At 35.1% G+C, this 144179-nt stretch overlaps 1 protein-coding gene across 1 annotated transcript; it reads left to right on the forward strand.

Annotated features, from left to right (window-relative positions):
• The first annotated feature begins 19549 nt into the window (after nt 1–19549).
• Nucleotides 19550–92769, forward strand: LOC149576969 (low-temperature-induced cysteine proteinase-like). The gene is made up of 5 exons (XM_089821287.1): nt 19550–20011; nt 90875–91110; nt 91411–91551; nt 91775–92209; nt 92336–92769. The coding sequence occupies exons 1-5, from the start codon at nt 19576–19578 to the stop codon at nt 92393–92395; spliced, it is 1308 nt and encodes a 435-aa protein (XP_089677413.1). The 5' UTR covers nt 19550–19575; the 3' UTR covers nt 92396–92769.
• The last annotated feature ends 51410 nt before the right edge of the window (nt 92770–144179 follow it).

Raw genomic sequence — 144179 nt, forward strand, 5'->3', positions numbered from 1 at the left:
AAATCTTGATGTCAATTGTGTTCATGCTATTTGTTTCATGTGTATGCAACTAAGTTAAGTAAGATTAATCACATATAATATCTTAAAGATTTTCATGTTCAATAGTTACCAAGTTATAGGTTTTGCTAGTGTATGCCGCGTGAATGTGTGTTTTTCGAGTTACAATAGATTACAGTTTAATCAAAGTTTTTGTTTTGTATTGACAACTAAGGGATCTGGGATTTATTTTAGTGGTTATTGATTCACCCCTCCCCTCTTAGTAACCCCTCTTATATTTCCAATAGGTAGATCATCTAAAGTCATCAAAATTGTAGCCAATGAAACTTTATTGCTACGGTAGTGAAGATTTGTGGGTGTCATTCCCACCCTAGTTTTATCTTCACCTTGGAGGTTTTCTGGGTAACCAAAATCTTTGTGTTATGTTTGATCATTTTCTTACATATTTCATGGATGTGATTAGTTTATAGATCTATTACATCATTGCAAAAAAATCTTTATGTCATTTATGATATTGTTGAAGATAAGGATTTGTGGTGAAGTTATAAGATTGAATAATTGTTTGAAAGGGTAAAAGTCAATAGATCATGATTCACAGCCCCCACCCCCTCAATATCTACTTTCCTAATAGACTTCCAACAATTGGTATCAAATCTTTGTTCTCTTAGAATAATTCTAACCACTTGAGAGTTGAGATCTTGGAGATGCAAGCTTATAAGTTGGGAAAAATTATTGAGAATCAGAAGCTTGACATATAACTTGCACTATAGCAACTTGAAGCAACAAGAGAGGAATTGAATAAATCCTTAAAGAGAAGGAAGGACGTGGATATCTAGTAGAATAATACACAATATTGTAAGGAAAACACTAAAGGTCTATTTAAAGATGAAATTTCTAAGAAAGTGATGCAACAATAACAAATCTATTAGAGAGGAACAATACATTGAATAAAGAGATAAGAGGATTAAAGAAAGAACATGAAATCCAATCAGTAAGACTATGTGAAGTGACCAAACAGAAAAAGAAATATGAGGAAGATAAGACAATGGTTGATGATGACAAGAGACAAATTGATACAAGACTTGATGAAAGGACATCTAATATGTAGAAACTTACACACAAGCAATTTGATATTCTCAACCAACTGCTAAGTGTAAATCAAGAACTAAATAGGAAAGATGTAAAGATTGCAAATATGAGATCAGAGAATGGCCAATTAAAAAATGAGTTAATATCTTAAAAGGAATTCATTGAAAGTTTGAATAAACCCAAAATTGTGAGATACTATGAAGATCTAATGAGATCATAGAGAAGACCCCATGACACCTCTGGACCAGGATATACTGAGCACCTATCTTCTACTACAGAAGGAGAATCACCAAAGCATGGATAACAAAGAAATGCAAAGCCAAAGAACAACAAACCTACATGTTATCACTATGGATAGCCAAGCCATACAATAAATGTCTACAAAAGAAAGATTAATAAGTCAAACCGTAAGCCAAAATTCAATGGATACTATTTTAGTTGTAACAATCAAGGTCATTAAGCACATGAATATAGATCAAAGGTCAACAAAGAACCGATCACTCCTAGATTTGAAGGTTACTACTACAATTGTCAATATATGGTCATAGAGCACAAGATTTTTGTTCTAAGGAAAAACCTAACTAGAATGAATAACGTAAGCTACCTATGTGATTAACTAGCAAATCACATTAATATAAATGAGTTAGTATCCACAAGTGTAAGGAACTTTGGATTTTTCTCACATTCTTCATGAGTATTTACTTTTCAAGAGAGGGTAAAGTATTTGATATTCTATATCAACTAGTTTGGTTCATTAATGGTTTGAGATTTGATATTCAGGATGAGGTTGGTATGCTAAATATTTCTTCAATTTAGGATGCTTATCAGTATTCTCTGAAGGTAGAAGATAAGTTGAAGAGGAAAAGTCAAGGTAATACTAGAGGGAAGGAGAAGCAGGATAACTCAACAAATGCTAAACTAAGTGTTGAAGGTGAACCAAAACTTGCTAATAAGAAGAGAAGGATAGGTGGAGGTGGGTTTAGTGGTAATTGTTTCAGATGTGGTGAAGAAGGGCATATATCTTTTGAATTTCCTCATGGTAGGAAAGTTGTTGTTGTGAATGAGGTTGCAGTCCAAGATAGTCAACCTAAGCAAAGAGAGAGTTTACTAGCTCAGTGAGTACTAGTTGGTTAGAGGACACTAGATTATTGTCAGAGGACTAGTTTGTTCAGGACTCATTGTAAGTATGGTGATAAAGTCTATAATGTGATTGTGGATGGTGGTAGTACTAACAACCTTGTTGCTAAAGAAATGGTTTAGAAACTTGGTTTGAAGAGAGTGAGGCATCCTTATCCTTATAAGATTGGTTGGTTGCAAGGTGAGCATGCTTTGGAACTGAAGGAGAAATGCCCTATTGATTTCCAAATTGGGCAGTATAAGTATCAAGTATTGTGTGATATTGTGGACATGAAAAATTGTCATGTGTTTCTTGGTAGACCTTGGCAGTATGATTACAGGATTGTGCATGATTGTGTCAAGAATATGTTTACTATTGAGAAAGGTGGCAAGAAGTATTCCCTAATTCCTTTGTAGAATGAAGAGCTCGATATGAGGAACCTGAGTATTAGTAGCCGAGCTGAATTGAAGGATTCTGAAAGGGTTGGAGATCAACATGGAAAGTAGATCTATAACATACCTAGTATGAATGTGAAGAAGTGAAAGAAGAACAAGGGAAAGGGTGTGCAAGTTGAAGACTTGGAGGATATGTATGTGAAGAACCAATTTGGGATTTATGTGTTGAATCCTAGAAGATGTTCTTCCAGCTATTAAGAACATCTTTTCAAACCTGGGCTGTCTGATGAAGGAGCATCCCTAGCTAGCTTGCAATCTTGCAGGATGGTGTGGTTTGGCTTTAGAGTTTGGGAACTCGATCAAAGAATAAAGTGTAACTTGGTCAATACTAAGTTGGTTTGGTTGTTGTGTTTACCAAGTGACTTAGTTAATGAATATCTTCGATTAAGCTTGGGGCACTTGGTAGATACTGGGAGCTTAGTTTACACTAGGAGCTCATCAGTAGTGTTTCCTGACTCAGCTTGATCATTGAAGGGAGCTCAACATATACTGTGGTGCTCAGCATGCACTGGGAGCTTGACCATGCTTAGGAATTTGTTGATGCTTGGCTTGGTCTTTTTGATGCCCGGCTTGGTCTTGGTTCTTGTTTGGTGCTAAGTTGTCTATGAGCCAACTTTGGGTATTTAATTTGTGTTGTAGTCGACTTGTGGCTCAACATATATTTAATGTAAGGGATTTGATTTAATTTGTAAAGAACTGGGCCAACTTGTGGCTTAGTTGGGTATAAGTAGGGGGTTTTGTGAAGTCTTTAGGCATTATTATTATTCATCCAGCTTGAAGAAGAGAATAGATGTAAAATTTGAAGAGCTAGTAGTTGTGGCTTGAGAACCAGAGGATTGCTTGGTGGACTAGAGGGTACAAGTGTGGATTCTCCTTGGTATTCTTATCCAATTATGGATCTGGAATAGCTAGGATTGAGATTGTAAGTTGGATCTTGTGGGATCTTGTAGAACTAATATTATAATTATTGTTTGTATTTGGCCCTAACCCAAAAGGCCTTATAGTCGAGCATATTGCACGTAATCAGTTATTTTATGAATAAAGAGTTGTGATTTGGTATCAAATCTTGCATGATTGTTGCTTGTTACTTTGTTTTCACCTATGGTTATTTGATGGGGGTTCAAACATTTGCTTTGGGGATTCTCTTGCCTTGCACTGCATCAAGTCAACTCTGTTAAGAGATTTCTTTACTGCTACAATGGTTAGAAGGCAACAATAATTTTACTTGATTTATGAAGCAACTTTATTTGTAGATTTAGATCTTTATTTTGGCTTCACCTCTAGATACTTCCTAATTAGATGTTCTTTGCAGATTATCTTCCACACATTCTTGCTCTACCTTTTGTCATTAATGAGATAGAGGGAGAGTCCTAATATTCAGATGATGGAATGTACAACTAAGAGGGATAAAATGATAGAAGAGTAGTGACAGGAAAACAACAAAGACAAATCCAAGCAAAACCTCAAAGGAAGTAAATATGTATGAGAATCAGAATGAAACTAAGGATATTATCTAATTACTTGTATCTTTATCAGCAGATGTTGAAATGTTGTATTGCCATCAATGACAATATACAATTGAAGAATTATTTCCAATAGGTTGTAGATATGGGTAGATCTCAGAGGGTGTTTGCAGTGGAGTCTTATCCTCCTAAAGGGGGAAAGGGTCCAATAGGACCCACACATTGAGTTCTTGAGTACTATCTTTCGTGTAGGCTTCCCAAAGTAAGCTTAAGTTTAGGGGAGTGGATGTAGTGCCTACCCCTAGTTTACTTTTCATGTTATATTGTTGAATTCTGTTAAGACAACTTTTATGGTTATGTGTTATGATTTACTGGTACTTGGTTACCTAATTTGATTGTTGTTATTTCATACTTAGATTATATATTGATGAGCTTGATACTTAGTTATTTCCTGTTTTCATGGTTATTCTTTCAATGATGATGCTTTATATATTTCATGTAGTAATTTTAATTTTTTTTCATAATGACAATTATATGCATGACTTATATGTGGTTTTATGGTTACTTACCCCATACTTGCATGTGTATGGTGTACATGTATGTTTTACTTTATGTTTGACATTTATGATGTGGTTGAGGGAGGGAGTCATAGTCACCCACTAGTCAAGATCTACATGATGCACCACTCCCTGCCATTGTCTAGTTAGTTTAGATATATATGCATATGTACATGTTTGACTTTTATGCAAATTGCAGGTATCAGACATCGACTTCCTTGAATTGCCAAGATGAGTGTGCCCTATCTCAATGGTAAAAGAGGGGAGATAGTTCTCTAGTCCAAATCCTAAACCTGAGCCAATTTTTCTGAAATATAGGACAAGCATATAAATTATTTACCTTTCTGAATTCATCAAGTGACGTGAATTCAAGATTTCTGACCTTCGAGTTTGAATTCATACTTTGTCATTTAGATGAGTTTTCTTATTATGTTTTTAGGTCTGTTATGATTTTTGGTTATAATTAAATCAAACAAAGATAAATTAAATGATTTAATTAAACAAAAAATTTATAAAGAAAAGTCAATTTTTAATTATATTTAATTAATTGGGAAATTAATTAAATAAAGGAAATAAATTTAAAGATTTAATTAAAAGACCAAATTTGTTGTATATATATATATATATATATATATATATATAATTTAATAATAATAAATTTAGAATTTTCATTTTAATAATGAACTTTAAATATTATTATTATTTAAATTAATAAATATAATTTCTAAATACGTCTTATTGTTTAGTAAAAATAAAGTGGGTATAATTTAAATAAACTTTATTCTAATTAAAAGCAAAAAGTGTGCACAAGGAATTAAAGAAATTAAAATAATAAAAGAAAAGGCTTTTGCATGTTTGTAAAACCAAAACCCTAGGTTGAGAAATTCTTTATTAGGAGATTAGAGCTCATTTCTCCACACACAGGTTTGGAGGAGCAGTTTTCGAAAAGATTTCGGGAGATGGGAATTTTTTGCATTCTTTGAGCATTTATCAGATTGAGGTAGGAATCTTGTAGAATTCATCATAGTAAATCTAATGTTGTATCTATGTCTTCTTTGTGCTTGTATATGGATCTTATGATCAAAATCATAATTTTAAAATTGAAACCCTTATTGGAATATTGATCGTTCTTCAATGATGAACCTTCTATGAAAACAAATTTGAAAACCCTTAATCAAAAGCTTAATTTTAAAATAATCAAATTTATGGGTAGGGTTTGGAGATTGAGAAAAGATTATGATTCTATATTAGACTGATTACAAATGCCTTTTCTACCATATTTAAAAAGAAAAGTATAACCAAAAATTTATTTATATATGTAAATATTAAACTACCACAGTAATAAATATATTACTATGATAATTTGTTATGCATAGAAATTAAAAATTGTTCATGTGTTATTATTGAGTGGGGGGGATTTTTTAAAAATAAAAATTATAATTAATGGTGGGCGGGGCCCACCACCCTCCGTTCCTTCTCCTCATAGCTCGTAGGTTGAGGTTGCCAAGGGGAGCAACAACTACCTTGGGCAATGTAGCAGCTATGACTCCCTTGGCAAGCCGTCAACTACCAAGCCTTTTAAAAGGGTTATGTTAAAGTTTTTTTTTTTTTAAAGATTTTGTTATCTTTAAAACAATATATGAATATTGATTTTTATAAATTTTTAAAAAAAAGTTTTTTTATTTAATTATATTAAATTTAGTGTTAATTAATTTAGACTTTATTATTATTTAATTAAGTTAATTAAAATTGTAAGTATAAAGTTAATTAAGTTGAATTTAGTTTGTTGTTTAATTTTGAACTTAATATATGTTTTAAATATGTTTTCTATTTAGTCTTATTATAATTAAAATTATAATATCATTAAATACAAATTGATTTGTAATGAATAAACAAAGTAATTATTCATATGAATTTTATTATTGTGCTCTAATAAATACCTAGTTATAAGAAAATATGGATGTTTAACTAGGAGATAAAAACTTGTCTTTATAATTGATCTTATCTTGAACCTTTATCATCTAGGAAACTTTAAAAAAGTGAAAACTTGAAACTTTATTGCAAATCAATTTTTATGAAATTATATCAAAAATTGAAATGGTTGGTTAATTACACTTGTTTAATATACCTATTGAGGTTTTTTGTTTTACTTTGTTATGAGTTTTGAGAAAACCTAGTTTTGGCTAATTAAGCATATTTACCAAAGGCTTAAGAAGTGATTGATTTATGGTGTTGTTATGTAATGTTATTTGGTCACAATCATTTTATTTCCAACCATTGTGATACATTCATGTATTTTTCTTTGATGAGAACTAGTTATATATGTAAGCTCATGTTGTGATTTTCTTGGTTTAACCTATGAGGTTTCAATTAGTTATCTATTGGTGATTTCTAGTTGCTTGTATAGGATTGAGGTGAATATTGTGATTTTATGAGTTATACTTTTTATGAACTTAGGGAAGGTTATCTTTGTGTATGTTGGGAAGTGGCTTGCAATGGAGGCCAAATCCTTGAAGAGATTGTTTGGGTAACCCATTGTAAGTTGTAATAATAATTGATAATATTTCATTAATGGGGTTAAAATGAATTAACAAGAGTTTGTGTATTACCTCGCCCATGCCTCGAGTGCTAGTACATGATAGGATGGGAGTAGAGAGGATGCTTAGTTTCAACCTTGCCTCGTTAGTATGTCTTGTCTGTAAGAAAGGATAATGATGCCACATAGAATCACTAGGGGGTCAGAATCTAGAGAGGCCACCAAAATAACCTTAGAGTTGGCCAATGTGATGACACTTAGCCCTCTTACATATTAGGTTTCCTACGTATCTTTTTTTCCTCTGGGGTTAGATGTTACTTGTCTAATTGGTATCCTTTGAGATAGATTGCTACCATGATTCCTTGACTTGGATTCTTGTTATGACTTTGGATTTTTATCCGTTTAGGACTTGAGATTATCTCCTCAACATGGTGGAAGTGGGCCATTTAGGTTTCACAAGGTTGGGTTGTAGTTTTTCTTATACCATTGAGATTCGACAATTGGATGTCAATGTATTTGTGCAGTTGTTTTATTCTTCTGAACTTGTGATTGTGTTCTATGGTCCTATTCTGATTTGTTTTACTTTAGTTATTTGAGATCCTATATTGAGATGTTGTATCTTATCTTGATGTATTTTCTTTTAGCATTTCATACCTTGTGACTTGTACAGAGGATGATTATGCATTGGTTATGCCATGTGGCATCTTATGTGCTTTTATATTATTTCATTTGATTTTGTACTTTTGGTTGTTCTATGATGTGAACTTTGTTTATTTATTAGATTTAATCTTAATAAAACTTATGTATGTGATTCATCATCATGGAACCCTTTAGAGATGTAACTTTTAATTTATTTCTTATGTATGTATGTGATTTATTGCTTCTGCTATGTTATATCTATTTTATTTTAATCTTTCAAAAAAAAGGTTTAGCAAACTTAGTGACATAATAGGTTAATTTCTTTGGGATCCCTAGTGGGGTGTTACAATACCTACCAATGGTGATAGGAAGCATTGAAGTTCTAAGAGATTAAGAGCTCATTTCTCATATTCAACCCTTATCTAGTGAACCAAGTGAGTGGTTTCTTGAGACTTTGTTGTATATTTTGATGCTAAACCTATAAGTGAATTAAACATTGTAATGGTGTGTTGAAGATCCTATTGAGCTAATCCATGCTATTTGTCAAGGTAGTATGTGAAGGTACTTGGGTCAAAGACCTTTTGTAGCATGGGGGTAATAGATCTCAAAGCCCCATTTGTTCATCCATAACTTGTGTGAGAGTAACCTCTCTTAGCTCAACAAGATTCATGAGCTTTTCTAGTCTCTTTCTTTGACCTTCTTCTCTACAACCTTTTATAAGTCTTCAACCTATCCTTGAATATTTTCAACTATATGTTTAAGTTGACCAATCAGATAAGTGTTATCATCATATGTGACTTATGTTGATAGCTCAATAATGAAACCTCTAGTTTTAAATATTATCCTTTCCTATTATTTCCTTTTACTTGCTTGATCAAGTATTTCATAGTGTCTAACTAATGCAAGGTAGGTAGGAGGAAGGATTGAATTCTAGTCTCCTAACACCTCATCAAGAGTATATAGAGAATACAACACAGATCTAGTAGCAAAGAACCAACTTTATTCTTGAATAGATATTGATTGATTAGACAACTTGCATGACAAAATATATATGTCGAGTTGTAAGGCCTTTGTGGTTGTGACTAGTACAAAGAATTACAACTCTAGAGCTCAAACCTCACTATCTTGGTACTTCCTTCTTTTCTCTACTACTACTAGTAAATTTGGACCTAATTTTTGACGTGCGGACATCAAAATTGCAACTCGCAAATGTCAAAAATGACTGTCGCTAAATTGGAGTCACAATTTTGACACACAAGACTATTGTTAATGTATCAATGGTAATATCTATTGGAAATTATTGCCATCATTATCACATGGCGACATCAGACAACTAGTTCAGAATGCCAAAATATCAATGACCACGATAGATGATTCGACGGGTATTGCACACCATCGATGACAAGATGTGTCAAAATATCAACAACTGGTAGAGATGATTTGACGAGTCTGTCATACTCTCGATGATAGGATGCGTCAAAATACCGATGACTTGTAGAGATGATTTGATAGGTTACTCATACCATCGATGGTGAGACATGTTGAAATATCGATGTTAGTCATTTTTTTATAAAAAAAATCTTACCCTTTGATTTGCATCAATGGTCTTTAGTCTAGAAGATGCTTCCATCTTCACTTTTGTCACTTGTAGCCCCCAATAATCTTTTGGATCCAATTGCCTTAGTTTTCATGAATCTTCTATTGAAGGTTACATATAGTGATTAGAGAGTTGAAGAATCATTTACAACCAAAGAATCCCTATAGAGTATCCTCTAGGTCTCAACATTATGGCAATCAACATCACTTTGGAAACATAATCTTCAATCACTTTGGAAACATTATGGCAATGTACACCTGCAATTTGAGTTGATATTCTTGAGTTACCTAGATAAGGTGTTGACAATATGTGGATGCTATCCACTTCTAGATTAAAAACTTTAAATTCCTCTAAAGATATTGATTACAACATTCTCTTTTATCTCTTTTACATATTCGAAACCATCAAAGATATGAAAAGCACAAGATTTTGATGATATATGATAATAGCTGGGCCTATTTGAGGGAGATTTAGTCTGGGTATATGGCTAATATGTAGAAACTATAATAATAATAAAAGAGCATATAGAATTTTGCTTGTTTTTGGCTCATGCAAATCATGATGATGTCAAGGGGGCCAGTGGTACAAAGAAATGACTGTAACAAAAAATAGCGTGTTGATATAATCTCCATGAAAGAATTTTAGCGTGACCCACAAGAGTTTAAAAATGAAGTTGGTGTAGAATGATATGATCTGAGCCATCATGAAACCAATTGATGTGTGTGAAATGTAGAGTGAAAGGTCATCATTTTTATAAGTATGTTCATGAATGAATTGACAAGTTTACATGACTATGAAGTACACCATCTGAAGTGCTTATGTAAGTCAAATCGAAGCATCCAAAAAGAACTTTCATAGATAATGTGAATTTGAATAGCTCACTAGCAAATGAAGTTTCATAGCTCCCTATCCACTAGGTGCTGATCGAGATGGAGATCCATATCCACCTGTGACAAGGGCAAATCTGGGAGCGATATCAATATAAATCTAGTTTCATATATTTTAGAAATGTTACTATGCTTATGCATTCTAAGGCTCTTAATATAAATTTCAACTTCAATATCCTTTATGTTTTATAGTACTTTCATTCATTGAGATGTAGTAGCTTAGTTTCTAAAAGACCTACCAAAATTAGCTAAATTATCAAACAAAATTGGGAGCACTCCACTGCACTAGGCAATAATCAAGGGAAGACAAACATGTAGAAATGGTGCAAGAGCTATTGAAAGTGGATTCTTCTACTTATAATAAATTCAATGTGAATGGATTGACGTTAAAAGGAAAAAGAGGCATGCTTGCATACTTCAAGAGATATTGAACAGTGGACTAGTTTGTATTGATCCAAGTCATCAAAAGCATAAATTAAATATTCTATACTTGGAAATAAGGAGTAAGCAACCCCAAATGGTCAGATATTTTTTGAGGCTAAAGAGAATGGAGATGTAAATAGGATAACATGTCTATCTAAAAGAAGAGAATTATATTTTTTTGAAGTGGGTAGTTTTTTAAAATAAAGTCCAAAAGTCTCTTAAAATATATGTCTTACAAACCCAATTTGATAAGAGAGGATTATGAGTGTTGATCGTTAGGAAGTGGCAAACACTTTCCAAGATATCGAATTTAAAAAATACAAATGATTTTGCTATCTAAAAGGTGATTTTTAGAATCTTTGTCACTCAACATAAAAAATCACATCTCCATTTACAGAGTTCATTAACTTGATAACAAACGTCACTAAAAGATCGATTAAATGAAAATACTTACTTTTTTTTTGTAATACTAATATTCAACTAACTAATACCATTTTCATTAATTCATTCTTTACCAAATTATCACTATTTTTAAATTCTCTCTCACCAAACAAATATCCTATCATCCAAGTGAGAAGAAGTGATTATTGTAGATTTTACATGAGGAAAAAGGGTGCAAAAAACTAAACACATGCAGTATCTAGACATGTTTTATATGATAACACACAAGCTTCGGATAAAATACTGCAAAAAATAGGATAAAACAAAATGTGGCTTACTTCTCAACATGTACAGTCCAAACTCCTGTATATAGCTTCAACGTATGATTGCATAACTCTTGTTGTACACAACCAAAAAGTAATAATGTCAATCAAAGCAATTTTGCAATTTCAAAAAAAAATTGCAAGAACAAGTTTGAATATGCTTGATTATACCTGAAGAAATCTTGCACCAAGATGATCACAAGACTAAAGTACTAGATTTATATGAATCATCATCAATTTGGACATCACTCTTCTCTGCCAAGAGAAAATTATACACTAGTTTTTGTCTTTTGTCAAGCAAGAGAAACCCTCTATGTATAACCCAGGTACATCCAAGTTTAAAATGGGGTTCTAGTTGGAGATTCTCTATTTCAGTCCTTTGAATTTATTATTGCTGAAAATGAAGTTGAAAATTATGAAAATCTAAATTAAAAATTAAGTAGAATGCTTGGTGTATTTAATGATGCTAGTTTGGGTGATCATTTGGGTGTGAAGGCAGATATAATACCTTATATATTTAAAAGTGCTCCACCAAGGATATCAAGGATCGCTAGTAAGGAGTATATGATGCCAGTGAGTTATATATATATATATAAGACATACTAAAACATATTTTTGTACCCTTATAGTTATAGGCCTAATGTAGCATATTTATACACAATCATTAAATGATATCACTTCTACCAATATATTCATGTTATTGGAGGTTAATGTTTAGTCTGTTGTTGTCATCACCTAATCTAAATTTCATTTTTATGTATTATCAATTTGAGTTACTACACTAACTATAATCCACATGTAAATTTGTTTCCCCTATTCTTCAATTTAACACGTTTCGGTTTAGTTATTGTCCACAATAACATTGGTTTAATTATGAGTTTCATGCATTTTTTCTCCATACTCCTTTACTGGTTACTTTACCTTCTTATAAGCTCATACTTTCCTATTTTTTGTCTTGTATGAAAAAGGGTAAGCAATGGAAAATACAAGCACTAATGTTCATAACTAAATTGTTCTTAATGCGTATTTCTAGCCACACAAATGAAATCGAAAAGCATGAAGTAGTTAAAAGAAGAGCGTGATTTTTTTTTGGGGAAGGAGTCCATTCTTTTTTATCTAATGTGTTTTTATCATGTGTAGCTATTGGAAAGAAAGCATGGATCATTAAAGGGATGTATCTTTAAGATGTGAAAAATTATGATTCATCACTTACCAGTAGTTGCAAATCACATGAAGGCATAAATTATGAGAGACATGAAACCTTCTAAGTTAACATTCAATATAGCTACCGATTTAGTATTCGAAATAAATTATTGAAGTGACATATAGTAAAATATATGAAACCTTATAGTTTAGTATTTTAGAGGCAAAGACATGGTACAAAAATAGAGCAATAAAGATAAGTAGGTAGTATAATCTTAATGAAAAAATAAAAGATGTATACTATAATTATGCTATTATTAGAATATAAAAGAAACTAAGTCAAGATGATAAGGTATGGAGATGGAACTCTTGTAGGGATTGTACGTTACATAAATATTAAATATCCCTAATAGGAACTATTATAAAGTAAGGATATTTATTTAGTCGTAGGGGAAAAGGATACAAAAACACATTTAATGTGATCAAATGAAAACATAACAATAGGAAGGTACCTTCAGGTGATGCAGTGTTAAGCATATCGAGCCCAAAATGGAAATCAACAGAAGATTGAAACATGCCACGGGTGAAGGGAACACTTCAAACTCAAGGATTAGGATGGGTAAAGATAGAATGGAACATTAACAAGTTCCCACTTTGTAAATACAGCAACAACCTGAAATGGTGGGCACTCAAATACACATACCTTCCCTCACATGCCATGCATGAAATAAAAAATTGAACCCATGCTTCCAATGTTTGGGTAGTGAATCTAATTTGGTCCCTTGGCCTTTGATGATAGTGATAGCCTCATATTGGTCATAGAAATTCTCACAAAGAGGTTGGAGAGCCATCAGTAAGGAGCAACAAAGAGACTTTGGCTATGGTGTCATCATAGTGATAGAAACTGCTAATCCTTAGACAATGGTTCGACACTTGGATAGAGACATATTTCTATGATTTATTGGGTAATATGCTCATTGAAACCCCTCAGAATGCATTTAAAATATGTGTCTTTGTGATGTAACTCTCAGATGCACGATGCATGTAGAGCCCTAATTAAGGAGAATGCACAACACATTGGTTATCTCAGGTTGTTAAAAAAAGATTTACCTTCAACGACATTGTAAAACTCTTCCTCCAGCCTCCCTCTTGCGTGCCCACACTTTGCCATGTGAACAAATGAAGTTTCACTTTTCTTTTCTTTTGTTTATATTCCCAACAACATCAAAATTTTGACGTTATCGGGATCATTAAAAATGAATAAAAATTGACAAGCCAAATTGGCTTGCTATAAAAAATTGACGTAAAAAATGATCCCCAAATGCATTAGTGTACCTCGCTTACTTTTCAAAACCTAGTCTAAGTCCTTATAAAGCCAACAAGACTACAAGTCGACCTGTCATGCAATTAGTTACAAAAATAGGTCCTGCCTTGGAGAAAAAACCAAAGAACGCATAAATGACCAAAAGAGAGTCCACGTGCTCTTACGGATATGTCCGCACATGATCTAGAAGACATTCCTCAATAGCGTAAGGTACCATGTCATCATAGGAAATTGCGCTAAAAGAAACTCCACACTATGCTAGATGAACCAAGTAGTGAAAAGCTAGCAAAGAAAGAGGCACAAAACTTCACACACAAAGAACATTAGATTTTGTGCACTTAGGGTAAGGATAAAAAATGGGTCCACATTACTATGCCAACTAGAGAGCACAAGAAATAATGACCACTACACATATAACAAACTAATACATAAAATAAAGCAATATTTTTGGTTGATGCAGGATTTATCATTGACCCACCTAGGGTAAATAAAGAATTGATGTCCACATTAGGAAACCCTAATGATCTAACTAGAATCATAAACATATAACTCAGCTTGTGGTATCCATGAATCATCTTCAATGGGTTTATCCTTGCATTGAATAAGGCACTCCATGTAGTCTTTTCTTTTAGTGCTCTTACTCTCGTATCCAAAACCCTTTCAATACTTTTAGTCTTCCTCTTGCGATAATCTAGGTTATCTTTTAATTCCTCATTTGATTTTAAATACTCAAAAATGTCTGCAATATTGATTATTGGTGAAATATCCATGTCCTTCGATAATTCAACTTCAAAAGAATTTCCATTATCAAATTTCTTCAAAATTTTACAAGAACCAAACTTATTCATCTTCAACTTACTATAGGTACCAATTAAAAATATGTTCTTCTTCAAGTGAACCATAACTTCATCTCCAACCTCAAAAGATTTATGTCTTCTTTCTTTTTCTACCCTTTGTTTATACTCTTGATTACTAGCTTCTAGATTATTCTTCACTTCTTCATGCAAAGTCTTCATGAAATCCACAAATTCCTCAACTTCATCACCCCTCTTCATTTCAATACTCAAATTCTTCAAATCAATAGTTCCTTTCGGATGCATTCCATTTACTATCTCAAAAGGTGTCTTCTTAGTACTCCTATTTATAAAATTATTATATGTAAACTCTGCTTGTTCTAAAATCAAGTCCCAAATAGCATGCTTATCTCCCATCACATGCCATAGTAAGTTACCCAAAATCCTATTCACAACTTCATTTTGTCCATCTATCTGTGGATGAAATGTAGAACTAAACTTAAGCTTGATATCCAATGTCTCCCAAAGTGTCCTCCAAAAATAACCAGTAATCTTAGTATCCCAATATGAAATAATAGTCTTTGATAACTCATGCAATCTTACTATTTCCTTAGAGAATAATTTAACCACATTTACTACATCAAATGTCTTCTTACAAGGTATAAAATGAGCCATTTTAGAAAATTTGTCAACCACTAACAAAATAGAATCATTACCTCTTTGAGTTCTATGTAAGCCAAGCACAAAGTCCATACTGATATCTTCCATAGGTTTGTTTGGAATAAGAAATGGTGAATACAAAACCCAATTCTGACTAGTTCGTTTTCTTGTTTGACAAGTTCTGCAACTCTTAACCATTTTTTGAATATCTTTATAAATATGAGGCTAGTAATGTTAGAATAATAGGAAAGATATGATGCTGAGAGGGGGGGCGGGTGAATCAGTATCCTCTAAAATTTTGACCTTAAATAAATTTAGTGGTGTCCTTGTTTAGTTTCATAACTTAGTAATCACATAACAATAGCCATAGTACTTGTAAATGAAAATAACTTTATCTAATCTAACTTGCATTAACCATTCAACCATAAACATAAATTCATAACACATAACATAAGTATTTGGTCATGCAAAAACCCTTGGTTAGTGGGAAAACTATGGTACAACACAAGGGCTCCAACTTTCTCTAATCATACCCTTATCAAGAAATTTCTGCACTTGTCCATTCAATTTTTCATTTTTAGCAGGTGTTAGCCTTTTTTGTGCTTTATTAGGAAAACTAGCTCCAGGTATCAAATCCATACAATGAATAATACTTCTTACAGGAGGTAAACCATTAGGTATATTATTATAAATAATACCTTAAAAATTCAGTCAACAAAGATTTAATCTCAGGTGCATGCTCAAATTCTTCTTGTTTCTCAGTCTTCCTAGGAATCAAAGCAAAATAATATTTTGTTGCTTCACATCCTTAAAAATTGATTTCCTTCAACTAAGCATACTCTTATTATGGTACAATGATTCTCATTAGGTTTATCTACCAAAGGAAAGAATACTTGTTTCTTCCCATTAACCCAAGTAGTATATTGATTCAATCTACCATCACAGAAAGCTTATCTATCATACTCCCAAGGTCTACCAAACATAATATGATCACAATCCATGGACATAATATTATGCAAAAATTCATCATAATAATTTCCAATCTTGAACTTAACAAAGCATTATTCACTTACAAGTAACTTATGCTTATTATGGATCCAAGCAACATGATAAGGTTTAGGGTGTCTCAATCTCTACGATTGCAATTTGTTAACCAATTCCTCTAATGCCAAATTATCCAAACTACCACTATCAATGCTCACTTTGAAGTATTTTCCATCAATATTACATCTAGTCTTGAATGATTTTTTTTTCTCAAAATAGGTTCTTCATTAGTTTCGTCATTCCATGAGGTTCTTATCATCAAGATCTCATCATTGTCAAGCCCGTTTGGTGATTCAACAACTTCTTCACATGCTAAGGCATTTCTACTACTACCTCCAATCTTCTTACTTGAATTAGTACACTCAAAGGTTGTATGTCCTTCCTCTCCGCATTTGAAACAAGTACCCTTAAACCAATATCGCTCTTCTCTCTTACCATTATTACTATTTCTAAAGTAACCAATATATCTACCTCTAGTGTAGTTACCTTTCTTACCAATATGTTCTTTTTTCTATTCTATTTTACCCTTGTCATGTATTGTATTTTCAGATCTACTACTTTCTTTATAGGTTTTGCCTCTGCTTCTTTGAAATCTACCACCTCTTTCTCTTTGTCTTTGATCATGTTGTTGGCATAAATGATTCACAGGTTGTTGATAACATAAGGATAGCTATGCATTGTATTATTCATTAGTTATACTATTTTTCATTGATGTTAAACAATTGACATATTATTTCATATTGTTATTGTACATTTAGAAAGTTTATTGGTTGAAGGTAATGAGAAGAAATAGGGAATCACCTTATTGGGTAACAACTAGAATGGTAAATGGAAACAATTTTAAGTGATGGGTTATCTTATTAGGTTATTGAAGACAAGAATCTTATCAGTGAAGTTATCCTTTATTGGTAAAGATCAAAAGTTAAGTCAAGTATTATGTTAAGTGTTATGAGATTGTTTAAGAAGTTTCCACATGGATGGAGAGATGCCTTTGTGATCATAAGATCTAGGTTTAGGGTTTGTGAAGCATACAAATGATGAGGAGAGAGAGAGAGAGAGAGAGAGAGAGAGAGAGAGAGAGAGAGAGAGAGAGAGACTAAAGAAGAATAGTGAATGGTATGTCGTTATGTTGAAGAGCTTTATTGAATCTAATATAGCAAGGCAGTGCAAATCACAAATCATTATTATTTCTGTTACTTTCTCACCACTATAGCAATTTAAATCCCTTGGAAGGGTGACCTTAATCAGTCTATTTTAAAACCTCTAACAAGGTAACATTCTTAGATTATAGTGTTAAACTCCTTTAACAAGGTTACTCTTAGCAGAGTAAAGACCCTAAGAGATCTAGAGGGAAATCTTGTAACAAGTTACACTTAATAGTGTTTTGTAACCCTTAATCGAGCAAGCTCCTAACAAAGTGCATTCTAGAAAAGTACCATATTTTTATGCACCATTCTCACACTGTAGTTTTCACCCTAATCAGGTTTCCATGAGATAAATCCTAGTGTTACAATTGTTTGATGATTATATTGTTTTTTTTGGGTTTACTAATTGTTAACTGATAACAATACTATAGGTATAGATGGAACTTATCAGTGAACTATGTGAAAGGAATAAGCCAATGAAAAAGTAAAATTTGGTGATAAGCAATTCATCCCCCCCTCTTAGTAATCAATCCTATACCTACAATTGGTATCAAAGCTTTTGTCCATAAACTGGAAGCATAACTACTTTGAGAAAAGATTGCAAGATGTCACAGAGTTGTGTATTATGGCTATGCTCAGTAGATTTAGTAATGTACAGAATTTTACTTATGGAACCCTTGAGATTTGTAATCTATGTTTTGAGTTACATTGTGTGCACACGTTATCTTATTGGTACTTGCTTCCACATTGTTGTTACAATACTATTTTTAAACTCTACCTTAAGAAAAAAATATTCTATAAATTTAGTAGTATGTTTAAACTAATTTCTCTTGGCTTCCCTAGTAGATAATTACAACTTCAAATCTCCTAAGAAGAACTCTAAGCCTTGACCTAACCATACCCCAACTCTTGACCATGATCTATATGTAAGAATCCTATAAATCGTAATGGTAAACCTTATTTCTAAGCATAACCTAAAAATATGGTATAAAATTATATATTAATTTAGTGAATGTCTTATGTGTAACACAACAACTACTAACAAATATATAACCTATATATAAAATATACTTATCAAAATGTTGAATTTTTTTATCACTTAATTTTACTATTAAAAATTCAAAAACTAAACATCTATTTTTAAATTTATTAATTTAAAATTAATTATAATCATTATTTCCTTTGATATTCCTAGACACGACTTGGTTTTCAACTTGCAAAATATTTATTACATTGCTCATATGAAACAATTACTCAAAATGTTTTTTCACCTTTATTTGTGCAGCTAGTGATTAATATTTTGTATTTCAACATTTTTAGTTTTTAATTTTTCTAATGTTTATATGTCAAAATTTTAAATTATAAAATCATTAAAATCATTTTAGACTGATTTTGGTTTATATACTTGGAATGTTATCTACCCCTATTTCTACGGAAATATTATATTTTAAGTATGTGTGTGTGTGTATATATATATATATATTCAATTCAAACAAAAGTTTAATACAATTATAATAGTAACATCATAGTTTAAGAACTATTTTAAATTTAAATATTTCTTAAATTAAATTTAAAATAATTAATTTTCAAATGTTGATAATTTTTTAATATTTCTATTTTAAAAAATTATAAATCTCCATCTAAAAATATCACTAAAATTATTAAAATATCAATAGAATTTTTTAAAAGTTTATATTTATATTAATAAAATATCAATGAAATATTACTTAAATAATATTAATTTTTTATGACACTCATTTTGAGTGCAAAATAGTTATTATTATTATTAAAATCATTCATTCATTGCCCATATGCCCAGCAATAAAATAAAATAGCGAGGAGTTAGGATTGGCGTAACTTATTACTACCGGATAAAATTCCGGAGTGGCATTCAACATTCTTTAGCCCGCCCAAGTATTCTCTCATTCTCTAGATACCGCTGCTTATATATTCAAGTCCGAAGGCTAATAGATGTGTAGTTTGAACAACAGTTTTTTCTGAATGGAGTTCCGAAGGATCACTTTAAGCCTAATTCTTCTCTTAGGCGTGTTCTCTCCAGTTATTTGCAACACCCAAGACTTTCAATCTGAACATGGTCTGCTAAAACTGTTTGATAATTGGTGCAAGCAACATTTAAAAAGTTACAGGGATGAAGACAAGGTTTTCAGATTCCAAGTGTTCAAGGAAAACTTACTTTTCATAGAGGAACACAACAAGAGAGCTAACTCCACCTTTAAATTAGGTCTCAATGCATTTGCTGATCTCAATTATGAGGAGTTTAGAGCTCAACAGATGGGTTTAAAAGGCCCGCTGCCAATGTCGAGGAAACGGGAAGAGGAATCCAACTTCGGAAATATTGAATTATATGACATACCGTCATCTTTAGATTGGAGAGAAAAAGGTGCTGTCACACATGTCAAGGACCAGGGATCTTGCGGTATGTTAAGAATATAATAAACTGATGATAAGTTAATAGATATTTTGGAGATATGGTTCATGTGGCGATGTTGTTTGGAATGGATCATGTTTTGTAGTGAATTCTTATATTAAGATATTTCTACTGTGGATTGAAGTGTATTGTGAGCTTAAGTCTTTACGATGTTTGTCCAATTGATCACGTTTTGAGTCTTGGAGGCATGGGCTGGAGTGAAATTTATCTTCACATGCGGCTTGAATATGAATCCACTCGTATGACTCTTACATTAGGAAATCCAACGTAAGCTCGTTAGAGTGGTATCGGATGATTATATGGGACAATCATAAACGGATGATCGGTCTAAAGAATTAAATATCCAAAGCGGAAAAGACTTCCAGAGGATGTATATAGTTTTCGAAGTAGAAACGTCTCTACTGACTTTCTAATGTCCAACGGTGACCTGCTTAGGTCAACGAATCTGGTAAGTATATCTGGTAAGGATAGAAAGTATTAGTGTAGAAAAGAATCAAAAGAGGCTGAAAAATAGCCTCTGAATGAAACAATAAATCAATTAAAGAAAAACAAAAGGAGGGTAAATCTAGGCTGGACTAGCCGTAAGATAAAAGAAAATAAATTGTCCTTGCTAGCTGTTACAGGAAGCAGGATAACATGTATATAAAATAATAAAAGAGTTTACATTTGTAAGTGTTACTAACGAATACACAAAAACATTTAATTCAGGTTAATTTTACATTGTCAAACGTGGACTAATAGAGCTCTCTATTTCGACATTCCCGGGGATGTGTCTCCATCCAAAAAGGCCAAGTTTTGGAAATGGAGACGTCCCTGGGACAGGGGACGGGTAGGGGACGTCCCCACCCTATCCTTCTTTTTTGAAAATTTTCAGGAATGTCTTGGAAATTTAGGGACTTCCGAATTTTTTTTGGGGACATCCATATGTGCCGGGAAGGTTGGGGATGCCTTGGAAGTCCCTGGGACGGATGGATGTCCTCAATTTTATAGACAATATGAACACTTATAAAAAAATAAATTTAATAACATTTTCTTCTTTAATTTTAAAGTGGACCCTTCCTTCCATGTTCACCAACATGCTTATTACTGTTTGGTAGTTAATTCCTGCTATTTGGGTCTCTCTGATTAGTATTTGACAACATTACGTTAAGAATCATGGAATTAATATTGTTGTTACAGTCACGCTGCATTCTCAAAATTATATAGCAGACTGTTTGCAAGGTGCTGGGAAAGTCTGAAAAGTGCATTATAGACTTGGAACATGTATCCTTGTGTCATTTGTTGGCAATACATTAGTGCTTCGTTGGTCTTGGTTGATTTGGGTCCTTTGTGGAAGATATGGTGAATATTGGAAGTTGCATCAAGATACTGTCTTATTGTAACAAACCTATATCATGATCATAACTGTATGGAAGACTTTTTTGTATTAATATTAGTTCACTTACAAGGAATTGGAAGTGTAGTCTCAGAATTAAATGATAGTAGTGTTTTTCAATTTAGAAGGTGGGTTATTGTTCTTGTTGCTATTGAAAATGAATTCTAAATTATGTTCTTGGGTATATTTCAAATTTTTATGTTATTATTTTAATATGATATGCACATTGACAATAATTCCAAATTATGAATGCATTATAACATATTGAGCATTGAGTTTGATTATTGAAATGTTGTATGTTAAGGTTCTATGATGTTTAAATAGCATGGTTTATCCATGTCTTTATATGAATGCAATGTATATATGCAAATTTACCTATATATTTTATATTTTCCCTATATTCCCTATATTTATATAGCTGCCCCCCCATCTCCAAAATCGGCAAATTTTTTTTTGCTGTCCTAGAAACCTATCTCGCCATCCCCTGCTGACCTTGTCCCGGAAACTCGGGGGAACATAGGCTTATTTTCAACCACTCAGGTAAGTATCAAATGTCTATACAATGAATAACCACTATCCAACACCTTTAAACAATCAGCCAACACTTAACATTACTACATATAAAATTTTTACAAAGAGATGGGGGTACTTGGAGATGTCGAGGACTACTGGTAGTTAAAAACAGTTGTACAAGAAAATCTCTTTCTAAATCATTACGATGACAAGAAATCAGTTCTACAACTGTTTATGTTCCTCTCAAAAGTCTACACTGCCAGTAGAACTGATCAGTATAACTTTGCATGGAATTTTGTATCATTTAAAATATCAGCATGAAACATTATGCATGCTTTTTTTTTGTCTTTTAACATGTGCTGTCCTAAGTTTTTGTCGGGAGACATCAACTTCTAGTTGGGAGGCTTCGGAGATGACAACCAAAAGAACCATGTGCATCAGGAAGTTTCTGGAGACGTCTTTGGTATTGGAGATGCCTCTTCGTCTCCAAGACATGTCTCAAGGGGATTACATTTTGTATGATAACATTTAACAAACATCCCCCTGATCTGCGAGGGAAAAAAAATTACAACGTTGTATCAAACAACAAGCAGCTGACACTTTTGGACCATATAAACCTAACAAAGCCTACCTCTAGCCAGATGGGAAAACTTAGCTCTAAAATGACCTAGAGCATCCATCAATTTGACTCATCTTGCCACTTTGTAATTTTTGTGTTGTCTTTTGGTACTACTCAACTAGTGTCAACCTTTGTATGCATCCTTCTCATGCTGGAGCTTTGCCTCACATTTTTGCGTGCACTGTGAGCAACATCGATCAATTCTATACATTTAGTACTCTGGCATTGCCTTCTCTAGTGTGAAGATCCATTTCCTCATCTTGACACAATCATGCTGAAAATCATCTATTAGAATGCCCATGATCATTTGTACTACATGCACTATGAGCAAGATTCATCATTGCCCAACTACACTGACCATTGTTCTAGTGCCTTGCACTTGCAACTTTTAACTGTATCCTCAACTGACCAACAACCACCTAACCACACATACATTGGGTGACCCCTCTTTGCCTATAATAAGACCACTCACTAACTAATCACTGAAACTTACTTTTCCTCCGATCAATCAGGAGGTGGGAAGTAAAACGACATAACTCCACTAGACCAGTACTCATCAGCACTTAATAGAAGGAGATGAAAACAAAACACAACACACCAAACTGAAAAAACTGCAACTTTAAAATTACAATGCAGTGCAAGTAATCCTATCAAAATTGCTTCTCAAGCAGTGTGTTCAATTTTTGAGCAAGAAGCTGAATGGAAATGGGAATATTCTTCCAGATGCTTAGTGAGTCCTCCAACCACAATTCTGAGCCTTGAACTTGTAATCTCAAATTCCTCCAATATATTGTCTTTGAAAGTTCTTGTAGAGCCAAGTTTGTTGCATAGCCAGTGACAATTGTTATACTGCATTGCCATTAAAAGCTTATGCCAAAAAGCACATCCAAAGAATAACAGGATTTTCTTGGGAGGCTTGAACCTTAAACCAATTAATTATAGATTTGGAGATACCAATCCACCTATGAACCACTTTTCGAACATATATCAAGTTCTTGTTTGATAATACCTGAGCAATAAGAGACCATAAAAGCAATGTTAGTTCTATTGTAACACTTCTCCCACTCTTCAACTTGCTCTCCAAAACCATCTTCTTAATTTTCTGCTTTCAGTTTTCTACCAGCTAAATTAGATCTCAAATTATCCCTTAAATGTCATTCACAATGCAAATAAATATGCTGGAGATAGGCAGAGACAAAAACATCACACATATAAGTTTAAAACCAGAGACAAAAACTATGATGTATTAAAGTTTTATGCATTCATATATATCTCAGACAATACTCACTATTTGATTTGCATGAAGTATAAACTAAGAGTTGCAGCGCACTGGATGCATATGGATAGATAGTATAATAATACACTCATATGGATAAAGAGCATAGTAATACAATCCCCTGTTCTGTTTTGAATCTTGCTGATGCTATAGCAATTCAAAATTTTATTCTTTTTCTCATTCACCACACAATAAATTGGCCCTGTTTTTTTAAAACTATTGTCCACAGGAAAAAAAAGACTTCTAGACACTTCTACACTCTATATCATACATATAAAGGATCACTTCATCATATATGTCAAGCAATTAAATGCATATCAACTGTAATTCTTTATGTTGCATACAAAATGTCAGATGTAGATTACACCGCAGGAATTCTCTCAATCTGTCATGTCTGAAGTGACTGAATAAACATAATTAGATGGAAGAAAAATCATAGGGGGCGTAAAATAAGAGGGAAGTCTGCGATGAATTAGATGCTGGTAGTTAGGATTAGACTTCAAGACTCCCCCTTAATCATAACTGCTAACATCTATGATACCCAAATTGTTTCGTTGATGCTCTAAGATTTCTTTGTGTAGTGGTTTGATAAATATGTCTGCAAACTGATCTTCTGACTGATAGTGCTCTAAAAATATTTCTCCATTGTTGATAAGCTCGCTGATGAAATGATGCATTATGTCTATATGCGTACTTTTTTGTGAAAGACATACTTCTTTGATAATGCTTTGGCTCATTTGTTATCGCAATATATTTTTAGTGCCTCTTCTTGCTCATGTCTCAGTTATTTTAACATTCTTCTCATCCATATTGTTTGGCATGCTGCCCCCATAGCAACTACATATTCTGCTTCAGCTGATGAAAGATTGACACTTGATTGTTTCTTTGAAGCCCAAGATACTACACTGATCTAAAGTAAAAAAACCTAGCTGGAAGTGCCCTTTCTGTCATCTATACTGCCTGTACAATCACTGTAAGTGTAGCCTGTCAGCTTGAAATCAATTGGCCTTTTGTAGTGAATTCTACAGTTTCTTGTTCCTCTAACATTCTTCAGCCTATACAATCACTGTCAGTATAGCCTATCAGCTTGAAATCAGTTGAGCTTGAGTGGATAATTCCATAGTTTCTTGTTCCGCTAACATGCCTCATACTTTGTTTGCCTGCTTGCCGATGTGAAACTTTTGGAGATACCATGAAGCTTGAAATGAGACAGATAGCAAATAGTTTATCTGGCCTTGTGGCTGTTAGATACATGAGACTACCAACAAGTTTCTTATATGAAGTTGGATTTACATCTCTGCTCCTTTGTCATCTTTGCACAATTTCAAACTTGTGACAATAGGTATTGGGGCTGATTTTTGATTCATCGTATTAAACCTTTTCAATATATCATTTGCATATTTGGATTGTGAAATGAATATTCCTCTCTCATGTTGATTTACTTTAGTGCCAAGAAAGTGCTTCACTAAAACCAAATCAGTCAATTTTTTTTTTTTTTCCATTAGCAAATGTAAACATGTCAATTGATAGATTACCCCTGAATATCATGTCATCTACATACACACAAATAGTTATAATATCATCTTGTTCATTCATGTTGGCGTATAAAGTGGGCTCACTGTTATATCTCTTAAAACCATTTTGCAAAAGATAACTATGAATTCTGCTACCAAGTCCTTGGGTTTTGTTTAAGTCCATAGAGTGCCTTTTTGAGCTTATAAAACTTGTTTTCTTGACCCAAAATCTCACACCCGTGTGACTGCTCTGCATAAACCTCTTCTTCTAGGAAGCCATTCAAGATTGTTGATTTTCGTATACATTTGATCTATTGCCCATTTGTTTTGAGCTGCAATATTTAACATAGTCCTCACTGTGTCTAAACGAACCAGTGGTGCAAAGTTCTCATAGTAGACTACTCTAGGTTGTTGTGAGTAAACTTTTGCTACAAACCTTGCTTTGTGTTTTTGCACATAACCCTTTGCATTCAACTTGGTTTTTAAACCCATTTCACTTCAACTACTTTTCTCCTTGTGGAAGATTCACCAACTCCCATGTTTGATTATTTTGTATAGCTTCTATTTCTTCATCCATAGCAGCACCCATTTTTCTTTTTTAATTGGTTTTTCAAAATGAATCTGGTCATCCACATCAACATGTGAATATAAAGTAAAAAGAGAAGTCTGATCTCCTTTACTTTCATCATCATTTTGTTCATAATTGTCTCTGAAACTTTTGATTTCTTGTCTTCTTAAGCTTGCTAGTGTGGAGTTTGATATGTCACTTGAACTTGTAGAATGTGGACTTGATGGCTCAAGATGAAGAGTCCCAGTTAAAGATGGTGTTTGCTGCACATCTGGTGGTGTATTTGCTTGAGAGTGTGGGGTTGTCCTCACACTTGATGTTGTCATTTTTTGTCCACTTTGTTTACCTTGAATGGGTGTAGAGTCACATTTGAAGGAGTATTTGTTGATACATAATCTTCATTTTCTTCTTGTGGTAAGTTGGCTGCAATATTGATTGTTTTATCCAAAATTCCATCCCATGCTTCATCTTCTATGAGTTGCACATCTTTGCTGATTGGATTGTATAACTTGTATGCTTTGGATTCATCTCTATATCCTGCAGACATGTATTTTTCTCCTTTATTGTCGAATTTTCTTCTCAACTCATGTAACATATGCTACACATCCAAGCACTCATATGAGAAACATTATATTAACCTCTTCTCTATTCCTCTTCCAAAAGCATATTGATGATATTTTAAGTAGGACAATTATTAATTACATATGTTGCACATTCTATAGCTTCAGCCTAATACTCATTTGACAAATGTTTTGCTTTCAACATACTTCATGCCATTCTATTTTTCCTTTCAACTGCACTGTTTTGTTGAGGAGTATGCCTTGTAGTGAATTGTTTATGAGTACCACGGTCTTTGCAAAATTTTATGAAATCATTTGAAATGTATTCACCACCTCTATTTGTTCTTAATGCTTTGATGGGATACCCACTTTTCTTCTCAACACGAGCCTTGAATTGACAAAAATAATCGAATACTTCATTCTTATTTTTTCAGAGTAGACCCATTTTTTCTTGTGATCATCTATAAATGTTAAGAAGTAATAACTTCCAACAATGGAGGATGTTTGCATTGGTCCACAAAAATTTGAATGTGTTTAGGGGGAAAATGGAAGCGCTCAATGAGATGTATATCAAATAAAGATCATTCAAATACAAGAGAAAGAGGGGCTTCCAAACATAACTCTTAATATAACCCTTGTTAGGTTAGCTAAATCCAAATAGATGAAAGATGCCAATACTAAACACAAATTATATCAAGGAAGTACACAAGCAAGCCTTGTTTCATGCAATGTTAATTGATTTAGGATATGCAATGTCAATGTAAAAAAATGATTTAATGACAAGTGCAAGATAGATCTAGGAGCTAAATATATGCAATCAACCCAATTAAAATATAGAAATAGGTCTATGCTAAAAGATGAAATGAATGATGGACTTACCTTGAAATGTGTGAGAGAAGATACCTTTTCACTTTGAAAATCACAGATCTGAAACTATGATTGAACTTGTGACTGCGGATTTGCACTCATGACATAAAACCCCCAAAATGTGGTTTTTCTCAAATCTTTAGGAAAAGGTCGACATGTTGGTGAAGTGTCCGATCACTTTATAGGAAGATGGACATGTTCCCAGGACACTGTACTAGAATCGACCTAACTTCTTTGGAAAGGTCTTGACAAGTAGTTTTTGGATCTGCGACCGCAATTCAATATCTTGCTCTTACACACAGTAAAACTTGGTTTTTGTTTTGGTTTGATGAGGGTTTGCCTTGGCGAAGCCCTAGATTGAGGAATCAACCTTGAGATTGAGATGCAAAAATGCTTGTAAAGGAAATGCTAGCATGTAGTAAGATTGAATATATCAATGTAAAATATAATTACTTTTGTTGATGTAATTGAATTTGATATGTGTTCAAGTATGCAAATGTAATAGCCTTGACTCAAAGAAACCAAATGGAAACCATAGAAATCAAAACCTCATGAATGGAAATGTATCTAGCATGCCTTGGAGAAGAATGAATGATCTTGAATGATTTGGATGGAAAATCTCCTCCTTAGAAGCCAAACTCTATTACCACCTTGAAGGAAGAAGCTTGATGTAAGAAGAAAATGCTTGATCTTGATGAATGCTTGAAAATGATTGTTTGAAGTCTAAAGTACACATATGTGCTTGCTCTTGGTTGCTTGTAGGATGATGTGTGCGAAAATGAAGAGCCCAAGACTCCTTATAGATTAGTTTTCAGGGATCAAAAATAAAGCAGGCTGACCAGGGAATAAAATGAAACAATTGACAAATCTGAGACACTTTGAGCCTTGTAATTCAAATTCCTCACGGAAGAGGTTGACCTATTCCCAAGGGGGGCCCAAAAAAGGGGTCCCAAAGGCCTTGGAGAAAGTGCGGAATCAGGAAAAGCTGAAACTGCAAGATATGACAAAAAGTAGCACCTTAATGACCATGTTGGAAGATGAGAAATGATCGAGAAATCTGGAAAATATTGGGAACAAGAGACCAAAACCACACAAAGGAGGGCTAAAAGGTCTCGAAATAAAGTGCTTCCATTTTAAGACGGCACAAAATGAACAATCTCCTATGGTTTATTGCCCTTATTGACTTTCTTGCTAGAAAATGACTCTATGTTATTTATCCAAAACACAATCGTCGCATATTCTATAAGGTTTTTCTATTAGTGGTAACCCCTTCACCATTCCTTTTTTAGATAGTAGATTTAAACCTTGAAAGTATAATGCCCAAATCTTAGATGTCATAGCTAACTTTTATCTTTAATTTAAGCTTTAAAAAATTGTTTGTGTGACTGCTGCAACGTTTTCTTCATGCATTTGTAGGTTTATCATGGGGTGTTCTTGACAAAACTCTACCTTCAAATCTGCTTTTATCCTTAGGGGAAACATTCTATTGCTTTTCATTTGAACCTATGCAGTAAGCTGATCAATTGGAAATTTATCTTGGATTGTGTATTCTCTGTTTTTGAAATATATTCGATACCCCCTTTGAACAAGCTGCCTTATTAAGTTATGCTTCAACTGAGGAACAAAATACACATTTTGAATGAATTTATTCTCCCCCTTTTTGGTGGAAATGTTGACACATTTTCCCATAACTGACACTTTGTTTTCATTCCCCAACGTGACATCTTATTTTATGCTTTCATCTAAACTAGAAAACATTACTAAGTTTTCAGTCATGATTGCTGCAATCCAAATTTTAAAACCATATATATTTTTGACTTTCTTGTTCAACATTGCAAGCTATAAACATGCTGTCTTGATTCTGGTTTTCTTTGGTAAAATTTGCATTTTGTTGTCTCAAATCATATTGCTTCTTTCTAATGAACATTTGGTATATTTAGAGGCTAAGTCATAGGATACGCTGAATTTCACCCTTGAAGTTCGAATTTGAGCGAATTTTTATCCTTTTTGAACATCATTTGAATTTTATGATATTTAATATAATATTGTTATTTATAATAATATTTTATTTTAAAATAATATTGAGTTATTTAGATTGATTATTTAGCAATGTCAAACTATTTTGACAATTTTGTGGATATAATAGTTATATTTAAAAATAAATAAATTTCTATAAGTTAAATTTAATGTCAATTTTTTTTTTCTGAAATTTTACCCTTGTCGAATTTCATCCAAATTTTATGATCGACAAACTTGAATTGGAATTTGAACCTTGTGACCTAGTTTAGAGGGGAGGGGTGAATCAGTTTACCCTTGAAAAGTTTAAAACATTATCTGTCCACATATCATATCTTAACTTTGTTGAAGATGAAAGAACTGAAAGTTAAAAATGCACAACACCACAAAACACTAGATTTTTTATCATGGAAACCCAAGATGGGAAAAAACCACGGAGAGGGTTAACTCTCAAGTATTAACCAATTAATTAACAGATAGGTTGGCTCACTACCCTGATTCAAAATAGTAGTAATAGTTGATTACACAAAATTGAATTTATAAGCATGCATCTACAAATACACTAAGTACAGTCCTCAGTAAATTATAGATCTTCTAAACTTCACCGTTACAAGATAACATCAACAGTTCGCATATACAGATCAAAAAATATATACACAACATTATATACATTGTTACTTATTACCATCACAACTGCTGAGATTGCCTTGATTATATATCACCATTGATATGTATCCTGTCCATGTTGGATGAGACTAATTGTGCGAGCTTAGACCCAAAAGCTAAAACCAACCAACCAACCGAAACTTGTAATGATTGTTGGCCATATAATTTTTTTTAGGGCGCATGTCCAATATTGGTTGGACCAAAGTACCACATACTGTGTTATTCATGAATCAATGGTTCATGGTTCATGGAATCGAAACCAAAAAATGTAACAATAAGAGGTTGTACCAACAGATCCAGAATGATGTCATCAATGAAAACTTGAAAATGGGGCAACCTAACAATCTCCCCCTTTGTCATTGATGGAAAACCAAGATTTCTGGAGGGCCAAAACTTCATGGAACCATTAAGAACTGGAATTGTAAAAACTCCAAGATTCTGAAAACTTAAAAAAATTCTGATTAACTTCGCAGCCAAAAATCTCCCCCCTTAGAGGGACATTCTGATTTTGTCTTTTTTTTTTTTCAAAAACTGTTTTGAGGAAACATTGTTTTTCTTTTTTTCTCCTTATTTCCTTCTACTACTACTCCTTTTGATATCAATGAAAAAAGGGGCCAAAAACTACAAAAACTGTGAAACAAAAAACTTTAACACTCAACAAGTATCGGTCTTAATAGACTCAAAAGCATGCTTCACCTGTGAAGTGCAACAATCCACTTGTCTTTGTTGTTCCAATTACTGATAGATTGTGTGAGAAGGTAGATATGAACACGAATAGCGGCAAGCAAACTTTCTCCATCTTTAATAGATACCGGATCAATCAGACCAAGCTGTTGTGCAAAAAGAATTGCATAACTGAGAGAGTAGATACATGGAGCGCACATGTCCTGAAGATTTTCCAAAGGAACAATAATGTTTTCTCTCTGTTGCTGTAAAGTTAAGAATTCATTTGCAGCTGCTTCAAAGATGTTCTGCTGGTACCAACCAGATCATCTGATAACTTGTGGGATTTTTATGTATTTTGAGTGGATGATTCAATGGTGTCCATTTTGTGCTTGATCTTCTCTGTGGCCTTAGGCCATTGCAATGTGTAATCAAATATCTTGTTGCCATCCTCAAGTAATTCTTGTCCGTCCTAAATGAGAGACTGTAGATCTGTAAAGGCTTTATTGTATCTGTTCTTAAGCTGCGACAGTATCACGTGTTTGGTTTCTTCTTCTCTCATCTGAATCTTCTTGTCCACAAAAGTTGTTAACTCTTTAACTGCGCTTACAAGTGTTTTGCATTTTTCCTTAATTTTACATGATGAATCAACTATACATAATAGAACAATGCTCTGAAGAGCTGAAACAATTTCCTCAATGATCTCTTCTCTTTCTTCTGACTCTTTCAACATTTCTTCTTGAGCAGAAGCTATAATGGGTTCACCCTAGTGAAACTTTTTCCTTGGGCTAACTTTATTGAGATCTATATACAATTTGGAAGTGGTGACTATTACGAAGTAATTGGTAAAATACTTGCTTGATATTAACAGACCGAGAGGTCAATATATGCAAAAGAATAAAATGATGTTTACTTAGGAAATGATCGTAAAGAATAGAAATATTATATTCTAGCTAAAAGAAAACTAAAGAAAGCTAACAGATAAGTACAGATTAACTAATATTAGAAACATTCTAATATTTACAATAGATTACAAATAGATAACCATTAACTAATAATAGAAGCTTATCTGTTATGTAATACCCTCCCTCAATGGTTAATCTATCCACAACACCAAACTGTCCTCTGAATTTAACAAACTTATCAGGACCAAGAGGCTTGGTGAGAATGTCTGCAATCTAATATGTGATAGGAACATACTACAAGTCTATTGTCCTGTCTTCAACCAGCAGTCGTATGTAGTGACAATGAACATCCACATGCTTCATTCGTTCATGGAAGATTGGATTCCGTGCTAATTTGATAACGCCTTTGTTATCAACAAACAAAGTGGTCGGTCCTGTTGGTGACATTTACATATCCCCAAGCATCCGACAAAGTCAAACAACTTCTCAACCTGCCTTGATTGTCCCTCTGTATTCGACCTCTGTAAAGGAGAGAGAAACTGCCTACTGCTTCTTATTGGTCCATATGACGGCACCGGATCCCAAATTGAACACATATCCAGAAGTTGACATTTTATTGTCAACAGAGCCTGCCCAATTTGAATCTGTGAACCCACTGAGTCTAGGAGTAGAATTTCGAGAGTAAAGAAGTCCAAAATTTGTAGTGCCCTTCACATAATGAAGCACACGCTTTGCTGCCATCTAATGATCAACTTTAGGAGCTGTCATAAAACATGAGATGCAGCTAACTGCGAAGCTGATATCAGACCTAGTAGCAAATTGGTAGATGAGGCTGTTTATATGTAGTATCATCAATGGTAGGAGAATCAGACTTGGTTGTTAATTTGAGACCTTTCTCCATGGATGTAGATGCAGGCTTGCAATCGTGCATACAAAATTTGTCTAACAGAGCCCTGATATATTTGGATGGGGAGATGAATATACTAGAAGACTTTTGCCAAACCTCAACACTTAGGCAATAATGCATGAGCCCAAGATCAGTCATATCAAAAGACTGTCGTAAATTATGTTTGATTCTTTGAATCAAAGACGCCAAACTGCAAGTGATGATCAAATCATCTACATAAATAACTAGAAGGATGGTGTCACTGTCATTAATCTTGATGTAGTAATTTGAGTCTGAAGAACTCCTCTGGAAGCCTTCTTCACTAAGGTACTTATCAATTTTCGTGTACCATGCCTTAGGGGTGTTTGAAGCCATAGAGAGCTTTCGCTAATCTGAGAACCTGATGTTCTTTACCAATACCCTTGAAACCAGGAGGTTGCGTCATGTAGACCTCTTCGTGGAGATCACTATTGAGGAAAGCACTCTTGACGTCCATCTGATGGACCTTCTAGCCAAACCATGTTGCCATGGCTAGGACTAATCTTATTGTGCTCATCTTTGTAGTAGGAGCAAAGTTCTCCTCATAATCAATGCCCTAACGTTGAGAAAAGCCCTTTGCAACTAAACGAGCTTTGTACTTACTCAAAGTACCATCCGATTTATATTTGATTTTGTTAACCCATTTGCAGCTAATGGGTTTCTTCCATGGTGGAAGATCAGAAAGGACCCGAGCATTATTTTTTAGCAAGCTCAAGTGTTCAAATGTCATGGCTTGTTCCCACTCTGGAATTCCTTTAGCCTTAGAATATGTTTGAGGTTCAAAAACACTGTGAATGTTGGCCATGAGAGCAGATTTAACCGACTCTGTAGGTTTTCTCTTTTTCCAAGCAGTTATTCCATCAATGAGCTCATCGTCACGAATATCAACAAGTGTCTTAGCCCACCACTTAGGTCGGAGAGGAGAATGACCAACATTAGAATCAGGAGATGCTCTATGATCAGATTCCTCATCTGAAGAATCTGGATCAAACTTAGGTGAAGCATCTACAAATTTGGGTGATCCTGCAAGAGAAGTTGGAGGTGTCTATACAGAGATCACTGCTACTGGAGCCCTCTCATCAAGTGGACTTAATGGAAGTCTAACTCCCAAATCATCAGCCTTCATAGGCTAGTTTGTTGGATCGGGAACAGGAGAAATACCCATGAATGGTCCTCGTTGCTCATCAAAGACTAGATCATGATTGTACGGGAGACGAGATGTCTTAGTGTCAATCAAGCGATAGGCTTTGTGAAGACTACTGTATCTAGCAAGCATGAGTTTTTGACTTGTGGCATCCAACTTGGTGCATGACACATCAGGGATCCAAACAAAAGCAAGGGAGCCAAAAAAATCCAGATGACCGGTTATGGGCTTGTGACCTGATCAAGCCTCTTTTGGAGTCTTACCTTTGACCGCCACTGTGGGTGACTGGTTCAAAAGATAAACTGCAGTGTTAACGAATTCTACCCATAACTTCTTCAGAACATGTCTGTGTTCAAGCATGGATCAAGCCATCTTGGTGATTGTTTGGTTTTGACGTTTAACTATGTTGTTTTGTTGTGGTGTGTGGGGTGTGGTTAACTGGTGTTTGATGCCATGAGTATCCAAGAAGCTAGAAAATTGATTAGAACAAAATTCCTCACATTGTTTGACCTAAGAGTAATAGTAGATTTCCCAGACTCTTTTTCAACTAAAAGTTTAAACTTCTAACATATAGGAAATGCATCAGATTTCTTTTTAATAAAATATACTCACATTTTTCTACTAAAATCATCGACAAACAATAGAAAATACCTAGACCCATGAATAGGAGTTGCCATAGGACCGTAGATATTGGTAGGAACAAGTTGAAGTACCTGAGAAGCTCGCCATGAATCGCTATTGGTGAAAGGTGTGTGATGTTGCTTCTCAGCTTGGCATGCATCACAAACTTCAAGTTGTTGAGTCTGAATCTCTAGCAAATTGAGGACAAGTGCTTCTCGATCAAGCTGAGAAAGATAATGCACATTTAAGTGCCCATACCGTTGATGCCAAAATGTGCTAACAAAAGACCGCCGAGCAGCCATAGTTAAGTCTCGAGAATCATCGGAATCAGTAAGTCGAAAAAGACCATGATCCTTAAGATCCAATGGAACAATAGACCAAGTCGCTCTATTAGTAATGGTGCACTGATGTGAATTGAAGGTGACATCCAACTGTGGAGAGTGTCACAACAACTGACTAACTAAGAGTAGATTTAGTTCCACCCTAGAACGTAGTACACATCGAGGAAAATGAGATTCCTCTCAGCAGACTAAATATGAATGTTGCCTTTGCCGAACGGTGTACCCTTCTTTGCCACCAAAAATAATAGAATCTGAGTAAGGCTGGAAGTCAGTGAACCAATCTCGAGGATGAGTGAAATGACGAGAGGCACTTGAATCAATGTACTAGGCAAACGACTTCACATGATTTGCAGATCTTTTAACCATGAAGGCGTAAAAGACAGTTTTCGTCTACTTAGTGTGCTCTGCATTGTTCACTTTGGGCTAGGAACTTGATTGCTTAGATTGGGCAGCTAAGTGTTTCCGACATTCAACCTTAATGTGACCAAACTTGTGGCAATAGTTGCATTGAATGTTCTTCTTCCGGGAGCCTTTTGAATCTGGAGCAGATGATTTTTGCTGAAAGGACTATTGAGACTTGCCCTTTATCCATCTGAAAAGATTTAGTAGCAAAGGCTTGCTTCGAGGCAGTAGAGCTAGAACTGCTATTGAACTGTTGTTTCCACCAATCTTGTTGCAGTAGGAGTGTGCAGAGATCTATGAATTTCATATCAACACCAAAAGAAGTGATGTTGAGAGTCTTGATAAAATGCTCAGAGGACTTGGGTAAACTCTTGATAGTGATGACCACAATGTCCTTTTCCTCCATCTTGCGACCAATGGTAGACAATTGATCATGGAGTTCCTGAATCCTATTCAAATGAGCCTTGAGCAATGTTCGCTCATCCATGATAATAGAAAACAGAGTGTTCTTCAAGAAGAAAGCTCTGCTTTTGTCAAAAGTCTCATGAAGATTTTTAAGATGTGCCCATATCTCGGCAATTGTCTTGGTGGATGGAATCTCAGAGAGCTGATCATCAGCTACGGATAAATTGAGAAACATCATTGCCTCCCAATTATTCAGATCTCATGCATCCTGATCAGTACTAGGGGCAGTCGGACACTAAGTAACACCCAAAACAATTTGATCAGTATTTCAATATTCAAAATTTACTATTATCCGCTGCTTCCAAGTGCCATAATTTCGACCATTGAATTTGAATTGCTCTTGAGCAAAATATTAGTCAGAGATGCCATATCACGTTTTTCAATGAAAAAGCTTGAAATTCTGTGAAGGCACGTACTTTGAGGCAAAAAATGGAAGACCCAAAATTTTTTATGGGGTACCCAAAAGAGAGCTCGAAAAAACCTAAAAGAATATTTTGTCGATTTTTGGATCCGCTAGCTTGAAAATTGAGGCACAAAAATTGAAGCACCCAGAAAAAAAACATACAACCCAGTTGAGATCTCAAAAAACCTACCAAGAATCTATAAATTATTTTTATATCTGGTATAGAAAATTAGGGTTTTGAACAAAAACGACCCTACTGCAAAAAAAAACCACAAAAAATGGAGGAAATATGCAGAAAAATAGACAACAGTTGTAGAAAAATGGCTGTAAGAAGCAGATATCATAGAAAATAATTTCAAAAAAAGTTGCTCTGATAATTTCGAACAAGAAATTATAATATTTTTCGAAAAAATTCAAAGTATTGGCTCTAATACCATATTACAAAGTAATTGGTAAGATGTTTGATATTAATAGAGATTGAGAGGTCAATATATACAAAAGAATAAAAACAATGTTTCCTTAGGAAACGATCGTAAAGAATAGAAATATTCTATTCTAGCTAAAAGAAAGCTAACAGATAACTACAAATGAACTAATATTTGAAACACTCTAATATTTACAATAGTTAACAAATAGATAACCATTAACAAATAATAGAAGCTTATCTATTATTGTAATAGTGACTAGTTGTATCATAAGTGGGGAAGGAATGGACTTACTGGAATTGGTGCCAATGTTCTCTTCTCGGTTAATCATTTCAACTTTAGGCTCTTTCTCTGCACTCTTTTCAGAACTAATCTGTTCAACATTGTTGGTAGTAACTGACTCAGAGACAATCTCATCTTTTCTTTCTTCCTTTATCTTCTTTTCTTCCTCTTCGTTTCCTTTCTCTCGCTCTCTCATTTCATTTTCATTTTCCCTTGTTACTTCTTTCTCCTCGGTTTCAGACTTTTCTTCTGTTCTGACAATATCAATGCACTCTTTGATTCTTCAATTATGATTTCTTTATTATATTCTGTTGTTTTCTCTTCTTCTTTTCCTTTTTCTTCAACTGCCTTTTCTTCTTCTTCTTGAACTTCTTCAATAACCAAAGAAGTACCTACTAGTGCAACACTTTTCTCCGCAGAGCAAGATAACTCTATGTCTTGAGAATTCTGTTCCAAATTATATATATCGTCATCATTGAATTCAAAAATGGCATTTTCTTTGCTTGGTGATCTGTAAGATGTGGAAGGCCCCATGGTGTAGCATATTCAATTGGCTAGCCAAGGTGATCAACTCTCTAATCACATCTTGTTTTGGATTAATGGCAAAAACAAGTTTTGAAGGGACCCGAAACCCTTTACAATAGCAGCCTCTTAAAGACAGATAAATGATAAAATATCATTCATAAAACAGTTACCAACAGTAAAGGTAACAACGACCAACAACAAAAAATGAAAGAACAGAACAAACAACAAAAGAGACATCCCAGCACAAAGATTAGGAAAGACTAGAACAGAGAAGATTGGGACCCTAGACCAAATCCAGGAGCAAACGCTCCGTTTCATTTTCCAATTGCTCCAGTTTCTGCATGGTCTAAAGAATGGAGTCCTCTTTGGGCTCCTCCACTTTGATGTTCTTCATCTTTTTCTTTGTGTTAGCTCTCGTTCTAATCAAATCTTGTTTTAATTGAACTGCTTTTGATTTACTTGCCATGAGAATGTGTCCTTTTTCTTGTTCTACCAGCTGTACCTTTTGCAACTGAAGAAAATGATACCAGATATTGTCTTCCTACTATTGTTCATACTTCATCGAATGCTGCTTGGAAGATGCCATCATATATTTGTTTTGCTTCTAATCTAATTTTGTATAATTCATTCCACAAAGATTCAAGAAATTCTTTTTTATAATTATCAATCTACATCTAATCTAACTCCATATTGTACAAAAGCTTCAATAATAACTTTTTTTCTCTAGGAAAGGCAAGATCATACAACTTGCCTATTTCTCTTCTATCACTATCAACTAAAACATCAAATAATATTTTTGAATCAAGAAGATCCGAACCAAGATGTACTTATTTTCCTTTCTCTTTCTTATCTTTCAACACTTTGATCCTGAATTGCCCATTGTCAGAGTCATTGTCAGACTCTGTTGGTTCCTCAATTTCATTTCTGGAGTCTGCAGGAACAAGAACAACTTGGGTGTTCTTTCCTTTACTTGCTCTTGACTTCTTGGTAGTTACCAGAGCAAGTACAGTCTTCTTTCTTATCTTGGAAGGTTACTCCTTTCAAGTTTCTCAATTTTAACTACTGGAGTAGAGGCTGTAGTACTGGAAGTATTCTTGGTAGAAGTACAATAGTTTCATAATGACAACTTGCTCCTCTTCTGTAATACCAGCATGAGCTCTGGCTTCCTTCACCACTTTATCCACATTCTTCTGAGTTCTTTGGCCACTTCCTCGCTGTAAATCTTCATTGGTTTTTCTTGAGCAGCGCCAAACTTTTCCTGAGAGGTATCTGTGGAAGTGGCAAGGAGAATCCTTGCATAATCCTCGACCAACTCTTTAGACATTTGATACCCAAGTGCCAGTATCCACTGTCTTCCTTGTTGCATTGCTTGCATAATACTATCATCGGCTCTCACAACGGAGGTGACATCATCTTTGTATTTTTTGATCATAGATCTAGGAACTCTATCCCGGTTGTGCATCTTGTGCTATAAAACAACCAAGAATTCAGTAAAGCATACATCTCTGTCAAGATTTTGCTTGGATTTTCTTCTTAACAACCTGTCAATGTGATGAGCTACTGAAGAATCTTTTGACCATAGATCTCATCCTTCTTCTGGTACAGTGTTAGAAGAACAGAATAACAAACATATGGCCAGAGTCCAAAGCGGTGCACAACATTTTTCTTGCTTGTTTTTATCGATTTTAAGTTCTCAATAAATTGATCTTTGATAAGTTCACACAGATCACAATCCGTACCTTTTACAACCATCTCCTAAGCTACATAAACTGTTGTTACCGAAATAAAATTCTCTTGGTTCGTATAATAAACTTTGTTTCCAACATCCTGAGCTGCATACCTAACGACAGGATTTGGCATGGGGTTGACTGCCAGTGATATTCCATCAGAAATTGCCTTTGTGAGCGCTTGAACATATTTTACTTTCATAGAGTTAATCTTTGGTATGATACCGGTGTCGTTCAGTCTAGTTACTGTCTTCATAACCTCCTTTGTCAATATGTAGCAGTCATCTAGCCAAAGGAAGTGTCGTGAAAGTGACTTATAGCCATCCTTATCCATTTCTCATCGTCACAAAAATTGGGGAAATAGTTGAACACATGCAACCTTTAGTCAACCAAAACCTTATACTCTAATTTGACCTTCTCATCTTTGGTTGCCAATTCTATGTGCCAAAAATCATATAACTTGAAATGATCAAACTCATCAAGCTTACATTTTAGATGAACTTAGACGTCTTTTGCAAGAATTACTTTGTGAGGGATTTGTGATAAACAACCTGACATATCATTCTCGGTGGATATATTAGGGCATCGCTTAAATTTGGGACGAGGTTCAGTTGATGCATCTACTAGCATGGGAGTAAACTGACCCATAATTGCAAAAACAATTACTGAGAAATACTTCGAAATTTCAGAAGAACCTTGAATCACTCTAGAAAACCCTAGCTTACAATTCTCTCTTCTTTTCACCTTAGCACTTAGAATTCTTTTTGCATTGTGAGAAAATGACTTGATTATTATTGCTCATGATTAGACATAGGATTATTGCTTGATTCAGCATTCAAACAACTATTTTACCTATCTTGGCCACAAGAGTATACATGACATTGTTGTGTATGAATTTGACTTTGCGATAAAGAGTTGAAGGAACAACATGCGTATTATGCAACCAAGGTCTACCCAAAAGAAAATAATAATTAAGGGGTCCAAGCATCACATAGATAGGAATCTTGAGAATGACTAGTTCAACCTTAATAGGTAATGTTATGATACGCAATGTTTTCTTAGCAACATTGTCAAAGCCATGAATACGAATATGATCTGGTTCAATAGTTAACATATTAGCTTCGATTTGTTTGAGCATGTCCAGACTAAAGACATTCAATCCAGAGCCATTATCAATTAAAGTCCTTTGAAGTAAAAATTCACATTTATGCTATAACCTTATGATAAGATGCTATAATCGCATTTATTACGTCATAGGCCCATTACTACCACATCTACCAAAATGAATATTTTGCTCTCTTTTCATTCTACCGAAAGCTCCCCGATGGAGTAGATTTGGTATGATCATAGTATGCAGGATGGGAGACAAATATTGACTAATTTCTCCCCTTGACTAACAACCGTGAGGCTGCTACTTACCCGAACACATCTTTGTACCCAAGTCAGAGCTACCGTCATCCTCCTTTATCCATATCTTTCTTATTTTCTCTTTGATCTCTTCTTTGTTGGTTTAGTCTTCTTAACATTAACTGATCTACAAAACTTTTCTACATGACAAACTTTGTTGCATTTGAAGCATCAATTGTCCCGCTTCTTCTATCTTGACCTACATTGGTTAGTTTTATGTACATATAGAAAACATGTGTAACAATAATCAATAAACTTATTGTGAAATTGCTATCAGGATTTAACTGTGTGATTTTGAGTCAAACTTATTGACCCATGTTTCATGAGTAGTGATTCAACATGAATCCATCTCTCATGAGAATAAATGGAACACTTAGCACTCATTGGATCTAGGTGATGCTCACAAGGGTGAAGCACTAGGACTTCTCAGGAGGTCACCCATCCTAGTACTACTCCAGCCTGAGCGCGCTTAACTACAGAGTTTCCTCCATGGTTAAACCCAAAGCTTGCAACCCCATTTGCAAAATCTTCACCAAGTGTTGTGCCTTATGAACCATTCATTAGAAAGCCCCTTAAGCTCGTCAATTGAGGATGGGTGACCTCCCGGGAAGCCCTTAAGCCCCTTAAGGATAGGTGACCTCCCAGGTAGTCTCGGTGCTTCACCTCTATGAGCATCATCTAGATCCAATGAGTGCTAAGTGTTCCATTTATTCTCATGAGGGATGGATTCATGTTGAATCACTACTCATGAAACATGGGTCAATAAGTTTGACTCAAAATCACAGTTAAATCCTGATAGCAATATCACAATTTGACTTGTTGTGGAAATTATCTCCTACTTATCAATTGATGAGCTTAAGGGGCTTTCTAATGAATGGTTCATAAGGCACAACACTTGGTGAAGGTTTTGCAAGCTTTGGGTTTAACCATGGAGGAAACTCTGTAGTTAAGTGCACTCAGGCTGGAGTAGTACTAGGATTGGTGACCTCCCGCGAAGTCCCAGTGCTTCACCCCCTGTGAGCATCACCTAGATCCAATGAGTGCTAAGTGTTCCATTTATTCTCGTGAGAGATGGATTCATGTTGAATCACTACTCATGAAACATGGGTCAATAAGTTTGATTCAAAATCACACAATTAAATCCTGATAGCAATATCACAATTTCACTTGCTGCGGAAATTATCTCCTACTTATCAAGTAAACTTATTGTTATCATTGTTGGATTTCCTATATTGACTTGCCTTATGACCAAGAATATTGCAATTAAAACATCTACTGGCAAAGGATCTATTATTCTGATTCAACCTACTACAATTAGTTGCTTTATGTCTTGACTTATTGAAATTGAAACAGTGTTCATTTAAAGAGTAAGATTTCATACTTATGTGGGGTTTTACCAGAGCCTTACCTTTATCCATTTGATCAGGTGCAATCTTATATTTACTAACTGGAGTCTGTTCATTCTTTTCTTTAATTGTGCTGTGAGAGCATTCACCAGTTTTGAATTCAAGTCCTTTCTTATCTGTCGGAGATATTTGAAAGCTTAGTATCCCATCTAGCTTCTCCGAATTGGATTTTACCTTTTCTTTGCTCTTATTGGTTTCTACTTGATTTAATTTGAGAGACTTGATTTCTTGTTCCAACCTTCTGCATTCATCGCATTCCCTCTTAATCACATTATTCAAAAGCTTCTTGGTCTTTTCATCTTCTTCGCTTTTGGCTCTTAGATCGGTAATGGTTTCATTTGCCAACTTGAGTTCATTGCTTACTTTCTTAGCCTTTATTTGAATTTCTGGATTTGCTCTTTCAATATCTGGATGCAGTCATTTGCAATCTGAATATTTTCTGATAAGACTTTGTTCTCATCATCAATTGATTCCAAATCTTCATATACTGACATGAGCTCAATCTCATCTATGGTGGATGCTGATGAAGGATGTTCAACGTCATGAATCTCCTTCGAGTGGTTAGACTCTTCCAAAGGAACTAGCTCTGATACAATTGTTGAACATCTGGTATCCTGAGAGGGAAGGGGTGAATCGATATACCCTTGAAAATTTTAAAACATTTAAGTACCTGTCCACATAACATATTTTAGCTTTGGCTGGAAATGAAAGAACTGAAAGCAAAAATTACAACACCACATGACACAATATTTTTTGTTGTGAAAACCCAAGATGGAAAAAAATCATGGAGAGGGATAGTTCTCAAGTATTAAGTAACCGGTTAATTAATATACAGGTGGCTCACTGTCGGTTTGGCTCACTGCCAGTTGGGCTCACTGCCCTGATACAAAGTAGCAGTAATAGTTGATTATACAAAATTGAACTAATAAACATACATCTACAAATGCACTGGGTATAATCATCAGTGAATTAAAGATCTACTTTACTGGTACATGATTACATCAACAGTTCACATATACAGATTGTATTATATATACACAACATTATATACATCATTATTTATCACCATCACAATTGCTAAGGTTGTGTTGATTATAAATTGCCATCAGCATCTATCCTTTCCATGTCAGCTGAGACTAACTGTGTTGGGTGAGATGTAAAAACTAAAATCAAGTAACCAACCAAAATGTGTAACAGTTATCGGCCATACCAAAAATGTTTTGGGTGCATGTCCAATATGGGTCTAGACCAAACCACTCACATATCACGTTGTTCATAAATCAATGCTGCAGTCTGTGGCTCATAGAACCAAGACTGAAAGGTGTGATGGCAAGAGGCTGTACTGACCGATCCAGAATGATGCCATCAAAGACAGCTGAAAATGGGGTAATCTGATACTTTCTACATTCATTTCGCTAATGCCCAAATTTCTTGCAATAATGACATTGGATTGAGGATTTGTCATACCTATGGCCTTGAGGTTTATTTTGCGTTGGGGTTTGATGATTGCCTCTTCCACTTGAGTTTCTACTTGAGTTTGATGGGCTGCTTCTTCCACTTCAATATGAGTTTCTTCCTCTACCTCTGAAATTTGTTCTTTCCCCATCTCTACCATGGCTGATTGAAACTTGTGTCTTGAAAGCATGCCCCAAATTTATATTTGCGGACCTACTTAGTCTAAGCTCACGAGAAAAGAGAGATGCATGTAGCTCATCAACTGAAAATTGTGAGAGAGTCTCTTCTATGGCCACCACTATAGTGTAAATTCTTGGAGACAAACTTCTTAAAATCTTTTCAACCACTCTCCTGTCTTCAAGTGGCCCACCATGAGATCTGGTTTGGTTACCAATCCAATAAGTTCAGGGAAGAATGAGTCTATTGTATCAGATTCCTTCATGTAGATGTTCTCAAAATGCCTCCTTAGCATTTGTGATTTGGCAGTCTTCACCTTTGTCATTCCTTGGTAGGTAGTTTGAAGAATATCTCATGCTTTTTTGGACTTAGTTGCTGCTACAATCTTTGGCATGCTCCCCTTGAAAGATAAAAACAAAGATTTTGAATCCTTGTTTCTATTATCTTTCAATTAATCTTTATCTGCTTGAGATAATGCGCTGTATGCTGGTGCATTTGCTGGTTCTGGGTATCTATTTTCAACAAGCTCTCATAGATCTTGGGAACAAAACAATGCCTTCATTGTGACTGCCCAGTAGTCATAATTTTTAGTATCTACCATTAAATTGTGAAATTTGTGGGTTTGTCAAACTTGGGCTTGGAGCTGCCATTGTTGACTGTGAATAACCCTTATAACTCAACTTCACCACTACTGACCTGCTCTGATACCACTGTTTCAGAGAGGCAGAGAAAAAATTAGACCAAAACAAAGCACATGAAACCAGAGATAAAAAGTTTGTTGTCTTAAAATTTTATGCATTCATATACATCTCAGACAATACTTGCTATTGATTTGCATAAAGTATAAATTAAGAGATGCAGCACACAAGATACATATGGATAGACAGTATAATAACACAATTGCCTGTTTTGTTCTGAATCTTGCTGTTGCAACAGTCAACAGTAATACAAAGTTTGTTCTTTTCTCATCCACCACACAATAAACTGCCCCTATTTGTTTTTTTAAACTATTGCCTACAGCAAAAGAAGACTTTTAGACAATTCTACAGTCTATATTATACGTATAAAGGACCACTTCATCATATATGTCAAGCAATTAAATGCAGATCAACTAAATTCCTGTATGTTGCATACAAAAATGTGAGAAGAAGATTACACTGTAGGATTCTCTCAATCTGTCATGTCTGAAGTGATTGAATGAACATAGTGAGCTAGAAGAACAATAATAAGGACAGTAAAATAAGAGGGAAGCCTGCAATGAATCATATGTTGGTAGTTGGGATTAGACTTCAACAGAACTGTCAACCTTCTAACTCTTCATTTTATGTATGGAGTTAGATAAATACAGCTTCCTTGATTTCCTTATTCATATAGATAAGAATGTGTAATGTTCCCGTTATAAAATAAATAATAAATCAAATTTTTGTAACGGGCCAATTGATGTAATGTATCTCGGACCCATTTTTATTTTTGTTTCCGTAGTTTGTGTCGCCGTGGGCTATCTTTGTACACTCTCGGAAAGTTTCCCGACGGGTATTTAAGCATAGTTTGTAGGTAGTCTGTAGGCATGCTTTTGGATTTATTTTTCTCTGTACTACGAATTCCTATTGGAGTTCTCTGTAATTCACCATTTCGGAAGTGAAAGATCTTCCCTATTTGGCTCGTGCGGTTTCGGTGAGATTCTGCCCTCACCCTATTCTGTTGCTGCATGTAATACTTCGCTTGGATCTGGCAAATCGGAGCACCATCATATTGCGAATATTAATTGAATATTTGTGTTCACTCTCCATTTCTTGTTCGGGATTTATCTCGATTATATTAAGTGATTCGATCATTGTCCAAGACCTGATTTCTTCCATACCTCAGCATTTAACACATCCACCCATACCATACGGCTCTCCACACATTGCAAACCCTCTAGAAATCACTGCACGACCCTGTTTTGCATCACTGTACGACCCTACTTGGCATCCTTTGTTGGCCCTCCACTCTTCTCCGTACGGCCATTGTGCCCCCTTCCTGTACGGCTGCCTACCGTACATACTGCCCTCCGTATGAGCTTCAAGATTCCATACGACCTTCACTCCCTTGGTGTACAACACATCTCCAACCAACGTTTCGTACTTTCACGCAGCCACCGTACGGCCTAGAGACTAAGGTCACTGTATTGCCACAAATCATTCCCACTGTATGGCCTCTTTGGAGACACCGTACAACCCTACCTAGTGCATTATCCTAGCACCATACAGATCCCTCATCTTCATTATACATCCAACCCTTTCATACTTGGGAACATTACAGTGGTATCAGAGCTTTTGATCTTGCCTACCTGTGGAAGTGAATGCAAGTTTATACTCGGAGGAGAAGATGAAATAACCTTATTGATAAAATGGTAGATCATCAGGATCCTACGACAGAACTCATGAATCTTTTAAGAGAGCTGAACAGAAATCAAATGCAAATCAACGAAACCCAAAGGCTTCTACAAAAATTGGCCGAGGAAAAAACAACAAGAGAACAAAATGGGTGTAGCGACGATTCTGTTTCCGGAAGGACAAACTTTCAACCCTCTCGCTCTTGACCCTCGATACCCATCTTCCTTCCAAGGATAGAAGCACCACACAAAGGAAGAGAGGCCACTTTTGAGGAAATGCAAGAAAAACTTCGGGAAGATTGGCGGAACGCAAATATGGAAGGAGATATATCTTACAGAGACCATGTTGATCTAAGAATGAGATATTTGGGCAGAGGAAATCACGGTTATTTTAATGATCTCAGGAGAAAGATCGAAAAGGTGAACTTATCGCCATTTGATGGATCTGGAGTCATTACCGTACAGTCGTGGGTCCTAAAGGCGGATACCTATTTCCAACTCAATCCAATGCCCGAAGAGGAAGCAATCAAGTTCACAGCACTTCATCTGGAAAGAGTGGTGCATGAGTGGTGGCATCATGAACTGGTCACTCTCAGACACAACCAAGTAACCTCTTATATCGAGTTCACTAAGAGACTCATTGATCGTTTCAATGGGAAGGACCTTGAGCTAAACTTCAAAGATCTAGCTCAGCTAAAGCAAATGGGCACAGTAGACAACTATGTCACTGAGTTCCAAAGGCTGTCAGTATTAGTCACAGACATCTCTGAAAGATGTCAAATTGTGTTATTCATGGATGGGTTGAGAGAGCCTTTGAGAGGCTAGATCAAAGGGTTCAACTCGTGTACACTCAACGAAGCTATTAAGAAGGTGCGTGACATGGCTGTGTCTTTCTCCAAAACTCACGCAGTTACACCAACACCATCCCCACAAGAAGACAAAGACAAGGAGCCAATTCAAAAAAAACCTCAGTTTGATGAAGATTCTCGGCAAGAACTCTGGAGGAAAAAGCTCTGTTTCACGTGGAAAGAACCATGGGGTCTTGGTCATCGCTGCCTCGGGAAGGGAAAGATTCACTACACTGAGGTGATGCCTGATGACAACGAAGAACAAATACCTGCAGCGACTGATGAAGAAATTACCTAGCAGGAGAGAATAAATGCCCTGATACAAAAAGGGGGTTCCATTGCTACCCACACTACATCGATTGGAGGTGGTATCTTCAGAGTTCGCGGCACACTTCACGGAAAATGAGTCCCAATCATGATTGATAGTGGTGCCACAATCAATTTCATCAATTCATTTTTGGTCACTAATAAAGGCCTGCACATAGTTGAGCACAGAGGATTTGAGGTTAAGGTTGCAGGAGGAACCTTGTTACCTTGCACTCATGTGATCCCATGGCTACAAATTTCCATGAGAAACTATACCCTGGAAGATGATTTCTTTGTCATAGATTTGGTTGATATTGATATCATTCTGGGCATCCAGTGGTTGGAAACTCTTGACTAGTACACTCAAAGTTTCAAAAGGATGGACTTTTCATTCGAGACGGATGGCAAGGTGGTGTTGCTAAGAGGAATGTCAAATAAAGGATCGAGGGAAGTCACAATCAAGAAGATGGAGGCAATTTTTAAACAGGCTTTGGCCCCAAACATTGCAAGTAAAAACAAGATCGTCAACACCTCACTACATTCCTTGGATAAGTGACAGGCTCATCTATTGACCGAGTATTCCAAGAACACTTTTGATGTGAGTTGACGGATGATTATGTACACAATGAAAGATACAAGGTTATTGACGACATCATTTACTTCGATGGAAAAATCTACTTAGTACCTAACTCGGAACTGAAGGAGCTGATTACGGAAGGTTTCTTAGAACCGGGTTTGCATTTGTTTGAGGACAAACAAATTTTGGGACAAGAGGACTGTAATGTTCCCATGTTAAAATAAATAATAAATCAAACTTTTGTAACAGGTTGATTGATTTAATGTATCTTAGACCCATTTTTATTTTTGTTTCTGTAGTTTGTGTCACTGTCGGCTATCTTTGTACACCCTAAGAATGTTTTCCGACAGGTATTTAAGCACGACTTGTAGGTAGTCTGTAGGCATGCTTTTGGATTTATTTTTCTTTGTATTGCGAATTCCTGTTGGAGTTCTCTGTAATTCGAAAGATCTTCCCTATTTGCCTTGTGCAGTTTCGGTGGGATTCTACCCTCACCCTATTCCATTGTAGCATGTAATACTTTTGCTAGGATCTGGAAAATTGGAGCACCATCATATTGCAAATATTAATTGAATATTTGTGTTCACTCTCCATTTCTTGTTTGGGTTTTATCTTGGTTATATTAAGTGATTTGATCATTGTCCAAGACCTGATTTCTTCCATACCCCTGCATTGGACACATCCACCCATACCATACGGCTCTCCACACACTGCAAACCCTCTGGAAATCACCGTATGGCCATGTTTTGCATCACTGTATGACCCTGCTTGGCATCCACCGTATGGCCTAACCGTACGACCATTGTTGGCCCTCCACCCTTCTTCGTATGGCCATTGTGCCCCCTTCCTATACGGCTGCCTACCGTACATACTGCCCTTCGTACGAGCTTCAAGACACTGTACGACCTTCACTCCCTTGGTGTATGACACATCTCCAACCAACATTCCGTACTTTCACATAGCCACCATACGGCCTAGAGACTAAGGTCACCATACTGCCACAAATCATTCCCACTGTACGGCCTTTCTGGAGACAGCGTACAACCCTCCCTGGTGCATTATCCTGGCACCATACGGATCCCTTCATTTGCACTTCCAAGATTTTCTGAGTTCATCTTTGTTATACATCCAACCCTTCTGTACTTGGGAACATTATAGAATGTTGAATTTGTGTTCCACAGGGACACATCTCTAGCCCTTGAACTCCCATTTGTGTCGAATATTTTCAAAACAATTTGCATAATTAGGAAACACCATGGGGACATTTGGCCATGCCTAAAGTAGTTGGGGATGTCTACAGTGACCCTCACCCATTCTAGGGATGACCAAACTCCCCAACACAAAGGTGAGTTTTTATATTGTTTAAAGAAAAATCATTCATGATATACAAAAACAGTGTTAAATATTTCACGACAGTTGTATATGCGCTTTGAATATATCAAAACTCAAGTTCATAGCCAGGATGTAAGCTATAAAATATATACAGTTAACACTAACACCAATTTGAATTTCTTATTTCAGTGTTCAAACTTTAAACTCAAAGTATCAAAGTATCAAATTTCAAAATTCTTAATATGATATTTGAGTCAGTTATAGCATGAAACGTAACCTATTTCACAAAACATCTTTCTGGGACAATTAGTTTTGGTGCAACTTGTCGGGTTGAAATTTTGCAACCGACAGTTTTTTAGAATTCAATCGCAAAATAGGTAGACTAGCCACAGCGTATGAGACAAAGTCTCTCCTACCTTAAAGGGAAGGCTCCCCCTTCTCATTGTTCCTTGGATTAACTCTGAGAGATTTTTGTAAGGGGTGTTATCAATATTCTTTCCTATTAGCTTTCAGGAAAGAATCCACTTACCTGGGGAGTGAGTAATGGGCAAGATCTAAATCTCTAAACTACACTTCTATCTAATAGCTGGAAATGGTGATACTGATAAACCAACACCAACTCGAAGGTTGATTGAAAGCATACCAATTTGGCTCTAAGTCATGTTTATCTAATTTATAAGAAAAATCACAATCATTGGGCACAAAGAATTCCAGAAGTAGATGATTTTTATTCTATAACTTTGTTTAGTTTTAATCTATTTTATAAGAAAAACCTTTACCAATGGGCGCAAAGACTTCCAAAAGTAGGGGAATTCTAACTATTTTTTGTGAATTTGAGATGGTAATACAAGCTACAGTAAAAGCTTCTAGTCTATGTCTCACCACAATCACTCCCAGTCAAAGCTTTGACTCTGATTGCTTCTTAACTCACTATGCTCTATTATTGAACACACATTAATAACATGAATCAAAGACAATATGCACAAATTAAAGTCAACTTCTAATTTCCTCTATCACAATTGCTTCTAGTCAAAGCTTCAAATTTAATTGCTTCTTTTATTCACTTTTCTCCCAAATTTGTACTACGCAATTCAAATTATGCTTGCACAAGTTTGGCAGAGCTTTCTTGCATCCAATAAAAGATGATTTTTACAATGGGAGAGATACTCCTTTTATAGGAAAACAAGTGAGAAAAAGGAGGAAAAAGTGAGAGCAACTCAACCAACTTTGACTCGGTAAAATTAGGTGAAAAGAATTATTGGATTACATATCATGAGGACATGTAATTGGATTACATGCAATCCATCTTCTTCATCTACAAAGCTGGAAAACACTTGAAGAAAAGATGAAAGTGTTAATTCTGAATGAATTAATCCTCTAGATTATTAGCAAAAGCCTTGTACTTCATGATGATCGTGAGATCGGGGATTCCTATATTTTGCACCACTATATTCTCTTTGATGAGTTTTTAGTTGTCATTTGAAAACTTGATGTGATCAAGCTTTTTCTTGTTCGAGTTGTTGTGAGTTTTTCTTTGTAGATAGACACATTATGAAATTTGACACTTTGAAGACCGTCTCCATGGTGTCTGGATGCAAACTCGGAACAACTTTCCACCAACACCTTTAATTAATTTTTTTACACGAACTCAGGTTCTTGGACAGCCATTGGAAAAATGGAGACCAAATAAATTACTACTTTTTTTGAATTGAAGCACGCCTTCTTGATAGGATGTCTCTATTTTTTGAAGAAGTTTTGACATATCTTGAAAAGTGCGTTGTAATATGAAGATGAAAACATCTTCCAATGAGATTGGATCCATGAAAACTTTGGGATTTGAGTTACAATGATGAATTGATGAGGGATGAGTGTTCGAAGTATGGATTAGATACTTATGAAACACATATGATGGCTGGAAAAGAACTAGAAAGCATATGTATTTGGGTGAATAGAGCCAAAATTGGACTCTCAAGGGTGAATTGCATGTGGGCAAAAATGGGCTTTTGTGGATATTGAAGAGCACACGATTATATTGAGTGGGGTTGAATCGGTATAATAACAAATTTGCCAATTTAATTTTTTTTGTCCAAACAATAACTTTAATAACTTTAAATGCTGGAATCAACAATCATGCACATGAACACAATAACACAATATTTACGTGGAAACCCAATGTGGGAGAAAACCACAACAAATAAATGCTTTTATATAAACTTGTTCTTTTACAAATTGGTTTGTAGGCTTCAAGCTACTAGAGGCTCCAACCCCTATGTTTATGAGCACTGACTCACTGAAAGCTCAAACTCCCACACTTCGCAAGCTCCGTCCTACTGGAAGCACCAACCCCCACTGCTTGTCTTCGTGAGCACCAACTCACTGCAAACAAACTCCTTCCAACTTGATTACGTTGCCAACTAATGATGGACACCTTTATTTTGCAACTTTTCTATGATAAATCTGATCTGTATATATGCTTTAATTATACACTCTTATCTGAAACTATCTTCTTTGAAAATGAGCTGTAATCTCTTTTGTTTTTGTTTAATATTCTGATATATTTTCTTCTTATTCTTCTAACTCCACATACCTCTAACATATATATAAATCTGATTTTATATATATTTCTTTAAGTCATTTTAATCTTCTCCTTTATTTCACTTTTTTTCACTCTTGAACTTCTCCCTTCTACACTTCCACTCTGCTATTTCACCGCTGACTTACATTCTTTACTATTGCTGCTTCTCTTATTTCACATATATATATTCCATATCCATATTTTCAAATCTTTCTTTATTCACTGCTTTGTTCTACACACGTTACCTATTCTTTGTAAATAAAATAACCTTTATTTATATCATCTCTGATGGAGAATGTGACTTTTTAAATAGAAGAGTCATCTCTTTTCGAACTTAAATCGCACATTTTCATTTAATTAATCATATATTCTAACCAAATCTTATTTTGATGTTAACAAATAATATGTCTTTTGACTCTTTTCAATCTGCCGGCTATGTTTCCTTTCAAATATATTTCCTTTATCAAATATAATTTCTTAACCAATCATTAGTCTCCAGATCTGTTTTTATTCTCTATTCATTAAATCTTAATTGCCGAAAATATTGATTGTTGTTGCCGCTTAAGCCTCTCTCGCATATGCTGATGTGATTGAACTCTATTTCCATCAGTTGGTTCCATCATTGAATATCTTGCTGTTTACAAAACTTCAGAAACTCACATTCATTTACTAATTTAATTACAGCTTTCATTAAATCAGACAAAAATATAATTGCCCCTTCGTATTGCTCGTCCATGCCCTTTTTTAATTTATATGTTGTTGCTTCTAATGAGATGGTTTATTCATCTTTAACAATACCTACATTCATCTTAAAGATAATCAGACTCCTCTATGGCACTGTTCTGTTTGAACATTATCATGAGTTCAATACTTGTCATTGATGTCCATCAAATGCATGTGGATTGCTCTTCAAAACTGATGACACTCTTGCATAGAGTCGCATATTGAAATGGGCACCCCCTAAATTCCCCCAAAAACTAAACCAACTGCTGAAAGGGATTATGTCAAACAATTTGCATTCAACTTTTTATTTCTCCGTTTAATGTTTAAACCCCTTATAACTTTGGAAATCAAATGTTTATTTGTTTGTCGTGTTTTGTGCATGGAATAAGAATCACACAACATAAACAAGAAAGAAACTACAATAATATGCAAAGTGGACAATGAACTGCTGTAAATAAAATGTTATTATCAGAATTTAATTATATCAAATACATGGCAGATTATCAATTCACTAATTACTCCAATATCATTGGCATTGTTGGGTGGATATTTTGCAACCGACAGTTTTGGGTAAAAATCTAGTCGCAAAATAGGATGACCAGCTACAGCGTGTGAGACAGAGTCTCTCTTACCTTAAAGGGAAGGCTCCCCCTTCTCACCATTCCTTGGATCAACTCAAAGTAAGCAAAAAGTTGAGAGATTTTGTAAAAAAGGTGTTACCAATATCCTTTCTTCCTAACCTTCAAGAAAGAATCCACTTACTCGTGGAGCGAGTAATGGGCAAGGTGAATCTCTAATTACGCTTCTATTAAAAGATGGAAACAGTGATACCGATAAACCTTCACTAACTCAAAGACTAGCTGAAAATGTATCGGTTTGGCTCTAATTTCGGTCGTACTTCTATATGGAAAAAACTTTACGATTAGGGCACAAAGACTCCTAAAAGTAAGAATAACTTAACTATTTTGCAAATTAAGAAAGAAAATATAAGCTACAAACAAAGTTTGTAGCTATATATTCCCAAAATTGCTCTGGTCAAAGCTTTGGCTTCAATTGCTTCTTAACTCTTTTCTATTCAATTCACAAGATACAATTACCAATAACACAAGATAACATGAATCAAAGATAACTTGGATGAATTATAGACAAAGTTTATAACTCATACAAATAACAATCTCACTTAATCAAAGTTAAGTCTCAAATGCTGCTTTGTATTCACTTTCTCTCAAAAACAGTGCTTACACAAACAAAGATTTGCTGGCACAATTTTTTCAGAGCTCTCTTGCATAAAGATAATGATGATTTTACAATGAGGGGGCATTCCTTTATATAAGCACAAGAGCTGAGAAAAAGGTGGAGGAAAAAAGTGAGAGCAACTCAACCAACTTTGACCTAGTCTAACTACAGAAGAAAATAAAGGGTTACATGCAACTCGCATTACATCTTTTTACATACATGTAACTCACATTACATGTAATTATATTTTTTCATGTAATGCATTCTTTACAACTACTAACATGAAATAAAAACAAAACAGCAATCTTAAAGATTGTTTCTCAGTGCCTTGAATTTGACAATGATGTCACGCCTTGTGGGAAGATCAACAATTTCCATAGTCTTTGATTGTTTCTCAGTGCCTTGAATTTGACAATGATGTCACGCCTTGTGGGAAGATCAACAATTTCCATAGTCTTTGATATGGCGTCAACTCTCACTGCATTTTCATATGCTGATTGCACAACTTTGGAATTTGTTGTAGTATCTAACAAGTGTTTTGTCAAGGATTTATACAAAACAAACTTGTTTATCGTATGTGAACCAAAGTCTTCAGAATCTACATCAGCATTGATCTTGATTGTATATTTTGAATTTACTCTCTCTACTGCAATAAGATTACCAAATTCATTAGTAACATGACATCCCATCTGTTCCAAATCACAAGCAACACTTGTTTAAATTGCTTGACAATCTCCAAAGGCCACCTGCAACTTCGTGGTCAACTTCCTCAATGTCTCCTCTTTGTAACCAATGAACCCTTGAAATCTGAAGAACATTTCACATGACTGAAGAATGTCACATGAGACCATAGCATCCAGATCAAATTTTATCATTTCATCCCCATCATCAAGGATTTCCTTTAGGTTATCTGCTTCTTGAGTCAAAGAAGAAATTAAGTTTTGCTCCATTTCATTCATCTCTTTGACGCGCCTAAGAACTGCAAATGTCTTTGTAATAGCTTGAACTCCTTCATAAATGATTTCCTGTATCCAAGACTTAGCAGCTTCGATCAGCTTTCTCTCCTTAGACGTTTGAGACATAACAAAACTTTGAGAAGATTGTTTCTGGATAACCTCATTCAAACGAGAGACGTCCTGTTTCAACTGATTCTTCTTTCCAAAGCTCATGATTGCTCTTTGATACATTAGTCAATACATCTTGAGCATCTTGCAAACAACCCAAACGTGATTGCTTTCCAATTTCAACATTAGGAAACTTGTAGTCAGAACGAGTAAGTTCCTCAACAGGTTTATCTACCAAGGGCTCAACAACTTCGACAAATTTGATTTTATCAGAATCAACCAAAATTCTGAAAACAATCGTCTTTCAAAGATTTAGATTTGGTCTTCTTAATAGGAAGATTGTCCAGAGGAACAACCACTTTCCTCCTCTTCGTTGTTATTTTGCTCAACCATGCAGGCATGTTGAAATTTTCGTCCACAGAAGCAAGCACAGTGGAAACCATTGGCATTGATCCTAATTGTATTTCTGTTGTAATGGAGCAAGATTCAGTTTACACAGTTGAAGGCATAGGAACATGCTTGGAACACTCTGTCATGAAAAGCTCAAATCCTGTCAAAAATATATCAAGTTGGGAAACTTGAACACTAGTAAGAGTTGAAAAATCTTCAAACACATTTGCTAAATGATCGTATTGTTCATGCACAGGGACGCGAGGAGCAGCAAAGGAAATAGGAAGAACCATGGTATTAACCTCCGAAACAGGAATGGAAGGAGTGAAAACGGTGGAAAACGAATCTACATCATCATCAACCTCATGCAGGAAAGGCTCTTCATGTATAGAAGATGTACAAGCTTGTGTAGGCTTTGGAGGAGATAAAATCATGATTTCCCCTTCTTCATCTGAATCTCCTTTATCAGATTTTGTTTCCAATTTTTCTTATGATTCTTCTACTGATTCTTGAATTGGTTCAGGAACTTGAGATGAATTAGCTCATTTTCTGCCCTTCAATTTGAATTTGAGGGAACCCTTAACATCTGAAGATGAGGTACCATCTTTCCCTGTAATTTTTAGTGGTGATTTCCTGCCAGGAGGACGAAAACTTTCACAATCCAATCCCATCTTAGAATTTAGTCTTTTAAGACCTTTACTTTTCAACCATTTGTTGGTGTTTACCAAGATGGATTGAAATCTATCCATGATAGACGTACCTTCCTTTTGTAGCCATTGAATAGGAAAAGGGCACTTCTTATCAAAACCGGCTTGATGAAACTCCGGATCAAGGATGTTGCCATCATCCTCAACTTGAAAATCTGAAGGGATTTGCAACATATTAAGATCAATTATTTGTTGTAAGGTTAATCTACAGTAATCCATCTTCATGATGTCAAGTTTTGTCCTCATATCAATCCAGATGTCCTCGATGTGATGAACGTGAGTGTAGGCTCTTTTCATCTGAGAATTCATCTCTCGGTAGTCAAAACCAAATCTGGCCTTGAACTTTTTCAAGTTAATTAACTGTAACTCCGCTTCCATGTTCTTTTCTTTAGGCACATAAACGATTGAATAATTGCCAATAGCCAAAGGTTTAGTTGAGGTAATGCCAAAACTAGGCCTATGCAAAGCATGTTGATCACTCTGCACATCCATGAGCTGTCTAGCTAGCTCCACCAGAATAATTCGATCTGTAGCATACCTAGGTAAGGTATACGGCTCACCTTTGAAATATCCAACTCTCAAGTATTTGAAAGTGGGAAACTGAAGAAAAATACAGCCATGTTGGTTCACCTTCTCGCATGCTGCATTAGATACTCTTTTGATAGATAACTGCTTATTGAACAAACATCGGAAATGCCCAAAGAAGGCATCTTGAACTCTTCTATAGTGTAATTTACTATTTGCCAAAGTGATTTGGTCATAGTGATCCCAAATAGGAACTTGAAGACGATCTCCCTTGGCAGAAAGACTAGAGAAAGATCCCATGGCAGCAGCAATGTAAACAAGATAAGAATTCATTTAGAAAGGCACTGATGTTCCTAAATTGCATATTTATTGGCAAAGTGTAGTACTGATGAGTTCTCCCCAAAAGATGTGCTCTTTATTCTCCATAATTTGAAACATGAACTTATACACCCATGGCTCGAAATCGGTAGAATCTTTAAGGCCACAAATCTCGCTGAGAAGGATGATGAGATCCTTATACTCTTGTTTAAAATTTGACCGAGGAACAGTCTTTGGCCATTTAGAGAAATTGCTTCTCTTATTGTCTAACCAGTAAAGATTGACATACTTTTGATAATTACCCTTTTGGTCATTCCAACACGCCAATGATGAGTCTTTCGTCAAATCAGCACATTCTGCTTTATGTGGCACCTTGAAAATTTGCTCAATGACCTCAGGATCAAGCTAATGATAACCTTGCCGTCAACATTTTTGATAGTCTTTGTTTTGGGAGTAAACTGCCATGCACATCCATAAATGAAGTCAGGTTCTATAGCCGCCATAGGAAACATAGATACCAGGTGAATGTTGCTTTTCCTAATGTGCTTCATTTCATGACTAGCCGGAGTTTCAACTCTTTGTAAAAAATCAACCACATCCACATGACCGATCTTTGTGTCCAACACGTTATCCAAAATAGATATGACTGAAGAAGGAGCTGCATGAGCCAATTCTTTATCATATTGATATTTCATTTTGTCTTTGGATTTGGATGGCGAGGACATGTCTTGTGCTTGCGATGTGCCAAAAATGAAGGGAAAAGATGCTCTAATGTTTGAAAAATTCTTCCAAAACACTTAAGACTTTTTCCAACTTAACAAATTCGAATGGGAGAAGGCAGCAAACAAGGAGAAGTTGTTAGGAGATGCCAAAACATGCCCTATTCATGCTTTATATTCCAATGTTTTTGGGTGTTCATGCTTGTGGGATGTTTTTGGTAAAAAACGTTTTTCCTCATGTTGCAAAATCAAAACGTTTTGATCATTAAACACCAAAATATGAACTACAATGCAATGTAACCTCCAAAATATGCCAAATCGATTTGCTTGGGAGGAAAAACATGCATTAAAAATGGATTTATTAGCAAATTTCTCCAAAAACGTGGTCTATCATGAAGCTTTCAAAAACATTTTTGAGGTTAATAAATCCATTTTAGAAGCAAGAGAAATCATTGCCACCCAAAAATGCCTCCAATAGAACAAATCTCATGCAAATCTATTGAGAAAAACTCAAGTTATGATCAAAATCGGGTCTTTGGAGGGCAAGAGCATGTTATTGTTAAAAAACGGACCTTTGGAAGCTCAATGCATATATTAAAAACATGTCTTTCTCCAAAATCGGACCTTTTTGAGTCACATACACATTTTAAAACATGCATCTCTCTAAAATCACACTTTTTGAGTGCCATTACATATTTTAAAACATGCTCATAGGTAAAAACAGACCTTTTGGGGGAGGAAGCATATTTTAAAATGCAACTCACCTTTTAGATGTATAAGCATGAAAACTCCACTTTTGATGCAAGAGCATCAAAAAGGTCCACTTATGAAAGTCTTTTGATGTAATGACATCAAAAGGTCCACTAAGGTAAACTTTATATGCAGTGACATGTAAAATGTCCACTTTTGATGGATTTTACATGTTATTGCATATAAATTGTCCACTTATGAAGACTTTAAGTCATTTAATTCACTTAAAACTATAAAAATGTTATAACATGGGTCAAAAACAATATTTATTTATCATATTTTGAAATATAACATATAAACATTATTTTTAAGTAACATTTAAATAAACATTTGGTTTTTAAAACCAAAAGTTAAACTGAAACTATATAGTTATATAGTTATTTTAAGTGAAAAATTAAAAAGTAACAACTTAAAATTATAACATAAAGTGCACTATAGTCACTTTAAGTTATAAATTTAAAGTTAAAGTAACTTAAAAACATAACAAAAAATGAATATAAGTTATATTTTTCAAAAAATGAAAGTCAAATTGAAAATATAACATCATTCTTTTTACTTCGTGTTGTTGCATCTAAATTGTCCACTTTTGAGGCACTAAAACAAGCATAACTCTTGACTAACAACTCCAATTGACCTCTAGGTTATACCAAAACGAAGGGAAAACGAAAGGCATGACATGAGCAAAACCAAAGGACTAAAAACAAATAATTACAAACTCAAAAGCAAAGAAAGGACGATGAAGGTTTCAAAAATCAAGCAAAGGCTCGACAAAAAGCAAAACGAAAAAGACTTGACGAAGGCCTTCATAAAAGCAATTTGATATATGAATTGAAATGGATTGATCGATCAACATTAAGCAATTGAATATCAAATTCACGCTTAGAGAAACGTGAAACTAGCTTGAAAAAGTTTCGTGTTACCAACATTTTGTGGTCACAAAATTCAGGACAACAAGCATAATACTCTAACCCATGCTTTTGAACTTCCTGCTACAGTGATGTGAATAGTGCCGCGTGAATAGTGTTGCATGAAGAGTACTGTTACAGTACATTGTCTTTCAAACAGTCCACTATCTTCATAAAATCATTCCCTCAAAGCGGCATAAGCGTCAGACAAGTAGTGAAGAAGATATGAGCAAAATATCAAATCCGCATATAGCTAGAAATGCAACCAAACTGCCTGATAGTGAAGCTGATGGCAATGGATTCCAAAGGCCAAACCCCAAGGGAATGACGTCTAGAATGTCACAAGAGAGAAAGATGTCCTTTAATGCCAAGAACAGATCTGCAACTCATACACCAATTTCTTCTCATATTCAACATACCGAACAAAGGCCACAAGCTCTCCTTTTTTATTTCTACTTCATAGGGTCGACCCACTTTTAACAAGCAATGTGGGATAAAGTGTTCTAAAATAAAATAACACCTTATGTCTCCCTTGGGCTTCCTTTTTCCAACACAACGCAACATGAATAATATTAAAGTAACACTTTATTATTTTCACATCTAATTTAAATGTTACTTTAATAAATTTCAGGCATTAAAATAAAATTGTAATTGAACTCGGAATAATATGAGTGATAACTCGTCAGAAAGCTCTCATCGAGGAGCATCAAACCCAATCACTAATTCTGACATCGCCCATGCCCTACTGACTTATTAAAAATAGTAAGTTTGCCCAACACTATGTAAATCAACTCTGTTCTGGCCCGAACTGGAAATGACTAGGCCAAAACATCTCAGGATCCCACTGACCTCTTCGTTAGCCGTCGGGACCATGCAAAAATAGGCTAACAGTCACACAATTGGACAACTGCTAATCTCAATCTTGTTTGTTGTAACACCTGCTCACTCTCCCAAGTAGCATCCTCCTCTAGCAGGTCTCTACATCTGACTAAATATTCTTTAAACACCCTATTCCACAAAGTCCTCTCCCTGGTATCTAGAATAGCCTCAAGAATCAATACGAGCTTCCCCTCCTCATCCAATGGTGGCAAATCTGTAGAAGGCACAACTCTTTGACCTATGGCTTTCTTAAGCCTCGACACATGAAACACATTATGCACCCGACTTGCCCTCTGGAAGCTCAATCTCTGTTGATTCTAGACCTGCTGTATATTCTCCCTAAGCACCTTCATAATATCCGGACTATCCTGCAAGAAGTCTTTGGCTTTGGGCACTCTACCTTCCCCCAAAGCTAGATCCATGAAGCTAGGTGCTTCATTACCATATAGTGCCATGAATGGAGTCATCTTGATGGATATATGATAAGTGGTGTTATAACAGTAGTCTCCCATATGTAGCCATTTGACCCAAGCTCTCTATTGTGCAGTCACATAGTTCCTCAGAGATCCTTCCACTTGTTTATTCACAATTTTCGTTTGCCCATCTGTTTGCAGATGATAACTAGTACTAGGTGTAAGATCTGTGCCACACAACCCAAACAATTCCTGCCAAAAGACACTCATAAATTTACTATCCCGATCACTGACAATGAAACTAGATAGCCCATGTAACCTGAATCTCTCTGAAGAAAAGATCGGCCACCTATGCTGTTGTATAGGTGGATGAAATAGCAAAGAAGTGAGCAAACTTTGTTAGCCGGTCAACTACCATATAGATGCAATCTCTCCCCTGTACTCATGGTAAATTGGTGATGAAGTCCATAGAAATACTTTCTCATTTCCTATCCGGAATGGGCAAAGGCTGTAACAACCCTACAGGATATGTGTGCTCTCTTTTATTCTACTGACAAACTGCACACTCCCTAACATGCTTCTAAACATCATCCTTGAGCCCTTTCCATGTGAACCGTTTACAGATCTGCCTATAGGTCTTAAAGACCCCTGGATGTCCAGTTGTAGGTGCATCATGAAATGCCTTCAATATTACCTCCCTAAACTATGATGAAGGAATCAAATATATCCTACCCTAGAACTTGATCAATCCGTCCATCACCACATAACGATCATCCTGTATAGTGCCTGCAATCACTCCAGAAGCCCAAGTGTCCCTTACATACTCTGTTGTAATCTTATTTCTCCAATCTCCTGTAATCTCAACTAGAGCACAAATATGAGGTCTCATGGATAAAGCATCTGCCACCACATTCTTCTTACCTTTCACAAACTCAATGTCAAAGTCATAAGCCTGCAACTTCGTAATCCACTTCTGTTGTCTGTCATTCAAGTCACGTTGGCTCATGAAGTATTTGATGCTGTTGTGATCAGTCTTGATAACAAACTTCCCCCAACTAGGTAGGACCGAAACTTGGCCAATGCATGTATAATGGCCAACATCTCTCAGTCATAGATGGAATAGCTCCTTTCCACTCCATGAAGCTTCGTACTCTCAAAAGCAATGGGATGCTTCTCCTACATGAAGACTGGCCCAATCCCATCACCTGACGCATCACAATGAAGCTCAAATGGCTTCGTGAAGTCTGATAGAACTAATACTGGACATGATGACATCACCTTCTTGAAATGATTGAAGCATCTCTGAGATGCCCCTATCCATACAAAGGCCCCTTTCCTGGTAAGGTCTGTCAAGGGTGCAACGGTCTGTGAAAATCCCTTAACAAATCTCCTATAGAACCCGCAGAGACCAAAGAACCCCTTAAGCTATGTGAGGTTTGTAGGAGTAGGCCAATCATCAATAGCTCTAATCTTTTCGGGATCTACTCGAACTCCATTTGCATTGATGATATGCCCAAGGTATAGTAACTCAGTCAACCCAAACTCGCACTTAGATTCCTTGGCATATAGTGACTATTTCTCCAAAATGGACAACACCATCTCAAGATGTCGTAAATGCTCCTCCCAAGTCTTATTGAAGACCAAAATGTCATCAAAGAAAATTAGGACAAATATCCTAAGCTGCCCCCTGAATACTTGATTCATGCAACTCTAGAACGGAGCAAGGGCATTGGTTAGCCCAAATGGCATAACCAAAAATCCGAAGTGGCCATAGTGACACTGAAAGGCTGTCTTCTTAATGTCCTCCGCCCTCATCCTGATCTTACGATACCCTGACCGTAAATTTATCTTCGTAAAGAAGCATGCACCATGTAGCTCATCAATCAGATCATCTATTCGTAGGATGTGATATCTGTTCTTAATGGTCTTTTTATTTAATGCACTGTAATCGATGCACATGCGCATCGTCGCATCTTTTTTCTTTACCAATACTACTGCTGAAGCAAAGGGGCTCTTACTAGGCTTGATATGCCCCATCTCCAACAAATCCTTAATCGCCTTCTTTATCTCATCCTTGTGTTTCTTAGGATGACGATAGGGAGCAATCATAACTAGTTTGGCTACCTCCTCAAGCTCAATAACATGCTCTATCCCTCTTTCAGGAGGAACCCCATGCAGAATCTTGCCAAAAACTTTAGCATGCCTATCAAGTATCTCCTAGATATCTAGTGGATGATTCTTCACCTGTGGCTCCTATGAGGCTGGCATAGCGAAACATTTTGCCGCCCACTCTACATCATCATGCTGAAATAGTCTTTGCATTCTCCTCAAGGAGATTACTCTGCAGCTCCCATCTGAAAGTCCTCTAAATACAACAGTTCTGCCTTCATGCTGGAACATCATCTCTAATTTTTCTAGGTTGAGTGTGAACTCAACCAGCGAGGCTATCCATGTCATGCCGAGGATGACATCATAATCTCCCATGTCTACTTATAGAACTCATCCTCCAACTCATAGCCATCTCCAAACCTTATGTGAAGGTTAGATATCTTTCGAGTACATAATAATCTGTCACCGTTCGCCACCATGACTCTAAACCCAAGATGCTTCTCGGTCTGTAAACCTCTCTTGGCTACCAATTGTGCATCTATGAAATTATGTGTAGCCCCATTGTCAATGAGTGAGATCACTTTTTGCCCCTGGTTAGTACCCCTAACCTTAAATGTGATTGCTTTTTGAGGCCTCGTTAATCGTGCCAATGACTTATCATCCTCAAGAATACTGCTCTCCTCTGTAGTATTACCCTCGTCTGAATCAAAGTGCTGATCCTCCCTCTCTGACTGTGACTCCTCTATTGAGAAATGCTCCATTTGATTTGCCTTAGCCTTGAGAGGACACTTATGAGATAAGTCCCAAGGCTCTCTGCAATGAAAACATAGCTTCTTCCTCCTCAACTCATTCAAGGTGTCATTATCCAACTTATTATCCCTTTTTGCTTGAGCATCCGGGTGAAAATGTTTTTTGTCCTTCTCCTTATACTTCTTCGTATGCGAATCGCTAGACTGAAATCTACTGTTAAAAGAAGAAGGTGCTAAGTCACGAGCCTTCTTAGTAGCCTCCTATAATGTACTTGGGTCATGCCCCTTGACCCAGCCCCTTAAGGGATTTGAGAGTCCGTCCATAAACAACACTACTAACCTCTATGAAATATCTGTGACCTACACACCTAACCTTTGAAATTCACTGATATACGTCTCAACTGATCCCCACTGCTTGAGTTGTGCCAACTCCTTAAACTGTAACTCGTGATCCCTAGTATCAAATCTCTCTATGAGCCTCTTAGTGAACTCCTCGCAAGATGCGTAAAATGTGATCTGATTATGCCCTAAGGTTACCATGCCATGATGCCACTACTCATGAGTTGGGCCATCCAAATGTATAGTCGCATACTTTATAGCCTCCTCCTTAGGCATAGGATTCAGTTGCAAGTATGTATTTACCTTCTGCACCCAAGCTTGTGTAGTCATCTTCCCTGCAGCATCATAATAAGGTAAAGAAATTTTTCCAACTTTCTTTCTCAACTCAAAGTTTTGATTCCTCCCTCCTGCTCTAGGCTTGTGTCTCATCCTCAAGTCCATATAATCTTTAAGGGAAATGTCCGCTTGAAACTCCGGTCCACTAGCCTCCCAGTCCCTCTTGAACTGATCTTATAACTTGGGAATCTGCGATTCGTTTACTGGTTGAACCGGATCTCTGGGTGGGTAGAATAGGTCTCGAACTCACTGTTTGAGCTGGGTGTGCAACATGTCTTAAGTTATCAGCCTCATTCCCATTGTTGCCATGTCCATTATTAGCATTAATGTTATTCTCAAGACTGTTGTTGTGGCCTCGTCCTCCATTATTATCATTGCCCCTATTGTCATTGTTTCCCCCATTGTTATTGTTTCCATTGTTGGCATCGCCTGGATTAATATTGATGCCTATTTGTCTAGCCATGAGCTGCAACATCATGTCCATTTGCCTATTCTGCTCCTGCTGCATATGCTGCCCCTACTCTAATCTATCCAGTAACTGTCTGAACATTACCTCTCCTTGATCTGGCCCGGTATTCCTGCCTCTACCTAATCCTGTATTCCTGTCCTCTTGGTCACCCATATTGCTGTCCTGATCAAAGAATATCTCTTTTGTGTTTGTATGATTGGATTGTATGTCCACCTGCACGGATGAACTAGACTGTTCACTCTACAAGTCTGAAGTCCTATATTGTCTTGCCCTGGTATTGCGAAAATTATAAAGCCGCTATTGCATGCTCAAACATAAATGCTTAGTCAGTTTTTTTTAATTTCTGATTTGAGTGTTACGACATTTTGTGAAACACTTTTCCCTTTATCCGGCTATTCCAAATTGCCTAGAAGACTTCCATAGGATGGTAGGACTTATAGCTCTAATACCACTGAAATGGGCACCCCTGAATTCCCCAAAAAACTAAACCAGCTGCTAAAAGGAATTATGTCAAACAGTTTGCATTCAACTTCTTATTTCTCCGTTTAATGCTTAAACCTCTTATAACTTCGGAAATCAAATGTTTATTTGTTTGTTGTGTTTTGTGCATGGAATAGGAATCACACAACATAAACAAGAAAGAAACTACAATAATATGCAAAGTGGACAATGAAATGTTGTCGATAAAATGTTATTTTCAGAATTTAATTATATCAAATAATTATCAACTCACTAATTACTCCAATATCATTGGCATAATACTCCAACCCATGCTTTCGAACTTGCTGCTACAGTGATGTGAATAGTGCTGCATGAACAGTGCTGCTACAATACTTTGTCTTTCAAACAATCCACTACCTTCATAAAATCATTCCCTCAAGGCAACATAAGCGTCGGACAAGTAGTGGAGAAGATATGAGCAAAATATCAAATCCGCCTGTAGCTGGAAATGCAACCAAACTACCTGATAGCGAAGCTGATAGCAATGGATTCCAAAGGCCAAACCCCAAGGGAATGACGTTTAGAATGTCACAAAAGAGAATAGATGTCCTCTAATGCCAAGAACGGATTTGCAACTCACACACCAATTTCTTCTCATATTCAACATGTCGAACAAGGGCCACAAGCTCTCCTTTTTATTTCTATTTCGTAGGGTCAACCCACTTTTCACAAGCAATGTGGGATAAAGTGTTCTAAAATAAAATAAAATAACACCTTATGTCTCCCTTGGGCTTCCCTTTTCCAACACAAAACCCAACATGAATAATACTAAAGTAACACTATTATTTTCACATCTAATTTAAATGTTACTTTAATAAACTTCAAGCATTAAAAAAATAGTAATTGGGCTCGAAATAATGAGTGAGCTCGTCGGAAAGCTCTCATCGAGGAGCATCAAACCCAATCACTAATTCTGACATCGCCCATGCCTTGATGACTTACTAAAAATAGTAAGTTTGCCCAACATCATGTAAATCAACTCCATTCTGGCCTGAATTGGAAATGACTAGCCCAAAACATCTCAAGATCCCATTGACCTCTTCGTTAGCCTCCAGGACCATGCAAAAATAGGCTAACAGTCACACAACTGGACAATTGCTAAAGTGGGGACATTACACATATACCCAATCATATGTTGTTTGCTACTGTATGAATTTTAATCACTCAATCTTCATCACTGCATTCACGTGGTTAGTGCTCTATTTGAGTCTTTACAAAGTCGATGTCTTATGTGTTGCTTAAATATGTTCATTGCTAGATGTATTTATATGAATCAATTTCATTCCTAATTTGTCCTTTTCTTCCTTATCGCTGTTCCCATGGTTTCTTTCATGGTTGCCATCTCAATAATGTTTTATCTTATATTGTTTGTGTCTTTTCCGTAAAACTTCAATCATTCTTTCTACAATGCCTTTCACTTGGTGACTTAAGTCGTCGTTTGTTTTGAGATCATTGTTGGCTAACAATGATTTGTGTTCAATATATGTATTCAGATGTAGTCGCTGGTGTGGATTACAAATATTTGTTTCTTTGAATGCCTCATTCAGTATCACTAAAGCCACTAGATAGATCAATATTAATCAATGACTTTCCACCTTGCTGCTGTAGCTTGATAGTTCTTCAATCACTGCATAGAGGTCATATGTCTTTTTAGTCAATTCTCTTGTACCAAGATATGCTGCATCATTATTTTATTTTTATCTTTCTATAAAAATAAATGTTATTGTTATGTTTATTAATAATATTAATCACACGTATATCCGTTCAAACTCTCTTGTCCACGTTTGATATTATCTTTCATACTTGTCCTTCAATCAAACTCCAGTCATCCATATTGTTGGGTGACTCGTATCTTTCATTCATATATCTAAGTTGTGTGAATAGTGATCACTATGACTTCTCTTTCCATAGCATATGTATTCATTATAGACATTTGTATTTATATCACTAGGAAGTTGTCTTCTTAGATTGATGTTTAAGAATGAACTGCAGTTTGTGTCGACATAGCATATCTGATGTATATATACCTATGTCTTCCATCACATAACTTACAACTTACATATATATAACCAATGATGTTGTAACACTGCTTCATATTATTGTCTTCTATTGCCATCATGTTTGATGACCTTCACAGTAAACCCCTAAACTCTTGCTGCCATTATTATTTTCACACTTGTTGCCATCATTATCTTTGATCATCGTGAATGCTTGTATAGGTATTTACTGGTAAAGTCTCAGATATAAACCTATAGAAAATATCTTAGTTGCTGATTCGTGACACGAATCCAATTCGGGCACGTGAATCGGATCCGTGGATTAAGGATTTTTTCTTCTTCCTCAATTATGATTCGTGGAGGATTCATGCATATATATATATATATATATATATATATGCATTATATATACTTAAAAATAAGAGAAATATACATAATTCTAAAACTAAATCATTTCATAGTATGAATCTATGATTCTAGTATGCATCTATGAATCTAGTATACTTGATCAATGACATTGATAATTAATCTATTTTCATGATTATAAAGAAAATCAGCACATTCACATTGAATTACTGAAAGTGAAAGTTTGTAACATTCAAAATATAGATCATTAAACTTAAAGTTTGTAACATGATTTACTCATAAAAGATTCAAGAGTCAAGACTAAAGTTTTTGATTTAATCATCAAATGGATTTTCAAGAAAATCCGCATCAGAGGGGTACTGATGAGCTGCAAGTGTTGCATCTGTATCAGTAGAGAAACCCAAACCACTAATAGTAGAGGGGATTGTTAACTCATAATCCTCCTCCTCATCATCCACATCAATCAAAGTGGATCTAGCAAGATCTAAATCAAGAGTCTCGGGTGCTATATCCCAAAGCTTTTCGGGCCCCTTCTTGTACTTAGGATCCTTCCGTGACAACAAGTGCAAATTGTTGTGAATGAACACAAGGTCTTTTGATTTTTTTGGAGCCAACCAGTTGCATTTGACTAAGTGGATAAAGGAGTAAGTACTCCAATTTCCCTCAGTTGCAGAAGAGCTGGCAACCTAAAGAGAAATTAAAAATTATCAATACAACAATCAAGATGAATAAATTAAATAATAAATTCAAAGAATTGAGAGTGTTAACCTTATGCTTAGTTTTACTAACTTACTTGGGATAGGACCTTTATGGCAAGAGGTTGGAGGTACATGAAGGCTTGCCCATGAAGGTACCACCATTTGATGGCACCCATCCTGCTTCGGTCTGCTATGGCAATAGGGTGGAAATCCTCACTTGAGTTGAAGGCAGCAAATTCACTCCTCACAATTGCCCCAATCTCTGGATCTTGAAATATCTTAGCTAGTGCCCTCTTATACCCATCTGCAACCTCTGCATCTCTAAATGGTGGCACTCTACTTGGAAGGCGAAGTACATTTGCACTATAGTACTTGGGGATAACAAAAGACAATTGAACACTATCAAATATCAATAGCACAAACACTAGATAAAATAAGCACAAGCATTTGACAAGAACTACAGTACCTCGGGGATAGAGCATATGCAAGGGGGTGCAAAGGTATGGTCGTCTTGTTCCATCAATGATGAACAATTTTTTCCACCTTCTTGTAAAGGGTGTCCTCAGGATCATTCTCCCTCCTCTGTATGACCTAAGATATGAAATATGAATAATAATTATAATTAGTGAATGTCAATTTAAACTTTAGAATCTAGATATCTCTCAAATAAAAAATTGTTGTAAGAGAGCATAAAACTTACCATTTTAATTTTTTCCAACATACAATCCATGGAATCATAAATATCCCCAAGGCATGGCTCATCAATGTCTGCGAAGTGAAGCATTGCCATTATTGGATTGGTGATTTCCAACACATAACTCACAAGACCCCACCAATCCTCATTTAGTATCATTCTTCTCACATTTAAGGCCCTTGTTGTATTGGAATTCTTCCAAACGCCCCATTGGGGGCTAATGACCATATGTTTCAATGCTTCTTTTACCTTTACAAGTCGTCTCAAGATGATTGTGTGAGAGGCAAAGCGGGTTTCAGCAACCTAAGAACATATTAAACTCAAGTTAGTAATACATTTAAAAATTAAAACATGTTAATGTAAACAACAACAAAAATTAATGATTATGGAATCCAATAATATTCAATTATATATTAAATATACAAATTTACCTTCAATAACTCCAAGTCCGAGAAACTCCTAAAAATTGCTTGTGACATATGGTGATTTGTCACAAACATTTGAATCTCTTCAGCTTCCTCATATATCCTTTTTACCCAATCTATTTCGGTGCCAATTGCTTTCATCACTAAATTGAGAGAGTGGATGGTGCATGGTGTACAAAAGATATGATCATATCTAGACTCTACAATTATCCCTGCAACCCTGCAAATTTTTGCATTGTTCGTGACCACTTGGACAACATTATCAGGACCCACTGACTCTATGGCATCAATGAGAATGCGTGAAATAAATTTTGCATCTTTAACATTTCCTTTTACAATCAACTGCCTTCAAGAACATTGCCCCCTTAGGGCATACAACAATAATATTAATCAATGGACGGTTTCTACAATCTTTCCACCCATCCGGAATAATAGGCACACCCGATTGAACCCAAAAATCTCTTTTTGGTTGAAGTTGAGCCTCTACATATTTCCTCTCATCATGTAATATGATAGTGCGCAACTTCTCATAACCAGGCGGTTTGTAACCATGGGGTGCATCATTTATTGCTTCCACCATCTCCCTAAAATAAGGTGATCTCACAAAATTAAATGAAACACCATTTGCAATTAAACAACGTCCAATTTTGTGATCAGCAATGTCTCTCTTTTCATTTTGGAATGCCCTACCTAGTGGGCCTCTCTTGCGGTGAGTGGAGATGGGTCTTCATCTTCATCATTTGTAGTTGGCATAGGCAAAAAAGGATGTGTTCATGTGTTTGTTTGATCAGATGATGGTGTTGGTGTATTTGTTCTTTTGGAAGCACCACATTTTGCTTTTGCAACTGCTCTATCAGCATCCTCTTGCTCTTTTGCTAACGCTGCTATTTGTGCAGTTGGTAATCCCTTCTTATCACTACCTTGAGACATGTTAATTCCTTCACCCGTAGGGCCCAAAAAATGTAGTCTCACTCGGGAATAGGAGCTTCTATGTTGTATGTTGCAATAATTACATTTCCATATGTATGCCCCACCCCCAGGACATTGGGCAACTCTTGTTGTGTGTCTCCATAAAGGAGACCCCTTATCAATTTTGAAGCTTGGTGGTGCAGCCCCACCCCACCCACTGAGCCTTGACTACTCATTGTTCTATTCTTGCAATCTAGAAAAAAAAAAAAAAAATCATGTTTCACACTTGCACAAAACTTTGAAAATTTGGAAAACTAAAAATAAATCAATAATCTATGAAAGAACTCAAGAATATGGTTGAAATGCATACCTTAAACACTTCTTGCAAGGTATTTGGAGCTCCACAACCGATCTCCTTCGCATCCAAGCACTTTACTTCAAACTAGCAAGTACGAGAGAGCAAAATAGAGAATAAATGAATTTGCATTGTGACATAGAGGGTCGTTTTTAGGGTTTAGGGCCTTTAGGAAAAATAATAATAATAAAAAAACCAACTTGGGCCCACTTTTTTTAATGTTTTATTGGCCCTTGCCTCGGATTCGCACGGATCCGCGCGCGGATCCATGATCCGGGGGTATATGGACGAATCTGGCAACTAAAGAAAATATCATTGTATCTTTCACCTGTTGTGTTTCTTATATTTTTGAAATCAATGACATTACTTCTAACAATCTCTTTGAATGACTTTGACATCAATGACAATATTTCCATCAGGTATGGCCAAGAATGCAAGTTGGAATGCATATGGATGTGTGCAAATGGCGACTTTGGTGTTTAAAAGTGTGACCTTTTGCCAAAATTGGGTTCTCTAGAGGTAATTACATGTGGTAATTACATGTATTAATTACTTGAGGTACACATGTAATCGGGTTCGGATGATGTAATTGCATATGTAGGAAAATGTATGTAATATGTATTGACATGGAAACATAAAAAGTGAAAGGATGTGGATGCATTTGCATTCTTGGGTAGGATTTTTCAACTTTCTTCCAAAAAGGAAGCCAAAACAAGCAAGCAAACAAATAAGCAAAACTATGCACCAAACAAAAGCATACCTTGTGCTATTCACTTGGACATGACAAACTTCAAAATCTTTCTTTACAGGAAATTTCATTTTTTGGAGTGTTGGAGGATTTTAAAGCATTTGCTACGAGAAAATATCAACTTATTTAAAGAAAAATTGCAAAAGATACGGCATGCCTTTGAACAAGTGTGGACAAAGATGAGCCAAATGTGGAAGAAAGAGAAGTTAAAATGGAGAAGTCTTCTTCAAAATCAAACCCTCCCAGTCTATTTGCATGCAACAACTAAATATCCTTTGACCATTTCAATGTTGCAAATGCAAATCCATATGCTCAAACACTCGGTCATTTTTACATGTAATGGGCAAAATACAAAGTCATAAAACCTTCAAAATGCAAAACATTTTTGCATGAAATGTGTTCATGAGACATTGTTAATAAAAAATGTGCCTTCTTGATGCAAAGACATGGGTCGTTTTTGCATAAACAGGGCAAAAATGTGATTCTTTGATGCTAAATTAAGCATTAAAAAGTCAAAACACCTTCTCGAATATCAAACACATAAACTGGAAATATTGATTTTTAGATTTTTTTGCCAAAAACAGGCCATCCTCATGCATAGAAATGGGTCGTTTTTCCAAAAACGTGGCTCACAATTGCATTTACATGGGCTGTTTTTAACTTAAGAATGCAAAAACAGGTTTCCCAAATGTATATTTATCCATCAAAATTCAAAACCATGGCCCTGAAAATGCCCAAACGTGGTTCTAAAATCAAATTTTCTGGGCCTTTTTTGCAAAAACGTGGGTCTAAAATGCATATGTATTAGTTGTTTTTGACTTGAGATTGCAAAAACTTCTTCCCCAAATGCCAAAACATGGATCCAAATGAAAAAATGTGGATAAAAATTTGAATTTCTGGGCGTTTTTGGCAAAAACGTGCCCTAAAAATGCTTGCATTTGAGCCTTTTTTGGCTTGGGAATGCAAAAACGGGTTCCTCAAATGCAATTGCATGTGTTGGAATGCAAAATCGGGATCTATGGATTCATTTACATGTTTAAAATGTATTCATATGATAGCTGGAAGTGCAAATCGCACTCTCCATGGGCAAATGCATGTAAATGGAGTTGGAGATGTAAATTACACTCTCCCAGCCCTATTGCATTTTTTAATAATATGCAACATTTATTATGCTTTGTGCGTTGTTGGCATTGGAGTGCAACAAGATCATGGACTTGGGATGCATTTACTATTAAAGTATAGCTTCAGTAGAAGTGAAGTTCACATTACATTTGGTATATGAATTTGTGTTTATCTCATACACACACACACACATGTCTATACATATACATATAAATATTTATATAGTTACTGATTATGTATTTCAGAAATGATTCATATACTTAATATTATTTGTATTTCCCAAAAGTTTATATATATATATATATATATATATATATATATATATATATATATATATATATATATATATATATATATATATATATATAATGATCCTCAAAAGTCTATCGGAACTCCTTCATAACTATTGACCTTGTATCAATTAACTAATCGAAGGCATGTTATACTAATGGTAATCAAAGTTTATGGTCTATGTAGGGACATGAACTCATTCTATGTATTTGTATTGGATTGCCGGTTGGGATGGAACATCAATCACAGCGGCAATGTAGTGATCTTCAGCAGCGATTCAAACTTGATCTTGGTCATATTAGTTACAAGATACATTTCAGAATACGTATCAAATATAATATAGTTATATATATATATATATATATATATATAGAGAGAGAGAGAGAGAGAGAGAGAGAGAGAGAGAGAGAGAGGGGTTGCCGTTGCACCAAATGACCGATCTGTCAATGCCCGATACAACCACTCAACTTATAGTTCATAGGAGGCGATTAAGCCCTTGTCACAAATCCCGAGGGGAGTGCTGAACAAATTTCCTACAATATATAGATCTATTATTATATATTCAGTCATAACTAAATCATACATATTTTAGATCTGAATCATTAGTGATTCAAATACATTGTAATATTCTCTATCAAAGATCCTTATTCATTCACATGGTATCAGAGCCACACTGATAGAGAAATTTAGTCGGTTTTGTAACAGAATTTAGACTATTAAAATGTCTTCAATCCAAAACAATGGTGAATCACGTAAGATTGGAAGACAGACTTGAAGGGGCCCCCAACTTTGCATCATGGAAAATACGATTAATAATTATTCTACGAGAAATGGAATTAGAAGGATATATAGAGGAAAATAAATCTATGCAAGAGAATGATCTTGGCAAAACAACCTGGAAAAGACACAACAATAAAGCCATGAAGATCATTATAGATTCTGTCAAAGATTATATCCTTCCATCTATATCAAGCCTTAAAACAAGTTTTGAGATGTTTTCCACTATTAAGAATACTTTCGAAATTAATAACACTACTAGATTTTTAACATTAAAAAAAGATCTACTATACATTAAAATGATCAATGGAGAATCAATTACATCTTATTTTCTAAGAATCTCAAAGTTAAAAGATCAACTTGCAACTATTGGAAATCAAGTAGATGACAAAGAACTTGGCATTACAACACTAAAAGGACTACCTTTATCTTGGGAAACTTTTATTCGTGGACTAAGCTCTTGACCAAAACTTCTTAAAAATGAATGTACTCAAGAAGAGTCAAGATAATTCAAGAGGAATCGGTTTAAATCAAGAGGGAGATATTCAAGCTCTCCAAATCAATACCAACAATAAAGGAAAGAAAGGTAAACTCAAATGAAAAAGAAAGGAATTCAACAAAACATACAAGTAAAGAGATTGGTCAAAAGTACAACGGTTTAAAATGTGACAAATTCAGCCATACTCATAACTTTTGTCCTGAACGGGAGAAAATTCAAGTAGCATTAGTAGAAGTCAAGGATGAAAAAGATGAAAACTTTGCATTCTACTGAGCACTCTCAAGTGAACTGGAGCATCACGTCATATCACAGACTTTAGAAATAAATTCAAAAGCTTTGAAGGATACTCCTCTGAAGAAGTAAGTATTGGGGATAACTCTACATTCTCGATAAAAGGTATTGGATCATGTTCAATACAACTAAATTCAGGTATCACTCTTCAACTAAAGAATGTTTTGTTTGTACATGGTATAAAAAGAAATTTGGTCTCCATCTTTGGCCTTGCAGACCAAGGGCATTGAACCACATTCCAAGAAGATAAAGTACTATCTTGGCCAAAGAACTCCAACATTAATAATGCTATATCCGTCGGATTTAGAGATGGAAGTTTGTACAAACTTTGTAACCATCAAAATTTAGTCCTAAATCATGAAATCACAAACATGAATGAAATGTGGCATAGAAGACTAGGTCATCTTCATTTCCATGCTTTATCATCCATAGAAAAAATAGTAACAGGGTTACCTAGTTTAAAACTCGATCATTCCGGTATTTGCAAAGGATGTGCCCTAGGTAAAAACACAAAGGCGTCCTTCCCCAAAAGTGAACACAAATCTAAATCTGTACTTGAACTCATTCATACTGATATATGAAGTCCAATGTTTGTACCTTCCCTAAGCAAATGTCTCTACTATGTGATTTTTATAGATGACTATTCTAGGAAAACTTGGATTTACTTCCTTAAACAAAAGGAATTAACCAAAGTGTATTCCAAATTCAAAGAATTTAGGCACTAGTTGAAAACCAATCTCAATAGAAAATCAAAACCCTAAGATCAGATAATGAGGGTGAATACATCTAAGAATTTTTCAAAGATTTTTGCATCTTTGTTGGGATTAAGAGGGAGTTTTCTATAGCATATAATCCTCAACAGAATGGAGTCTTAGATAGGAAAAACATATCCATTATTGAATTAGCCAGAGCTATGATGCATGATCAAAACCTTCACACCTCCTTCTAGGTTGAAGCCTTTGATACTGCAGTTCATATCCAAAATAGATGTCCTCAATCAATATTGGAAAATACAACTCCTGAAGAAGTATTTACGGGCAACAAACTTGATTTAAGCCACCTAAGAATATTTGGGTGTCCTGTTTATATTCACATTCCTAAAGAAAAGAGAACCAAACTAGACCCATCTGGAAAGAAGGGCTTATTCATTGGATACAATGAATCATCCAAAGGTTACAGGATCTATGTCCCTGGACTAAGAACTATTGAAATCAGTAGAGATGTAAAATTTGAAGAAGACATTGCTTTTAATCTCTCCAAGAACATTGATGAATCATGCTCGAAACCTACTACTGAACTAGATGAGAAACTTCCAGTAGAGAATGAGAGGGAGATTAATACTGAGAATTTTGCACCGCCTAATCCAAATTCAGAGAATATTGAAAATCCTAACAATAAAAAGAGACCACTTTGGGTAATAAAAATGATAGAAGAAAATCATATGGAACCTGATGAAGTAGTCCAAGAAAACAAGAGAACAAGGAACCATTCATGCTATGTAGCACTACTCTGTGAATCATCAAAACATAGCCTACAAATGTTGAAGGAGCATTATCATGCCAACCTTGGAAAGATGCAATTATTGAAGAATATCAATCCATACTAAAAAATGATGTGTGGGGATGTTGTACCCAAACCCAAAGATAAATTAGTTGTCTCTTCTAAATAGCTATTCAAAATCAAGAATGTACCAAATTGCAACGTTGAAAAATACAAAGCCAGATTTGTAGGTCGCGAATTCTCACAGAAGGAAGGAATAGATTATGAAGAAACTTTTGCTCTAGTTGTCTAGTACACCTTTGTCAGAACCATTATAGTTGTTGCAACATCCAAAAGGTGGAAGATACACCAAATGGATATCAAAATTGCATTCCTAAATAGTATAGTTGAAGAAGTATACATCGAACAACTTGAAGGATTTATCACTCATGACAAAAAATGATCATGTATGTAAAGTGAAGAAAGTACTTTATGCTCTTAAACAAGCTCCCAGGGCATGGTATGACAGAATAGACAACTACCTCTCAAAATTAGGGTATTCCAAAAATGTAGTTGATCCTAACATATTTCAAAATAGTTGAAGATGATATGATTATTCTTATACTATATATTGATGATTTACTAATAACAGGTGAAGAACATCTTATAGCTAAATGCAAACAGGAACTAACAACAAAATTCGACATGAAAGACCTAAGGCTTCTTCATTACTTCCTAGGTCTAGAAGTCTGGCAAAAGGAGAACTACTTCTACCTAAATCAAGGAAAATACACTGTTGACATTCTAACTAAGTTTGGAATGATGGATTGTAAACCCTTAACTACTAATATGGAAGCAAATCTACATAAACTAAAGAATGACGGATTTGAATCTGAATCTACCGATCCTACTTACTACAAGCAAATTATCGGGTCAATAATGTACTTGGTAAACACTCACCCTAATATTTGTTATGCAACTAATGCCTTAAAGTCAATTCGTCTGTGAATTGAAGAAGATACACCTTATGGTAGCCAAGCACATTTTACAATACTAATAGGGTTCAATTGGTATGAGTCTTAACCATGATCAAGTTGAAATTAATCTTCATGGATATTTAGATTCTGATTGGACAGGCAGCTCTACTGATCGTAAGAGTACTACAGGATTTTGTTTCAGTCTTGGGTTAGCGATGATTTCTTAGTTTAGCAGAAAACAATCATTAGTCGCCTTAAGTTCTACTGAAGTAGAATACATAGCTTCTTCCATGAGAGCTAGAGAAGTAGTATGGTGAGAAAATTGCTAGTCGGATTATTTAGAAAACCTTGAAACCCACACTCATCTACTGCAATAATCAAAGTTGTATCAAGCTTTTAGTGAATCTAGTTTTTCACAATCGATCTAAGAATATTGAAATACATTATCATTATATTAGAGATATGGTAGATCAAGATGTTCTCAAGTTAGAATACATAAGTACAGATGAACAGACAACAAATGCATTTACCAAACCTCTTGCCAAGCCCAAATTGGGATACTTCAGAGACAAACTTGGTATGATTAAATTGTAATTGTAAATACTGAAATCAAGTTTCTGCTTTCTTTTATTTATGTATATTCAGTGTTATACGCTACTATCTTATGGTTGCATCAGATATGTAATGAAAGGTGACGATCTTTCATTGACATATTTAGAAGGTAACCATTGTAAGGTGATGATCTTACAAGTGGCAAACCTGTTATCTTGACAAATTGTGTTGTTATGACAAATAAATGAAAGTCTTGATAATGAATGTATTATGAGAAGACTTCATTAAGTTGTTGTCCTAGAGTGATGGAGATCATAATACTTGTCATGATAGAGTTCATGACATTATGATTTTGGTTATCAAATGAAATACTTCTTATCACTGTACCTAAGTATTGTGAATTTGATAACCTATTCTCCTTTTAGATATCATTAAAGATGATACCTGTGTACATGTCAAGAGAATATGAGATATCTTGGTGTTTTCACTTCTCCCTTGCTAAGAGGGAGTGTTACAGTATAGCTTTAGTAGAAGTGAAGTTCACATTTCATTTGGTATATGAATTTATGCATATAAAATGATCCTCAAAAGTCTATCGAAACTCCTTAATAACTATCGGCCTTGTATCAATTAACTAATCGAAGACATGGTTATACTAATGATAATCAAAGTTTATGGTCTACATAGGGACATGAACTCATTCCTATGTATTTATATTGGATCGCCGGCTGGGATGGAACACCAATCACAACGGCAATGTACTAATCTTCAGCAGCGATTCAAACTTGGTCTCGGTCATATTAGTTACAAGATACATTTCAGAATACTTATCAGATATAATATAGTTATCTATATATAAATTCAGTCTGATATATATAAATCTATTATTATATATTCAGTCAGAACTGAATCATACATATTTTAGATCCAAATTATTAGTGATTCAAATACATCTTGATATTCTCTATCAGAGATCCTTATTCATTCACATTTACATGCGTTAGAGTGCAAAATCGCACTCTCAAGAGGCAATTACATGTAAAGTTATTTTCTTGGAAAGGAGTATTTTAATGTAAAGTGGACTCTAGGAAGTCCATTACATATTTAAAATATGCATTTTCAAGCCAAAATCGGATACTACGAATGCATTTGCATGTAAACATGTAAAAAAGACATTTAGTTGTGTTGCACAACTTAAGTGACCAATTTAGCATATCTAAATGATTATTGAGTTAACATCACTTAAAGGGGCCAAACATAATATCTATACTATATAATTTATATGTCATGTGCACATTTTATTCAAAAAGTAATGTTCAACTTAGATGTTTTAAAATAAAACATAAAGTAAAACTCAACATTAAATTAGAACTCTATCGTGATAAAGTCAAGTGAAAAATTAAAAAGCAACTCAACATGAAAATATAACATAAAGTGCACTATAGTCACTTAAGTGATAAATTAATTTAAAAACATAACATAAAGTCAAATTATGTTATATTTTTCAAAAGTTGAATGTCAACATTAAAATATAACATTGATATTTTAAATATGTGATTGTGCCCAGAGAATCCACTTTTTGGGCACTTAAATGGTCATATCTTTTGACTACTAGGTTCGATTAAGCCCTAAGATATACCGAATCGAAGGGAAAACCGAAAGCAAGAGATTAGAGGAAACAAAAGGAATAAAAGCAACTAAATACTCATGCAAAAATAGAAGAAAGGACATTGAAGGCTTCAAAAATCAAGCATAGGCTTAATAAAATGAAAAACGAAAAGGACTTGACAAAAGCCTTCAGTAAAAGGATTCATCATGCAAATTGGGTTCGATTGGTTGATCAATGTTTGCCAATTAAATAATGAACTATCTCAGAGAAATGTGAAACTAAGTTGAAAAAGTTTCATACTGTTACCTACATACAAAACGCAGGACAACATGACTATTCTATTTTCAGTATACCAAATTTGTTCCCTTCTATTGTGTCTTTCTTAGCTCATACATTTTTGTCAACATCTCTATAAAGAGCCTGCACCAGTCTTGATTTAAAATTGCTTGAATCAAAACCATTACTTTTCCTCAAACAAGAGGATGTCTTGTTTTTACTTTGTATGTCCAAGTCTCAATGTATTAAATGCATCCTTGTACAATGAGAGGGGTACTATTTTCATCTTCTTCCATTATCAGGGTATCAAGTATCAACCCTCAAGTGAACCATCACTTATGTAGCCCATCCACTACATCCTCGCACAATAAGAGAGGTACTATTTGCATCTTCTTTCATTATGAGGGTATCAACCCTTAAGTGTACCATCACTTCTTTAGACCATCCACTAGTTTTTTTTCAATTGCTTAGTAATTCCTTGAGCCTCCTGCTATAGGCTCGTAAATTTTCCTTCATGGCCTATCAATTATTAGAAATTTTAACAACAATTTCATTCTAATTCCTTAATTGTCTGAACTCTTGTTCAAATGCATACCAATCTATCAACAATGTGGTTGAAAACATCTCGACCAATATCTTTTATCTATTTGTTCATTTGTGATCCATATTCTAATCTATTTATTACAGTGCCTTATATGATCTTTGTATTCATCTTCATTGAACTTTGGTAGCTTCAACCTCTTGACATTTCAACTTGCTAGAGGGATGACCATCATTTGACTTTATTACAACTTCAGAAACCTCAAAGCGCACGAAGCTCTAGTCAAGATGTTTCTTTGCTCCTTTGTCATTTCTAGACATGTTCAAACCCTTGACCCATTGGAGACCTTGGTAATCCTGACACCATTGCTCCTATCTTCATTTTCTTTTCTTTCCACACGAAGGTTTCATCTTGGCGTTTTCGGCTTGGTTTCATCTTCCATTATGAACAATCCTTCGATGTCCTAAAGATTCCTCTTGTTTGCTTCTTGCTCTTCGTCTACCAAGAAGCGCTTGGACTTCATTTCACCTCAAAGACTTCTCTCCAAATGGGAATTAATCAACTCTAGAGATTTAGTTGTTTCTTTCTTGAACTAAACTTGATCAGCAAGATCACTGCAACCTTCTTTAGGAAAACAACCAGTGTTACCAGGGGTTTCCTGGATAGGGACAATAGGGGACGGGTTTTTGGTAAATTCTCTTGCTAAGGTTGGGGACGTTGAGGGGATGGCAAAGGGGACGACTATATAAAATATACAGAAATTAAAATATATATAGGGAAGATTCCAAATATACATAACATTCATATGAAAATATGGATAAAGCATGTCATTTAAACATCATAGAACCTTAACATACAAGTTTACAACATTTCATTGTTTCAAAACACAGTATGCATTCAAATTTTGGAAATCAGAATTCAGTGTTCAATGTAAATAGCATATATGCATGTGATAAAAAATATATGTAAATAAGTTTAATATATAAAACCAAAATGCCCAAAGGCTAAGTACAGCCATATAGTTTCATGTTCAATATAAAAATCAAACTACATAAAAACAAAGTACACTGTTGCTCCCATTCTGATTTAGCGAACTCTGCATCAGAATTTGTGTCATCTAAAGGTAGGAAGGGACAAAAGAACTTAGAATAGTCCTATTTGAAGCAACAAGTATCGAATGGTGGGGGGCAACCCCTAGCGCACATAGTAGATGGATAGGCTTGAAGTCGTGGATCACCTCCATGGTCTTGGGTTCTATTCCGCCTTCGGGTTCACCCGGTGAGAATGGCTAGCGCGTGGCTGTTTTGCACCCATGGGGGACTAGTCTCACCCTAAGCTCGTGTCGTCCGTTGGTCATTGTTGGGCTTAGGTCACGGGCACACCCCCATGTATAAAAAAACAAAAACAAGAATTGAACTGGCAGATTTGAAAATAATCTATTCCAGCTCATGAGCTCCTGTGATGACCAACATCTTGGTCTACTAATGTGTGTGATTGCAAAGCCAGGTCTATTATTGTATAAAGAGATTAATGTTGTGACTGTCATTTGTTTTTACTTGTTTAAATTGATTATCATTTATAATTATTTTCTCATTTCTAAATCTACTATTATTGAATTTGTTTCTGCATTTGTATTTTAACCTTGTTGCTGCTGTCAACAAGAGAGAAGTAAAAACTTGAAAAATTTATGCATATAATAAGAATGGAGAAGATGCAAGTATAAGCCACGTTTTTGGCTTTTTAGGGCATGTAAGAAGGTGGAGCCCACAAACCGACCCCCATAAGGCAAAATAAATTGGAATTTTTTTTTTTTGAAAAATTTGTGTGTAAACACTAAGTATGGATAGTTGTCCCTAGTACGGTTGGGGGACGACTACAGTGTCTCCAACCATCCGCTTTTTTGGGTGATGTCCCCAACTTTGTGGGATGTCCCCACCAAATTTTGAAAATTTGGGGACATGGGGGGAATGTCCCTTGACTGTCCCCAACTCTTCAAAACGTCCCTGGTATTGAGACTGTTGATGTTTAGTAGCTTCTGTCGAATAAAACTATGAGACTAAAGAGAAGATCTATGTGTGTGCGCGTGTGCAAGATACTATATATTTATAATTATGTTATTATTTGAATGAATAGACATGTCCCATGAAAGGACATGTCTCCTCTTGATATAATCTCAATATAAATAAGTGATTGCTGCCAATTGGTAAATACATACCAAACATAATGGCAGTGCTTAGTGCATTTGCAACGGTTCGAGAAAATTAACATGTTATCAGAGCCGAACTGCAAATGTATAAGTAAATAATATAAAGATTGAATATATTAAAGAATAGAAAGGTCTAGAGCTGGAGCCAAAGATTCTGGTGCAGCGCGATTCATAGTCACTTCCTGTTTTGATAGGTTTGGTCGTAATTGGTAGGTGCAACCCTGTAAGGTCAATAAATCTAATCCACATCAATTTGACCCGAACATATAATCTCTCAAGACACAAGCTTATATTTCATTCAGCAATGAAATTTAATGTGATGGAAATCTGACTGTCCAAATGAAACCGACGGCAATGACTATTGGTTTCAAGCTTGAATGTAGGAATAATGAAATTGAGGTTTCGGAACAGCCAACAAATTCACATTGTAATCACCCGTTCTACTGGAGTTGAAGCACTAAATTTGCAGGTTGTTGAATTCATATCACAGGTTCCCAAAATGTGTTAGTTGGGGTTTGAGTGTGCCATTGGTGTTAAGCAAATCCTTCAAAGCACATGTCCTGGTTGGTAATGGTGGCATTGAGAAACATACCAGCCTCAAATCAAGGATGAGGCTTATGAGGGGAGTTAAGTAATCGAACACTTGGATGAGTCGTCAAAGGTGCTCAAAAAGAGCTATGAGAGGAAAAAGTTAAGTCATCGACATATTTATAATAATATGGAATTGGCTGGAGGCCACATGAGTGATTGCAAAATGAAACGCTTTCAATTTTTTTTTGATATAGGATGACAGGAACAAAACTATCTACTATAAGTTGACGGGTGTTGGTTGATCTATACCATATTCAAATCCAAGTAAGAAAACATAATTATAAAAAACGCAACATACAATTGGTATCGTTGCTTTGGCACAAAATTGAGGCACCATTGAATGATGCAGGAGCATTAAGACTCTAGGTGGGAACTAAGAATGGCAAAAGAATGCGACTATATTTTCATTACAAATATATACTTGTGCCGAAAACAGAGTAGGTGCACCACAAGTAAATCACATTGATCATTGTCACCAGAAAGATTGACATATTGAAGATACCATTAATAAGCAAAGCAAGTTGAAATAATATTGGCTTGCAAGCAAAGGACCGATTTGACTTAGCCCGTGGAAAAAGGGGTATCATCGATAGAATGCATCGCAAGGGGAGATACTATTTTCAGTTTCTGTCCAAATAAGGTCATGTCCAATTGTATACACCTATGCCAAATCTTGTGACTACAAGCACATTGACTAGGCTGATAGAGCATTGTTTGCATAGAGCGCGTGCATAAAGCATGAGCCAAAGGGAGATAAGCATTGGAATGTGCAAATACACACGTATATGTTGCCAACCCATATAATAAAACAATGCATCACTTGAGCTAGTCAACGTGGGCAATCTCTTAAACGTAGATGTCACAAGATATATGGGTTATCAGACCTTGCAAAAACAAGTGCGTTTATAGAATAGTCTAAGAATGAGCATGCCTAAGTGAGCAGATCAAAGTATATGCATTGTTAACATATTACTATGGTGACGATAACACCTAGTTGTATAGGATAACTTACAAATGAGTATATTGAGGGGGCATTTATAATCAATATATGTGATTTATTTTTTGGAGGGAATCGAGGTAAAGTTCATGTGAGGTAAGTTTATGAATTTATTTCATTTTACATGAATTTATGTTGTGTTATTTATAGACTTATTTTTGTTATATTGAAGAACATAAGAGAGATATAGAATGAAATAAATGAATGTAAGAGATTGAAAAATTGGCATTAATGAGAATAGATTAATATATATATATATATATATATATATATATTTCAATTAGATGTTTATGTATATTATTCTCTCTCTTATTTTTTCGTATTTCTATAAGAGCTATGTGCCTTGATCTTTTCCCCTGAGATTGTTATTGCTGGAAAAAGATTGATATTGGATTCAGAGGGAGCCTGACACTTTGTTAAAGTCAAGTTTGGATAAGAAGCTCATAAGATTGATGTTTAGAGGGAGTCTGACACATTCGTCTAAAGGAGCAGATAGAGGATATGACTCAAGCAACCTTCGGTGATTTCAATTATATTGATTTAGATGGAGTAAACCATGTTGAGATGGATTCTCCAGTGATCAATAAATTGTAGTACTAAAGAGGATTGTGATTCATGAATATATTTCGTGATTGTGATTTTAATGGGCTTACCCCTTGTGTGTATCATGAGGAAGTGACAATTTCCAAATGATGTCACTTATATTTCCAGAAGTTATTGAAAGGTGATGATCTTACAATAACTTAATTTTTTATCATGATGGATATCTTACAATGTCTATGCAGATCATGATAGATTATACTTTGCATGTTGGATGTTTATATGGTAAACATTATGGTGCAAGAGCACCTCAAATGTTCAAGCCACAGTTGAAGATTATAAAGACCACGAAGATCCTCAAAACAAATCAGAAGGAAGAAATGTATAAACAAAGTCATCAAATCAATTGGGCAGTCTTGGAACGTATCATGATGCTAAAATAATATTACGTCTTCAAGATAGGTTTAGGTATAGAAATGAGTTTAATGTTTAATAAAACAATTGTATGGTTTTTCAAGTTCAAACATGAAATAAAAAAAGGTAACGGTTGGTTTAGAGGGAAGTTTAGTTTGTAATAATTTTAAAATACCCAACTCAACGATGATAGTTGGTTGGAGTCAGTTATTATAAGGTGTCTTATAAATTGGAAAGAGTCTCTGATGTAAAGGGGAGAGAAAATATTGGAAGACTGGTATGTACGGATTGGTGAACAGCAATATTAAAACTTAGATGTCTTATAAATTGGAAAGAGTCTCTGATGTAAAGGGGAGAGAAAATATTGGAAGACTGGTATGTACGGACTGGTGAACAGCAATATTAAAACTTAGATATTCTACAACTCAAATTCCATATTGTGGTCCACAAACTGATTGGTTGGCTCTACAAATGCGTTAATAAGGTTTCCTTCATCATTCCAAGTACTTTGTTGATAAGTTTCATGTTATTATGGGTTTGTTGTTACGCCTATTGCAAACCGGTAGATTTCTTTTAATTATTTTTGTTGCAGTAGGTTTTAAGGAAATGAAGATCTTTCCATGAGGATGAAGGCCTGATACTCATGGAAAGAGTTATTCTAACATGTATGATATATTACTAACCAAGTACGTGCAGAATTAAACAAGATAGAGATTCTACCCAAACAAGGGGTTTATTTTCTTATTGGAGACATTTAACAATGTCCATGTGAAGGTGAATCCATTGTTAGTTGGGATTGGAAATGTGTGTAATCAAGTGATTGAGAAAACCCTAGTTCAAGAGTAAGAAGTGCTAGAGGAGTCTGCCATATGGTTCCTTTTTAAATTGTATCGTTTATTATTTGATTGTCATTATTTTGATTGCTCCTCATCAAATTGGTATCAGAGCAAGGGAAAGGTCTTGTGGAATATTGCAAAGTTGGTTCTTGAATCCCTTAGTGAGCCCTTGTAGTTGAACTATCCTGAGAGGAGTAACCCTATAGTAGATTCTTGTACTAAGTTGATCAAGCAACCATGTCTGAAGGAGAAGAAGAGATTCCTACAAGGTTGACAAATGTTGAGTTGGCAAAGATAGTGAAAGAACAAGTGGCAGATAACAAAAAGTTAAGGGCATCATTAGAACAAAGGGACAAAGAGAATGCTGAAAAAGATAGATTGATAAAGTCCATGATGGAGAGGTTGTCAGCACTAGAGAAGAAAGATAAGAGCATTAGATTGGATGAAGAAGTTAGAGATGAAGAAGAGGAAGAAGAACCCAAAGAAGAAGAAAAGGACCCTGAGGAAGTAAGAATGGCTAAGTTCGCAAAAACCATAAGAAATGAGGATAGAAGGGTAAGGACAGACTTACCTGTGTATGGAGGAAAGATGGATGATGAAGAACTAATAGATTGGTTCGATGCAATGGAAAATTGCTTTGAGTGTGAAGGGATAGAAGAGAAGGAAAAAGTTAAGATAACAAAGTCTAGGTTGAAGGGACATGCTTTGTTGTGGTGGGATTGCATCCAGGCAGATAGATGGAAGAATGGTAGACCCAAGATCACATCTTGGTATACTATGGTGGACAAAATGAAGGCAAAATTTTTGCCAAAGGATTATAGAGTACAATTGTACAAGAAAATGAGAGATTTCAAGCAAAAGGAGATGGATGTACAGAAGTACATTGAGGAATTTCACAAACTTAATATTAGGGTGGATCATGATGAAGAGATGGAAGAAAAGATTGCAAGGTATATGGGGGGACTAAGGTTCAATATCCAGGATGAACTTAGTCTTGCTACCCGGAGGTCAGTTGATGAATGTTATCAGTTAGCCTTGAGGGCTGAAGAGAAGATAAGGAGACAAGAAAAGCAGAGCAGCAATAGAGGTGGATCTTCCATGAGAGGAAGAGGGGGAAGAGGTACTACTGATTTTCAGAGCAGCAATGATAAGGATAAGGACAAAACATTTTCATAATCAAGAGGGGGTTATAGAGGTGGAAGAAGTGGAAGAAGAGGAAGTGGAGTGTTCATGGGAAGATGCTTCACTTGCAATGAAGTAGGCCATCAGTCCTTTCGGTGTCCTAAATGGCAGGAAGACAAAGGGAGAGAGAGAAGAGTAAACTTGGTTGATGAAGAGCCAAGAAAGGTTGAGCAGAATGAACCCATTGAACTTCTTCCAGAAGAAGGAGAGTGCTTACTGATGGGAAGAAGCAATTGAATACCAAAAGATTCAAGCATATTCAGATCAAATTGTCTCATTCAAGGCAAGGTATGTAAGTTGATAATTGATTCAGGGGCAAGTAATAATATGTTGTCTTATGAAGTTGTTAAGAAATTGAATTTGAAAACTTTTGCACATGCTGCTCCTAATTATGCTACTTGGGTCAATGAGAATCAGAATTTGTTGATTAAGGATCAAGTGATGGTTGAGTTTTCAGTTGGGAGTTATTGGGACAAGGTACTATGTGATGTCATGCACATGACTTGTGGGCATCTCATTTTGGGAAGATCTTGGCAATGTTCAAGGAGAGTCATGCATAATGGCTATGAAAATACATATGTAGTTCAACAAGGAAAGGTGAATTATAAGTTGCATCCATTGGTGAGGAGTCATAAGGAAACTATACTGATGTGTTTTGGTAGAGATATTCCAGTGCAGGATCAGGGTACTCCACATTATGATACTGGTTGGAAGCAATGTCAGGCTAAGAGGCAAGACAATCTAGGGGTGGTAGGGCTGGTTGAACAACCTTTTGTTTTGGTTGGAGCAATGAAGTGTCCTCTAAGAGGGCAGATAGATGAAGATGATATGGTGATAGAGCAGAGACAAATAAAGACTTTCCAGCAGTCTAATGTGCAGTAGCAATACTATCAAGCAAGAGGACAGTCTAATCCAAATATTTATGTATCTAAATCTTGGTGTGTGACTGCAGGAACCAGGATGAAGGAGCAGATCACTTTGGGGAATAATTTCACCCCTCAGCAGCAGCAGATGGGAGCAAGGAACAATGGATCACAGGTCAACTCTTGGGTCAAGAGTTCTTTTTATGGTGGGGAGTATGGTGCAGGAGCACCTCAAATGTTCAAGCCACAGTTGAAGATTATAAAGACCACGAAGATCCTCAAAACAAATCAGAAGGAAGGAATGTATAAACAAGGTCATCAAATCAATTGGGCAGTCTTGGAACCTATCATGATGCTAAAATAATATTAGGTCTTCAAGATAGGTTTATGTATAGAAATGAGTTTAATGTTTAATAAAACAATTGTATGGTTTTTCAAGTTCAAACATTAAATAAAAAAAGGTAACGGTTGGTTTAGAGGGACGTTTAGTTTGTAATAATTTTAAAATATCCAACTCGACGATGATAGTTGGTTGGAGTCAGTTATTATAGGGTGTCTTATAAATTGGAAAAAGACTCTGATGTAAAGGGGAGAAAAAATATTGGAAGACTGGTATGTACGGATTGGTGAACAGCAATATTAAAACTTAGATATTCTACAACTCAAATTCCATATTGTGGTTCACAAACTGATTGGTTGGCTCTACAAATGCATTAATAAGGTTTCCTTCATCATTCCAAGTACTTTGTTGATAAGTTTCATGTTATTATAGGTTTGTTGTTATGCCTATTGCAGAACCAGTAGATTTCTTTTAATTATTTATTTGTTGCAGTAGGTTTTAAGGAAATGAAGATCTTTCCATGAGGATGAAGGCCTGATACTCATGGAAAGAGTTATTCTAACATGTATGATATATTACTAACCAAGCACGTGCAGAATTAAACAAGATAGAGATTCTACCCAAACAAGGGGTTTATTTTCTGATTGGAGACATTAAACAATGTCCATGTGAAGGTGAACCCATTGTTAGTTGGGATTGGAAATGTGTGTAATCAAGTGATTGAGAAAACCCTAGTTCAAGAGTAAGAAGTGCTAGGAGGAGTCTGCCATATGGTTCCTTTTTAAATTGTATCGTTTATTATTTGATTGTCATTATTTTGATTGCTCCTCATCACATTATGAGAATGTGTATGCACATACCTTATAAACATTTTTATTGAGTACACGGTGAATGGTATGCAAATTGATGTTCTGGAGGGCCATTACTCATAGTACTTAGTGAACATCTTGCATCTCAACATTCTGGAAGGCCATTACTCAAAGAGTATTTAGTCAATATCACGTGTTGATATTCTGGGAGACTAATACTCATGATATTAGATGTGATATCAAAACTTTTTGAGTACTTGGTGAATATCAAATGTTGATATTCTGGGAGACCAATACTCATGATATTAGATGTGATATCAAACCTTATTTGAGTATTTGGTGAATATCATATGTTAATATTCTGGAAGACCAATACTCATGATATCAAATATGATATAAAAATGTTACTCAAAGTATTTGGTAAATATCATGTGTTGATATTATACTCGTGATATCAAATGTGAATTGTCAATGGGCCCTTGGTCTACCGCTGAAGTTGAAAGGTTCTTAAAGAGCCCACCAAGGATCAAGTCTTGTTGAGTGCATAGCTCCGACATAAAGGGATGAGGCCAGGATTGTGCTCTGGGCGAATTTGGCAGAATGGATACCCCCTAGTCCTTAGCTCTTAGCCGAAGAGGTTCAACCGTAAGATTTGTGCTCCCGTATCAGGTAGCTACAAATATTTCGTGGAGAACCTTCATAAAAAAAAGAAGAAAAAGTGAAATCAAAATGGTGGATATCTTCTGATCAAAGATATCCTTAAAATTTGTCATTCCTAATATTACCAATGGTGTAATACCTGTCTTTTGTTTATCCTCCCTAGCTAAGAGGGAGTGTTGATGTTTGGTAGCTTCCGTTGGATTAAACTATGAGACTAAAGAGCATATATGTATGTGTCTGTGTGTGTGTGTGTGCACGCGCGCACGTGCAAGATAATACACACACACACACACACACATATATTAATTAAATAATAAACTGCATATATGAGATATCATATATATATATATATATATACACACACACACGTATACATATATATAATTATATATAATTATGTTATAATTTTAATGAATAGACATATCCCATGAAGGGACATGTCTCCTCTTGATATAATCTCAATAGAAATAACTGATCGTTACCAATTGGAAAACACTTACCAAACATTTACATTTACAGCGGTCCGAGAAAAGCAACAGGGACAAGGGAAATTAGGTTGGGGTCATGTCCGCAGGTAACCTTGAAAAATAATTCTCGTCTAAATTCTTAACTATAGCTCCCACTCCCACTTCCCCTTCTTTTATGTACCAACTTTTGCATCATTTTGAAGACGCAATTATAGTGATGGATTTTCTTCACGTAATCTTTTTCTTTGTTCTATTTGTTCCTCTTGTCTTGTAGATAGTCCAATCTCTTTGTCCTAATCTTCTTGTGGTCTCTTCCCACCTTTGTGGGGGTCTAAAGACATTAATTTTTTAAGTCCATCCTAACTTTTTAAAGGCAGTCTGGCCAATGTTTACTCCTTTATTTGATAAGACTAATACTTGCAGGAATGAAAAAAAAAAGCACAATGCATACCAGATTGGGTAACAAACATACAGCATTTTTTATATGAACTTCTTGCATAGAAGTAGACTAAGGATCAGACTGCCTTCCTTGAAAATGAGAAGCCCATCTAAAGTGCTCAATAGTTACCAAGCAAAATACAACTATCGGTGACAGCTAACAATTCACTCCTAAGAACTACTACCCACAAGCTGACAAATAATTAATGCATATTTGTAACAGAGCATATCAACTTAACTATTACAAAGTACATCTAATAGATGCCATAGCTACTTATGGTAAATTTCATTGAATCCAAGCACCTAAAATGTCATTATGTTCTCATTTCTTATCGTCTTTAAAAGAATATCAACTGTTAATCTTATGGACTATCCCATCTGCAAACAGCTAAAAAATTGAAACTACTATTTTGGCTATACTAGTAGTTTTATTCAAGCCCCACCTCATTACCAACTGAAATTCAGCATGTGTATAAGGAGGATGAGCATTCTTTGACATATTGCCAATATTGTTGTGACTTATGATAGTTGGCACCTGTTATTATTGCCTACCAAAAGGTTGTATCCTTGATCTTTCTCGTAGTATGAGCTCTCAAAAACTTGCCAACTTATTGTCTTAGTGATGAGATCATGTGTGGCACTTGTCCGTCAGACATTGTAGTGTCCATTCTTTAAAGCTTAGTGGACAAGGGAATGAATGGTCAACATTTTTTCATTATGTTCATCTAATGCCTTTGCTCAATCTTGAGGCTCAAGAATACTGTCCCGAGTGTTCATGTTCGCTGTCTGATGGGTTAAGAGTATAACTTCCAGGTTAAAACCAGACAAACCAAGTATTAGTATGATATGAATACTGGGGCCTGTGTGAACTTTTAAGGTTATTTTGGAGTTTTAGTTGCACGGTCCAATGCTCCCCAAATCCAAGACAAAGCTCTTGTTAACTATGGGAACTAGTTTATAGCAACTTTAGGAAAAGACAATTTTAAAAATCTTGCCTCTAGCTTTTCGAGGAGGTTTACAATAATTTCTCCTGGCTAATGTTGCAATTTATTCTTGATGAGTGGAGGCAAACATTGAGACAAGAGATTGCTCTAATCCAAACCTTGTATGAGGAAATTTTTTGTGCCCTAATTATCTAATACACAATTTAAATCTGGATTCTGTCTCAAATGAGTTATCAATAAGGATTCAGTTTCTTTTTGTATCTGCAGACAGCTTCTTTTTGGTGTTAGGGATTACTTTGTAAATATTGTGAGCTCCAGTCACTGTTTGACAAAAATATGGTGGATAACCATTTCAATAATGACCAAAAGACAAAATGTTCATGCCGAAGATTTATAATAGCATTATTTATCATAGTATTTGGGTTGTGTAATTTGCCATTTGGTCATCTTTGTCATGGAGAGTATTTTATCTTGACAGAGAAGTCACAGTTGTGTGGTTATTTCCGAGTGTAGTGTGTGTTGTTATCTTCTCTATGGAAATGGTAAAGGACTTGTCTATATGTACAGGTGATTGTTGGGCTTTTTCAACAACAGGGGCAATTGAAGGCATAAACAGTATTTTTACAGGATCTCTGGTTAGCCTTTCTGAACAAGAGTTGTGTGATTGCGACACATCTTATAATAGTGGTTGTGATGGAGGACTTATGGATTATGCTTTTCAATGGGTAATAAGAAATGGTGGAATTGACACAGAGGAGGACTATCCTTATGTAGGTGCCCAGCAGATTTGTAACAGAAAAAAGGTGCAACTGGCTTTCAAACAAATCTTTTTGTAGTTTGTGATCTCATTTGTCATTCACAATTAGATAATTCATCGTATTGTAGCATGATTCTACACTGTTTTTCAATATTTAATACTAATAGTGTTCAAGGTACTTTATTGAAAAAAGCTAGGCACAAATGGCTTCTAATTGTGATGCGTCACACATTTGCATCATTACCATAGGATTTAGTTTGTCATGTTCAATGTTCTTTAAAATCACTGACCGCTATAAAATATATAGAAATTTGAATTTTGAATATATTTAAGTGATTTTTTTCAGGTTAATAGGCGAGTGGTGACTATAGATGATTACATAGATATACCAGCAAACAATGAGAGAGCTTTGCAGCAGGCAGTTGCAAAACAACCTGTTAGTGTGGGCATTTCTGGTGGGGGACGAGCATTCCAGTTGTATTCTGATGTAAGTCCTGATGAAATTGTGGAAATGAATTTAGCTGCTGTCAATTTTTTTTGAAATTTTGTTTTTGTTAGGTATTCCTTTGAAGATTGTATAGGTGTCTGAGAGTGTGGTGAATTGAATTGCTTTTAGAACTAAACTGATTTAGCTGTTGGTTTTCATACCTAAACTGATTTAGGTGAGAGAGTAATAGGGCATGATAATTTTTTATTTTCCCATTTGACAGGGCATCTTCACCGGTCCATGCACAAGTTCACTAGACCATGCTGCACTGATAGTTGGTTATGGTTCAGAAAATGGCCTTGCATACTGGATTGTAAAAAATTCATGGGGGAAAAGTTGGGGCAGGAATGGTTATTCTTATATGGTCCGAAACACAGATGTTCCTGAAGGCATATGTGGAATCAACACTTTAGCATCCTATCCAATTAAAACAAACCCAAATCCTCCACCACCCCCTCCAATCCCTACACCAGTTAAGTGTGACACACTTCGATATTGTCCAGCTGGATCCACATGTTGTTGCACACAGCACATTTTCAGATTCTGCATAACTTGGGGTTGCTGTAAGTTTGAATCTGCCATATGCTGTAAAGATCAAAAATATTGTTGCCCTCAAGATCACCCCATATGTGACTTGGCTAATCGACAGTGTGTGAAGGTATGTTACTTGAACTCTATAAAAAAGTGGGCATTGCAATCAAGGAGTTAATTTGCATATTTGATTCCTGGGAAATAATATTCAATCCTAACTTTTGATTGTTATTCATGTCTTGCTAATTTGCAGGCTTCGAGAAATGCGACAAGATTAAATGGTTTTTCTAGGACAAGAGCTTCTATTCTATGACACCATTGGTAAAAATATTCCTACACGAAGAGTTATAATGACACCTATAACATCGGATTAGCTTTTGTTTGGAGACTATGGTTAGCTCAAGCCGCTACTGTTCAATTGTTCCTATCCTTCCTAAATTTTGTTGTAGGCTGCAAAATAGGATTACATTTTTTTATTAGAGATCACCGGCAGTTGGAACCTCAGCAAAATGTATTCAAAAGTTAAACAAAATTAGATAATTTGAAGGAGGCAGAGTGACTAATGTTTGTTCCGTGGCATTCCATGTTGACATCAGATTGTCATTCTTATTCAACCATTGTTCACTAATGTGCATTGTGATCATTAATGCTTGAACTAAGCTTGACCGATAGTTTTTAACACACAAATTTCAGGATGTTTTATTGTTCATAGTTAGTTGCCTCGAGCAATTTTAATTTTAATGCTTTGTGGCCTTCTTGAAGATGATACACCCAAAACTGAATAAATTCGATGTATCTCAGGTTTTTGGAAATGAGTATGAAAGTAGAGGATCAGGCTACAAGCTTGTAACAAATCAATACAAGTTAGAAAAAAGACATAAAATTTTGACAAAAATCATTGTTGTATGAATTTAGATGTACATGGAAGGCCAAGGAACCAGCAAAGCTCCCAAATAGATAACACGTCAGAAACAGCTTTTAGTGATTATAGGGTAGTTGTAAACAAAAGAAAGCTTGAAATGGGCTCATAATGCCAAGTGCATGAAGAATTATTTGTTGTGTTAAACAAAAGAAAGCTTGAAATGGGCTCATAATGCCAAGTGCGTGAAGAATTATTTGTTGTGAAGAACACAAGCTCACCGCTTTACAATGCACATTGATCTAGTTCCTCAAGAGGTCATAACTTTTGCATATGGACTCGTAGCAAGGTGTAATTTTTTTCCCCTGAAATAACACATTTTTTTGAAAGGAATTAATGTGCAAGTATGTTCAACTTTTTGGTTTTCTTCACGTTGATTTTTCCCCTGAAACATTTACATTTATGATGTCCACGATGAGTTGAATCAAACCCCAACGATGTCTTATTTGCCAAAAAGGATTCCAAGATGTCTTAGATCATCCCTAAACTTTCACAATAAGCATCAAAGTAGGCCATTTTACAAAAAAAATATCTATAATGCCCATTTGACACTAACCTCCTCCATTAGGTTTCTTGATAGCATTTTACAAGCTAGATTGACATGACCCCAATGGTCCAAAGATCTAATTCCTTGGGGCTTTTAGATTGTATATCCTTAAAAGTTTCCAAACAAAGAACCAAATAGAGGACTCCCAAGTACCCACATGTAATCTCAAAATTTCCTCTTGTTTTGGCTTGAAATTTGTCCAGCTCACTCTCTTAAGCTTATGCAAAACAATTATGGACACCAACCTACCCCATTGGCTAATTCACTCAACAAATTAGCAAAATGGATAGGAAAAATTTGACGATGTTTGTAGTTACTTTCTTGAATTCACACTTGTCTTCCTTCTCAACCTACACATCCTTTTACTTGTGTGATAGCCCTATAACATGGTGTTCCATATTCTTTTAAAGCTTGATGATATTTGTAATATGCCGCAAAGGAACCTTTAGAACTAAGGGCAAAACATGCATTTTTTTTTAACAATTGCATTAATATGTGCATAACATAAGTAACATTTCAACCTACACATGCTTTTACTTGGGTGATTACCCTATAACATGGTGTTCCATATTCTTTTAAAGCTTAACAATACTTGTAATATGCTGCAAAGGAACCCTTAGAATTAAGGGTAAAACATGCATTTTTTTGGACAAATGCATTAATACATGCATAACATAACATTGCAAACAACAAGATAAATACAATGATCACGTACAAGGGGAAGTCTTATGACACTTCAAAGGGTTCCAAAACACCCAACTATGTTGTTGAAATGGAAATCCCACGTTCCTCGAGTTGCCATAATAACTCAGATTAGGTTCAACAAGTTAATTACAAAACCAAGCCAATCAAAGGCACACTACTACAAGTAGAGGTGACAAGGTTGATCTTCTAATCTAAAGTAACCATAATATTTGCTTTAGATACCAATTGAAATATCCCTATAATGATTAAGCATAGAAGTTCTTCTAATCGTTTACGCCATAACAATACTAAAACAACATGACATCCAAAGATAAGCAAGAAACAAGACCATAAATAAAATTGGGTGGAGGTGCCAATAGGTATGTGGAGATGTTGATAGGTAAGTGAAGACGTCAGACAACCTAGGCGACATTCTATAGACACATAAAAATCTATAGATATTATTTTTACCATTTTGTTGTCTTAGCCCATAGAAGTGAAAATGTCGATGTGCAAATGCTAGTCTCCATACGTACATGTCAATTTGCAATGAGACGACCCTAAGACAAAATTCTCAAATAAGTAGGTTGGAGGTGCAACTCAATAGGTGGAGACACTAGTCAATATTGGCACAAGAAAGTCAATTCAAACACTAATCCGAGATCTCCATCCCAAACACTGAGAAAATTTGACATGAAAATTCACTGAATCCAATGTACAACTAAAATACATACTCTCACCAAGGGTATATAATGCATGATGTTCAAGGCCAATTTACTAGATTATAATAACATGATTACAATTGCATAATCCATTACATTACATAACTACAAATGCATCAAACTAAGAGAGTTAGGATAGAGAAGTGTAATGGAGCACAAATTGAAGACTCTGAATGCGGTTCACCTGTATATCATTCCCCAATGTTCCCCAACAGTGATGTGTCACACCACCCGACCATGTAGTACCCTCTGGTTCACCCCATTGTGCTCATGGAGATAGTCATGCAACCCAAACAAGAGCACATGACGTTCAAGGGTATAGACATACACTCATTTCAATTAATGGAAGAACCATGTAGAGGCAATTAATAAGTAAAAGACCATCCATTCATTTCTCTCAATCATAAAACAAAATTATGCAAATAAAATTCACAGAGTGAATTCTTTATTATTAAAGAAGAACAAGTCTACATTTCATAAAACTCTTCAATTGTTTCCATGGAAGGATTTAACCCTTCAACAACCTTCATCAACCCGAGATTCAAATATTTCTCATTTAGATAAAGGCTATAGACCTTGGCAGGTAATCTATATTACATAAGCTTAGGAATCATGGTTGTAATTATGGTGATCCTATCCTTGAGCTTAGTGATTTCACGTTTCTTATTCTAAATTTAAATTCTTTGATTTTCTCTGACCCTATGCAATCTAGCCTTTTCCAATTTACACTAAGTTTGTTGAATTTACATATCTTTATACAAACTTAATCCTCTAGCAAGTGGAGTGGATAGGTCAAGAGGAGTATCAAGTTCTTCCACTTCTATTTATGGGTGCTCTAGAGGAGTATTTATCTTACCTCCAGTCCAGACTATGATAACAATCTTAGCTATCTGTTGTGTTGCAACAACCAAACTGGCAAGACCATCCAAACCACAACCTTGTTAAATATGAACTTTTATAATAATTGGTTGTTCTTGTGGAATATGGTGCTCCATGAAAACATCTGACTCCTTTGGTATGTTATCCTCTCCTTGACGTGTTTCTAATCCTTTGTCTATATCCATAGATGTAGAGGATTCAACAACAATAAATGCGCTACATGTTTTTGCTAGGTTCTCTTTAGGGGTTTCCCTCTTGGCCTATGGCTTCTCTTGGTCAGTGTTTCCTCACTAACCCCAAAAGCCTTACTAGTTTTCTTAGGTGGTTTCTTAGTTTTTGCAATAGTTGTAGGAGAGTATTTTGTATCAATCTTCCTTCTTTTGGAACTAGATGGAGTTTCTATAGTATCTTGTTTCTCTACCCCTTCGTTATCTAGTTCCATCTTCCTTCTGTTTTCCTTTTGCTCTCCTAGTTGTAGACTTAGACTTAATAGAACTTTGCAGTGAGATATAAACATAGAAGCTTTTTAATGTTTGGGGGCTCAGTTGCAGATCTAGCTGTAAGAGTTTCTTTAGGTTGGGTCCTTGAAGTTGAGGGTTTATCTCTAATTTAAAGGTTCCTTCTGGTGTGCTAACCCTATAGGTCAATGACTTTCCTCTAGAACCTACATCCTCTTGTTTAACTCTTTAAGGGTAACAAATACTTGCCAAAATATATTTGAAATTTCACTTAAGGACTTCTTTGCCAAAATTTTGATCAAATGATGATGTGACACAGAGTTGGGCTTACCTTGTTGGACTTCATTGGCACCATGCAATATCAAATTATACAACACACTAGAAACATTCATCCTCTCATTATTGCATGTATGTCTAAGCAATTTGAAGTGAAGCGAATGAAAGAAAGACTTCTTTTACAAGTCAAATACTCATCACATATGTGGTTTTTTGGATGTAATATTTTGGCAAATATAATCTACTTATGCCCTATTTATCCATCTGTAGAGCAAGGTTGTCTAGATGGGTAAACTGGGCACAAGCTATTCTTACATCCTTCATTTATGGAAAGTTCTCCCCTAGAGCTGGAAAACTAGTTACCTCAACTATATTTTCCTGAACAACATCTTCTACCCTTAACCCTTTCACATTAGCTACACTAATCTTGAGGGTCTGAGCAAATTTTAGGGCAATGTCATCATTGAAATATGTAAGTTGTTGAACCCTTGGTATTTGGTCTTTGATTGTTGTCATTGATGTCAATAATTTAATTATAATGAGCATATGGTATGCTTAACATCATGTAATTATCTTATTTGATGTCCTTCAATATTGTTCAAAACATATTCAAGACAAACACTTAAGTGTTATAGAATTAACAATTAATGTTCACATTGGTTTAGAAAACAAATATAAAAAATAGTTTTGGTCTATTAGAAAGTAGACAGGGTTCTTTTATCAATTAGACCCCAACTATCATAATTTTTTGGAAAGTTCTTTGAGTTATCTAAAATGAGTTTTTGTTAGTTTTTGCTAACACATGTACAGAAAGAGAAAAAGTCTATTTATCAGAAACAATTATCAAATTGTTTTGACAATTTTAGCAGTTTTGAGCAATTTTGGTCTAATGAAAGTTTGGGGTATGTACCTACCTCCAAAATTTTGACTTTCTTGGTTTATAAGTAGATGATATATTCTTCTAAAACATCCAATAGGTGGTTTTGACAGAAGTTACAGGATTTGTGTGGAATTCCTTACAGACCAAACAGTTTGCAGACATATTTTTAACAACAAAGAAGAGGGTAATGCTTTATGTTTCTATTTTCATATTTGTGATTTGATTTTTATTGTAGAAGTTTATCAGAGGTAGAAGAAGGGTTATATATTGCGTCTTCATTCATTCATATCAGCATTTGATCAAATCTTTTAATGGAAAAAGAAAATATATTTAGATTATGGATGTTTTGAGGAGAATAGAAGTATATCTTGCATTATGTTTTCAACAAGAAGTTGAAACTAGTGATCCATGATTTGTGTTGTAATAAAGACGATCCTCTGATTTTGTATCTCATTTGTTCATTTTGGAAGTTGGTGCTTCTTGTATTCACAAAGTTGGTGTTAGAATCTGAAAAGATTAATAACCCAGAAAACTAGTGCAAAGAGTAAATATCTAAACTATGAATGCAAATGATACAAAATCAAAATAGCATCATAGAGTTAGTCTCCAAGAGAGTAATGCAAATGCTGAAAGCAAAATAGCATTAAGAGGATGCAAAAATAAGAGATACAAATACAAGCCAGGTAGCATGCTTATATAGGCTAGGAAGAGGGAGGAGGTGGCAACACCAACCAATGAGGAGCAACCATCTATCGGACTAAAGATAGCAAAGTATCTTCCCAAGATAGCTAATGGATGCTCACATGTAGGAAGGTGACACCTCACAACCATTCACCTAATAAGACATGCTTTATTAACCTAAGCGAGATTATTAAAAGTGTAGGAAAAACCTATCAAAATAGGAAAAATAAAAAACTACACTAACACCCCCCCATAAGCGAAGCTTAGGTGAATGTAGAAATGGGTCCCGGCAAGTCAAGCCTGATGAGGTACCCATGTACATAAAATTCCCCCAAAAGAGAGAGAAAAGAGACTCCCCAAAGAAGATTAGGACTCCAAGTGAGAGGAAGAGGCCCCCCCAAAAGATGTAGCATCCCGCACCTCCAGCAAAGCTTGCAAATTTTGTCTGGTAGATCCACTTGCATCGAACAAGTTTTCTTCCCTTAGGAAAAAGGACAAGATCCCAAGTGTGGTTCCTCATCAAGGAACTATACTCTTCCTGCATAGTTGTATCCCACTCAAAAATACCAGAAGCCTCATGAAAGGACTGTGGATTTGAGGCAGTAGCAATGAAGATATGTAGAGCATCCTGGAATTGTGAACGAGTCTGCTTGGTATCTGATGGATCCCCAACCCAATCACCTGTAAACTGCAAGGTCTGTCTAGCCCAAAGTGGACCGGAAGATGGAGAATCTAGAGGAGAATCATCAACCTGTAAATGATGACTAGGAGAGGAAGGAGGTGAGTCCACTGAATCACTCTTAGCATCAGAAGTGGAGGTAGAAGACTACTCAAGTGAATCTGACCCATCATGTATTCCAAGTGACTCCAATGTCAAAGTAGAAGGCAACCCTGTGACCATGCTTTGCTGGTTAAGCTGATGCAAGTAGTGGAAGTTAAGATGGCCAAACCGCTCATGCCATAATCTACTCACATCATTAAAGTGAGTGAGTGAAACAATCAAAGGAGGATCAGGAACAAAGTGAGAAAACATATAGAGTCGTGACTGATGATCTGCTCTCCCAACTGCAACTATAGAATCATTGTGCAACTCACATATCTCCACTGAACTAGGAGTGAACTCAACCCGCTTGCCTAAACCCGTGTGAGTGATCTGGTGTACTGATTGGAGATTAGTTGACAATGAGGGTACATAAGGAACATCATGGAATGTACCGTCCCCCACATCAACAGACCCTCTCCCACACACCTCAACAAGAGTGTTATCACCCATCAAAATAGAAGGCATAGTACATGGCTCTAAGGATGCAAGTTCTTCCTTAGATGAAGCCATTTGGTGTGAAGTACCCGAATCAAGAACCCAAGTGGATGGTGAGGAAGTGACTGCAAAAAGGGCCTTGCCCTTTCCTTTCCCCTTGCTATTTTCTTTTTCCTTGTTAGACCCTTCATTAGAACTTTGTTTGATAGACTCAGGAACACTGATATTATTCTTCTCAAGAATGTATGTCAAGTGATCAAGTTGTTTCTGCAAACATTTATGTTCATCATGACCAGGTCTTTTACAATAAGCACATTTGACCTTTTCTTTCTTAGGCTTATCGCCCTTGGAAGATGGTGTATCAATAGTTGAAGAAACCAGCATCTGATCCTTCTTCTCCTCGCTATTCTTTTGTTTCTTGTCCTTACTATTGTTGTTACTACTTTGTCCTTGTTGTTCTTTTGTGCCTTGGTTAGCAGCCAAGGCATGTGACTTAAAGGACTTAAGAATGCCCATCTGGATTAGCTTGTCCTGTTCTCGAGTGAGATTGACAACAAAATCATCTAAAGATGGCATGGTGAATTGAGTACCAAGTGCACCTTTAGTAGCATAGAAGGTAGAAACAAACACAGAATATTCTGAACTTAGCTTAGAGAGAATATTAAGAATCAGTTGTTCATCTTTCTTTTCAATTTCACATTGTTTTAACTGCAGTCTTAGTGATTTCAATTTGGTGAAGAAATCTTGAATTGTGTTGAAATTGCCTGGACTCAAACTAATTAATTCATTTTCCAACATATGACCCCTCATTGAATCTTGTGTGCCAAATAGTGTCTCTAGCTTTGTCCATACTTCATTTGGTGTATCCAAAGACTCAATGTGAAATAGCAAGTCAGGAGAAACAGACAAACACAATGTTCCATATGCCTCATCACATTTGTTAAACCACTTAGGCTTGTCTTCATCTTTAGTAGGTTCAGTTTCAAGTCCCATAGTTATCCTATTTAATCCAGCTTTCTTTAGGTGAATTATCATGCGTGATTTCCACTCAAAGTAATTGTATGGAGTTAGGATGGGCATATTTGTTTGATCCATGATGAAAGAATGCAAAGAAATGCTAAAAGGAAGAGAATCCAGCCACGACAATGCCCCCCCCTTTTTACTCAATCAAAGAACCCCCCCAAAGAAATATGATTTGGCACTTTATTTTAGTGCATTTACAATTACCACTAGAAAGAGATATTTAGTGGTCTTGATTTCAATGCATTACAAACCCTCATGAAGAGCATATGCTAAAAGTGAAACTTGGGCACAATAATCAAGGAAACAAATAGCACCACTGCGATCTACTCGAAAAATCATGCACTTTCAAAAAAAGAATCGCCTCGATACGAGGTCGTATGAGAAAGTTATGATCCTCTGAAGTTTCCAAAACGAGAACTGTGCACAGTCACGGCTGAGAATCTGCAATCTCTGAAGAATTCATGCATGAAAATAAAAAACTAACTCCATTAGTGGATAGAGCACAAAAAAATAGCCAGGTTCATAATAAGAATCATCAAAATCGGAGTTCGTATGAGCAAGAACGAGACATTTGAAAACTGCATTCAGATCTGCGGCTGCCAACGGAGAGGGGTATGGCTGTAGCTTTGCATGCTCGATTCTGAAAAATATACAACTTGCATGCAAAATTTAAAAGATACCCAGATGGTTTTTCGGGGCTGCGAACAAAACCCAGAAAGAGTTTTTCTTGCTGATGAACAGAAGATGTTGTTGTAGTGTAAATCAGACGCTTTTAATAGTAAAAAACAGCTCCAAAAATCAAGAAACGACCCCAGCAACCAAAATATGACATGAAAATGCTGGATCAGCTTCCTAAGTCCATCAATGGCATGCTGGAACCTGCAATACTGATTGAAAACTCCAAATATGCAAGTTGGTTATCAGATTTGAGATTGAAACCCCAGAGAAAAATCATTTTTGTCAAAACTTTTCTGATTCTCAAGATCATCCAAAGATGCAAGAGAAGAGCATACTTTGTTTTTCAAAAAAACTACAATAAAGTTTATTTGCCCCCCCCGAATCTCTCAAATAAGGAAACTAAAATCTACTCTTGCACATAGAAAAGCTTTGATACCATGTTGGAATCTGAAAAGATTAATAACCTAGAAAACTAGTGCAAAGAGTAAATATCTAAACTATGAATGCAAATGATACAAAATCAAAATAGCATCATAGAGTTAGTCTCCAAGAGAGTAATGCAAATGCTGGAAGCAAAATAGCATTAAGAGGATGCAAAAATAAGAGATACAAATACAAGCCAGGTAGCATGCTTATATAGGCTAGGAAGAGGGAGGAGGTGGCAACACCAACCAATGAGGAGCAACCATCTATCGGACTAAAGATAGCAAAGTATCTTCCCAAGATAGCTAATGGATGCTCACATGTAGGAAGGTGACACCTCACAACCATTCACCTAATAAGACATGCTTTATTAACCTAAGCGAGATTATTAAAAGTGTAGGAAAAACCTATCAAAATAGGAAAAATAAAAAACTACACTAACAGTTGGTGCTTCAGGTGTAAGGGATTGATGTTCCTTGAAATTGGTGTTTCTAAAACAAGGTGTTGGTGCTTCCCAGAGCTGTAGCTCTAAAATATTTGTACAAGAGGTCAATAAAGTTTCAGATTCAGTGTTTTTTTACCCAAGGGGTTTTCCACATTAAAATATTGTATCACTTTGTTATTTCATTAACTATCTTGCTCATGTCACTAGTTGTCCCTCCCTTGGATGTTGCAACTATTGATACGATTGTTGCCCCACTTACAGCTCTCTCTTGGGTCAAAGTTGTCCCTTCTACTACTGTGGTCCAAATTTCAAGTGGTGGTGGTACTTTGCTGCAAGGCTTTTGGGGGCGGTTTGTGGTGTGGATGACTTTGTGTGGCATAAGGTTGCTGGGTTAGTGGAGGATAGTAAAATGAAAAAAAGGTCAAGCCCTCCAATCCACCATTTAATATGTCTTTACGCTCTCAAAAGACAAGACCGAATGTAAATCTTGAGGCTTAGTTTTCTTAACTTGCTGCTCACTTGTTCTATTTGAGGTTGTCCCTTTTTGTTTGGCTCTCTGGCCTTTTTAGCTTGTTGTTTCTTTGTATTTTGACATGGTTCAAGATTTGTAACCATGGGGTTTCAGGATCTTGTTCAAAACCTATTAAGGTGGTAGTAGTGCACTGTGTTATCTCTGAGGCCACCCTGGTCACCCTGTTTTTTGGCGGGCGACATGTTTCACCTTTAGAATGTTGTATTTTTTGTTTGGGCTTCTTTGAAAATTATTTGATCTGTAAAAGGTTTCAGGCCCCCTTCAAAACCTTCTTTCTTTGATCAAAAACTATCTTTCTCATGTGTTAAATTTTATAACTTGTAATTGTTTCAAGTTTTGAAAAGTATTTTAAACCACTACTTCATCCTCCCTCTCAGTGGTGTTTGTATTCCAACAAGTGCTATCAAAGAAAGGTTCCCTATATCAAGTTTAACAACTTTGGGTAGATTTTGGTTGAGTGGAATACTTATCTTTTATAGCTCAAGATATTTCTTCAAAGGTTCCTATTTTTGATGGATTAGATTATGCTTTTTGGAAAGTGATGATGTAAACATATTTTTTATCTATTAATGTTGATGTTTGGGCTTCAGTTGTTAATGGTTATAAAGTTCCTAATACTTTACCTACATATCCTGATGAAAAGAGGAAGTATGAAATTGATATGAAAACTAAATTTGCTATACTTAACAATTTATCTAAAGATGTTTTTGTTAAGGTAATGCATTACAGTTCTTCTAAAGAAGTATGGGACAATTTGAAAAATGCATATCATGGTAATGATAGAGTTAAAGAAGCGAAGATACAACATTTGAAAGCAAGATTTGAAGAACTTAAGATGGGTAATGATGAAAATGTAGAAGGCTATCTCCTTAAGATAGATGAAATTGTAAATGGCATAAGAGGACTTGGTGAAAAAAATGATGATATTGATGTTGTAAAGAAAGTTTTGAGATCTCTTCCTGATAAATTTGATTCTAAGATATGTTCTAAAGAAGAAACTACAGATATTAACAAGTATACAATGGAAGATATTCATGGAGCACTAGTAGCTTATGAAATGAGAAAGCTTGGCAAGTAGGAATCCACAAGCAAAGAAGCAACATTCAAGGTGGAAAAGAAAACGAAGCAAGTCTCTTTAGAATTAGAAGATCTTGATGTTCTTGAAGCGCATTTTGTTGATCTTAGATTGGTTTTGACAAGTGAGTGTCAACACACTTAAGTTACTTACTTAGTTCATGTCAAACTAGTAGTACATGCCAAGTGCAACATGTAAATATTAGACCATGGCGAGCTATAGTGAGTTCCGAGCCACTCATGTGCCGAGTCACTCAAGTGCTTAGCAGACAGACTATGTTGAGTGATTCAGGAGCCGAGTAAATAGTGGATGCCAAGTAATATAGGTGTCGAGTCACAGTATAAAGATCAATACATGCCAAGCATCAAAGACTTTAGATGCCGAGTAAGACAGTTTTGACATATTTATTTTTAATGGCACAAACAACTATGTAAACCATTTTTTAGCCGACTTAAGATTAGATTTTGATATTTTGGAGATAAGAACAAATCTCTAGTTGGATTCTCTATGCAATGCAGCCAATCAGAAAATGGGAAGAATTAAGTGACAAAATGGATGAATCTTAGCCGTAGATTCATACCTAACCCTAAGCCACCAAAGTCTTCTTAAGGAGGACGAAACCCTAAACTATCAATGATAATTGAAGAGCAAAGAGGATAGTTTGCATGCGCAAATAGACCATTCATGGTGACTTAGAAGTTATGAAGAGAAAGTGAATTGTAGAATCAATTAGAGAAGAATAGAGGACAAAGAAAAGGATACAACATTGAGACATCTGATTGAGAAGGATCAAGAAGACATTGTTTAGAGGTGATCTTTTATCAGGCAAACAAGTGCCAACCACGAGATCTATGATGAGACATATTAACAGGTGATTTCAGTCAAATCTCTTAACAAAGTAGTCCTAATAGACTGTATGAAATCCTTTAACAGGGTGCTTAGTTGTAATATGAAGTTCTATAACAAAGCACACTTCTAACAAGGTGTTGAAATCCTCTAACAAGGTAAGACCTAACAATCTTTGTAAGCCTTTAACAAGGCAGACCTTTCATAGGGTAGATCATGTTTCATGGTCAAACATTGTAACCTTCATTGGATGCACTTTATTTCTGCAGTAGTGAAGATTTGTGGGTGTAATCCCCACCCCAGTTTTACCTTCTCACTTGGAGGGTTTCTGGGAAATCATATCTGGTGTTGTGTGTGAATGCTTGCATGTTTACACGATTTAGATGTATATGCTTTACATGTTATTTCAAAATGTATGAGATGGATGTATGATAAAAGTTTTATGGGTCCAAGTTTGAACTACTGATTCACTTCCCCCCCCCCCCTTCTTAGAAGTTGATGCAGGAGCATCCTGGGTTTCTTTGTAATCCTGCACATTAGTTCATTCTGCCTAGTTCCAATTGGGCCGACTTTGCTCACATTTAATTTTAGTATAGTTAATTATATTTGATGAGGGCCGACTTGTGGTTTCTCTATGTTCTAGAATTATCCATAAGCCATTTTGGCAAGTATAAGTAGGGTGTTTAGGTTTAGGGTTAGAAAAAAAATTTGGGGGAGAGTTCAAAAGAAAAAAAATATGTGGATTTAAAAAGCTGATTTGGAGATCTGGAAGTTGTACATTTGTAATTGGCCGTAACCCAAAAGGCCTTACAGCTGGGCATGTATGCTGAATATTTGATGAATCAATAAATATATCCTTATTCTTTCTTTCCTTGGCATTGTTCCTCATGTTTGCTTCTGTTGTGTTAACTCTTGCAGGGTGGTTTGGATAGCTGGGTGTGCCTTTGGCCCTAGTTATTCATCCTTGCCTGCATCAATTGTTATCAGAGCCTGAAGTTCATCCTTGTGGAGATTGGATCGTGTAGAACCCTGATTTAGATCTGGTTGTAGGGTGGAAAATCTATGGATTTGACCTATAACTTGCAAAGGGTTATGATCTTGCAGGAACCTGATTTGTAAAGATGGTTCATGGTAGAGGAAATAATGTTGATAATGCTATATTGGATCAATTAAGACAAATTGCAGCCAAATTAGATATTGTGGAGATAGCCCAGAGGAGAGGAGCACATCTTGAAGATGTAAGTGATGATGAAGCAACAACACCAAACTATAATCCAGAACTTGAAGAAGATCGAGATGAGGAAATATTGTTGCAATTATTGTCTAGAGAAAATTCAAAGCCTACTGTAGAAGTTTTCCCTTATGATGGGAAATTGGATACAAATACTGTGTTGGATTAGATCTCTGATATGGAGAAGTTCTTTGAGTATGAAAACATTCCTGTAAACAGAAAGGTGAAGATTGCAGTCACTAGGTTGAAAGGTCATGCATCATTATGGTGGGACCACTTGCAAACTGATAGACAAAGGAGAGGAAAGGAGAAGATAAGAACTTGGCCAAAGATGGTGAACAAGGTAAAGAACAAATTCCTTCTTGTTGATTACCAAGTTAGCTTATTGAGAAAGATGCAAAATTTTAAACAAAGGGACATGACTATGAATATATCAAGGAATTCTATAAATTGGACATCAGATCTGGACATGTGGATGATGATGTTGAGAAAATTTCAAGGTACATTAATGGATTGAGATCTAGAATTCAAGATGAGATAAGTTTTGTGAAGTTGGAAAGTGTGGAAGAATCATATCAGTATGCCTTGAAGGCTGAGGAGGTCTTGACAAAGAAGCATGAACAAAGACAAAGAGGTAGAGGTAGATCTTATGGAGAAAGTAGTAGATCTGACAATTCTATGCAAGATAAAGAAAAATCTAAATGGAAGAGTGATGATAAAGGAAAGACTGAATGGAAAGGTGGTAATTCTTACCAAGGAGGCACTAATTCTTACCGAGGAAGAGGTAATTCCTATTCTAGAAGTGGATTTCATGGTAATTGTTTTAGATGTGGCAAAGAAGGGCATAGATCTTTTGAATGTAGATCCTCTGAAAGTGGACAGAATAATAAAAATCCTGTGATTCAAGAAGACATTGAAAGTTCACCAAGTGGACCTGAGGTTGGAGAAAATATGATGGTGAGAAGAACCTTATGTAATAAAAGAAGTGATGAGGAACCTATTTTAAGGAGAAGTCTTTTCAAGACAAGATGTAAGATGGCTGAAAAATGCTGCAAAGTGATCATTGACAGTGGGATTTTTACAAATTTGGCATCAGAAGAGTTGGTTACCAAGTTGTAGTTAGAGAGGCTGAAACATCCCAAACCTTATCATGTTTCATGGATCAAAGATGAGCATAAGATATTGGTAAGTGAGCAATGTCTTGTGAAATTTAAAATTGGACATTATGTTGATGAAGTTTTGTGTGATATTATGCCCATGGATTGTTGTCATATTTTGTTGGGTAGACCTTGGCAATATGATAGACATGTTGTACATGATGGAAGATTGAATCAATATAATCTTTGGGTGAATGGGAAGAAACAAACATTGTTGCCTTTGATTGAAGTTCCAGATGAGGTTAATTGTACTACTGTAAAGATTTGTATGGTTAATGGGAAACAATTTGAAAAGGAAGTGAAGAAGAATCAAGTTTGTTTTGCCATAATTTCAAGAAAACCAAGTTTTGTCAATGAAGGCCAAGTGCAAGAGAATAATGCTAACCGAGTGACAGATGGTAGTATTGACCAAGTGCCAGAAGAAATTGCAGAATTGCTCAATGAATATAAAGACATTATTGCTGATGATCTTCCTGATGGATTACCTTGAGTAAGAAGTATAAGTCATTGTATGGATTTGATTCTTGGAGCAAGTTTTCCAAACAAAGCACCATATAGATTGACACCTACAGAGAATGAAGAACTTAACAGACAAGTGCATGAGTTGTTGCAGAAAGGTTTGATCAAAGAAAGCTTGAGTCCATGTGATGTACCTATTGTATTAGCACCTAAAAAGAATGGAGAATGGAGAATGTGTACTGATTCCAGAGCCATTAACAAGATAACAGTGAAATATAAATTTTCTATGCCAAGGATGGATGACATAATGGATTGTTTAAGTGGAGCAAAGTATTTTACCAAGATTGATTTGAAGAGTGGCTATCATCAGATCAGAATCAGAGAAGGTGATGAATGGAAGACTGCTTTCAAGACAAAAGATGGTTTGTATGAATGGTTGGTTATGCCTTTTGGTTTGACTAATGCACCTAGTACTTTCATGAGGTTAATGAATGAAGTTCTGAAAAGATTTTTGGGTAAGTTTGTGATTGTTTATTTGGATGATATTCTAATATTTAGTAAGACTAAGGAAGAACATCTTGAGCATATTAGACAAGTATTGCAGAGGTTGAAAGAGGAAAAGTTGCTGATTAATCTGAAAAAGTGTTCTTTTATGCAAGAGTAGATTGTGTTTCTAGGATTTGTGATTTCAGCTGATGGTTTGAAGATGGATCCTGAGAAGGTTAAAGCAATTTTGGAATGGCCTACACCTGAGAATGTGAGTGAGGTAAAGATCATTTCATGGTTTAGCTAGTTTTTATAGAAAGTTTATAAAGAATTCCAGTGTTGTTTGCAATGCTATGACTGAGACAATGAGGGGAGATAAAAAGGAATTCAAGTGGACACATGGATCTGATAAGAGTTTTGAGAATGTGAAACAAAAGGTTGTAGAATTACCGGTATTGGCTTTGCCTGATTTCAACAAAGTATTTCAAGTTGAATGGGATGCAAGTGATAATGCAATAGGAGCTGTATTAAGTCAAGAAGGTAAGCCTGTTGCTTTCTTTAGTGAAAAGTTGAATGATGCTAGAAGGAAATATTCTGTGTATGATCAAGAGTTTTATGCTATTGTTCAAGCATTGAAGAAGTGGAGACATTATTTGATGCCTAAGGATTTTGTGTTGTATATTGATCATAAAGCTTTACAATACTTGGGAATTCAACATAAATTGAATCAAAGACATATGAAGTGGGTTGAATATTTGCAGAGTTTTACATTTGTGATTAAGCATAAGAGTGGAGTTACTAACAAAGTTGCTGATGCATTGAGTTGAAGATATTCTTTGTTGACTAAAATGAAGGTTGAAGTTCTTGGCTTTGATGAGATGAAAGAGTTATACGATGTTGATCTTGATTTTTCTGAGGCATGGAGAGTGTAGAGCACCAAATCTGACAGATCACATAAGTAAGTATGATGAGTATTTCATTCAAGAAGGTATGTTGTTCAAAGGCATTCAATTATGTATTCCTATAAATTCTATGAGGTTGAATCTATAAAAGGAAAAGCATAGTGGTGGATTAGTTGGACATTTTGGAATTGATAAGACATTGGGTTTGCTGAAATAAAAATATTATTGGCCACAAATGTATAAGGATGTTCAAAAATTTGTAAAGAGTTGTGGAGTTTGTCAAGTTGTAAAAGGAGTGAGTCAAAATACTAGTTTGTATACACCTATTACTGTTCCTGAGAAACCTTGGACTGACATTAGTATGGATTTTGTTCTTGAATTGCCTAAGACAATGAAAGGGTATGAGTCCATATTTGTGGTAGTGGACAGATTTTCTAAGATGGCTCATTTTATACCATGTAAGAAGACATCGGATGCTGAGCATGTTGCTGAATTTTTTTTTAAAGAGATTGTGAGATTGCATGGATTACCAAGAAGTATTATTTTTGACAGAGACAGTAAGTTTGTTGGATATTTTTGGAATACTTTGTGGAAGAAGATGGGTACTGAGTTGAAGTTTAGTTCTACATTCCATCCACAAACAGATGGACAGATAGAGGTTGTGAATAGAAGCTTGGCTAATTTTCTAAGATGTTTGGTGGGGAATAAGCCAAGTAATTGGGAGATGGTATTGGCACAAGTTGAATTTGCATATAACAATTCTGTGAATAGGAGTACAGGGAAGACACCTTTTGAGATTGTTACTGGAATGCATCCTAGAGGCATATCAGATTTGAGAGATGTTGTTGGTGAAGAAAAGAGAAGCGCTACAGGAGAAGAATTTGCTAATTTTATGGAGTCTTTGCATAAGGAAGTGAAGTTGAGATTGGAACAAAGTAATCAGAAGTATAAAGAGAATGATGATCAGTCTAGAAGACACCATGATTTTCAAGTTGGTGATGAGGTGTGGTTCATCTAAAGAAAGGAAGATTCCCATCTAGAACATACAGTAAGTTGAAGATGAAGAAATTTGGACCTTGTAAGATCTTGAAGAAGTTTGATAGTGGCAATGCTTATGAAGTTGAGTTACCTGATGACATGGATATATCTCCTATATTCAATATTGCTGATTTGTATAAGTATCATGAGTCAGAGGATGAAACTGTTGTACCTGATGATTATCCTAAGAAGAAAATCGAAGACATTGAACAGCTATTGGATCAAAGGGTTGGTAAGAGCACAGGAGGAAAAGATTACTATGAATATTTGGTAAAGTGGAAGAATAGACTAGTTGAAGATGCTACATGGATTTCTCAGTTTGATTTGGACTCAGCTTAGGGTGTGACACTTGCATGATTTAGGAGAATCATTTTTTTTCCCAACCCTAGTTGTTTGATGCAGGAGCATCTTGGATTTCTTTGTAATCTTGCACATTAGTTCATTCTGCCTAGTTCCAATTGGGCTGACTTTGCTCACATTTAATTTTGGTATAGTTAATTATATTTGATGAGGGCCGACTTGTGGTTTCTCTATGTTCTAGAATTATCCATAAGCCATTTTGGCAAGTATAAGTAGGGTGTTTAGGTTTAGGTTTAGGGCAGATTTTTGGGGAAGAGTTCAAAAGAAAAGAGATATGTAGATTTAAAAAGCTGATTTGGAGATCTGGAAGTTGTACATTTGTAATTGGTCATAACCCAGAAGGCCTTACAGCTAGGCATGTATGCTGAATATTTGATGAATCAATAAATATATCCTTGTTCTCTCTTTCTTTGGTGTTGTTCCTCGTGTTTGCTTCTATTGTGTTAACTCTTGCAGGGTGGTTTGGATAGCTAGGTGTGCCTTTGGCCCTAGTTATTCATCCCTTTCCTGCATCAGAAGTTCACCTTCCTATTGTAATTCCAACACATTTATCAAGGAAATTAAAGAAAGGAGTAGGTAACTACAAAGGTAAACTTTCTTTCAAATACTTTAATTGTGGTAAAATAGGATACTTCGCATCTAAATGTCCTTATAATAGTCATGATGAAGTAGATGATAAGAAAGAGAAATCAATTGAAAAGAAATTCTATAACAAAAAGTTCTTTAAGAAGAAGAAGAGTTTAATTGTTGGTGTATTAGATAGTGAATCTAGTAGTTTTGAATGTGATGAAAATGAAGTTCTATTTATGGCTATAGAACTACTTGTCAAGAATCAGATAGTGATGATGATGTTGAACTTACTAAGGCTGATTTAGAATGTGAATTTGTTTATGCACTTAAAAAGATCAAGGAATTTATGTGTTCAAGAAAATCATTTCTTAAAGGAAAAATAGAACTTTGAAAAAGAAACTAAGAAATTAAATCAACAAGTTATAGAATTGAAATTACAAGTTGAGGAACAAAAGAGAATTGTCTTTGTCACTAAGGGAGAGTTAAGTTGTAAAGATCAATAATGTACAAGGTTAATGAATGAAGTAGTATCATATAGAAGAAAGTTAGAAAAATATGAGAACACTACTTTGGATGATATTTTTAGAAAACAAAGAAGAATTGGTGATCTAATAGGAATTGGTTTTGAACTTGGACAATGTTCTAGGGACAAGAAAGATAAATCTTTATTTGAGATATTTAAATCTAAAAGTAAGGATACAAATCAAGAAGCTACCAATTTAAATGCAGATAAAAATGAAAATTTTAATCAGATTTCTAATATAAAAATCAGGTTATATCAAGCACTTCATTCATAGGTAAAAGATACTCAAACAAGTTCACTACTTTCTTTGATGGGTATTGCTTCACATGTCATCAATATGGACATAGAATAAGTAATCGTAGATACATGTCAAGGAGGTATTCAAAGTTTCATTTTGGTTATTTCTTTCCTAAAATGAATGGTCTAAGATGTTACAAATTCAATCTCTTTGGTCATGTTATGGGTAATTGCAAAACTAAGTCAATTCAGAATGATCAATCTTATGCTAGTCTACAGGTTGATAAAGAATTTTATACTAAAGTGACTAAGATATGGAGGCCTAAGATTAATAAGTCTATGTTTGTTCAAATGACTCTACATTCTAAAGAAAAGGATTTGTGGATAATTGATATTGGTTGTTCTAGACACATCATAGAAGATAAAATAAACGTTGACAAGTTGATTAACTACAAAGGTGGCAATGTTAGTTTTGGTGATGATTCTTCAAGGCAAATTAAAGGTTTGGGTTCTTTGATGCTTAGTGAAAAAATGTCCATTCATGATGTGTATTATGTTGATGGATTAAAATACAATCTTCTAAGTGTTAGTCAAATTTGTGATCATGGATATGAAGTTGTCTTTGATGATCATGGTTGTCAAATCAAATTAAAATACGGACAATTGGTTGCATCAGGTAAAAGATCTAAAGGGAATGTATACAATTTAAAAGATATCACAAATACTAACAATCATGAAGATGTTTGTCTTCTAGGATAGGTAAAATGAAAGTTGGTTATGACACAAAAGGCTTGGGCACTTGAATTTTGACAACTTGGTAAAAGTGAGTAAGCATCAGAAAGTAAGAGGTATGCCATGTATAAGTAAGCTAGAGAATGTTATTTGTGAAGGGTGTCAACATGGTAAATAAACAAATGCAGTGTTTCCTTCAAAAGAATATTTTCTTTCTAGACTATTGCAATTAGTACATACTAATTTATGTTGTCCTACAAGGACAATGTCATTAAATGGTGAAATTTATTTCATGCTTTTGATAGATGATTATACAAGAATGAAATGGGTAACCTTCTTAAAGCATAAATCATAAAAATTTAACAAGTTTAAGATTTTTAGAAAAATGGTTGAAAATGAGTCAGACATGAAGATTAAATGCTTACTATTAGATAAAAGTGGTGAGTTTACTTCAGATGAATTTGTTGATTATTTTGAAAGACATGGCATCAAAAGACAATATGCAACATCCAGGACACCTCAACAAAATGGAGTTGTTCAGATAAAGAATCAAACAATGAAAGAAATGGCAAGGACTGTGTTAGATGAATCTAAAGTACCAAACTAGTATTGGAAAGAAGTAGTTCACACAGTAGTATATATTTTAAATAGTACACAACTAAGGGTAAAAAGCTAAGTACATTCCCTATGAGTTATGGTATGGACATCTTTCTTCTATTAAGCATTTTAGAATTTTTGGAAGTAGATGTTTCATTAAGAATTTTGATGATAAAATATGAAACTTTGATTCAAGATGTGATGAAGGAATCTTTTTAGGATATTCTTCTCAAAGTAAAGCTTACAAGCTTATAAATGTTTTAATAAAAGGTTGAATAAACTTATTGAAAGTGTACATGTGAAAGTCAATGAAGTTGTGCAGGATAAAAAGAAAATAAGAATGGATAATGCTTTCCTACAAGATAGTGATAAAGACTTGAAAGAAGCAGATAATAAAGTTGATGAAGGTGATGAAGAGATAAAAGATCAAATAGAAACACCAGAACCCATAGGTACAAAGGTTATATGAACAATATTGAAGAAGTACCATCCTCAAGAATAGATTATAAGGGATAAACATGCAAGTATTCAAACAAGAACAAGAACTACATCTAATGAATGTGCTAATGTGATGGTTGACATACTCACAAAACCTCTCTCAAGAGCCATATTTGACGGGTTAAGAACAAGATTGGGGATTTTATCCCTCTCTTCTCTTGCTTAAGTTCATAAATGAGTGATAGGTTTCAAGGGTAGTATATTTTGCTTATCTTTTTGTTACATTGAAACCTTGATATATCTCCTTTGTCATTGATGTCAAAGGGGGGGGGGAATGAAGATGATGTTGGAATTAGAAATGGGAAGCATATACCTCTGAGAGGGGGGGTGTGAATCAGAAGCCCAAATATTTAAGCAATAAAACTTTTAATTATGCAATCATATTGAAATAACATGTAAAGTAAATGCATCCACACATACGCTTGACACCATATATGATTACCCAGAAACCCTCCAAATGAGAAGGTAAAATTGGGGCGGGGATGACACCCACAACTTTACTATTGCAGCAATAAAGTGTAACTTGTCAAGGTTACAAAGTTTGATCATGAAACATGATCTGCCCTATGAAAGGCCTACCCTATCAAAGGCTTACAAGAGACTATTAAGTCCCACCCTATTAAAGGATTTCACACCCTACTAGAAGTGTACATGTTTAAAGGATTTTTAGAACATTCACTTGGAATGTCCCCCTGTTAAAGGATTTTACAATGACTGTTAAGTCAACCTTAGTCCAAAGGATTTCACCCTACCAATACAATTTTTAGGAAGTAACAAGAGAATATTTGATCTAATGACTTACAATCTAGTATTGTTGATTTCAGATCTCAGTTCTATCTGTCTTGATCCTCTTGATCTAATATGTGAATGTTGTATCCTCAATCCTTTGTTCTGCAAACTGATTTTGCAATTCTTTTGCTCTGCTAAGTCACCTTGAATGCTTCTAATCAATTCATCCCTTTTCTTCCTTTTATTTTTCGCTCGCATACTGAATTATAGGGTTTCATCTTCCTTAAAGATTTTTGTGACTTAGGGTTAGGTATGAATCCATGACTGAGATTCATCCATTTTTTCATTTAACCATTCCAATTTTCTGATTGGTTGCATGTTGATTGCATAAGGAATCAAATAGATTCGATCTTATCTTTAAGGCTTCGAAATCTATCCATAAGTTGGCATAAAATAGTTTATATAGTTTTTTGTGCTATCACAAAAATCTATGTCCATTTTATGTTACTCGACACTTGATAATATTGATGCTCGACACTTACTATAATTTTGTCTGGCTCGGCACCTGAAATTTTTCGGCATCAACTATTCACTCAGCACTTGAACTTGCTCGACACTGTCTATTTGCTCGACACTTGATTGACTTGACACATGAGTGACTCGAGACTCATTGCAACTCGACATCTATACATATTAGCTTGGCATGAACTTAGTAAATATCTTAAGTGTGTTGACACTCAATTGTCAAAATGAATCTAAGATCAACAATCTCCCCCTTTGACATGAGTGTCAAAAACACTTAACTGTACATAAAAAATCTAATCTTTTCTGAGTCTAGTACATTCATAGTTTGACATATATACAAAACTTCAAAATTTGTTCAAAATTTTGTAATAGACTATATACCTCAAAAAAATTGTAACACCCCCTGAATTAATGTGCCTTTTCTTTGTCCAAAATATCTTCTCTAACAAATTTGCCTCTTGTTGATATTCTTTGTTTGATACTCTTTATCTATCTGATATGCTCTATTTCTACTCATTTGCTTTTTTCTCCCTCTTTCTGTTCTTTTGTTGTTTGCTCTACTTTTTTTTGGGTTATTTTCTTTCATATTTGTCTCACCCTTTTTGACACTGATGTCAAAGGGTCTATACACTGATTGTGTACTTTTCCAAAAAAAAATTGTTGACTTCCATTATAATCTTCAAAGCAGCATCTCAATTGTCTATTGCAACATCTAAGGATTTAATTTGGATGGTTTTCTCTGCTGTAAGGTGAACTAGTCCATCCAAAGTGGAAAGATTGGGATCTTTCTTTAATAAGAGCTATCAGATTTCCACAATCCATCAATGCTGAGATTTGCTATCTGGATTTGATTCTCATCAAATCCAGATAGCAAATCTTAGCATCTTTCTTTAATACTGTTTCTGCATATGCTAGTTCTTTTTGGAGTATTTCCATGTGAGGGGTAAGGGAAGCTTCACTAGTACATTTAACCCTAAATTTTGACCAAAAATATAAATTGTTTGGTTGGTCGTCATTATAAAGGAAACTTTTTTTTTCTTTAACAGCATGCCCGTGTTGGTCGCAATTGCAACCAATGCTTTCTATTTTGTGTTGGTCTCACTTGCGACCAACATGGCAACATAAAGATACAAAAAAAAGTGCCAAACGTAAGTTGAGTTGCATTTCACTTTCGAGCATTTTGGCAAACAAGGTCTTTGCAACTTCGCCTGTTGAGTTTCTTTACATTACAGACATCCAATCTTCTCCTGTTGTGTTTCTTCCCATGTACAACCCTATAGAGTAAAGGGTCATTGGGGTTGGAGATAGATATCCACTGATCGGCTAGGGAGAGAAGTGCATACCCCTACTACTTGAATTGGGGGTGGGGTTGGCAAGGAACGAGCCACTCTACATGTCCAGGGAGATAAGTGCATGAGGATCTCTCTCTCTCTCTCTCTCTCTCTCTCTCTCTCTCTCTCTCTCTCTCTCTCTCTCTCTCTCTCTCTCTCTCTCTATTGCAGCCTATAAGTCATTGTTTGATTTGGACATTGGTCATATTTGCTTGATTTTTAATGGGAATTGTACAAGGATGTTTTGTATTGCATTTTGCATGGATTAAGAACAATTATTAATAGTTTTTTTAAAGAGCTTTTATGTAAACTTATTGCTCTTTGTTATCAGCAAAGACCATACCTAGGGTTTTAAAACAAAATGGCTATCTCACCTTTGAACCATAGAGAAATGGAGATCTTGTCCAAAGAGGGAGGTAGCCCAATGTATTATAGGATTCTACACTCTAACAGTTATGCAACTCACCTTCTCTAAGTCCGATTCAATTTGTTGAGATTAGGCATTTTGATGTGAGTAACCTGGATAACGGTACTAGTGAATTTTTTTGGAAGTAGGAAGGGCATTGATTTAGTGAACATGAACATTAGGATGCATATGAAATGTTCTATGGGAATGGAGATTTGACATTGGGTATGCCCTAGAACCTTGAACTAGCATATGCCCTAATTAGTAGGACTAAAACCCTTAAACTTAGGGTTCTGTGGGTTAGCAACTTAGAAAAGAGTTGAAAACCTAAACTTTGTAATCTTGAAGTACTTTGAAATGGGAATATAAAAGTCCATTTTGGTTTGGAGGTATTTTGGAATAATTTTGAATTAAGGTCCAAAAATTCAATATGGAAGCCTAACTATTTTAGGTTTGTTTTAGGCCTATCTTACAATTTCTCTTTGTGGGCATTGGTAATGATCTTGTAACCTCAAAGGTAGTTTTTCTAAGTTGATTGAGTTGATTGAGTTATGCTTATGGGATGCCTTTGTAAAGCTGGAGTTGATAGGTCCTACAGAGGGCTTGCATGAATTTCTTGGAAGGTGAAGAGTCATCTAGGAGACTAGTGAAGCCTTAAAGAGTGATTGTACAAATAGGTGAGTTTGTGGTGATAGGTGGAATTGTAAGCATCTATACCCTTATACTTGATTTTTTGAACCATAGTACAAATTCTAGTTCTTTGCCACTTATCGGTGAGACAAAAAATAAAATTCTCGACAAATATTGGAGAGAAGTCGGTAACTTCTTGAGAAAATATTGAGAATTTTGAAAATACTTAAATTGAATTAAAAGTGCAATTTTTTTGACAAAATTCAACAAATAGATACATGTAATGAGTTAGTAAATGAGTAGACAAACCAAGCAAGCTGATTTAGATATCTATATTTATGTAATAAGTAACAAAATTGCATCCTTATGTGGGAATGCTGATGTAGTTAGAGACTATGAACTTTGAAGCAGACTACAAATACAAAATTGTCTTTGTAAAAAGATAAGTAAATAAAAATGTCAAGTACAATGTGAAACTAGTGTACATCTTCCTCTTCTCCCTCTGAGTAGTTTTAATAAAAACTATGGGAGAGGGAAGGTCTCTAGCATCTCTAGCCATAGCAATCATTTGTTGTAGTTCTTGTGCTAGCCCTGGAAATGACTACCCATCCTTTGAATCCTCATTGTCACTATACTCACTGTTAGTGTTCTCACTCTTGTTAAATTTTAGGATCTCTAATAGACAAAACAACTACAATGAAATGGAACTCTTACTTGTACTATAGAAGGGCAGAGTATGTCTTCCAATGATGATGATCTCTAACTAATTATGATTTAGTATCTTCCTTTTGCAATTCACTGAGATTCTAATCTATATGTTGAATGTAACTTGAATGTCGTATGTCACTGCAAGTTAGATTTCTGTATAATATACTAGAAACAATAGTATTATAATACTTGCATATCACTGGATCCTGTGATGTCTTTGATTTATGACCTTCACCAATGACTTGCTCCCTTTAATATATATAGGCCGAGAGTCATGACCCCCATAGAGTCATGACTCTATGTAACCAAAGGCCATGTAGAGTCATGCCTCTTCAGTGGCATGACTAGCTGCCCACTAGTTAATACAATCTAACTAAAGTAAGGAGTCTGATATCAATGCAAGTTAACAAGCCTGATAAATCATATATTAAAGTGTCGATACAAACATTGATTTCCTTATTGCTTTAATATGCAGTTAATCATATTGTCGATAGGAAATGTTTTGCAAATATATATTAGTCTACACACACACACACACACAATATATATGAATATAGAATTAACATCAGCAGTAACATTATATCTATTAAATAGAAACACAGATTTGTACATCAGATAAACATTAATTTCTTCTTCTGATGCTAAAACATCAACACTCCCTCTTTAGCAAGGGAGAAGAAATACACCATTAGAATATTGCAATAAATCAGTAAAAGTCAAATAACAAAAATCATCATGTTATCACCAAGTTATGAATACTATCACAATGTACATTATATTCTCTAGTCATCTGTAACAATATCATAAAAAAAATATTTCCTATGATCTTTGCTTGCACTTAAGCAATGTCTATAGATGTTCATAGCAATATGTCAATCATGATCTCTACTTGCACTTAAGCAATGTCTAGAGATGTCCATGATAATATGTCAATCATGATCTCTACTTGCACTTAAGCAATGTCTAGAGAATATTTATATGTTTTGAAGTTATGAGGTTGCATGTACTGATGGAGTCATTTTCTTCTACGTTTCATACAACGGGACTATACTTTTATGTGGGATTTGTAAAGTGGCTTCATTGTTGCACTGGTGATTCAAAACCTTTCTATGTTGTTTCAGGTATTGAGGCCAAAGGGTATTATATCAAAGTGGAGTTGTGGAAGCAATTAGTGTTCTACTTATGGTTGGTATAGGCACATTTAGGTTACAATTTTTAAGAGTTTAATTTATATTTCTTATCAAGGTGATAGTTGAGGATGAGGTTTAAAAATGTTTATGAGTTTAATTTTCATTCCCTAGGTTTTAACATACTATCAAATTTGATTTCTCTTTCCATTTTAACCCACATGTTGTTATGAAGACATTATTAATTACACTAATAAGCTGCATTCTAAATTTCTAGTGCTGCATTTTGGAGCATTTCAAATTTCTAGTGCAACCCTAAACTCAAACTGTCGGGAGTATTTCGAGCATACATTGCAGCATTTTGAGCATACATTGCAACACTCCCACTATTAAAGGTATTCAATCATTGGGGAAGCCCTAAATTGATACTTGCTCACGTATAAATGAAATTTGGACCTAAACAAAATAAAATTACCTTTGTTTAAGCAAAATTTAAACCCTCGTTTAAAGATTTGATAAAGAGTTGAAAAATAGGTGAATAGGTGAGTTGAAAAATAGCAAAACTTTTTCTATTTTGCAAGGATGGGAATGGGTAATTTGCTAAGCAATGAAATTTGACAAATAATTTGATTGTTTACATTGTTCTTTTCATCTTTGATTAGGGGAAGGCATAGTTTGAAGAAACCCTAGTTATGAGGGCCTAAATTGGAGGGTTTGTAAGTTGAGGTACCATACTAATAGTGTGATATGTAAAATAGGGGGCAAAAATCATAGCTCTAAAGGTGAGGTACCATACTAATAGTGTGATATGTAAAATGGGTTATACTACTACATTGAATTTTATGTAGCAAATTGTCTATCTTCTATAGGTCAAAATCTATAATCGGAATGCTATTATTTCTTGCCATATTCCCAACACATCCAAACCTAATCAATGAACTTATTTGAAACAAACTTTATCATGTACTTCATATTGAGAGTAACATCCAACCTTTCACCAAAGTCTATTTGCTTTGTACTAACTAAATCTAAAGCTATCAAATTATCAGCTTGTGTTTCTATAGAGCACTCCAACTCCTCATATGAACTTGCAAAAGTTGTGGCAATTGATAGGAATAACACTGGCCCTAAAACTTCTTGCAATATTCACATTAAACATTAGAAAAGAGAGTAGCTATAAAGGAATAGGGTACTCTTACAAGTGAACTGTCTATATCATTAATTGCATCTTATATTTAGTACTATCATTTTGGAAGTCTTGCACTAAAATAAATGTAGCATTTGTCATAATTGTACTGTTGCCTGATGAACTATTTAACTTTTGATAGTTTAGACTTCATAAAGTTGTCATGGACCATAATAGCATTATTGACTGGTGGAAGACTACAACATATACTTTACTTGAACTATTTGACTATACAAATTAATTATCTTAGCAAATTTTAAATCTCAAATTTTCTACTAGCTTTATGCTTTTAGCAAGTTATATCTTATTTGGGAGTTTCATTGATAGATATGCACTTGTGATCTTGTTTTTCAAATTATGAGTAAATATTATGGTTACCTTTTGTTTTTTCTCTATTTTCGAGTAGATGATGTTATTCAAGGTGATCTTATGCTTGATAATGGTATACTAAGAATTATATTTGTCAGATTCAGAAAAGATGTGAATTTATATTCTAGTGTTGATGTTAATCTTGATACATTTTTTTCTTTACAATAGTATGTTGTTGAATATGCTACATGGTTTTGAATGAACATGTCAATTCCTATAAGTTTTGAACTCTGAATAAAACATTTGCACCTAACAGTCTGGGCATATTTCATAACTCAAAATAGCTTGTGGCATAACCAAATAACCAGATTAAGAAATGAAAATAGAAAGTAAGTCATGGATAATAATTCAAAGTAAATTTGAACTGAATAGGAGACATATTCAAGTGTTTATGCATTGTCAACACGCAAGAGCCCAATATATATATTTGATATGTGAATGTGTGAAGAATATGGTGCTATAGGAGTGACTATAGAAACTATCCCTAAATTTATATCTTATATTGCCACTCAACCATTAAGTTTCATACTAATTGTCACCTTAGTTACACAAGAATTGTGCCTACCTCTTTTCCATGAGAACAATGATAGTTCCAAAAGTAGTTCAAAGTTAAAAGAGTTCAAGAGTCATCAACAATTTAGAAGAAACAAGAAGTGGTGTGGAAGGATAAACAAGAAATAATAGTAACTCTATTTTTTTACAATCAAAACATGTTTCTTGGCTTCTCCATCAATGTCCAATATTGAGGACTATAGATGAATCAAAAGAGGAAGAATTGGCACAAGGAGAAGCTAGTAGTAGGAGAGAAAAATCATTGGTTTTGCATGAAAGAGAAAGGATCTCTAAAAAGGGAAAGAAGAAGATATAGGAGAAGATAAAAAAAACCAAAAGGTATCTTGTTGGATACTCAACTGGAAACCCTTCCACCTAGACATGTTGAGGAAATAAATGAGTTTGACTCTATAATACCCTCAATGTCAATAGTTATTTAAGAAATTCATTTAGAGGGCATATCTCATATCAAGAATCCCAATTTTATTTCCTAACTAGCCTTTTTTTTTGTATCTAACTCATATTTGTCTATGGAAAGAGTGATGCCACAAACTCCTGCTAAAGTTACATTATGCAGAGTGAGAGAGAGAGAGAGAGAGAGAGAGAGAGAGAGAGAGAGAGAGAGAGAGAGAGAGAGAGAGAGAGAGAGAGAGAGAGAGAGAGGACAACTGAGGTGGTGAATAGGTGACAACAATTCAAAAAAGATGGTCATTTAACAAAGCAAGTATAACTTATATTTATCCCCTGACTATGAAACTTTCGGCAATATTCTAATATGACTCCAAACAAATAAAAATCAACTCAAAATGACCCTAAGGTCTCTAAAACTATCAAAGCCCCAATTTGGTCTTCAACAAGCCCTTAAGGCTAGGGCCTCCTCAATGTACCCTCTCCAAGTACTTCTAGGCTTAACCAATGATTGATTCACCATACATAGGACAATACAAGACTATACAATTCATTAAAACTATATCTCTTTTAGGTAGATTAATGGTTGTTGCTCCCAACCAAGCATTTCCTTAAGGAATCCTTCCACAAATTCAATCCTTCAACATACAAATCAACTTCTCAAGGTGATCACCTACAATATTGCCTTCATTATTGCATTTATAAGGTTATTTTATCATAATACAATTCATGGATTCATCCCAAGTCACAGTAATCACATTTTAGGGATGAATCCTTAATTCGTGTTTCCAAATCAATGCAAACCCCAACACCTATAATAGACCAGTCAATATAATCTGCCAAAAATTGATATAAGGAAGATAAATGTGATTCAAAATGATCAAATTCAATATGCTTGAGCCATAGAAATGATTCAAAATCAACAACACATCAAATGGATACGAAGAATGCAAGAAAACTTTAATTTTTTTATTGTCTTCTTCCTCACAGTCCGTACAAAATACTTCACCAGTCTGTACCATCCCCATTTTCTAGGCATTAAAGGTTGTTTATAATATTATTCCCAACTTCCATAACTGACCCCAAGTGGTTAGAAGTGTTTACAATTTTTTTTATGCCTTAAAACTCATTTTCCCTCCAATTTGCATATAACCGTTAATATTCAATTTTTTTGAAATTCTAACTATAGTTTTATTTATTTTTTTCTCATTCTAACTTATCAATATTTATTATAATTTGTTCCTTATAATTTACTATCAGCACTATCACATTGTTGACTTAGGAAGTGTCATCTTTTTTTTGAAATGAAAAAGCAACAACCCAGTGACCTCCACAGCTCCCATTTTGGCATAGGTAGGGGGATGTCAGTATAAGTTATAGAATCTTTCCTTATGCCTACCAATTGCATTTTCTTTACAGAATTGACATCAAATTTCCAGGGCCTACCTAAAAATAGGTGACAAGCATCCATTTCTGCAACATCACAGACAATCTTGTCTTTGTACTCCCCTATTTGAAATTGAACATGAATTTGTTCATTTACTATGACCTGTTGCTCCTTATTTAGCCATGAAAGCTTATAAGGGAATTAGGATGAGGCAACTTCTTCAATCCAAGCTTCTCCACCATTTCTATTGAGGCTATATTATCAGTTGAACTGGAATCTACAATAACTTTGCAGACCTTACATCTTACCTTGCAAAGAGTTCTAAATAATGTCTTTCTTTGGGGAGGTTCTTGCTCTGTGATAGTCTTCAGCAAGGTTCTATTGAACATTAGAGACTCTCCTCTCTCTGGATCAGCATTTCCTCTTTCCCCTTGGTCACTTTGTGCATCCTCCTCTTGAGCCAAATGGACTCTCCTATTCCCTTCTTGGCTATTGTTGTCCATTTTCTCAAGAAGTACTTGTATGTAGCAAGTGCAATATGTGGAGGTAGAGTTATGGAAGGTCAACTAAGTATTTGTTTCTTTTTATTTTTTATATTTCTTAATCTCTTTATCAATCTATCTCTCTATCTATACCTTACATCTTACCTTGCAAGTGCAATATGTGGAGGCAGACCTTACATCTTACCTTGCAAAGAGTTCTAAATAATGTCTTTCTTTGGGGAGGTTCTAATCTCTCTATCTATACCTCTTTCTATTTGTCTCACTTTAGTATTCATTTCTATATGTGTCTTCCTCTTACTACTCCATCTGTAAGTTGCAAACAAATCATCCTTCTTCCACCAACGAGTCATTCCATTCAAGAAAGACCATGTTTGATGATATCAACACACAAAAAATAGGGAGACAATTGCTAGATTGTGGTCTAACTTAAAAAGAAAAGGTGATGGAAAATGTTATTTTCCTTGCAAAATTTGTAAGGGCTTAAAGACTCGAAGATATCTAATCAAAATAGCTGAGGAACATTGTAGGCAACATGATCACAATTAAGGGGGAAATGAATATCGTCCATTGGTATGTATGTCAATAATTTATAAATTACATAAGACATGATTTGATGATGCCATCATGATCGTGGCTAATATAAGGTCATCATTTTTATATAGGTCAACATCCCTGGGTTTCATGTTATGGACCATGACAATTCAGAGAATGCGAATTTCCAAATGAGGGAACATGGAGGTGTGAATATTGAAGTAGAAGGTAATGATACCATGGAAGAAGACCACGATGATCAAGATGATGATGATGACACAAAGCTTGATGTACCTATACTTGAGAAGGCACACGAGCCCTATATGAAGGCTCTAAAACAACTCTTCTTCTTGTTGTATTGTTGTTGATGAACTTGAAGGTTATGAATGGTTTATCCAACGTAGCAATGACACGTATGTTAAGGTATGTCATCTTCGTTAATTATTTTACTTGTAGTTCCCTTACAATTAACATTGGGTTCGTGTAGCAATTAATATTCTTGAAAGTAACAAATTATATTTTTGGTCGTCGGTTGATAGGTCAGAGTTTGTTACCACCATCAAACATTCTACCTCGCTCATACCGAGAATTATCTGCCATCATGAAAGATATTGGAATGGAGTATCAAACAATACATGCATGTCTAAATGATCATATTATATATCATAAATAGCATGAATTTGCAAGACAATGTCCTATTTGTCATACTAGTAGATATCAATCAGATTGATTAACAAAAAAGGTGCCTCACAAGGTTCTTCGACATATTCCCATTATTCCACGTCTGCAATGATTATTTAGGTGCAATAGCTTGGCACAATTTATGGATTACCATGCACGCAATAGAATTCAAGATGGCATTATGCAAATGCCTGCAGATGGTTTGATATTTAAGGAAATAGAGGAAAAATGGCCACACTTTAAAGAATCTCGTAATCTCAAGCTTTCATTGGCAGCAGATGGTGTCAATCCTTTTGCAGAGATGAGATCTACTTACTCGGTGTGGCCTATTTTTGTTATCAACAATAACATACCTCCTTAGTTGTCCATAAAGAGAGAACACATAATGTTGACACTGATTGTTCTAGGTATTTTTTGATTTAATGGTCATCTAAATTAATTTATTATTACTAATCCATCAAAATGGTCATAATAATTATGTAATGTTTTTGTCCATTCAACTAGGTAAGTACCAAGTTAAAGATATCAATGTATATATTGAACCCCTTATCAATGAGTTGATGGTGTTATGGAATGGGTTACTATGTATGACATCTGTAGACCAATAGAACAAAGACAATTTCAATTTCATGCAATTCTTGTATGGACAATACATGATGCCCCTGGGCTAAGACATTTTTGTGGTATGTTCTCTTCTTAACACCTTTTTTTTGGTATGTTATAATGACAACACAAAGTTAACACATTTAATCCAATTATACACGATCTTATAGGTATTCAAACAAAGGTAAAATTTTTATGTCCAATTTGTGGTCCAAAGACGAAATCTCGTCATTCAAAAGTTTAAGAAAGTAGGTGTTCGATGAGAATAGACACTTTTTGCATAGAAATCATAAGTACCAAATTACCAAAAAACATCTTTTCAATGGGAAAGATGAGACTACATCAAAGCCACAGAGAATGACACCTCACCTATGGAAGTTGGCATACAATAAAATAAATCGTTGAGGTAATGTCATTCCATCTGATGGTTTTTGTTTCAAATTTATATTTTGATATTTTGTTTTGTTTACTGATGATATAATTGATGCTTGTGAAGGTCGTCAAGGCATCAATGAATAACTTCAAAAAGGACTAAAAAATTATCCTACACAATTTACTAGGTTGTCATACTACAAGAAACACCCAATTGTGCATTTGTTTGATCCTATGCATATTGGAAAGAATTTAATAGAGACATTATGGAAAATCTTGGATGGAAGGCATGACAAAGACCAAATTGTCAAAAACTAATAGTGACACTGAAGAATCCAACCATGCAATGAAAAATGGCATTCGATCAAATAACAATGGAGACCAGATTGATACAAGTGCCCTTAGTTGGTTATTGTTAGAGCAACAGAGCAATGTTATAAAAGAAGTCATAAAAAATAATGATTTCCCACAGGATTTGCTGTGAACATAAACAAACTCATATCAAAGAAAAGTGAATTTGGTCCAGGGTTGAAAACACACGATTGGCATACATTTATTAAGGTAATTCATGTCATCTTGTATTCACTATATATTTGTATACTGCATGTAGTTTTAATTGCATTCTTTTATAAAATATTGACAAGATCATTTTACAAATATTGCAATATGTTCTACCTCTATCTCTCCCACACCACTTCGCCAATAATGTCAAACAGGTTATATATGATCTTGAAAAATACAGGAGGTGGTTGTCATCTAAAGAAATCAATAAAGAAGATATAAAATATTGGAAGAGAAAAATTTCTCTTCTTATATGTGAAATGAAAAAGTGTCTACCTCCAAGTTTTTTCAATGCACAACAACACTACCCCATACATCAAGTTGAGGAGATTGAATTGTGTGGACCTGTACCAATCAGGTCCATGTGGATGGTTGAGAGGCACTTGAAATTTTTGAAAGGCTTGGTTCGACAGAGAGCACATCCTGAGGGTTCTATGGTGGAGGGACTTATGGTATACCAGACCATGGTGTATATTATTGAATATCTTCCTAAGTTTGCAACAAAGATCCATGTAGATCATATTTGGGATCCCAACTCAATTAACAAATTCGAAGGGGAATACTTGATGGGCAAAGGTAGATGGAGGAAAGTGAGAGGTAAATCTAAGATGTTATGTAGTTAATTAATTCTTATAAATCTTCTATATAAGTTATTTATAATTGGTGTAGTTTTTTTTATATAGGTGGTTGAGAATGGGATGCAATACATTTGTATATTTCGAACAATCTTGATTGGATGATGGTATGGATTGAATGATGTCAAAAAAATGGTTGCTCATTAACATGGGAAGGTGTTGCTTCATTGGTTACAGAAGCTCATCATAATGGAGATTCCAATGTTATGCCGATGGTAGTTGATCTAGCAAAGGGTTTAAGAGGTGGAGAGGTACATAGAAATTTGTTAATTATCATAACTCGATGGATGTTTCATATCAACTCACGATGCAAATAATTTACACATGCTTTAAAAATTGTAGGTCAACCACCACAAAGCTATGTACTATCATGGCCACAAATTTTGTATAAAAAATTTGGATGACACAAAGAAACCTTGTGATTCTGGGTTAACTGCAATTTTTGAGGTCACCAATATATCATCTAGAAATGACATACATCCTCAAAAATCTCAAAATTAATACTATAGCATCTTGGATGATATAATTGAGTGCAACTTTAACTCCTTCAAAGTAGTTCTATTCATTGACAAATGGTACAAGTTACGACTAAATCAAAATGATCCAGATAGAACGGTTATTCAACATGATAATGGATTTACAATGATTAATACAAGATCATTTGAGCCAGTTGGAGATGAACCCTATGTTCTTCCAAGCCAATGTGAGCAAGTGTTTTACTCAGAGGTTCCACATAAACAGGGTTGGTCATTTGTTGTTAGACATGATCCAAGAGGAAGGCCGATAAAGTATAATGTTATGGAAGAAGAAGATATTGAAGATGATAAAGAAGCAGATGATGAAGATCAAGATGATGGTGATGATGATGATGATGATGGTGATGATGATGATGATGATGATGATGGTGATGATGATGATGGTGATGGTGATGGTGATGATGGCGATGATGATGGTGATGATGGCGATGATGATGGCAATAATGATGGCGATGATGGTGATGATGATGGTGATGATGATGATGATTATGATCAATTACATAATTGAAATGATCAATGAAATGATTGACATGATTTATTGCTTTCAATTGTAATGATTACATATTTATTGTGTTCAATTCTAATGATTACAACATATGTTATTTATAATTACCATGAATGTTTATATTGTGTCTGATTATCACCCTTTTTGCAAACAAGCAATTGACTACAGACATTGTCACCCCTTCTGTTGATGATCTTGCATTCCATATATAAGGTAATTTTTTTCATGTTAACGATGTTGCATATTGTTCATGTTGTCTTCTAAGTTATTTGTATCATACGTGTATCATGTAAATTTTAGCTAACTTAAGATAAATGATTAACATATGCAAAAAAATTGATTAGATATTTATTGTGTTCAATTCTAATGATTACAACATATATTATTTATAATTACCAATGTTTATATTGTGTCTGATTATCACCCTTTTCACAAACAAGCAATTGACTACAGACATCGTCACCCCTTCTGTTGACAATCTTGCATTCCATATATAAGGTAAATTTGTTCATGTTTACGATGTTGCATATTGTTCATGTTGTCTTCTAAGTTATTTGTAGCATACGCATATCATGTAATTTTTAGCTAACTTAAGATAAATGATTAACATATTCAAGAAATTTGACCCCTTTGGCATGGATCATGCACAGTGACATGGATCAGTAGGTATAAGTCCATAAATAGACATCATTTTCTTGTATTATTCTTGTTTAGCATTGAGCACGTATGTTATAAATAGACATATTATATAATAATATAATGTATATATAGACAAAGAAGGTTCATATAGAAATATAATTGTATAATCACTTTTCATTTACTACATTTTATATCGCCCACATATAGACAAAGAAGAACTGCATGTATGATTCATAACTTGATTATTCTATATTTATTATTTAAATATTATCAAATTTCTATTTGATGGATTGCAGGACCCACCAAATAGGTACTTGTCAAATCTATCTACATTGAATGAGGGAAATGAGGAAATGGTAGATGAAAGCTCTACATGTAGTGTGGCTAAAATAGGGAGATCAACTAGAGGTCAAAAGATTAGAAAGAAGTTTGATAAATGCATGCAATTTTTCCTTGCTAATGGGGGGTCATGTTCTTATGATAATGAGACTAAAGGTGACATCAAAGTGCCCTTTCGGTACACACACATTGAGAAAGAATGGGTACCCAATGAGCTACCTCCAATTAACACCAATTTTTGTGTTAATGAGAAGATATATCACATTGCTCCATCCTCATTACATGGTTTGGGCCTATTTTTCATGGATGGGATAAAGGTATGTTACAAAAAAGTTGTCAAATTGTTCAAGTATGTTGGTCCATGTTACAATTACAATGATTGGATGCAGATAGTTCGATATAAAAAAAGTATGCATAGGTATGCACTATTAGCTAATTATATACAATGGAAAGAAAATGATCAAAGTAAAATATTTGCTATGTACATTGATGGGAGACCAAAAGAAATAGGTAATATTGTAGGTTTTATAAATAGTACACGACCTTCCTCAACTAGTAAGCAACCCAATTGCATATTTGAGGTGCGTGAGGGGAATGAAATTTTTGTTTGTGCAATAATATCAATAAGTGCAGGGGAAGAACTGCTAATAGATTACCATTTAAATCACATAGATACAAACAAAGTTACTATCATGAGGGTTGTAAGTACTATATGCCCTTTTGTTAATAAGCTTTTTTTTACTGTCTATTGCTTTCAGTTAGCTGAAGTTTTTATGTTTAATCTTTGTGACAGGATGATATGGATCCCACACATGATAGAGGCCATGAGGATGCTACTCCTGCCCATTCTTCAGCAAGGGTAAACCTTATTGAAATTGTACAAATTAGACATTTGAAAATTTTTATATTATTACATTATTTTATTTACTATTTTTGAGTTTGTATGATAGTTTTACTAATATTCCTCTCACAATTTGATGTTAAGGATAAGGGAAAAGCACCTGCAGTAAGTACACAGCCAATAGCTACCCCTTCTAATGGTGATATTTCAGAAACACCTAATGTAACAATTATGTTGAAGAAAAAAATAAAAAAATTAATTTAGAAATAATGAGAATTTTGGATGAAGCAAATATTCCATCCGAGGAGATGATGAAGAGGCTATCTGATTTGAGAGCGCAAGCTCGTCGTTATGAAGTAAGAAGTAATGAATCTTTAGTTATAACAAAAGTTCAATAAAGATTTATATTTTATAATCTTTTATGTTGTGAAGTAAAATATGTAATATGTGTTCTTGTTATAATATTTTTTGGCAACTGATCCAAAACATGGTCAAGGACAATGCGGTGAGGCCGGTACTAGCAAAGCTCCGACTGCCACTAGTAAAATAATCTTTTAATTGAAAAGTTTCAAGGAATTTTTTATTTCAAGCATTCAAAAACTTCTTAACTCTTACTTTTATTATTTAAAAATGTCTTTGCTAACAATGTATTGTTCAGGTCATCAAGTGCAGGAGACTCCTACGAGGTTGACGAACATTCATACAAGATTGTCGACTACAATGTCGGCATGAACAAGGGGACATGCAGCTGGTAAATCCTTGTTTTGATATATTTGGTTGTGTTAATTATGAGTTGATAATTTGTACTTTTATCTTAGGTGCATCACATAGTGGATTTTTTTTTACTAGTAGGAGATGCATCGTTTGCTACGCTAGATATAGATCATAGTGCATGTATTGGTGATAAATCACCATCATTTCCTAGAGCTACCTGTGTTTCTAGCACGGGAGCTATGCAGACATCATTGTTGATTGACAATGATGAATCAGTGCCTTTAAAATGTCCTAAGATTCTAGGTACTTTAAATAATTATTTTTTATATTGTAATATGCATTTACCTGTTCATAAGAAGCTTTCGATTGATTATCCCATGACATTTTTTGTAGGAAATGATACATTTTATAAGAAGCTTTATGACCTCACACTACAAATATTCGGGCCCACCATATGTACAAGGTGGAACATCATAAGTGAACTAATTTTATCCCACTATTTTTTTTTCATATCATTAATTGGTGTAACATTTTTCCTTTCATTCGAGTCTTTTCTTTTAGTATCTATATCTAACAATTTTGCGTTTCTTCTTAAAAGGTGGAACTTTCAAGATAAAAAATTAAAAGATCAACTCATCAAAGATTTAGAGCATGAGTTTGGTATTAATATTTTTGATCATAAGAAAATGTTACAAAAAGCTTGCAAACATCTTAAGGTTGTGAGGGACTTGTTATCAAAATTTCATTACCTATGAAATTTTGTTTCAAAATTCATTACCATTTATCAATTGCATTCATTTACCAATGTTCACAGAAATAGAAAAAGTACATTGCATTGATAAAATGAGAAAATTCTTTATTTGTATTAAACAATGACAATTTTCAATTTGGAGTTTATACATTAAAGAATTAAAGAACATGTACTGAATGAAAAAGAGATCAAAATCTCTCACACAAGGCCGTGAGAGTAACCTGTTCATTATTCTTGTGCAAATAAGGAACATGTAGAAAACAGAATAAATGATACAAATGAACATGAAAGAGTATAAGAAAGGGAACTAGCCATTGCCTGGGGGTATATGGCTGGTCTGAGCCAGCATTCCCGAGGTTGCTTTGCTGAAATTCAGTTCTCCCTGGTTCCATAAGCATCCAACTCCTACAAAAAAGTCAAAGAAAGGTATAGGTTAGATCCATATGGATCTAAGCAATGTCTAGTTCCGCAAAAAGATACATGTACACTTGTACCATTTACCCATGATTCTAGTTTGAACAAGAACAATGAACTTAATCAATCATGGAACAACAATATTAGAGTCAAAAAATCAAAACCATGTATGCAAGTGATTTTATTGCTAATGTGTTTGTGCCATGTGTAGAGAGAAATGAATGTTATTCATGAGTGTCACGAGCCCATTCTTGAACCTCATGAAATATAGTTTATACATCATCAAAAGATCATATCAGAATTCAGACATAATTTCAGCATGCAAAGACAGAGAGTATTAGAATGAATTCCAGCATGTAAATTCAATCGTTAAGAGAGTTGCAAAAGAGATCCATCTTCATCTACAAGAATGTCAAAAGAAGTAAAAAGAAACTTTAAAAAGAAACAATGCAACCAACATTCTAATAATGATGTTCCTTTTTTCAGCTAATTGCAATGAGGTTAACCTTGCTACTAAAAGTTCAAGCATAGAGTTTGCAAAAAGAGATGGAAATTTTTGCACATAAAATGCTATTACAGCAGATTCATTATTGGAAATATGTAAATGCAATAATGGAACATAACAACAGAAGCATAAAATATGAAGTTGGCTTTCAAGGGGATCAGATCATAATTGTTGCACAAATGAATAATGCAAAATAGTAGAAAAGCAAGATGAAGAAGCTACTAGAGAAACATTTTGATACTCTTCCAGTACATGGCTTGGGTAAATTTCATTTTGCAAACTGGTGCAAGGCACTTGGAGACCAATTAATTAGTCTTGTTTGGTTTAGGTTACTTAACTGAGAGAGTGAATGATATATTCATGATTGTTAGTGTTAGCCACCAAGGTCAAAGTTTTCTTCGATTGGCTAGCAATGTTAATCAACCCCTACTTATATAACCAATAACCCATGAGATGCTTTTTGAGGAAATTCAAAAGAGTAGATTAAATATAAACAAAATCAATGGTAACCTGGAGAATTTATCTGCCTTTGAGGGTCAACAATTTTTAGAGATGGAACTAGAATTTTACAATCTTATTTTAGGATTCAGGGCTGAGCTTGCACGAAGAGAATCTATAGCTCCATATGCAATTTGTAGTGAACAGATGCTACAAAAAATGGTGAAGCTTCAACCATCAACTAAAACTAGGCTGGGTAACATTGATGGTGTTAGTCAGCACCTCTTAATGAGGCATGGTGATCACATTCTTCAAGCTATAAAACAGTTCTCAAAAAGATTAAAGCTTCATTTAGATGAGGAACTCCCTCGCCATGCAGGATGTATTAAGTTTTTGGAGTCATATTATCTCATTCTAGTGACAGAGCGTCGCCAGATAGGCTGTATCGGTGGACATGCCATTTATGGTATTGAAGACTCTCAGCTAATATCTATTTCCTATAGTTCAGTACAAACTGATTTGGCACATTCTAAGACAGAATTAAGAGATAAGAAGCTTCTTTCTAGTGTTGATTTGACGAAAGATTTCTTTTATAGTTGCACATATCCAATTATGTAAAGTTTACGGAAAAATGTTCTTAGAAAAGAGAATGTTGTTAAAAGAGAAATTCTTATTGACAAGAAAGAGAAAGAGTTGCTAGTCTTACAAGAGAAACTTGCCAGCAAGGAGAATGAGGAGGTCCAAAAGCTTCTAGATGAGCACAGGGCTTTGCTAGAAGTAAGAAAAATTGACTTTGAAGCTGAGCTTGAACAGAAAAAGACATACCTTTTAGCAAATGCCTCAATGGCAATTTCATTGAAGACCAGTGAATTCATCAATGACAGCTCATGCAAAGTCTTAACTCTCTGTTTCTTCTAAAAAACTCTCAGAAACCCTCTTCGCAGTAGCTCCAAAGAATGTCTCTGAAGAATGTCGAAATGAAAAGAGGTTAGGGCTTTTCAATAAGTTACGCCCTTTTCTTTTCTACATAAATTTTAGAGTCTGCATGCATTTTGTGGGATTCTTATCCCTTTTTAATTTTTTGCATTTTACTCTATAGGAGTGAGAGGGAATTTGTTTCAAAATATTTATGTTATTGGGATTTCATGGGATATAAGTTTGTTTTATTTTTGCATAGGTGTATTTATAAAGGAATAATATTTTAATGATAAGTTATAAATCATTAATATTATTTTTTTTTTAATGCAAAAATGAAGGAGTCATGAATGAAGAGTTCAACTGAAAACAATAAGAGCTTTCTTAGGAAGGAATCTAAGGTCGACTTTAAACTTATTATGGCAATTAAAGAACCTCTATTGACTATTGGAGATTTGTTAGGGTCATTTTCAATAAGTCATGAGGTTCATTATGAAGTAGTGGCTCTTTTTTAGGCTTAGAACTTAATTTCATGTATCTTTAAGTCCTTTTTGGGCTATCATTCTAGAGACGACCCAATGTGTTGGGTATGGTACTTATGGAGTTGAAAAATTCATTTTGTAGGCAGTTCTAAGTTATGTAAAATAGTATTGAGTGATATTTTATCTTGAGTATTGTTATGTGTTTTTCTGTAACTATTTTTGAAGAAAAGTTAAATATATGACAAGCATTTTACAGGTTCATTTTGGAAAAGATTTTCAAGCCTCAATCTTTTTCTGTGGTACTGTGTAGTTCTTTTGATTTAATAGATTAGTCTGTGAATCCAAGGGTTCCTTGCTAAATCTATCTCAGTTTTTACCCTGTCACTGGAGTGTATTTTGTCTACAGGTCGCCTTTTGTGTTTGTTTAATTTTCATCTTATTAAGTTAAAAATTTCTATTTTTCTTAATGAGTGAGAATCAAAACATTAATGTGAAACATTTTTGTAGGCCAATATAAAGTTTGAGTGCTTATTATTGTTTTTCCTGTATATTGATGGTGAAATGGTTGTTATTTGTTGAAACCTTTCTTTAAACATATTTGGTGCATCACCTTTTAGGAAGTAGTTTATTTTTTTTTGTTTTGCAATCTTCCTTAACCCTTTTCTCAGCAAGAAAGTAGTGTTAGAAGAATCAATCAAGTGACTTCCCATAAAGGAGCCGGCCTAGAATCTAGAGGTTCAGCCATTGATAGGTTACCCACAGCCTTTGGTTGTCCCAATGTTGGCCTAAATTATCAAATTTCTCTTGTAATTTGATAGGGTGCAAATTTAGGTGACAACAGGACTCATATAGAAAGATTCTTGTCCTAAACCTAAAGTATGAGTGTCCTCCCTGTATTATAGTGAGGGAATGGAATGAATTCATTTTGGATGCAAAGGAGAAAGGGGATGATTGAAGATAAATTGCACCAGCAAATGCGAGAAGGTATGCAATAGTATTAACTACTAGTACATTAATGTAATAATGCACTAATTAGTATTGATCTTTATATCTATATCATCTAACATATTTCAAAATTTTCATAGGTTGCAGGAAACATCAAAGGCAACAAAGACCAAGTTGGAAAAGGTTAGGCAGCACAGACTTGGCTCTGGGGGATATTCTAAAATCAAAGCATGAGTTGTAAGTAGCAGTAAATGAATTGTAGAGAAAAATTATTTATAAAATGCAAATAATTTTGTTAATTAATAAAAAAAATGTAGGGTGTTGATTTTAATCTAGAGGCCATGGAAGAACACAAAAGAATTTCCTTCAAGCAAGGCTATGCAGCCGTGGCTGAATGCCTATGGCAAGCTTCCATTGCCCCAACTAAATAGTCTCTTGCATCATGTGCATAGGAAAATATGCCAAAAAATATATTAGAAATTGAATACTTTAGAACCAATCTATTTGATAATAATGTGCATGACGTTGCAATGTAGCCTGTTAATCATGACACATATCATACACTGCATCATGAAGCCCCTGTTGTGCATCATATTGTCCATGGAGGTGCTCATTTTCTATTTAAAACTAATTATGTAATTATTAATACAATTTAACAGCTTTAATTGAACTTGGTGTAACCTTTTTGTGTATATTTTAGAGGATATAGAATCATGTCGTGTTGAACGAGTGCCAGAGGATGTTCAGACTGATCAGCAGGTAGATCATGTCGCACATTGAAGTAAAGAAAATCTATGTTTTTTTCTTTTAAATTAATTTTTTGATTTATAGTTCTTTTACTTAAATAAAAACTCGTAATTCACTAATATAAAATGGTGTGAATTTAACTCATGAAGTACTTGTTATTGCAACAGACCCCCCTTTGGTGCAACGGCCTCATGTTCCCTAAGAAATGAGGAGGAGACATGCGTTGCAATTAGAACCAGTAGAGGAGGGGGATGACGAGGACATTGATATTCCTCTTAGAAATTTCATGAAAAAAAAATTGGAAGCAAGCCAAAAAGAAATGATTGTTGTGTGTTAATAAATTTTATGTGTTAATGACTTATTCATGAATGTTGCATGTTAATAAATTATTCATGAATATTGCGTGTTAATGAATTTTATGTGTTAATGAATGTTATCATGTGATTATAATGAGTGAATTTTGTATTTCAAAAATGGATGAATGAATGGATGTTATTAAATGTTAATGGAGAATTTAGAGTGATGTTGGGGGGAAGGGGCCAAATGAGCTTCCACCTTCATGTGGTTGGCCTTTTTTAGTAGAGAATATTAAAATATTATTGAAACCAAGTGAAGCTCAAACTTTAAACATAAGCTTATAGTTAATAGTGACAACCAATTACCAAGTCCAAATGAAGTTCTTCATTACAAGTACCTTTTTAGTTTTTAAAGCACAATGTCATGTTTTAATATTGTGTAGTTTTCTTTCTTAATTCAAAGTATTCTTTTACTATAAGAACATAATTTATGACCATTTTAGTAACTATTCTAACATCACTTTATGAAAAAAATTTCTTTGGCAAAGATGGCGATAAGTGGTGATGTCTATTCCTTGGGAGATTGGATTGCACAGGTCTATATCTAAAAATCATTTGCATGTGGTAGAAAGGCATACTTACAACCATTTCATTATACATTTAAAAACATTGATGACACTCTAGACACAAAATAATGCTCATGCTATTGACTTGATAGTACTATGAAGGTAAACCAATTTTTGGATTTGAATGAACCCGGATGTTTAGATCCGGTCTCCTTGGATTTAGTCTTCATGGTTCTTTGTCTCATTATTACTATCATCCTGGTGAGGTAACACCTTTGCCTTCTTTCTTAGTCTCTTACAGTTCATACTTGTTTAATTTGAATAATTTTTGAGTTCCTTGCAAAAAGGGTATGAAAAAAAAATATGGTTATACAGGCTATGTTTCCTTTACTTGAACTTGATGTTATGATTTATCATTTGACATTTTATTATTTTGATGTTGAACTTGAAGCATATGATGATATGATGGTATGATCATGATGTTATGATTACAAGTTTATGGTGTTTTGTTTGTTTATATGATATTATGTGACATTCTAATTTGGATTCATGCTTATAGCCTATATCCATTCATAATGTTTCTCCAAATCATACCTTTGTTGTTGCATCTTTGCTATCAATTTGTCTGCCATCTTCTATTGAGAGTATGGAGATAAGTAAGATCAAGGTTCATGAACTTCTAAAGCTTAATTTCTCCATGTGGACCTTGTGTGAGTAGACATGCAAAATTTGAAGAAGGATTTAGATGAGCTATACTCTAAACTGATGCCAATCTGAAGTAGATATTTGGCTATGATATCGTGACAACCAAAACTCCTTGGTGCAGGCACTGTTGTCACTGTACCACTCCAAAATAGGTAGAAATACTACTAACACACCTTTTGGACCATAATCGACATCAATGACAAATTTGACATGAATGACAACCCAACATACATATTTGCATCAATACCCCCCTTTGTCATTTATGACAACACTTGTGGACTCTGTCCCCCCCCCCCCCCCCCCCCCGCTCTGCTTGACATCAATGACAAAGGGTATCCTCTAAAACACTATATGGATTTTGTGTTACCATACATTACTCCCTGTAATACAAAAAGTCATATCTATAACTAGATCCACATATCCTTCTTTGCAATTCATGACTTCAATATTTACATTAGCTTCCCCTATCCCTATCGATTCCACCTTAGGGAATGCACCAAAAATGAATGCAATAGAAATCAAAATTGTATTCCTCATTTGCCAGTGTATATACAGATCCAAAAATGTCTTACCACCAAAGTTGGGTCTTATACATCAAGTAATATGTCATTATACTATATCTTCAAAAATCCAAAAGTAGATTCCCATGAGGAAATGGTTAAAGACAGAATCATGTTCTGACATTAAATTGCAAGAAAAGATCTTTTGCAATATCAACATTATCTATTTTTTGCATTTTATTCTAAATCTATTATGCGCCTTTCAGGAACCTAAGGTAAAGTCACCATTTTTTGATCAATTGCTTCCCTTAATAGAAGAAATTCTTTCTTAATTTGATTTGTTTTCTCTTGTAATATACCGAGCAGAGAATGAAGTTGACTACTCTGCAACAAGAGAGACATCATTGTCTTCCTCTAAATCATGTGTCCATTAGCAAAATATGGGTTTCAATTGAGTCCATTTGTGCTTTGATGTACTTGGTAGATTCTTGCCATTTCAAACTATACTTGAATAGATTTGTAGTATTCTTGACACACACTCTAACCTTCTTTAGATTTTCTTGCAGCATGGTATGAGCATTAGTGCACTTGTTACATCTCTTAACTTTCCTTTTATCATTCATCTTCATTATGACCTCTTATGCTTTTTGTTCAAGGTGTGCAGAGTGATCTTTGAATGAGTCTGTCAGTAGTTTCATTTGTTGTTCTTGGGAAAAAGATGCATCAATACGAATGTAAGGCATCATGAATAATCTTCACCATGTCATCAATCAAACTTTTTTCCCTCAACAATTACTTTTCTTACCTCCTGAGTTTGAGGAGTTGGTTTGCATCATTCAAGGTCTGCTTTAGAATCACATTTATTGTTTTAACAAAATTGGCAAGGATAGCACCTATCGTTTTGTACAAGTTACAAGACTGGTATATACCAATTTTGGTGTTGCTCTTTTAGCATTGGCATCAAATGCACTCCACAAACTATGGAAATGGCCATGGAATGAGAAAAATCCATTTGGAAAGGTGATGCTATTAATTTGGAAAGAATTTATGTGTTCTTCTTAGAAAATTGTCTTTTAAGTGACTAAGATAGTGATCTTCTCTACAGTCTACTACCAATCTTCAATCACAAATGTGGCAGCCAGCTTGTGGGATTGTGATGACTAATGATATCGGTGCTACGAATCTAGACGAAGTTGATGCTTGCATAGCTTTGTCTAAGAATGATTCCTATGTAATGTTTTCCTCTGGTGGAAAAGTCTCCTTGTTCAATATGATGACATTCAAGGTGCATCTTTTCAAAATATGTTCCTCTTCAACACAAATACTAAGCTAGTCAATGTAGAAGTTATATTCTTACTTGGGTTCCTTATCAAGTTTTTTGTTTCCTTTTTTTCAACCAAAGTTTTGAGAATATATTCTATGGCATGCTTGCTAATGAGTGTTTATAGTAGGTTATGACTACCTTCATGGAACCTCCTCCTGCAGCTACTTTTCTGGCTTTTCACCCTCAGGACAATAACATCATTGCAATTGGGATGGAAGATTCAACAATCCAAATATACAATGTTTGAGTAGATGAGGTGTGATCAATGAGTATCTTTCTTGCTCACTCATTTAGTACATCATTAAAAATGGTGACTTCTAACTTGTGTCTTTTCAAAACTTGTTTAAACTAACCAGGTAAAAATGAAGCTTAAAGGCCACCAAAATAAAATTAGAGGTTTGGCATTTTCACACACTTTGAATGTATTGGTATCTTCTGGGGCCGATGCCTAGGTTTGTCTTCTTTTTGTATATCCATTACCATCTCATTTTGTACATTCACATGTTTATAGATTCAAATTAGTAAATGTTTGGCCAATGTTCTAGTAGCTCTATTTCTGGAGCATTGATAGATGGGAGAAGCCACAGTCAAAAAATTTACAAGTGCAGATAGGAAGATCATCACCACCGGTTGGGGATACAAGAGTATAGTTCCATAATGATCAAGTTCACTTGTTGGTTGTTCACGAGAGCCACCTTGCTATTTATGATGCTTGTAAGTTTGACCGTTTGCATTATGTAAGTCTTTCTCAGCAATTTAGAATTCAAATTTAGTAAGTGATAATTGTAGACATCTAAATTTGATTACACCGCTTTGGTAATCCTATTTAACTATCTCTAAGGGCATCATTAATTAAATTCCTATTTAATTAAACCTTTGCCATCCCCTAGCTGATTAATTTAATTAATCATCTATAGTCCTAATTGATAAATCAAATAACATATTATTTGTCAATTAATCCTATTCTCCTATCTAATTCCAAAAACCTCATTTATTAAATAAACTTATTTGATAAATAAATCCCTCAAATCTAATGGCCCCTAACCTATCGTAAATTCTCCATTTAGCCTAATCCACCCCATCCACCCATACTAACCTAGCTTAGCCACTAACTCACCCACCCTCATGAATTTCATCCACTTGCACATCTCTAACATCCTTAATCTAATCCTAAAACCAAACCTAATCCCCCCATAACCTTTTCACATTCCCTAAGTGAGCTTAAGACTTTCCTAATCCAAGCAAAGTCAACAATCTCAATTCCCTCCAAAATATCCCAACCATAAGCCTTCAATGCTCTTACAAAGCCATAAATAGCTCTTACATCCTCACTCAGGACTCTTACATCCTCAACCACCCTCATCAAGCCTTTGACCAACCCTTATCCTATCCTCTCTCACTCATCCTCCTTGTGACAAGTGTCACCTCCCTATTGGTGCTAAACAAGCACAATCTATGTGCTCCCCTTTAAGTGCATCCTAGCCCTCCTTAAGCTTTCATCTCTCCTTGCATCTTAGCCCTCCATCCCTCAAGCCCTTAGCCTATAAATTGAACCCTCCTCATTTACTAAAATCATCCACCTTCCATGCAAAGTTATAATGCTATTTTGAGAGCTCATAAACTACCAAAATACCAATATAATGGCAAAATCACTTCATGACTCCATTGTTGAAACCTTGTTTCACTCACTCCACCCATCCATTTGAAGTTTGAAGCATAACTTGTGAGCATACATTCCTATAATCAAGGACAAATCCATTGTTATATCATAAGTGTTTACTTGTTTTTAGTATTAAGAATGTTTTTTATACATTAGTGTTCATGTTGCTTTACTAATCTAGGTGATACATTTTGGCACGCCTGGTGGGACCCCACATTTGGGTCAATCTAATCATTTTTTTTTTTTTTGTTTGATAAACTAACAAAACTAACATTGTTTTCTTACAATTGTTTGTGTTAGGTTTTCTGATTTTGTTGTAGGTACGCAAGTCACTTTTGGGAAAATGCCCTTCGAGCCATCTCATCACTTTCTATTTTTGAGACCTCAAAAATCAACTTTTTCTGCGAACCTACGACCCTAAGAACGCGTTCCTGCGATGCAAAAACAAGCCCATTTTCTGGCGAGAACGTGAACCCGCAACAACGAGCTCACAATTTTTCAACAAATAGCTACCACGAGACTTAAAAACTTTCTCTGCATCCCCGTCGACGAATCCTCCAGTGGGAATGCAGCTCAAAGAAACTGAGATCATCATTCTCGCTTGCGGGAACGTGCCCTTATTTTTTAACTCTCTAAAATTGTAATAAATTTATCTTTCGCGGGACTGTCATTCCTACGTTGCAGGAACATTGTAAAATCACAAACCAGCAAGATCGCTCTATTCAAAATGAGCTCCCTAGTTTTTATTTTATCTTTTACCAGTTTTTCTTCACATTCCTGCGCCTTGGTAGGCCTACGAGAATGCATCCCCGTGAAGAAAAATTCCAACGGGATCACGAACCTGCGTTGTGGGAATGCTACCCTCACAGGAATGCATTTTCTTAAATTTTTTCTGTGGGAACGCTGTAAGTTTTTGTTGGTCGGGTCTAAGTCATTTTCATTTCTCTTTACAAATTGGAAAAATGAACTTGTATGTCTAACAAACCCACAAATCAAATATTTTGTTTTGAAGCTTAAAAGGAACAACTACAAACTTTCAATTCCGCATGCAACTTAAGCTAATTTAATTTTGAACACTTAGGAAATTCGTTAAGTTAACATAAATCAACAAAAAATCAAATTAAGCGATTTTCATTTGGACTCACCATTTTTCTAACCACCCATCATTCTAACCATTGGTTGCAATATCAGCGCCATATATGGGGATGGGTCCACTTGAAAAAGGTGTTAAGTGTTCCAACCTAATTCTACTTGATTAGCTTTTTTTGAGGATTTATCTTAACTTATAAGATTTTTTGAATGTCCACAAATCTAGATTAGATCGATCACACTTCAAGTTTGGACCTTAAAATTGAACAAAAATCAATTGACGTGGAGGGCTTCCGAGCGTGTGCTTGAAATCAAATTTCACACATCTTTGTTTTGGGCTTAAAATAAACTCACATATCAATCTTGAATGCCTTAAAAAAAATCAATCGATACTTGACATGGAGGGCCTCCGGGTGCGCGAGTTTACTTTTGTTGACCCTAAATCTTCTTGATGTATTCATTCTTCGATTTATTTTACTTTTGTTAATGCTTCAAGTTAGAATTGAACATTTTCATCCTAAACATGTGTGTTTGTAAGGTCTAGATTAGAAAACTTAAATGTCAGTTGGAAAAGAACTCTATCTTTTAGCCCAAGATCATCCAAGTCTTCTCTCCCCTTGTCGTCTTTCAAGGCCATCTTGGGTGCATAAGATTAGGATCCAAAATCTTGTTTAAATTTTAGGAGGCCTACTTGGGGATTTCATCACCCCTTGGGACGACCTCAACTCCAGCATTCTGGTGGAGTATAAAGATCGAGAGGTGAATCCATAGACACCTCTCTTGAGATCAAGATTTTGTCACTCGGGCTAAGCCTCAAGGAACTTTATACCCTCGAGAAGTGAAAGAGGAGAAGTGGGTTACCGCTCCTCTCGGCTGTGTAACATCTTTTCAGTTTCATCTACGAATTTGGGCCTCAAGTACCTTAGGTATATCGAGGACTCCCTAGCTAAACCAACTGTCAGCCTTGTAGACAACCATCTAGGATGTTAATGTGTTTGAAGTGACTAATCGAAACATCTGTAAAACATACACACTCCTTGGCGCAAGTATCACATTCTGGGAATCAAAAATTCTATCTGCTTGTTCTTATCTATTGCTTGATCTTTTATTTGTTGAACGAATGTTTGCTAAACTTGGTCAATCCTAGCATAGGGCATACTTAGCGTAGTCATTGCCTCCAAAAGAACCCCATAGTTGTGAGTTTTAGTCCTCAAAAAAATCTCATGTCAAGCTATCCCAAGGCTAAGTTTAAAAAGGTTAAGCTTCCTCAAATACCAGCCTACAAAGAAATCAAAGCAAAGCATAAGAAGCATACCCCCAACCCCAGGATTGCCAAATTGGATCAAATTGAGAAAGACGGAGCTAAAGTAGCATTGCAAACAGAATGGGACTACAAAATCCAAAACCTAACCCTTCGACGTGGTGTTAATATGAGCCTTATCGAAAACTCCATTATTACTCATTCTAATTAGGTCCTTCCTTTTTCCACACACACTTACGCACTTATAGATTTAGTCTCTCATCTAGGAATTGCACTATCCCATCTAAGCATTTGAAGTCAGACCATCTCCTCTCATCTTAGGCTGTTGAAGAAGAATCCTCCACCTGCATTGTTAAAATCTTAGCATTTTTTCCTCACTCATTTTGAAACATTTTTGTATCACATCTCTCATCATCTTGAGCATCCTCAAAACACAACACTTTTTTAGGAATAGGTTGCTTTTGGTGTCCCACATCACCTTGAGCCAAAGGTTAGGGTTGCACCTTTTGCATCACCATCACATTTCCCACATTCATATTTTAGGAACACACAAGCTTCTTGCACTTAGCATCATATCATTTGGACACCCTTAATATCATCCCTCGCTGTATTTAAGAGAAGCATCCTTTCATGCCACCCACCACACGTTTTGGTAGGCACACATGAAAAGAAGAAATGGATCCTAGTCGTAGTGGTGACACATCTCGAGCTTAGTCGTACACCATGGTATCCATGACACCATCAGACCCACCACCACAAATCCCAGAAGAATCAGGATCCTCCATAGATATTGAGGCTTTCATGAATCAACCTGGTCATGCTACTATCATAAATGCCATCATAGATCACAACAAGGAAACCATCATGGCAAACTTCTTACAAGACAATGTTGGTGCCTTTGAGTTTGGATGTCCACCACCTATCAACATAGCAGATCCTACTCACCCATTGTTTGGATGGCAACCACCTTAGGTAGAACCAGCAGACCCAAATATCCCCTCGACCCAGGTGCCGATTCTCATTCCACAGAACACTCATCCCATTCTCACTCAACCATTAGTGCATACTACATCTCAACCAACTTCAAGTATACCATTTGCATCTGCTTCCACCACCCATTTTTCTACTCCACCGAACCCTCCATTTGCACCTAGCAGCACTACCTTTTCGTTTCCACCCCATATCACCTCTAGTCCATTTGCCACTCAGATACCACCATCAGGGTCCAATACCTCATCCTCCATCCCACCAAACATTACTATCAACCCCTTTGTAACTAGCCAAAGCTCTTCAGCCGATTTTCCTTTGGGACCTTAGAATTTTGCTGTGACACAGGCACCTATCATTAGTCTTCCCCCTAGCACTACAGTCGCATTCACACCTTTTGCACTATCATCCACTGCTTCACATAGCTATTCGCTCCCACCCCTCACAAACTATTTCTCCATGCCACCTTTAGGCAATAGCCCAAATCCACTACCATTGTAGTGCTCTACTATAAACCCTTTGCCACATATTAAATACCTTGTACCTACTCCAAATCAGTCCTACTCCCAAGCAGGCGT

Source organism: Cupressus sempervirens, chromosome 1 (genome assembly GCF_028749045.1).
Source record: "Cupressus sempervirens isolate cs-2001-9-10 chromosome 1, ASM2874904v1, whole genome shotgun sequence".
Classification (NCBI taxonomy): domain Eukaryota; kingdom Viridiplantae; phylum Streptophyta; class Pinopsida; order Cupressales; family Cupressaceae; genus Cupressus; species Cupressus sempervirens.

Excerpts from the sequence above, each read along its gene's own strand:
- LOC149576969 (XM_089821287.1), top strand. The coding sequence starts at position 19,576 with ATGGAGTTCCGAAGGATCACTTTAAGCCTAATTCTTCTCTTAGGCGTG. Across the intron at positions 91,552-91,774 it reads CATTCCAGTTGTATTCTGAT|GGCATCTTCACCGGTCCATG; the intron begins GTAAGTCCTGAT and ends CCCATTTGACAG. Across the intron at positions 92,210-92,335 it reads CTAATCGACAGTGTGTGAAG|GCTTCGAGAAATGCGACAAG; the intron begins GTATGTTACTTG and ends GCTAATTTGCAG.